Genomic DNA, 105,112 nt, shown 5'->3' on the forward strand with positions numbered 1-105,112 from the left:
GGGGATGGTAAAGGCTAAGGGAGGATAGTAAAGACTAAGGGGGGATGGTAAAGGCTAAGGGAGAATGATAAAGGCTAAGGGAGTATGGTAAATGCTAAGGGAGGATGGTAAAGACTAAGGGAGTATGGTAAAGGCTATGGGGGGGTGGTAAAGACTAAGGGAGGATGGTAAAGGCTAAGGGAGGATGGTAAAGGCTAAGGGAGTGGGGTAAAGCCTAAGGGAGGATGGTAAAGGCTAAGGTAGGATAGTAAAGACTAAGGGGGGATGGTAAAGGCTAAGGGAGGATGGTAAAGGCTAAGGGAGGATGATAAAGGCTAAGGGAGGATGGTAAAGGCTAAGGGAGGATGGTAAAGGCTAAGGGAGGATAGTAAAGGCTAAGGGAGGATGGTAAAGGCTAAGGGAGTATGGTAAAGGCTAAGGGGGGATGGTAAAGACTAAGGGAGGATGGTTAAGACTAATGGAGGATGGTAAAGGCTAAGGGAGGATGGTAAAGGCTAAGGGAGGATAGTAAAGGCTAAGGGAGGATGATAAAGGCTAAGGGGGGATAGTAAAGGCTAAGGGAGGATAGTAAAGGCTAAGGGAGGATGATAAAGGCTAAGGGAGGATAGTAAAGGCTAAGGGAGGATGATAAAGGCTAAGGGAGGATAGTAAAGGCTAAGGGAGGATGGTAAAGGCTAAGGGAGTGGGGTAAAGCCCAAGGGAGGATGGTAAAGGCTAAGGTAGGATAGTAAAGACTAAGGGGGATGGTAAAGGCTAAGGGAGGATGGTAAAGGCTAAGGGGGGATGATAAAGGCTAAGGGAGGATGGTAAAGGCTAAGGGAGGATGGTAAAGGCTAAGGGAGGATGGTAAAGGCTAAGGGAGGATGGTAAAGGCTAAGGGAGGATAGTAAAGGCTAAGGGAGGATGGTAAAGGCTAAGGGAGTATGGTAAAGGCTAAGGGGGGATGGTAAAGACTAAGGGAGGATGGTTAAGACTAATGGAGGATGGTAAAGGCTAAGGGAGGATGGTAAAGGCTAAGGGAGGATAGTAAAGGCTAAGGGAGGATGATAAAGGCTAAGGGGGGATAGTAAAGGCTAAGGGAGGATAGTAAAGGCTAAGGGAGGATGATAAAGGCTAAGGGAGGATAGTAAAGGCTAAGGGAGGATGGTAAAGGCTAAGGGAGGATAGTAAAGACTAAGGGGGGATGGTAAAGGCTAAGGGAGGATGGTAAAGGCTAAGGGAGTATGGTAAAGGCTAAGGGAGTGGGGTAAAGCCTAAGGGAGTGGGGTAAAGCCTAAGGGAGGATGGTAAAGGCTAAGGGAGGATGGTAAAGGCTAAGGGAGTGGGGTAAAGCCTAAGGGAGGATGGTAAAGGCTAAGGTAGGATAGTAAAGACTAAGGGGGATAGTAAAGGCTAAGGGAGGATGGTAAAGGCTAAGGGAGGATGATAAAGGCTAAGGGGGGATGGTAAAGGCTAAGGGAGGATAGTAAAGACTAAGGGGGGATCGTAAAGGCTAAGGGAGAATGATAAAGGCTAAGGGAGTATGGTAAAGGCTAAGGGAGGATGGTAAAGGCTAAGGGAGTATGGTAAAGGCTAAGGGGGATGGTAAAGACTAAGGGAGGATGGTTAAGACTAATGGAGGATGGTAAAGGCTAAGGGAGGATGGTAAAGGCTAAGGGAGGATAGTAAAGGCTAAGGGAGGATGATAAAGGCTAAGGGGGATGGTAAAGACTAAGGGAGGATGGTAAAGACTAAGGGAGGATGGTAAAGGCTAAGGGAGGATAGTAAAGGCTAAGGGAGGATGATAAAGGCTAAGGGGGAATGGTAAAGGCTAAGGGAGGATGATAAAGGCTAAGGGAGGATGGTAAAGGCTAAGGGAGGATGGGAAAGACTAAGGGAGGATGGTAAAGGCTAAGGGAGGATGGTAAAGACTAAGGAAGGATGATAAATGTGATCTGCATAACATACCAATACCTACTGACATACCTTTGTATGTCTCCTCGTCTTTATTGTCATGTGTGCTCCCTCTCCTGGCCTCTAGGTCACCAGGCTACTCGTTATGGCGCACACCTGTCACCACACCTGAGATATGCAAAATAGGAAAAGTCCAAGTTGCTTTTATTATGCCGCAGTCAACCCCTAGTGATGTAACTGCCTATGTCATTACCTTCTACTCATGAGACCAAGCCCATGCATACACAGCTATACAAACAAGAGATTCAGTGTTATCTAAAGGCTCAGCAGTAAATGTCCACTCCCCTAGTTGATTTATAGTGGTATGTCTGACTAGTCTCTTATCTCTTTCACTTCCTTGCAGAGTTCTGTGTCTCTGCATCTCTTTTATCTTTGAGGCTCTTCTCACAGACACCTTGAACTCACACATCTTCTCAGACCGTTTAAAACAATAAGAAGCAGAGACTAGAAAAATACTGTGGAACAATATTAAGCCTTATAATACATATTCTTTTGTTGTTAATCTGTAGTCTAGGACCCTATAAATGTAGTGGGGGAGGGGTCTTATAACCCCTCCCCTTCTATTAATACAACATAAGAATAATTTATTATAATAACACATAAAACATTTGGTGAAGCTCCTATCATGAACCCAATTTGACCCCATCAATATACGTTGAATTGTGTCCATTTTCTGTTTCAGAAAGATTGCACAAATATGAAAAGATGTGATGGTATCATCATAAAACAATATGAATTTAGATCATACAAGGGACAAACCTTAAACTGAGGAGATCTTTAAATGTTTCAGTTAAGCGCCTGCACCTGCTGTCCTTTCACATTCAAATACAAATGTTTCAGTTGGGCAATTAGTTTCCTGCATGAACCCCCAACAACTAAGGAGGTTCCTCGATGAACCCCTACCTCCTATGGGGGTTCTTGGAAGAACCTTTTGGGGGCCATTTTCAGTGCCAAGAACTCTAAGTTCTTCAAAGAACTTTTAGGATCTTTTCAAAGAACCCTTGTTAAAAAAAACCTTCATTTGTTAGAGTGTATCTTATTGGCACCAGCGGAGAGTTGGCAGAGAACATGGGCCACATCTCCAGTTGAGTGTCATATTCACTGTCTTTATCAGTCGGGTCACTGCCACTTGCGTATGTTTTTGGACAATCCTTTCCTTTCCAGGTTAGATGGACGTCATATTGTATTTCAGGCTCTCCTTTTCGTAGGCCGATTAAATGGATCAGACCACGTCGGAATTATTGCTCTGTTTGTCAGCAGAGTAAGCTACCCTGAAATTGTTGTAGTATAATTTAAAAAAAATATGTGCACGTACTTGGGCGTCCCGTACCGGTAAAACGTTACATCTTGTTTCACCTCTGATGCTATCTGATGTGAGGGCAATGTGCTGGCATTCTACAACTACATGGTTTCAATCAGCCAGGTTACCTACATGGTTTCAATCAGCCAGGTTACTGACATGTTTCATCAGCCAGGTTACCTACATGGTTTCAATCAGCCAGGTTACTGACACGTTTCATCAGCCAGGTTACCTACATGGTTTCAATCAGCCAGGTTACTGACATGGTTTCAATCAGCCAGGTTACTGACATGGTTTCAATCAGCCAGGTTACTGACATGTTTCATCAGCCAGGTTACTGACATGGTTTCAATCAGCCAGGTTACTGACATGGTTTCATCAGCCAGGTTACTGACATGTTTCAATCAGCCAGGTTACTGACATATTTCAATCAGCCAGGTTACTGACATGGTTTCATCAGCCAGGTTACTGACATGTTTCATCAGCCAGGTTACTGACATGTTTCAATCAGCCAGGTTACTGACATGTTTCAATCAGCCAGGTTACTGACATGTTTCAATCAGCCAGGTTACTGACATGTTTCAATCAGCCAGGTTAATGACATGTTTCAATCAGCCAGGTTAATGACATGTTTCAATCAGCCAGGTTACTGACATGTTTCATCAGCCAGGTTAATGACATGGTTTCAATCAGTCAGGTTACTGTTGAATTTATTATGGATTTATTATGGAATAATGAATAAACAATATCCCCATTTTAAATAGAATTGTATCTAGGTAAACTTATACTTATACTGTTTTATAAGTGATTGACAATATGAGTTCATAAGAAGGGATTGTGTGACAGGACAAGGAGTAATAAAAAGTTAATGAACACCATCCCAACTTGGCAGGAACAAATGGGTTGTGGACTGTGTAAACACATAAGGTCGTTAGCCTATGGTTGACCCAACTGAAACTTAGCTCTGGGGTTTTTAGATAAGGCAGTGAGTGCATTCCTAGGTTTGCTGTTAATTATAACTGTCAGTTCAGTGGTGATCGATAATGTTGAGTGGTCAAAAGTTATCTGGGAGTGTGTTAGTAAGTTAGAATGAACTTTTCACCTTACTTTGTCCCGGTCGAGAGGAGGTGATTCTGTTAAAGCAGTGAAATGACGTCATGATCTGTATATAAACTGCTGTACGTGTTTAAGTGGGAGCGCGCTCCGAGAATAAATTCTATTACCTATTATTTAAAGACTGGTCTGCGTCTATTTTATGCAAACAAGAAATCTTACAAATTCTCATTAAATAGATTAAGGGCTTTCAATTGATGAAAACACATTGGCATAATTAAATTATATTAACAGTTACTGACATGTTTCAATCAGCCAGGTTACTGACATATAAATCTTAGTGAAAAGCTGAAAACAGTAGATTAGTGTGATCGTGATGTGTAGGCAAGAGAAGAGAACACACACACACAGAGAGAGAGAGAGAAATACACACACACACACAGACACACATAGAGAGAGAGATCAGAACAGACAGACAGACAGACAGACAGACAGACAGACAGGGAGGGAGGGAGGGAGGGAGGGAGGGAGGGAGGGAGGGAGGGAGGGAGGGGAGGGAGGGAGGGAGGGAGGGGGGGAGGGGAGGGAGGGAGGGAGGGAGGGAGGGAGGGAGGGAGGGAGGGAGGGGACAGGGGAGGAGTGTGATGATAGTGATTATTAATGAGTTGGCCTGTGATCCCTGGATGATGAATATCAAGGATTACTGTTAATCCAGCCACAGGAGAGGACATCTGACACACACACACACGCACGCACGCACGCACGCACACACACACACACACATGAATACATCCAGCAAAGAGAAAGCAGAGAATGTGTGACTCGCTGCAGAATGCTCTGGTAGCCATGCTGGTTAAGTGTGACTTGAATTCTAAATGAATCACTGACAGTGTCACCAGCAAAGCACCCCCACACCATCACACCTCCTCCTCCCCCATGCTTTACGGTGGGAACCATTTCATTTAACAGGTGTCCCATAATTTGTGGAATATCTTTCCTTCTTAATGCGTTTGAGCCAATCAGTTGTGTTGTGACAAGGTAGGAGTGGTATACAGAAGATAGCCCTATTTGGTAAAATACCATCACTCTCCTTCTTGGTCAAATAGCCCTTACAGCCTGGAGTTATGTTGGGTCATTGTCCTGTTGAAAAACACATTTTTGTCCCACTAAGCGCAAACCAGATCGGATGACGTTCCGCTGCAGAATGCTGTGGTGGCCATGCTGGTTAAGTGTGCCTTGAATTCTAAATAGACCACCGACAATGTCACCAGCAAAGCACCCCCACATCAACACACCTCCTCCTCCATGCTTCACGGTGGGAAGTACACATGCGGAGATCATCCGTTCACCTACTCTGAGTCTCACAAAGACAAGGCGGTTGGAACCCAAAAAGCTCAAATGTGGACTCGTCAGACCAAAGGACAGATTTCCACCAGTCAAATGTTCATTGCTCGTGTTTCTTGGCCCAAGCAAGTCTCTGAGGCTGGTAACTCTAATGAACTTATCCTTTGCAGCAGAGTAACTCTGGGTCTTCCTTTCCTGTGGCGGTCCTCATGAGAGCCAGTTAACTCTAATGAACGTATCCTTTGCAGCAGAGGTAACTCTGGGTCTTTCTTTCCTGTGGCAGTCCTCATGAGAGACAGTTTCATCATAGAGCTTGATGGTTTTTGTGAATGTGTTTGAAGATACTTTCAAAGTTCTTGAAATTTTCCTTATTGATGGACCTTCATGTCTTAATGTAATGATGGACTGTCGTTTCTCTTTGCTTATTTGAGCTGTTGTGACATAATATGGGCAGTAGGCGCGTCAAACTTTGCTTTGTACTGTATTTCATGGGTTATTGTTAGACAACTGCAAGCTATAATGAACATGGCAGTTGGCGTCACCGTAGAGTTTGTCACATTAACAATGTGCCTTTGCTGTAGCAAGGCATTTAAAAAATATATATGTTTTGTTACCCTGGGTTTACTAAGAGGATAACCTTAACTAGCCTATGGAATGTTGTTACCCTGGGTTTAAGATGATAACCTTAACTAGCCTATGGAATGTTGTTACCCTGGGTTTAAGATGATAACCTTAACAAACCTATGGAATGTTGTTACCCTGGGTTTAAGATGATAACCTTAACTAGCCTATGGAATGTTGTTACCCTGGGTTTAAGATGATAACCTTAACAAACCTATGGAATGTTGTTACCCTGGGTTTAAGATGATAACCTTAACAAGCCTATGGAATGTTGTTACCCTGGGTTTAAGATGATAACCTTAACTAGCCTATGGAATGTTGTTACCCTGGGTTTAAGAGGATAACCTTAACAAGCCTATGGAATGTTGTTACCCTGGGTTTAAGATGATAACCTTAACAAGCCTATGGAATGTTGTTACCCTGGGTTTAAGATGATAACCTTAACTAGCCTATGGAATGTTGTTACCCTGGGTTTAAGAGGATAACCTTAACAAGCCTATGGAATGTTGTTACCCTGGGTTTAAGATGATAACCTTAACTAGCCTATGGAATGTTGTTACCCTGGGTTTAAGAGGATAACCTTAACAAGCCTATGGAATGTTGTTACCCTGGGTTTAAGAGGATAACCTTAACAAGCCTATGGAATGTTGTTACCCTGGGTTTAAGAGGATAACCTTAACTAGCCTATGGAATGTTGTTACCCTGGGTTTAAGAGGATAACCTTAACAAGCCTATGGAATGTTGTTACCCTGGGTTTAAGAGGATAACCTTAACTAGCCTATGGAATGTTGTTACCCTGGGTTTAAGAGGATAACCTTAACAAGCCTATGGAATGTTGTTACCCTGGGTTTAAGAGGATAACCTTAACAAGCCTATGGAATGTTGTTACCCTGGGTTTAAGAGGATAACCTTAACTAGCCTATGGAATGTTGTTACCCTGGGTTTAAGAGGATAACCTTAACAAGCCTATGGAATGTTGTTACCCTGGGTTTAAGAGGATAACCTTAACTAGCCTATGGAATGTTGTTACCCTGGGTTTAAGAGGATAACCTTAACTAGCCTATGGAATGTTGTTACCCTGGGTTTAAGAGGATAACCTTAACTAGCCTATGGAATGTTGTTACCCTGGGTTTAAGAGGATAACATTAACAAGCCTATGGAATGTTGTTACCCTGGGTTAATTAAGAGGATAACCTTAACAAGCCTATGGAGTGTTGTTACCCTGGGTTAATTAAGAGGATAACCTTAACAAGCCTATGGAATGTTGTTACCCTGGGTTAATTAAGAGGATAACCTTAACAAGCCTATGGAATGTTGTTACCCTGGGTTTAAGAGGATAACCTTAACAAGCCTATGGCATGTTGTTACCCTGGGTTTAAGAGGATAACCTTAACTAGCCTATGGAATGTTGTTACCCTGGGTTTAAGATGATAACCTTAACTAGCCTATGGAATGTTGTTACCCTGGGTTTAAGATGATAACCTTAACAAACCTATGGAATGTTGTTACCCTGGGTTTAAGATGATAACCTTAACAAGCCTATGGAATGTTGTTACCCTGGGTTTAAGATGATAACCTTAACTAGCCTATGGAATGTTGTTACCCTGGGTTTAAGAGGATAACCTTAACAAGCCTATGGAATGTTGTTACCCTGGGTTTAAGATGATAACCTTAACAAGCCTATGGAATGTTGTTACCCTGGGTTTAAGATGGTAACCTTAACTAGCCATTGGAATGTTGTTACCCTGGGTTTAAGAGGATAACCTTAACAAGCCTATGGAATGTTGTTACCCTGGGTTTAAGATGATAACCTTAACTAGCCTATGGAATGTTGTTACCCTGGGTTTAAGAGGATAACCTTAACAAGCCTATGGAATGTTGTTACCCTGGGTTTAAGAGGATAACCTTAACAAGCCTATGCAATGTTGTTACCCTGGGTTTAAGAGGATAACCTTAACTAGCCTATGGAATGTTGTTACCCTGGGTTTAAGAGGATAACCTTAACAAGCCTATGGAATGTTGTTACCCTGGGTTTAAGAGGATAACCTTAACTAGCCTATGGAATGTTGTTACCCTGGGTTTAAGAGGATAACCTTAACTAGCCTATGGAATGTTGTTACCCTGGGTTTAAGAGGATAACCTTAACTAGCCTATGGAATGTTGTTACCCTGGGTTTAAGAGGATAACCTTAACAAGCCTATGGAATGTTGTTACCCTGGGTTAATTAAGAGGATAACCTTAACAAGCCTATGGAATGTTGTTACCCTGGGTTTAAGAGGATAACCTTAACTAGCCTATGGAATGTTGTTACCCTGGGTTTAAGAGGATAACCTTAACAAGCCTATGGAATGTTGTTACCCTGGGTTAATTAAGAGGATAACCTTAACAAGCCTATGGAGTGTTGTTACCCTGGGTTAATTAAGAGGATAACCTTAACAAGCCTATGGAATGTTGTTACCCTGGGTTTAAGAGGATAACCTTAACTAGCCTATGGAATGTTGTTACCCTGGGTTTAAGAGGATAACCTTAACAAGCCTATGGAATGTTGTTACCCTGGGTTAATTAAGAGGATAACCTTAACAAGCCTATGGAATGTTGTTACCCTGGGGTTTAAGAGGATAACCTTAACTAGCCTATGGAATGTTGTTACCCTGGGTTTAAGAGGATAACCTTAACAAGCCTATGGAATGTTGTTACCCTGGGTTAATTAAGAGGATAACCTTAACAAGCCTATGGAGTGTTGTTACCCTGGGTTAATTAAGAGGATAACCTTAACAAGCCTATGGAATGTTGTTACCCTGGGTTTAAGAGGATAACCTTAACTAGCCTATGGAATGTTGTTACCCTGGGTTAATTAAGAGGATAACCTTAACACGCCTATGGAATGTTGTTACCCTGGGTTTAAGATGATAACCTTAACAAGCTTATGGAATGTTGTTACCCTGGGTTTAAGAGGATAACCTGAACAAGCCTCTGGAATGTTGTTACCCTGGGTTTAAGATGATAACCTTAACTAGCCTATGGAATGTTGTTACCCTGGGTTTAAGAGGATAACCTTAACAAGCCTATGGAATGTTGTTACCCTGGGTTTAAGATGATAACCTTAACTAGCCTATGGAATGTTGTTACCCTGGGTTTAAGAGGATAACCTTTACTAGCCTATGGAATGTTGTTACCCTGGGTTTAAGAGGATAACCTTAACTAGCCTATGGAATGTTGTTACCCTGGGTTTAAGAGGATAACCTTAACTAGCCTATGGAATGTTGTTACCCTGGGCTTAAGAGGATAACCTTAACAAGCCTATGGAATGTTGTTACCCTGTGGTTAATTAAGAGGATAACCTTAACAAGCCTATGGAATGTTGTTACCCTGGGTTTAAGAGGATAACCTTAACTAGCCTATGGAATGTTGTTACCCTGGGTTTAAGAGGATAACCTTAACAAGCCTATGGAATGTTGTTACCCTGGGTTAATTAAGAGGATAACCTTAACAAGCCTATGGAGTGTTGTTACCCTGGGTTAATTAAGAGGATAACCTTAACAAGCCTATGGAATGTTGTTACCCTGGGTTTAAGAGGATAACCTTAACTAGCCTATGGAATGTTGTTACCCTGGGTTTAAGAGGATAACCTTAACAAGCCTATGGAATGTTGTTACCCTGGGTTAATTAAGAGGATAACCTTAACAAGCCTATGGAATGTTGTTACCCTGGGTTTAAGAGGATAACCTTAACTAGCCTATGGAATGTTGTTACCCTGGGTTTAAGAGGATAACCTTAACAAGCCTATGGAATGTTGTTACCCTGGGTTAATTAAGAGGATAACCTTAACAAGCCTATGGAGTGTTGTTACCCTGGGTTAATTAAGAGGATAACCTTAACAAGCCTATGGAATGTTGTTACCCTGGGTTTAAGAGGATAACCTTAACTAGCCTATGGAATGTTGTTACCCTGGGTTAATTAAGAGGATAACCTTAACACGCCTATGGAATGTTGTTACCCTGGGTTTAAGATGATAACCTTAACAAGCCTATGGAATGTTGTTACCCTGGGTTTAAGAGGATAACCTGAACAAGCCTATGGAATGTTGTTACCCTGGGTTTAAGATGATAACCTTAACAAGCCTATGGAATGTTGTTACCCTGGGTTAATTAAGAGGATAACCTTAACTAGCCTATTGAATGTTGTTACCCTGGGTTTAAGAGGATAACCTTAACTAGCCTATGGAGTGTTGTTACCCTGGGTTAATTAAGAGGATAACCTTAACAAGCCTATGGAGTGTTGTTACCCTGGGTTAATTAAGAGGATAACCTTAACAAGCCAATGGAGTGTTGTTACCCTGGGTTTAAGATGATAACCTTAACAAGCCTATGGAATGTTGTTACCCTGGGTTTAAGAGGATAACCTTTACTAGCCTATGGAATGTTGTTACCCTGGGTTTAAGAGGATAACCTTAACTAGCCTATGGAATGTTGTTACCCTGGGTTTAAGAGGATAACCTTAACTAGCCTATGGAATGTTGTTACCCTGGGCTTAAGAGGATAACCTTAACAAGCCTATGGAATGTTGTTACCCTGGGTTAATTAAGAGGATAACCTTAACAAGCCTATGGAATGTTGTTACCCTGGGTTTAAGAGGATAACCTTAACTAGCCTATGGAATGTTGTTACCCTGGGTTTAAGAGGATAACCTTAACAGGCCTATGGAATGTTGTTACCCTGGGTTAATTAAGAGGATAACCTTAACAAGCCTATGGAGTGTTGTTACCCTGGGTTAATTAAGAGGATAACCTTAACAAGCCTATGGAATGTTGTTACCCTGGGTTTAAGAGGATAACCTTAACTAGCCTATGGAATGTTGTTACCCTGGGTTTAAGAGGATAACCTTAACAAGCCTATGGAATGTTGTTACCCTGGGTTAATTAAGAGGATAACCTTAACAAGCCTATGGAATGTTGTTACCCTGGGTTTAAGAGGATAACCTTAACTAGCCTATGGAATGTTGTTACCCTGGGTTTAAGAGGATAACCTTAACAAGCCTATGGAATGTTGTTACCCTGGGTTAATTAAGAGGATAACCTTAACAAGCCTATGGAGTGTTGTTACCCTGGGTTAATTAAGAGGATAACCTTAACAAGCCTATGGAATGTTGTTACCCTGGGTTTAAGAGGATAACCTTAACTAGCCTATGGAATGTTGTTACCCTGGGTTAATTAAGAGGATAACCTTAACACGCCTATGGAATGTTGTTACCCTGGGTTTAAGATGATAACCTTAACAAGCCTATGGAATGTTGTTACCCTGGGTTTAAGAGGATAACCTGAACAAGCCTATGGAATGTTGTTACCCTGGGTTTAAGATGATAACCTTAACAAGCCTATGGAATGTTGTTACCCTGGGTTAATTAAGAGGATAACCTTAACTAGCCTATTGAATGTTGTTACCCTGGGTTTAAGAGGATAACCTTAACTAGCCTATGGAGTGTTGTTACCCTGGGTTAATTAAGAGGATAACCTTAACAAGCCTATGGAGTGTTGTTACCCTGGGTTAATTAAGAGGATAACCTTAACAAGCCAATGGAGTGTTGTTACCCTGGGTTTAAGATGATAACCTTAACTAGCCTATGGAATGTTGTTACCCTGGGTTAATTAAGAGGATAACCTTAACAAGCCTATGGAATGTTGTCTCTGGCCGGGGTAGCCTTCTCCTTTGAAGGATCAAATGTACTGAACAAACATAAAAACACAACATGCAAAAATGTCTGAGATTTTACTGAGTTATAGTTCATATAAGGAAATCAGTCAATTGAAATAAATAATTTAGGCCCTAATCTATGGATTTCACATAACTGGGAATACAGATGTGCATCTGTTGGTCACAGATACCTTAAAGAAAACGTAGGGGTGTGGGATCAGAAAACCAGTCAGTGTCTGGTGTGACCACCATTTGCCTCATGCAGTGCGACACATCTCCTTCACATAGAGTTTATCAGGCTGTTGACTGTGAAATGTTGTCCCACTCCTCTTCAATGGCTGTGCGAAGTTGCTGGATATTGGCGGGAACTGGAACGCGCTGTTGGTACTCGTCGATCCAGAGCATTCCAAACATGCTCAATGGGTGATATATCTGGTGAGTGTGCAGGCAATGGAAGAACTGGGACATTTTTGTTCAGTGTTTATTCAATCAGTCAACATGTGAGGGAGTACCTGAACTGTAACACTGGGATCCCAACAAGACAGGTTGAACCAAACTACATAATGATTTTCCATTCCTGACACAATGGCCCTCAATGTTTCCTTCTGACTTCCTGAAACACAATGGGGTGAGTTGGTCCAGTGAGGAGGTCCTATGAGGAGGTCCTATGAGGAGGTCCTGTGAGGAGGTCCTGTGAGGAGGTCCTGTGAGGAGGTCCTGTGAGGAGGTCCTATGAGGAGGTCCTGTAATGAGGTCCTGTGAGGAGGTCCTGTAATGAGGTCCTGTGAGGAGGTCCTGTGAGGAGGTCCTGTGAGGAGGTCCTGTGAGGAGGTCCTATGAGGAGGTCCTGTAATGAGGTCCTGTGAGGAGGTCCTGTAATGAGGTCCTGTGAGGAGGTCCTATGAGGAGGTCCTGTAATGAGGTCCTGTGAGGAGGTCCTGTAATGAGGTCCTGTGAGGAGGTCCAGTGAGGAGGTCCTGTGAGGAGGTCCTATGAGGAGGTCCTGTAATGAGGTCCTGTGAGGAGGTCCTGTAATGAGGTCCTGTGAGGAGGTCCAGTGAGGAGGTCCTGTGAGGAGGTCCTATGAGGAGGTCCTGTAATGAGGTCCTGTGAGGAGGTCCTGTGAGGAGGTCCTATGAGGAGGTCCTGTAATGAGGTCCTGTGAGGAGGTCCTGTAATGAGGTCCTGTGAGGAGGTCCAGTGAGGAGGTCCTGTGAGGAGGTCCTATGAGGAGGTCCTGTAATGAGGTCCTGTGAGGAGGTCCTGTGAGGAGGTCCTGTGAGTTGGTCCTGTGAGGAGGTCCTGTGAGGAGGTCCTGTGAGGAGGTCCTGTGAGGAGGTCCTGTGAGGAGGTCCTGTGAGGAGGTCCTGTGAGGAGGTCCTGTAATGAGGTCCTGTGAGGAGGTCCTGTGAGGAGGTCCTATGAGGAGGTCCTGTGAGGAGGTCCTGTAATGAGGTCCTGTGAGGAGGTCCTGTAATGAGGTCCTGTGAGGAGGTCATGTGAGTTGGTCCTGTGAGGAGGTCCTGTGAGTTGGTCCTGTGAGGAGGTCCTGTGAGGAGGTCCTGTGAGGAGGTCCTATGAGGAGGTCCTGTGAGGAGGTCCTGTGAGGAGGTCCTGTGAGTGGGTCCTATGAGGAGGTCCTGTGAGGAGGTCCTGTGAGGAGGTCCTGTGAGTGGGTCCTGTGAGGAGGTCCTGTGAGGAGGTCCTGTGAGGAGGTCCTGTGAGGAGGTCCTGTGAGTGGGTCCTGTGAGGAGGTCCTGTGAGGAGGTCCTGTGAGGAGGTCCTGTGAGGAGGTCCTGTGAGTGGGTCCTGTGAGGAGATCATATGAGGAGGTCCTGTGAGGAGGTCCTGTGAGGAGGTCCTGTGAGTGGGTCCTGTGAGGAGGTCCTGTGAGGAGGTCCTGTGAGGAGGTCCTGTGAGTGGGTCCTGTAATGAGGTCCTGTGAGTTGGTCCTGTAATGAGGTCCTGTGAGGAGGTCCTGTAATGAGGTCCTGTGAGGAGGTCCTGTGAGGAGGTCCTGTGAGTTGGTCCTGTGAGGAGGTCCTATGAGGAGGTCCTGTGAGGAGGTCCTATGAGGAGGTCCTGTAATGAGGTCCTGTAATGAGGTCCTGTGAGGAGGTCCTGTAATGAGGTCCTGTGAGGAGGTCCTGTGAGGAGGTCCTATGAGGAGGTCCTGTGAGGAGGTCCTATGAGGAGGTCCTGTGAGGAGGTCCTATGAGGAGGTCCTGTGAGGAGGTCCTATGAGGAGGTCCTGTGAGGAGGTCCTATGAGGAGGTCCTGTGAGGAGGTCCTATGAGGAGGTCCTATGAGGAGGTCCTGTGAGGAGGTCCTGTGAGGAGGTCCTGTGAGGAGGTCCTGTAATGAGGTCCTGTGAGGAGGTCCTGTAATGAGGTCCTGTGAGGAGGTCCTGTGAGGAGGTCCTGTGAGGAGGTCCTGTGAGGAGGTCCTATGAGGAGGTCCTATGAGGAGGTCCTATGAGGAGGTCCTGTGAGGAGGTCCTGTGAGGAGGTCCTGTAATGAGGTCCTGTGAGGAGGTCCTGTGAGGAGGTCCTGTGAGGAGGTCCTATGAGGAGGTCCTGTGAGGAGGTCCTATGAGGAGGTCCTATGAGGAGGTCCTATGAGGAGGTCCTGTGAGGAGGTCCTATGAGGAGGTCCTATGAGGAGGTCCTATGAGGAGGTCCTATGAGGAGGTCCTGTGAGGAGGTCCTATGAGGAGGTCCTGTGAGGAGGTCCTGTGAGGAGGTCCTATGAGGAGGTCCTGTGAGGAGGTCCTGTGAGGAGGTCCTGTGAGGAGGTCATATGAGGGGGTCCTGTGAGGAGGTCCTATGAGGAGGTCCTGTGAGGAGGTCATATGAGGGGGTCCTGTGAGGAGGTCCTGTGAGGAGGTCCTGTGAGGAGGTCCTATGAGGGGGTCCTGTGAGGAGGTCATATGAGGGGGTCCTGTGAGGAGGTCCTATGAGGAGGTCCTGTGAGGAGGTCATATGAGGGGGTCCTGTGAGGAGGTCCTATGAGGAGGTCCTATGAGGAGGTCCTATGAGGAGGTCCTATGAGGAGGTCCTATGAGGAGGTCCTGTGAGGAGGTCCTATGAGGAGGTCCTGTGAGGAGGTCCTGTGAGGAGGTCCTATGAGGAGGTCCTGTGAGGAGGTCCTATGAGGGGGTCCTGTGAGGAGGTCATATGAGGGGGTCCTGTGAGGAGGTCCTATGAGGAGGTCCTGTGAGGAGGTCCTATGAGGAGGTCTTGTGAGGAGGTCCTGTGAGGAGGTCCTGTGAGGAGGTCCTGTGAGTTGGTCCTGTGAGGAGGTCCTATGAGGGGGTCCTGTGAGGAGGTCCTATGAGGGGGTCCTATGAGGGGGTCCTGTGAGGAGGTCCTATGAGGAGGTCCTATGAGTGGGTCCTGTGAGGAGGTCCTATGAGGAGGTCCTGTGAGGAGGTCCTGTGAGGAGTTCCTGTGAGGGGGTCCTGTGAGGAGGTCCTGTGAGGAGGTTCTGTGAGGAGGTCCTGTGAGGGGGTCCTATGAGGGGGTCCTATGAGTGGGTCCTGTGAGGAGGTCCTATGAGGAGGTCCTGTGAGGAGGTCCTGTGAGGGGGTCCTGTGAGGAGGTCCTGTGAGGAGGTCCTGTGTTGTAGCAATTCACCTTGTTCCTGCTTCCTGTACAATGATTTATTGACCAATAGAAAACAACCCGGTATACATCCCAAGAGGACAGCCTTGGCAGCAGCTAACGGAGATCCACAATACAATACAAATACCCTATTCCATATGTAGTGCACTACTTTTTAACCTATTCTCTATGGGCCCTGGTCAAAAGCAGTGGACTATAAAGAGAATAGGGTGATATTTGGGATGCAGATTGGTCCCTGTATCCGAGCTGAGGCCAGGGGCCATAGTGGAGGAGGTGGAGGGAGGAGGGAAGATGGTGGCTGTCAGACTTGCATTGTTGCACTGGTCTGTCTTTCTGCTGACAGGATCAGCTGGCAGTCCGTCTCCCCTCTCTCTGCCTTAGCACGCAAACACACGGTAGAGAGAGAGAGAGACAGAGAGGCACGCCCTGACACACGCACAGAGGAGTGCCACACACACTGATCAGGGAGCTACAGGAAGACACATATTGGAGAGAATGCAGAGGAAGACAGACGGACGGACGGGTGGGCGGGTAGATGGAGAGACAGACAGAGAGCCAGAGAGAGAGAGTCAGAGAGAGAGAGCCAAAGAGTGAGAGAGACAGAGAGATATATATCGAAGGAGCGAGAGAGAGACAGAGAGCCAGAGAGAGAGAGAGACAGTCTGAGAGAGAGAGAGCCAAAGAGTGAGAGAGACAGAGTGATATATAGAGAAGGAGCGAGAGAGAGACAGAGAGCCAGAGAGAGAGAGAGACAGTCAGAGAGACAGTCAATTGGCTATACTAAAACTCTTTAACATCATCCTTAGCTCTGGCATCTTCCCCAATATTTGGAACCAAGGACTGATCACCCCAATCCACAAAAATGGAGACAAATTTGACCCCAATAACTACCATGGAATATGCGTCAACAGTAACCTTGGGAAAATCCTCTGCATTATCATTAACAGCAGACTCGTGCACTTCCTCAATGAAAACAATGTACTGAGCAAATGTCAAATTGGCTTTTTACCAAATTACCGTACAACAGACCATGTATTCACCCTGCACACTCTAATTGACAACCAAACAAACCAAAACAAAGGCAAAGTCTTCTCATGCTTTGTTGATTTCAAAAAAGCCTTCGACTCAATTTGGCATGAGGGTCTGCTATACAAACTGATGGAAAGTGGTGTTGGGGGTAAAACATACGACATCATAAAATCCATGTACACAAACAACAAGTGTGCGGTTAAAATTGGCAAAAAACACACAAATTTCTTCACACAGGGTCGTGGGGTTAGACAGGGATGCAGCTTAAGCCCCACCCTCTTCAACATATATATCAACGAACTGGCACGGGCACTAGAAAAGTCTGCAGCACCCGGCCTCACCCTACTAGAATCTGAAGTCAAATGTCTGCTGTTTGCTGATGATCTGGTGCTTCTGTCACCAACCAAGGAGGGCCTACAGCAGCACCTAGATCTTATGCACAGATTCTGTCAGACCTGGGCCCTGACAGTAAATCTCAGTAAGACCAAAATAATGGTGTTCCAAAAAAGGTCCAGTCACCAGGACCACAAATACAAATTCCATCTCGACACTGTTGCCCTAGAGCACACAAAAAACTATACATACCTTGGCCTAAACATCAGCGCCACAGGTAACTTCCACAAAGCTGTGAACGATCTGAGAGACAAGGCAAGAAGGGCATTCTATGCCATCAAAAGGAACATAAATTTCAACATACCAATTAGGATTTGGCTAAAAATACTTGAATCAGTCATAGAGCCCATTGCCCTTTATGGTTGTGAGGTCTGGGGTCCGCTCACCAACCAAGACTTTACAAAATGGGACAAACACCAAATTGAGACTCTGCACGCAGAATTCTGCAAAAATATCCTCCGTGTACAACGTAGAACACCAAATAGTGCATGCAGAGCAGAATTAGGCCGATACCCACTAATTATCAAAATCCAGAAAAGAGCTGTTAAATTCTATAACCACCTAAAAGGAAGCGATTCCCAAACCTTCCACAACAAAGCCATCACCTACAGAGAGATGAACCTGGAGAAGAGTCCCCTAAGCAAGCTGGTCCTGGGGCTCTGTTCACAAACACAAACACACCCTACAGAGCCCCATGACAGCAGCACAATTAGACCCAACCAAATCATGAGAAAACAAAAAGATAATTACTTGACACATTGGAAAGAATTAACAAAAAAACAGAGCAAACTAGAATGCTATTTGGCCCTACACAGAGAGTACACAGTGGCAGAATACCTGACCACTGTGACTGACCCAAAATTAAGGAAAGCTTTGACTATGTACAGACTCAGCGAGCATAGCCTTGCTATTGAGAAAGGCCGCCGTAGGCAGACATGGCTCTCAAGAGAAGACAGGCTATGTGCTCACTGCCCACAAAATGAGGTGGAAACTGAGCTGCACTTCCTAACCTCCTGCCCAATGTATAACCATATTAGAGAGACATATTTCCCTCAGATTACACAGATCCACAAAGAATTTGAAAACAAATCCAATTTTGAAAAACTCCCATATCTACTGGGTGAAATTCCACAGTGTGCCATCAGAGCAGCAAGATTTGTGACCTGTTGCCACGAGAAAAGGGCAACCAGTGAGGAACAAACACCATTGTAAATACAACCCATATCTATGCTTATTTATTTTATCTTGTGTCCTTTCAAATTTGTACCTTGTAAAAACACTGTATATATATATATATAATATGACATTTTCAATGTCTTCATTGTTTTGAAACTTCTGTATGTGTGATGTCTACTGTTAATTTTTATTGTTTACCTTACTTGCTTTGGCAATGTTAACACATGTTTCCCATGCCAATAAAGCCCCTTGAATTGAATTGAATTGAATTGAGAGAGAGCCAAAGAGTGAGAGAGACAGAGAGATATATAGAGAAGGAGCGAGAGAGAGACAGAGAGCCAGAGAGAGAGAGACAGTCAGAGAGCCAGAGAGAGCCAAAGAGTGAGAGAGACAGAGAGAGATATAGAGAGGGAGCGAGAGAGAGACAGAGACAGAGAAAAAGGCAGAGAGAGACGAAGGCAGAGAGACAAAGAGAGAGGGAGAGAGACAAAGAGAGAGAGAGAGAGAAAGAGAGAGAGAGAGAGAGAGCGAGAGAGAGAGAGAGAGAGAGAGAGAGACAGGGACAGAATGGAAATGTCATTACATCACAGGCTCCCTCCTCTTCTCCTGTGGGAATGAAACACAACTCCCTGATCCCTTCTGCCTGTCTGATTATAATCCCCAGTAACCCCGGAGAACACCGATGTTGTTGTGTCCATGTTTACAGGCTTAGTTACAAGTGATGAGAGCTGCGACGTGTTTAAAACACAATGCTACACAACCGGCTGTGTTTAGTCTGTAGCCGCTAAACTACCACACACTAAGAAAAGAGGGTTCCTCAAGGGTTCTTTGGGAAGGGTGAGGGTTCTATGTGGAACCATAATGACTAAAATAACCTTTTGAGCTCTTCGATGGTTCTTTTCAGTTCACAAAGGTGTTCTTTCCTCTTATAGTGAACATTTAAATAATCGGGGCGGCGGCCTATTACTATATGTTAGGGGCGTGGTTTCCTCACAACTCTTTTAGTGAACATTTAAATAATCGGGCGGCGGCCTATTACTATATGTTAGGGGCGTGGTTTCCTCACCACTCTTTTAGTGAACATTTAAATAATCGGGGCAGCGGCCTATTACTATATGTTAGGGGCGTGGTTTCCTCACAACTCTTTTAGTGAACATTTAAATAATCGGGCGGCGGCCTATTACTATATGTTAGGGGCGTGGTTTCCTCACAACTCTTTTAGTGAACATTTAAATAATCGGGCGGCGGCCTATTACTATATGTTAGGGGCGTGGTTTCCTCACCACTCAACAGTGAGTGAGAGTGTCGTTCCAGTTGATCTATTGTGTTGTGTTAAGCCATTACACATGTTAAACATGACTACGGTCAGCGAGGGAGTCTTGTGTAAGACTGACGTTTGGCCTTGCATCAACTGAGACCTGTCGAAATCATCTCCTTATGGGACCCCCAGTCGTTCCAGACCTAACACTCCTGATTCAACTTGTTAATTAACACAATCAAACCAGTGGTTGTCATTCATCTCCTTATGGGACCCCCAGCTGTTCCAGAGCTGGCACTCCTGATTCAACTTGTTAATTAACACAATCAAACCAGTGGTTTTCATTCATCTCCTTATGGGACCCCCAGTCGTTCCAGAGCTGGCACTCCTGATTCAACTTGTTAATTAACACAATCAAACCCACGGAATTTCAATTTGTTAATTAACACAATCAAACCCACGGAATTTCAACTTGTTAATTAACACAATCAAACCCACGGTATTTCAACTTGTTAATTAACACAATCAAACCCACGGTATTTCTGTTATGAACTTGAGTGAAGACCCAAAAGCGGTTTTAACAGAAAACAGAGTTCTTTAATGAAAAAACAGGAATGGCATAAATCCTCTTCCAACGTTGTCAGCGGAACAAAAAGAACGTTAGTATAGTGCAGGTTGCACCTGCCAGGCAGACTCCGACAGGACAGGACAAGGTGGAAGCAAACGAGACGACAGCTTGCTTCTGGCATCAAAAAACACAAACAAGAATCAGACACTGAAAGTAGCAGGAACAGAGAAAGAAATAGAGACCTAATCAGAGGGGGAAGAGAGAACAGGTGTGAAAGAGTGAATGAGCTAGTTAGAGGAGATGTAGAACAGCTGAAGAATGAGAGACAGAGAAGGTAACCTAAAAAGACCAGCAGAGAGAGAGAGTGAAGAGAAAGGACAGGAACAGACATAACAAGACATGACAATTTCAACTTGTTAATTAACACAATCAAACCCCATGGAATTTCAACAAGTGCCCTGTATTGTTCTTCAAAGGGTTCTTTATAGAACCAATAAAAGGGTTCTGCCATGGTTACAAGCCAAAGAACCCTCATTGGGCACTATGTAGAAACATTTGTTTTTAGTGAGTAAATTAGACATCACACAACTTGGATTGTGTACCAAATGGCACCCTATTCCCTATATAGTGCTACTACTATAGACCAGAGCCCTATTCCCTATATAGTGCTACTACTATAGACCAGAGCCCTATTCCCTATATAGTGGTACTACTATAGACCAGAGCCCTATTCCCTATATAGTACACTACTATAGACCAGAGCCCTATTCCCTATATAGTGATACTACTATAGACCAGAGCCCTATTCCCTATATAGTACACTACTATAGACCAGAGCCCTATTCCCTATATAGTGGTACTACTATAGACCAGAGCCCTATTCCCTATATAGTGATACTACTATAGACCAGAGCCCTATTCCCTATATAGTGGTACTACTATAGACCAGAGCCCTATTCCCTATATAGTGATACTACTATAGACCAGAGCCCTATTCCCTATATAGTGATACTACTGTAGACCAGAGCCCTATTCCCTATATAGTGATACTACTGTAGACCAGAACCCTATTCCCTATATAGTACACTACTATAGACCAGAGCCCTATATAGTAGTACCACTATTCCCTATATAGTGGTACTACTATAGACCAGAGCCCTATAGGGAATAGACCAGAACCCTATTCCCTATATAGTGGTACTACTATAGACCAGAACCCTATTCCCTATATAGTGGTACTACTATAGACCAGAACCCTATTCCCTATATAGTGGTACTACTATAGATCAGAGCCCTATTCCCTATATAGTGTTACTACTATAGATCAGAGCCCTATTCCCTATATAGTGGTACTACTATAGACCAGAGCCCTATTCCCTATATAGTGGTACTACTATAGACCAGAGCATTATTCCCTATATAGTGGTACTACTATAGACCAGAACCCTATTCCCTATATAGTGGTACTACTATAGACCAGAGCCCTATTCCCTATATAGTGGTACTACTATAGACCAGAGCCCTATTCCCTATATAGTGGTACTACTATAGACCAGAGCATTATTCCCTATACAGTGGTACTACTATAGACCAGAGCCCTATTCCCTATATAGTGGTACTACTACAGACCAGAGCCCTATTCCCTATATAGTGGTACTACTATAGACCAGAGCCCTATTCCCTATATAGTGGTACTACTATAGACCAGAGCCCTATTCCCTATATAGTGGTACTACTATAGACCAGAGCCCTATTCCCTATATAGTGGTACTACTATAGACCAGAGCCCTATTCCCTATATAGTGGTACTACTATAGACCAGAGCCCTATTCCCTATATAGTGATACTACTGTAGACCAGAGCCCTATTCCATATATAGTGGTACTACTATAGACCAGAGCCCTATTCCCTATATAGTGGTACTACCATTAGACCAGAGCCCTATTCCCTATATAGTGGTACTAATCACATTAACCCTCTACATGCTGACAGGAGTAACAGACCACTCCCCCTGTGTTGTCAGCCAGTCACATTAACCCTCTACATGCTGACAGGAGTAACAGACCACTCCCCCTGTGTTGTCAGCCAGTCACATTAACCCTCTACATGCTGACAGGCGTAACAGACCACTGGAGACTAGGATAAAGTGATATCCGACAGAAAGCCCTGAAACACACTGGCCGTGTTTGGAAACTCCCACTATAGTACTAAATAGTATGCAACATTTTGTACTTTTATCGTATGTGACATTTTGAAAATAGTACTCCAAATTCATCTACAGTATAATCTATAGCTTCTCCCCACTCTCTCTGTGTGACTCTCTCTGTGTGTGTGACTCTCTCCGTGTGTCTGTGTGTGTGACTCTCTCTATGTGTGTCTGTGTGTGAGACTCTCTCCGTGTGTATGAATCTCTCCGTGTGTGTCTGTGTGTGTGACTCTCTCTGTGTGTGTGACTCTCTCCGTGTGTGTGTCGTGTGTGTGTGACTCTCTCTGTGTGTGTGACTCTCTCCGTGTGTGTCTGTGTGTGTGACTCTGTGTGTGTGACTCTCTCCGTGTGTGTCTGTGTGTGTGACTCTCTCTGTGTGTGTATGTGTGTGACTCTCTCTCCGTATGTATGTGACTCTCTCTGTGTGTGTCTGTGTGTATGACTCTCTCCGTGTGTGTCTGTGTGTGTGACTCTGTGTGTGTGACTCTCTCTGTGTGTGTCTGTGTGTGTGACTCTCTCTGTGTGTGTCTGTGTGTGAGACTCTCTCCGTGTGTGTCTGTGTGTGTGACTCCGTGTGTGACTCCGTGTGTGTGACTCTGTGTGTGTGACTCTCTCTGTGTGTGTCTGTGTGTGTGTGACTCTGTGTGTGTGTGACTCTCTCTGTGTGTGTCTGTGTGTGACTCTCTCTGTGTGTGTGACTCTCTCTGTGTGTGTCTGTGTGTGTGTGACTCTCTCTGTGTGTGTGACTCTCTCCGTGTGTGTATGTGTGTGAGACTCTCTCTGTGTGTGTGTCTGTGTGTGTGACTCTGTGTGTGTGACTCTCTCTGTGTGTGTCTGTGTGTGTGTGACTCTCTCTGTGTGTGTGACTCTCTCTGTGTGTGTCTGTGTGTGTGTGACTCTCTGTGTGTGTGTGACTCTCTCCGTGTGTGTATGTGTGTGAGACTCTCTCTCCGTATGTGTGTGACTCTCTCCATGTGCGTGTGTGAATCTCTCCGTGTATGTATGTGAATCTCTCCGTGTGTGTGTGAATCTCTCCGTGTGTGTGTGTGAATCTCTCCGTGTGTGTGTGTGTGTGTGTGTGTGTGTGTGTGTGTGTGTGTGTGTGTGTGTGTGTGTGTGTGTGTGTGTGTGTGTGTGTGTGTGTGTGTGTGTGTGTGTGAATCTCGCCGTGTGTGTGTGTGAGATTCTCCAGCAGCAGGCCAGGACATTGAGGACATTGGAACAACGTCCCCCTGACAGGAACCTCCATAGGTAACAGTGTATTCAATACAACATCCAGATAGATGACCCCCAGTGTCGCCATCACAACGGGATATTTATTTCTGACACTGAGGCAGAGGACAATAATAAGGAAACAAGAAACATTATGATGTCACGTTTATTTTAATGAACAACACTTAAACACACACTGTGTTGTTTTCCTGGAAGTAAACAAGTTGTATGCATTAATGTGAAGACATGAAGCATTTAAGAAGAGCGACCCGAGGACTGGCCGACCAATAAATAACTGTATCAACATTTAAAAATAAAAAAACAGATTCACAAAATATAAATATAATATGACATTAATGAACAACTTCCTAAATACTGAACACTTCTCATACAACTCAAGTCAAAATAACTTGAATAGAAAAACTAAAAAACGACCCAAATAAATACATGAATAAATTAAATGAGAAACCTGGCAACTTCATAAATACTGGTCTTCTCATGAAGATCAATCAAAATCTGCTTGAAAAGAAATGTTGTTCACTCCTGTGACCTACAGTGAGTATATACAAAACATTAGGAACACCCCTCCTCCACTTTAGCCCTCAGAGCATCCTCAACTTGTCAGGTCGTGGACTCTACAAGGTGTTGAAAGCCTTCCACAGGGTCTCTACAAGGTGTTGAAAGCCTTCCACAGGGACTCTACAAGGTGTTGAAAGCCTTCCACAGGGACTCTACAAGGTGTTGAAAGCCTTCCACAGGGACTCTACAAGGTGTTGAAAGCCTTCCACAGGGTCTCTACAAGGTGTTGAAAGCCTTCCACAGGGACTCTACAAGGTGTTGAAAGCCTTCCACAGGGTCTCTACAAGGTGTTGAAAGCCTTCCACAGGGACTCTACAAGGTGTTGAAAGCCTTCCACAGGGACTCTACAAGGTGTTGAAAGCCTTCCACAGGGACTCTACAAGGTGTTGAAAGCCTTCCACAGGGACTCTACAAGGTGTTGAAAGCCTTCCACAGGGACTCTACAAGGTGTTGAAAGCCTTCCACAGGGTCTCTACAAGGTGTTGAAAGCCTTCCACAGGGACTCTACAAGGTGTTGAAAGCCTTCCACAGGGACTCTACAAGGTGTTGAAAGCCTTCCACAGGGACTCTACAAGGTGTTGAAAGCCTTCCACAGGGACTCTACAAGGTGTTGAAAGCCTTCCACAGGGACTCTACAAGGTGTTGAAAGCCTTCCACAGGGACTCTACAAGGTGTTGAAAGCCTTCCACAGGGTCTCTACAAGGTGTTGAAAGCCTTCCACAGGGTCTCTACAAGGTGTTGAAAGCCTTCCACAGGGTCTCTACAAGGTGTTGAAAGCCTTCCACAGGGTCTCTACAAGGTGTTGAAAGCCTTCCACAGTGTCTCTACAAGGTGTTGAAAGCCTTCCACAGGGACTGTACAAGGTGTTGAAAGCCTTCCACAGGGTCTCTACAAGGTGTTGAAAGCCTTCCACAGGGACTCTACAAGGTGTTGAAAGCCTTCCACAGGGTCTCTACAAGGTGTTGAGTTAGCTAGAGTTAGCTCGGGTTAGAGTTAGCTCGGGTTAGAGTTAGCTCGGGTTAGAGTTAGCTTGGGTTAGAGTTGCGTAAATTCAAATCTGGTATCAGGATAAATATAACAATGAGTCACCGATTTTATAGTATGCATTTTTTATTAGCTAAGTAATAAATGGCAAATGCAACTTTCGTATATACGGGCTCACTGTAATACCACGCAGGGCAGAACAGAGAACTGACTAGACGTATGTAAAACAGTATTCTTTATACTGTGATAGACAGTTCCAACCCGTCTGTTGGCCTATCACAGTAGAGACTGGGCGTGGTTTAAACTTGCCCAGCCTATTGCAGGCGCTCAGGCGGGTCCCCGCCTCTTGGCGCATCTGTTGATAGATGTAACTTGTTTGTGAAGAACATCCAGGTTCTCATGCTCCATACCGTTATCTCGCACCTGGCTCCTGTTATCTAACAAAAGGCCGCTTGTTCTCGCAACACCCCGCTCTGAATGTGCCCCCCTCCCAACTCATTTGAACAGTTCCTGTCTTCATGCTTCTCTGTATTTTTCCATCATGAGAAAGTCCCATGGCCCTGATACTTTTAACAATGTTTCAAGTCAGCTATGTTGCATAATACATACATACATCCACACAAGCCCACAGCAGATAATATTCAATCATATATATATGGTAATGGCGATAATATAAAATACAGGATCCAACACTCGTGATAGCTAGGGTTAGAGTTAGCTAGGGTTAGAGTTAGCTAGTGATAGCTTAGGTTAGAGTTAGCTAGTGATAGCTTAGGTTAGAGTTAGCTAGTGATAGCTTAGGTTAGAGTTAGCTAGTGATAGCTTAGGTTAGAGTTAGCTAGGGTTAGAGTTAGCTAGGGTTAGAGTTAGCTAGTGATAGCTTAGGTTAGAGTTAGCTAGGGTTAGAGTTAGCTAGTGATAGCTTAGGTTAGAGTTAGCTAGTGATAGCTTAGGTTAGAGTTAGCTAGTGATAGCTTAGGTTAGAGTTAGCTAGTGATAGCTTAGGTTAGAGTTAGCTAGGGTTAGAGTTAGCTAGGGTTAGAGTTAGCTAGTGTTAGAGTTAGCTAGGGTTAGAGTTAGCTAGGGTTAGAGTTAGCTAGTGATAGCTTAGGTTAGAGTTAGCTAGGGTTAGAGTTAGCTAGTGATAGCTTAGGTTAGAGTTAGCTAGGGTTAGAGTTAGCTAGTGATAGCTTAGGTTAGAGTTAGCTAGGGTTAGAGATAGCTAGGGTTAGAGATAGCTAGGGTTAGAGATAGCTAGGGTTAGAGTTAGCTAGGGTTAGAGTTAGCTAGGGTTAGAGATAGCTAGGGTTAGAGTTAGCTAGGGTTAGAGTTAGCTAGGGTTAGAGTTAGCTAGGGTTAGAGATAGCTAGGGTTAGAGATAGCTAGGGTTGGAGATAGCTAGGGTTAGAGTTAGCTAAGCCAGTTTGTCCCAGGGGTCTTGGCTGTAGAGACACACTTGATAGAGGATAGCCAGATCCACCAGTACCTGAGTCAACCCACACAACAGGAACTGGAGCGGGCTCTCCTTCAGGGCAAAGTAGGCCGTCTTGAAGCTGTCCCCGGCCATCCACAGTAGGACCATGTTCACACTGAAGACAGAAAACATGTCAATAAGAAAACAGGATCATTGACCATCACTTTGAATGACAGAGTCACTGAGAAGCGGAAACATGGTGCTGCACCTGTTTGCCTCCAGGTGTGTCTTTAGATCGGTTTGAGCACCGAACTGAAGAGGTCATTATTGATCATCAGTGTCAAATAGGTCCGACTGGTGCCCGAGGCAGTCCAACATGGGGCCAATGACACCCAGAAGGTCTGTAGGCCAGGCCGACTGGTGCCTGAGGCAGTCCAACATGGGCCCTATGACACCCAGAAGGTCTGTAGACCAGGCTGACTGCTGTTTGAGGCAGCCCAACCTGGCCCTATAGCCCTATAACACCCAGAAGGTCTGTAGGCCAGGCCGACTGGTGCCTGAGGCAGCCCAACCTGGCCCTATGACACCCAGAAGGTCTGTAGGCCAGACTGACTGCTGTTTGAGGCAGCCCAACCTGGCCCTATGACACCCAGAAGGTCTGTAGACCAGGCTGACTGGTGTCTGAGGCAGCCCAACCTGGCCCTATGACACACAGAAGGTCTGTAGGCCAGACTGACTGCTGTTTGAGGCAGCCCAACCTGGCCCTATGACACCCAGAAGGTCTGTAGACCAGGCTGACTGGTGTCTGAGGCAGCCCAACCTGGCCCAATAGCCCTATAACACCCAGAAGGTCTGTAGACCAGGCTGACTGCTGTTTGAGGCAGCCCAACCTGGCCCTATGACACCCAGAAGGTCTGTAGACCAGGCTGACTGGTGTCTGAGGCAGCCCAACCTGGCCCTACAGCCCTATGACACCCAGAAGGTGTAGCAGAGTCCTCTTTAGGACTAACTAGCACACGATGCCGGCTCCTGCCTGATGTGTACCGGAGTCCTCTTTAGGTCTGGCTAGCATACGGTTACCGCCACCTACTGTACTGGAGTGCACCTGCCTCCCGGAGTCATAGCATAACATTTTTACCCAACGAAGTATAAAGAGGGATTCCTGCAGATGAATGGCGGTCTGCAGTCGCACCGTTCTCCCTGTGCCAAGCCACAAACTGGTATAAGCTTAGCATCTGTATATGTAGCTTATCTTAATGATGATCTATCATATCCAATTTAAACAGAGGAGCATAGCATGGTTGACAGTCTCACATTATCGTGACCTCAACTCTGCAATGTGCCAAGCCACAAACTGGTATAAGCTTAGCATCTGTATATGTAGCTTATCTTAATGATGATCTATCATATCCAATTTAAACAGAGGAGCATAGCATGGTTGACAGTCTCACATTATCGTGACCTCAACTCTGCAATGTGCCAAGCCACAAACTGGTATTAGCTTAGCATCTGTATATGTAGCTTATCTTAATGATTATCTATCATATCCAATTTAAACAGAGGAGCATAGCATGGTTGACAGTCTCACATCATCGTGACCTCAACTCTACAATGGTTGTTGACTTAATGGTGGTTCTTCATTATCATAACCAACAGGTTTTGGCAGACAGCCGGGTGTCATCTGAGTATTATTAGATCACATCCCAAATGCCAACTTAATCCCCAGATAGTGCATTGCATTATAGGTAGGGAATACGGTGCCATTTTGAGACAAACTTAGTTCATTTAGTAGGTCAGTTAGTGTGTCTCAGGGTACGGCTGGAACGCGTTTCAGAGGATGGCTCTCGTCAGAGTAAACACTCATTAGCTTCACCTCACAATGAGAAAGAAAAACGTTCAGCAACTAAAAGCATACCAGGAGTTTTACTGCTGCAGCTCATGGCTGGACTAACCAAGTCTGGGGCCTGGGGAAGGACATTTTAAAGTCTGGGTTCTGGGGCCTGGGAAAGGACATTTTAAAGTCTGGGTTCTGGGGCCTGGGAAAGGACATTTTAAAGTCTGGGTTCTGGGGCCTGGGAAAGGACATTTTAAAGTCTGGGTTCTGGGGAAGGACATTTTAAAGTCTGGGTTCTGGGGCCTGGGAAAGGACATTTTAAAGTCTGGGTTCTGGGGCCTGGGAAAGGACATTTTAAAGTCTGGGTTCTGGGGCCTGGGAAAGGACATTTTAAAGTCTGGGTTCTGGGGCCTGGGAAAGGACATTTTAAAGTCTGGGTTCTGGGAAAGGACATTTTAAAGTCTGGGTTCTGGGGCCTGGGAAAGGACATTTTAAAGTCTGGGTTCTGGGAAAGGACATTTTAAAGTCTGGGTTCTGGGGCAGGACATTTTAAAGTCTGGGTTCTGGGAAAGGACATTTTAAAGTCTGGGTTCTGGGGCCTGGGAAAGGACATTTTAAAGTCTGGGTTCTGGGGCCTGGGAAAGGACATTTTAAAGTCTGGGTTCTGGGAAAGGACATTTTAAAGTCTGGGTTCTGGGGCCTGGGAAAGGACATTTTAAAGTCTGGGTTCTGGGAAAGGACATTTTAAAGTCTGGGTTCTGGGGCAGGACATTTTAAAGTCTGGGTTCTGGGAAAGGACATTTTAAAGTCTGGGTTCTGGGAAAGGACATTTTAAAGTCTGGGTTCTGGGGCCTGGGAAAAGACATTTTAAAGTCTGGGTTCTGGGAAAGGACATTTTAAAGTCTGGGTTCTGGGGAAGGACATTTTAAAGTCTGGGTTCTGGTAAATGACATTTTAAAGCACCCCCCCTCTTCAAATTGGAGAGAAAATGTTGTAGTTTTCATGTTAATTTCCGACACTTCTACACATTTTGCCATGGGACAGAGAGAACCGTTTTAAAGCTAATTTTTGCCGTTTTAAAGCTAATTTTCTGTAACAGTACAAATGTTTCCATGGCGCAAAGATAATTTCGCAGTTTAAAAAAAAACTAAATTACAGTGCTAAACACATTTTTGGGGGAATACAAGAAGTAATGCATTGAAAACTGGATAATTGATTGGGCCTACTGTGGATTCATGTGAGCCTCCCAGGCCCCGTTGTGCATCCAAGGGTAACCTATATTATATCATTGTATTATATTGCTAAATTGAAATTATTCGCTCCTATGGCCTATTTATTGCCTACCTCATCATGCCTTTTGCACACACTGTATATAGACTTTCTTTTTTATACTGTGTCATTGACTTGTTTTATTGTGTGTAACTCTGTGTTGTTGTCTGTTCACACTGCTTTGCTTTATCTTGGCCAGGTCACAGTTGTAAATGAGAACTTGTTCTCAACTAGCCTACCTGGTTAAATAAAGGTGATCTGGCCTACCTGGTTAAATAAAGGTGATCTGGTCTACCTGGTTAAATAAAGGTGATCTGGCCTACCTGGTTAAATCAAGGTGATCTGGCCTACCTGGTTAAATAAAGGTGACCTGGCCTACCTGGTTAAATAAAGGTGACCTGGCCTACCTGGTTAAATAAAGGTGACCTGGCCTACCTGGTTAAATAAAGGTGATCTGGCCTACCTGGTTAAATAAAGGTGATCTGGTCTACCTGGTTAAATAAAGGTGATCTGGCCTACCTGGTTAAATAAAGGTGATCTGGTCTACCTGGTTAAATAAAGGTGACCTGGCCTACCTGGTTAAATAAAGGTGATCTGGTCTACCTGGTTAAATAAAGGTGATCTGGTCTCCCTGGTTAAATAAAGGTGATCTGGTCTACCTGGTTAAATAAAGGTGATCTGGTCTACCTGGTTAAATAAAGGTGATCTGGTCTACCTGGTTAAATAAAGGTGATCTGGCCTACCTGGTTAAATAAAGGTGATCTGGTCTACCTGGTTAAATAAAGGTGAAAAAGTGTCAGTAAGGGTAAAGCATGAAACTGTTTTTCTCATCAGTTAAACACACACATCCTCCCCTCGTTCTCATAAATACACACACACACACCCCACCCCCCTAGTTTTCATAAATAAACACACACCACTCTCTCTGTGTCCAACAAACACACACTGCTCCCAACTTTAAAAAAATGTTAGGCACCAAACAGAATTTAAGTAGCCCAAGAAAAAGAGAATTATTTTATAGTTTAGTCTTCCATTAGGCCTATATGAATCCTATATAGATTAGTCTTCCATTAGGCCTAAATGAATCCTATATAGTCTCCCATTAGGTAGGCCTATATGAATCCTATATAGTATAGCCTCCCATTAGGCCTATATGAATCCTATATAGTATAGTCTCCCATTAGGCCTATATGAATCCTATATAGTTTAGTCTCCCATTAGGCCTATATGAATCCTATATAGTATAGCCTCCCATTAGGCCTATATGAATCCTATATAGTATAGTCTCCCATTAGGCCTATATGAATCCTATATAGTATAGTCTCCCATTAGGCCTATATGAATCCTATATAGTATAGTCTCCCATTAGGCCTATATGAATCCTATATAGTTTAGTCTCCCATTAGGCCTATATGAATCCCATATAGTATAGTCTCCCATTAGGCCTATATGAATCCTATATAGTATAGTCTCCCATTAGGCCTACATGAATCCTATATAGTTTAGTCTCCCATTAGGCCTACATGAATCCTATATAGTATAGTCTCCCATTAGGCCTACATGAATCCTATATAGTATAGTCTCCCATTAGGCCTACATGAATCCTATATAGTATAGTCTCCCATTAGGTCTATATGAATCCTATATAGTATAGTCTCCCATTAGGTCTATATGAATCCTATATAGTATAGTCTCCCATTAGGTAGGCCTATATGAATCCCATATAGTATAGTCTCCCATTAGGCCTATATGAATCCTATATAGTATAGTCTCCCATTAGGCCTATATGAATCCTATATAGTTTAGTCTCCCATTAGGCCTACATGAATCCTATATAGTATAGTCTCCCATTAGGCCTACATGAATCCTATATAGTATAGTCTCCAATTAGGCCTACATGAATCCTATATAGTATAGTCTCCCATTAGGTCTATATGAATCCTATATAGTATAGTCTCCCATTAGGTCTATATGAATCCTATATAGTATAGTCTCCCATTAGGTAGGCCTATATGAATCCCATATAGTATAGTCTCCCATTAGGCCTATATGAATCCTATATAGTTTAGTCTCCCATTAGGCCTATATGAATCCTATATAGTTTAGTCTCCCATTAGGCCTACATGAATCCTATATAGTATAGTCTCCCATTAGGCCTACATGAATCCTATATAGTTTAGTCTCCCATTAGGCCTACATGAATCCTATATAGTATAGTCTCCCATTAGAAAAAAGGTGTCTCTAGTAAAACGTCTCGTGTTTTTTAAGACGAGGCGTTTTCCTTTCTGTAATGCTGAAGACATGCCTGTCGTGAAGCTGTGCTCCATTTTCCCTCTGGCACTCAAGAGACTGTGTGACAGGCGAGCAAACGTGTAATTGCAAAGCCTACTCAGACTGGCCCGTGCTCTTGGTTATACCAGGAAATTAAATTATACAATGTATCAAGTTGGCTCGCTCTACGCCAATGTATAACATGTTCAAATGTAACAACAAAACACTCATCAGGGTCTTCATCCCCGCTCGCCATCACGGCTACATTATATTATAAAACAGAGAGGAATAGATGGGTATGAAGAGCGGACAGAGAGACGCAGGTGAGTGAGGGCTGGTAGGATATGCTGAGAGAAGCAGGTGAGTGAGGGCTGGTAGGGGATGCTGAGAGAAGCAGGTGAGTGAGGGCTGGTAGAGCATGCTGAGAGAAGCAGGTGAATGATGGCTGGTAGGGGATGCTGAGAGAAGAGAAGCAGGTGAATGATGGCTGGTAGGGGATGCTGAGAGAAGCAGGTGAGTGAGGGCTGGTAGGCGATGCTGAGAGAAGCAGGTGAGTGAGGGCTGGTAGGGCATGCTGAGAGAAGCAGGTGAGTGAGGGCTGGTAGGCGATGCTGAGAGAAGCAGGTGAGTGAGGGCTGGTAGGCGATGCTGAGAGAAGCAGGTGAGTGAGGGCTGGTAGGGGATGCTGAGATAAGCAGGTGAGTGAGGGCTGGTAATCTTTATCTGAGTAGAGCGGGTAGTAAATTTCCTGAAGAAAATGTGTTTGTTTCCTCAGCCTCACCTCATGCCGGTGGTGGAGTGGTTGCGTTGGTTCTGGAGCAGCTGTGGTAGCCCCAGCATGGCCTCCGTCAGCACGGCCAGGAAGCCCAGGGACTCAACAAACAGAGAGGAGTCCAGGAGGAGAAGGGTGGTGAAGGCACAGGGCAGCGTGAAGGCCAACAGGAAGATGAGGTAGTCCTCAAAGCCATCCCAGCTCCAAAAGAACCGGGGTTCCAGATCTGATAGAGAGAGAGATGGGGTGGATGGAGAGAGAGAGCGAGACAGAGACACAGAGAAACACAGACAGAGACACAGACACAGAGATACAGACAGAGAGAGAGAGACACAGAGAGACATAGATAGAGACAGAGAGAGAGAGACACAGACAGACATAGATATACAGACAGACAGAGAGAGATACAGAAGGTAAATATTGGAAGGTTTTTGTTTCCTCTTTCCTCCCCAATAGCTCCCTCTAGTGGTAAAACAATAGAACAGCTGGATGGTTATTACATGGTGGATAGATGCGTGATAGATGGCTGTCTTATGGTTTTTAAAAGGATGTTGTTAGCCTTTGCTATCATCTTTCAACGTAACCAAACGCCTGGAGACGAAGTCAGATGGCTGTTAGATAGTTATTCTACGGGTGCTATATGGTTGCTGTTACCTGTGATGTGGTGCTGTTTGGTGCTGATACGGTTGGTGTTCTGTACAGAGCAGCAGAGGTTGAGCATCACCAGCATGGTGAGAATCATCACCACACTCTGCAGGAGCAGAGTCACCTCAAACTGCTTCCCAAACCTGCAGGTGTGAAAACACACACACACACAAACAAACAGGCAGACGCACACACATACACACAGGCAGACGCACACACAAACAGGCAGACGCACACACAAACAGGCAGACGCATACACAAACATACACAAACATACACACACACACACACACACACACACACACACACACACACACACACACACACACAAACAGGCAGACACACACACATACACACAGGCAGACGCACACACACAGACGCACACCCATACATACACACACACACACACAAACAGGCAGACGCACACACAAACATACACACACACACGCACAAACAAACAGGCAGACGCACACACATACACACAGGCAGACGCACACACATACATACACACACACAAACAGGCAGACGCACACACATACATACATACACACACACACACATAGGCAGACGCGCACACACACACACACACACACACACACACACACACACACACACACACACACACACACACACACACACACACACACACACACACTCACAGACAGACACACACACACACACACACAAACAAACAAGCAAACAGACGCACACACACACAAACAAACAGACGCACACATCACATTAGCGGAAAACCTGACACTGCATTACCCCCAGGTAAACCTTACCCCCAAACACCCAAACCCACTCGCCAGAAGAGGATGCGGAGGATGTTAGCGACCAGCAGAACCAGGCAGACGCGTGTAGAGAAGCCGTCTGTGTTCTTGGTCCGAAGGATCTGCTGGTACTGTGAGGCGTAGGGCAGAGCCCCTCCAACCACCATCACACAGGACGTAAGCCAGTCCAAAGAGTGCCACAGCGTCCCCACATCTCCCTCCTCTTCATCACCCTGACCCAGTCTGTTGTCCATGTCGCTCACAACGAATAGGACATCACAGCACAGCTTTCCACCAGTAGGCTCTGATCCAATGCACCGAACATAACGTCAGACTTTAGTTCCGTTAGTTCAATAGTGCATATAGGTATAGGCCCTAAACAGAATCTGTAAGATTTTGTTGTAGTTTTGTTCATTTACTTTTTAACTGCAAATCAATCAGACAGTAAACTGTAACCTATTTCAAAGCTGAAAAGTCTGCTGACCTCGTATTCTGGCATGAATTACAAATCAACACGAGGTGAGAAATAAAAACGGACTGTAGCCAACCTACCTATATGACAGGGAGGCTTTTGTTAATCAAAGCCAGGATAAGAAAAAGTCAAGAGTTGAGTGAATTCAACCGGCAGAAAATGAATGCCGATTAAATAAATGTCCGTTTCATAAATCAAATCGAGGAGGATGCAATTTCCTTTGAAATATATATTTCCTACTAAATGCTTGTTCGCCATGCATCATGTTCCAGGTTCTGCTCTATTTCTTCCAAATACTCACTAATGTTGTTGCATTATATTATAAACGCTTCTAATCCAATACCTTTTGCTCGTTTCCCGTTTTGGTAAACTCGCGAGATTTATCATGCGCATGCTTCACTGTTTACTCGTTGGGGGTCTGTAGCTCGTCAGTGAGGGATTCGTTTCATCTCGCTCTGGCGCCCGTGTTAGTGTGTTTTACACCGGCTCAAAGTTGAATGCATTTGGAACCGGGCTGTTTTTGGGCATGAGCCAGGTGCCATGCCCTGACCGTCAGGTTGCGAAATCGACTCAAAACAAAAGTTTGGTAATCAAGCACATGTAGTAATTAGTTAGAGTATGTATTTTTCCATGTGATTGCTTTTGATTAAAAAAAAACGCTTTATCTGCCATCCCAATTAAAACTAATTAGAAAATGTATTTTATTGGAAAATATATGTTGTATGTTTCTGGACGATGCACCATGCTGCCTTGTTGACAACATGACCAAGCGGTGTAGATTACTGTTCCATTTGAGAAGGGCGCTCCTCCCTCTCCGTTTTTGCCCGATGAGGTAAACGGCCATTGCCCGGTTCAACCCAGGCCAGTGTAAAATAATTCCCTCAATCATTCAAGGTTGTTTCGCTTCGACTGCAGAGAAGGAAGAAGACGTCTCGGACGAACCAGTGGTTTATAAGTACAGCAGCGCCACGAATTTAGTGCAATGTCAGAGATCCAGGATCCGAAATCTGTACAGGACCTGACTGGGGTGGTGAGTCTTATTAGACCCAAATCCTTTCCATATCCTGTCCCATTTGAAAACCTGAGAACTAGCTAGCGTTAGCTAGCAGGCTGGCTAACTGGCTAAAGTTACTGTTTTTTTTTCTCCCCCAATCGTTTTTGTAACAACATTAACTTTTTGTTGTTGTTTTATCTCAATGAAATAGTTGCAGTCAAATTCTGTTTAGCTACATTACCTTTTGTTTTAGTCCTTTTTAGCTAGCTAGCTAGCTACTGCTATTATTATTGACATGTAACTGATAGATGGGTGATAGATGGCTAAATGTAATTGTGTTCCCGGATTGTAAAGCATGACTTTTGTTTTTTCTTGACGACAAAACTGCAAATCCCCATGGTTTCCATGGTATCAGCGGTGTAGGCATCAGAGGCAGCTTCAACGCCCACAAAGTTCAATAGTATGCATGCATGCAATACGATTCTGCTAAGCTACAGGATATAAACGTGTCCACCCACACATAGCAACAAACAGTGATTACATGTTCTGTCCTCTCTTACAGGTCCAGACATTGCTGCAGCAGATGCAGGATAAATTCCAGACCATGTCAGACCAGATCATTGGAAGAAATATCCTGCCTTTTTACCATTTCAATGCTATCAAAGACAGACTTTTAGAATGACACCGTTTTATGTTACAATTGAATTGGATTGCTCATAGCGTAGTCTAATGATATCAATGACTTGATCAATTCAGATAAGCCCAGGTTTGAAGCAATTGCGTAAATCAATCAGTTGTATTTGTCACATGCTTCTTAAACAACAGTTGTAGATGAACAGTGAAATGTTCAACTTTTGCTAACATTTCCAAATACAGAGCATTAATATCGGCGTTGTATTACTGATGGACCGCTGTAACAAGCAGACAGATTGGGCCAAGGGATTGGTGCTACATAGTTCTATGGATAGGAGTTTGGGATGTTTTGTATAGTAGGCATGGTACCTGAATGTTGTTCCCGCTTCCTTGACAAGAGTACTCGATGAGATGAGTGGCCGCATCGATGACCTGGAGAAGAACATTGGTGACCTGATGACCCAGGCTGGCGTGGAGGAGATGGAGGCAGAGAACAAGGTCAAGGAGGAACAGGGCTCTGCTTAAAAGGTAATCAACATGGAGTCCACTGAGCGTTCTTGCTTGTTTTTGTCATCTCCTATAGATCTCTGTGTGTGTGTGTGTGTGTGTGTGTGTGTGTGTGTGTGTGTGTGTGTGTGTGTGTGTGTGGGTGTTCGAAGGGTTTTTCCAATTAAACTGTCCAATATTTGTCAACAACACTGTATGTTTTCAGGTTGTAACTACTAGAACCAGATCCATATGTTGTTGTTTTTTTTGGGGGGGGGGGGGGGTCTGATTACTATTTTTGGGGTGTCAAAAGTTCCCGATGCCAATATATTGTCTTTTTTAGAGTGGGAAATGAAAACGTGTCATCTTTCTACTCTGAATTCTCAGACATTTCCCTCCGAAAGAGCAATTGTCCAATAACTATGCTTCAAATGTCGATTTCATATTTTGTGACGATAATAATGTCATGCAAAATGGCTGCAGGTGTTCAGATCAGCGTGAGATTCCCTCGTTTCATTCTATTTATTCAATATCGGTTATCAGTGAATATCCGCCCGTACCTATTTAGTGGTTAAAAAGGACAATGTCGGTGATAGTACTGGTACCCCTTGACTTAATTACACATTTTGCGTTCCAGTCTGAATTTAAAATGGATTTAATGTATTTTTTTTGTCTAGTCCATTTATCTACACACAATGCCCTATAATAACAAAGTGAAAACGTGTTTTTTTTTGTTGAAAATATATTGAAAGATGAAATACAGAAATATCTCATTTACATCAGTATATACACCTCTTTGCTATGACGCTACAAATTGCATCCAATGTCCTTTGATCATCCTTGGGTTTGTCACTACAACTTGATTTGAAATCTACATGTGGACATGATTTAGAAAGAAACACAGCAGTGTGTGTAAATAAAGTCCCACTGTTGACAGAGCAGAAACTATAGCATGAAGTCCAAGGAACTGTCCCGTAGTGCTCTGAGATATACTGTATGCTTAATCACAATTATATCTGGGGGAAGGGTATAAAAACTGTTTAGATTGTTGAAGAAGTTTCCATGAGCCCAGTGGTCTCCATCATAGGAAATTGAAAAAAATATGGAACTACCCAGACTGCTTAGAGCTGGCTGTCTGACTTAACTGAGCAAGAACCCAATGACCACTGTAACAGATCTACAGAGTTTCTTGGCTGAGATGGGAGAACCTGTCAGAAGGACAACAGTCTTTACAGCACTTCACCAATCTGGGCTTTATGGGAGAGTGGCCAGACAGAAGCCGCCCCTGAGAAAAGGGTACATGACCTGGTGTTTGCAAAAAGGCATGTAAAAGACAGAGCATCAGGCAAAATATCCTGTGGTCTGATGAGACAAAATATATAACTCTTTGGCTTGAATGTAAATCAGTGTCTGGAATAAAACAGGCACAGCTCATCACCTGTCTTAACACATTCCCTACTGTGAAGCATGGCGGTGGAAGTGTCATGCTATGGGGATGCTTTTCAGCAGCAGTGACTGATAAGAATAGAGGGAACAATGAATGGAGCCAAATACAGGAAAATCTGTGATAAGAACCTGATTCAGAGCGCAAACAACCTTAGACTGGGAGCAAAGAGTTACGTTTCAACGGGACAAGGACCCAAGCACACAGCCAAAGCAATGCTTGAATGGCTTCAGAACAAGAATGTGAAAGTCCTTAAGTGGCGTACACTTGAGTCCCATTTAAAATCTGTGGAAAAACTTGAAGATTGCTGTTCACCGCCACTCCCCATCTAACTTAAGAAAGCTTGAAAATCTGCAAGGAAAAATTTGAGAAAATGCCCAAAATCCAGATGTGCAAAGCTGATACAGACATACCCAACACGACTCTAAGCTGATACGGACATACCCAACACTAAGCTGATACGGACATACCCAACACGACTCTAAGCCGATACGGACATACCCGACACGACTCTAAGCCGATACGGACATACCCGACACGACTCTAAGCCGATACGGACATACCCGACACGACTCTAAGCCGATACGGACATACCCGACACGACTCTAAGCCGATACGGACATACCCGACACGACTCTAAGCCGATACGGATACTCTAAGGACATACCCGACACGACTCTAACGATACGGACGTACCCAACACGACTCCGATACGGACACCCAACACGACTCTTAAGCCGATACGGACGACACGACTCTAAGCCGATACGGACATACCCGGACACGACTCTAAGCCGATACGGACATACCCGACACGACTCTAAGCCGATACGGACATACCCGACACGACTCTAAGCCGATACGGACGTACCCGACACGACTCTAAGCTGATACGGACGTACCCAACACGACTCTAAGCCGATACGGACGTACCCAACACGACTCTTAAGCCGATACGGACATACCCAACACTAAGCTGATACGGACATACCCAACACGACTCTAAGCCGATACGGACATACCCGACACGACTCTAAGCCGATACGGACATACCCGACACGACTCTAAGCCGATACGGACATACCCGACACGACTCTAAGCCGATACGGACATACCCGACACGACTCTAAGCCGATACGGACATACCCGAAACGACTCTAAGCCGAAGGACATACCCGACACGACTCAAGGCTGTATTTGCCTCCAAACGTGCTTCCACAAAGTATTGACTCAGCTGTTAAAATTGTATGTAAATTAGATTTCTGTATTTCACGTTAAATAAATGAGCAAAAACTTCTAGACATGTTTTCACTTTGTCACCGTGGGGTATTGTGTGTCGATAGGGGGAGGTGTAAGATAATGCATTTTGAATTCAGGCTGTAACACAACCAGATGTTGAACATTTTCTGAGGGCACTGTATCGGTCAGGCTCCAGTAACTAGTGTTTTTGTGATTTGAAAGATCTTTGGTTTATTTAACATGGCCTCTTCTCTTTCCACCCTCAGGTTTCCAAGTAACAGGATGGTGGAGACTAAATGGGAAACAGACAACTTTTCAGGAGTATTGTATATTTAAGTTTTTTGTTTTGTTTTAATTTAGTTTTGTTTTAATTTACTGTGTCTGTAACATGTTTTATAGTAACTCTTGTAATAATGTTCACTCTTGACATTTTTTTTTTTTGAATTGATTGATTTTTTTTTTTTTTGAATTGATATTTAACTTAACTTGAGACACTATCCTGAATAATGACTCACTCAGGTGACTCGGGCTCACTCAGGTGACTCGGGCTCACTCAGGTGACTCGGGCTCACTCAGGTGACTCGCTGGGCCAGTAACTGATTATGTCAACTAGCCAATTGAACATTTTAACAATATTTCAACACAAAACATTTTACTGCTATTCAAATGTTCTAAAAAAAATTGTGTGTTAAGATTTCTTTACTTTCAGTCTTTTTCACAATAAACCAGGGCTTGCATACACTTTTGGTCCTCTTCTCTCATACAGGTTGAAAACGGCAGTGCCTCGAGGACATGAGTTGTGCACAAAATGCTTCAAAGAAGCTGTCAATATCTCTGAATAAATGCCCCCTCGGGAAGAATATAATGCCCAATTTAAAAAGCAGTGAACACCCACATCCACCATACTCAAGGCGTTGGGTTTTAAAAATGTAACAGAGGGAAGGATATAAATCCCAGTTTAAAAAGCAGTGAACACCCACATCCACCATACTCAAGGAGTTGGGTTTTAAAAATGTAACAGAGGGAAGGATATAAATCCCAGTTTAAAAAGCAGTGAACACCCACATCCACCATACTCAAGGCTGCAACAGAGGAAGGTAAATCCCAGTTTAAAAAGCAGTGAACACCCACATCCACCATACTAAAAATGTAACAGAGGGAAGGATATAAATCCCAGTTTAAAAAGCAGTGAACACCCACATCCACCATACTCAAGGAGTTGGGTTTTAAAAATGTAACAGAGGGAAGGATATAAATCCCAGTTTAAAAAGCAGTGAACACCCACATCCACCATACTCAAGGAGTTGGGTTTTAAAAATGTAACAGAGGGAAGGATATAATCCCAGTTTAAAAAGCAGTGAACACCCACATCCACCATACTCAAGGCGTTGGGTTTTAAAAATGTAACAGAGGGAAGGATATAAATCCCAGTTTAAAAAGCAGTGAACACCCACATCCACCATACGTTGGGTTTTAAAAATGTAACAGAGGAAGGTTGGGTGAACACCCACATTTTAAAAATGTAACAGAGGGAAGGATATAAATCCCAGTTTAAAAAGCAGTGAACACCCACATCCACCATACTCAAGGCGTTGGGTTTTAAAAATGTAACAGAGGGAAGGATATAAATCCCAGTTTAAAAAGCAGTGAACACCCACATCCACCATACTCAAGGCGTTGGGTTTTAAAAATGTAACAGAGGGAAGGATATAAATCCCAGTTTAAAAAGCAGTGAACACCCACATCCACCATACTCAAGGCGTTGGGTTTTAAAAATGTAACAGAGGGAAGGATATAAATCCCAGTTTAAAAAGCAGTGAACACCCACATCCACCATACTCAAGGCCTTGGGTTTTAAAAATGTAACAGAGGGAAGGATATAAATCCCAGTTTTGAACACCCACATCCACCATAAAGCAGTGTAACAGAGGGAAGGATATAAATCCCAGTTTAAAAACATCATCCACCATACTCAAGGCGTTGGGTTTTAAAAATGTAACAGAGGGAAGGATATAAATCCCAGTTTAAAAAGCAGTGAACACCCACATCCACCATACTCAAGGAGTTGGGTTTTAAAAATGCAACAGGCGAAGCATGAAATGGAAATGCACAATTTGTATGCTACTGCAATTTATTCTAATATTTTCAATTGGAAAGTCAGTGTATGACACATTGCAAACTGGTACATGTTACAAGTGTGACATTACTCCGACTACCATGGAATTACATAGGTTTGGGCACTGATCTACACTGTCAAAATAGAAAGGACAACAATCCTGAAATATCTTGCTTCGTTTGAAAAGTTGGTGCAGAATGTCTTGCAAGTCCATCAGGACAGGGCAATTCACCCATTGGAGCCAAATCGGCCCAGCTGTGTGTGAGAGAAAGTCTTGCAGGTGGCAGCGTTAGCTTCTTTATTTTTTGTATGATTAAGAATATTATGCTTTGAACATGACATCAACAGAGGTGTCTTTACAGCTGAGATTAGACAAATAATGTTGTTTATATTTCAGATTTTTGTATTACCCCTCTGTGCCCAGATTTATAGATATATCGTTTGCTGTCATATGGATTTAACTACAACTACCTTAGAACCATAGCTACCGCACATCAACGTGTGCCATAGATGGGTCGACCGGGAAACCGGTTTCTGAACAACTGGTTAAATTGTACTTGGGGGACAAAAAAGAGTAGTGGTGAGAGTCAATGTAGTATTGCCGTATAGAATAGTCCTTTGTGCTCACATGCCATCTTTATGCAGATAGACTTATTGCACGATATTTGCTGCTCTTCACTTGCTTTCTATCGGAGTGTGACTGCAGAAGAGCGTAGATCCTATCAGCTGTCGTTGGATTCTTAGGAAGCGCTTTAGAGGTTGTTTATGCAGCACTACTTTTGTGTACATCCGATTTTTTTTTTTTAACAAAGTCAGGAATTAATAGTGTTTTATTTTTCGAAATCATCAGTTAACTTAATTTAATTGTCAAAACGACTTTAATATATGTTTAATCTTAAACTATTGGACATGATTGATGCCGAATGGCTGGAGTATTCCTCGGGTCTATTTCTTCTGGATGGCAGTGCTTCGCCTTTCTCCTCGCTCCCTGTGCTATAGCCGCCATCTTGAATTTTAATCTTAATTTCTGAAATGTTTTGTTTCCGACGATATTTTTTCCCCGATTACAGTGTTTTACCTATCCTGGATTATTTTTTTTGTTGTTGTTGAAGGATTATCTAATGTTCCTGCTCATCTTGGAATAAATATTGAGTGAGTATTTTTACGTTATTTGTTCAATCGGTGAATGGTCGTTGCAAGACGTCCCTGACACTTTTCTATGGGTGGAAAAATGTTTTCAGAACGTAAGTTACCTCGCTAACAACTGTGCCGTTTTGTAGCCAGCTAGTTACGGTAACATTTGTCAGGTAATGTAGATAACTAGAGGGCTATTAAACATCCAAACTCAGCCATGATAGTAAGTTACCTAGTAAAAAAAGAAAACAAACGAGATATGGACAAGCAAGTCAGTTTTCCTGAACTAGCGATGCTAGCTAACCTCGGTTATTGGGCCTGGGCGAGTATTTTGTCTATCTTGCTTTTCAAAAACAGTTAACGTTTAGCTACGTGTTGTTTATCGTACAGTGTTTGTATATTAGAGGTGTATTTACGATCGACTTCTGTGTTGAAAATCACTAGCTAGATTGTTTCGGTATCTATCTGGTAATTAATTAGCTAGCTATACAGATGATTTGCTTTAGCTAGTTAACACGGGTGTTTTACTCTACTGTTATTGATTGTTAGCTAACTAACATTACTAAACCCTGTTAACACCAAGGCATTGAAACGAATATCAGTGCCGGTGAGTGAGATGTGTATGTCAACTTTCTGTAAATGGTCAGTCGCTTTCAAGTTTTCAAGACATCCATAATTTGTTAAGCTAATGCCGGGCCAACCTACATAGCTATGTAACATCGCTAAATATTGTGTAATGTCCACCCTCTGACATGCAAATAGACTACATTAACGACGAGTTGGCTATCATCAGGCCTCTGTTTGAAATGGAAAGTTGGCAAACATGTATCAGTGGTGTCCTTCCGGGTCCTCGTTGAACACTTTTCTCAAAACAGTCAACTAACTAGCGAACGTTAACTCGCACATGATATGGTAACGTTTCTGACATTGATATACCCCTCAGAATGAGGTGTTGCACTAATTTGCCAGCTGGTTTTTGACAAGAGGCCCTGTCAGTACAACCTCTTGTGTTGTTGTTAGCTTGTACTGACGTTACGCCGGGGCGTATTTCAATTGCTAGTGTTCAAGGCTGTAGCTAGCTAAAGAAGTGTTACCAAATCCATTGTTCCATAAAATAAATGCATGGCTTCTATTGCCCTTTAGTTTAACTTCCGATCAATATTTTATTGTTATGTGTGTATCTGGCTGGCAAATAAGACATCATCACGCACGTCTCAAACGTACCAAATTTGAGTCGGCCAAAGCGGCTTCCCTCATTCGACCACTAAGTGGCGCTGCAGATATAATCTAAATCAGAATCTGAAGATTCTACACCATTTATATTTTAGATTATTATATAGATTTTTTGGGGGGGAGGGGGACTCAGTCTGGGTCTCAATTTACTGTTGAGAGATAAACTATAAATAACTTTTTTATTTATCACATGCTTTGTCAATTCAACAGGTGTAGACTAACAGTGGAATGCTTACTTACAGACCTTCCCAACAATGCAGAGAGAGAAATAGAAGAATTATAGAAAGATATAACGTTTTTAGCCAGTAGGAAATATGATTTTTTTTTATTTTTATTTTTTAACTTGTCCGAAAGCTTAAGCCCCCCCCCACACACACACACATAAAAAAGGTCTAACACAAATCAAATGCATTACTATCTATCTTCCCATAGAGCATCAGACAATGTAGGCCTGTCTCAAAATACAACACGGCCCCTTTAAGGCTTGCCTGGAGGTTGGTGCACCACCCTCGGTAGCCTGTGAAATATTGCAACGTTACAATTACACCTAAATATTTTTGGTCTTTTTCTAAAATAATACCCTCCAGGGCTTGAAATTGAGGCCATCCTGTCTTCCCTGGGACAATAAAGATATACAGTACCAGTCAAAAGTTTGGACACCTACTCATTCAAGGTTTTTTTTTTTTTTTTACTATTTTCTACATTGTAGAATAATAGTGAAGACATCAACTATGAAATAACAAATTGAATAATGTAGTTACCAAAAAAGTGTTGAACGAATCAAGATATATTTTCGATTCTTCAAAGTAGCCAACCTTTGCCTTGATGACAACTTTGCACGTTCTTGGAATTGTGCCAACCAGCTTAACCTGGAATGCTTTTCCAACAGTCTTGAAGGAGTTCCCACATATACTGAGCACTTGTTGGCTGCTTTTCCTTCACTCTGTGGTCCATCTCATCCCAAACCATCTCAATTCGGTTGAGGTCGGGTGATTGTGGAGGCCAGGTCATCTGATGCAGCACACCATCACTCTCCTTCTTGGTAAAATAGCCCTTGCACAGCCTGGAGGTGTGTTGGGTCATTGTCCTGTTGAAAAACAAATGATAGTCCCACTAAGCGCAAACCAGATGGGATGGCATGTTTCTTCAGAATGCGGTGGTAGCCATGCTGAAGTGTACCTTGAATTCTAAATAAATCACCAATAGTGTCACAGCAAAGCACCCCCATACCATCACACCACCACCTCCACACTTCAGTGGGAACCACACACACGCAGAGATCATGCATTCACCTACTTAGCTTGTTGATGTGGACACCAAGGAACTTGAAGCTCTCAACCTGCTCCACTGACCATGCGGTCAGGTCTCTGACCTCCTCACTATAGGGTGTCTCGTTGTTGTTGGTGATCAGGCCTACCACTGTTGTGTCATCGGCAAACTTGATGATGGTGTTGGAGTCGTGCCTGGCTGTGCAATCATGACTGAACAGGGAGTACATGAGGGGCCTGAGCATGCACCCCTGAGGGGTCCCCATGTTGAGGATCAGCGTGGCGGATGTGTTGTTACCTACCCTTACCACCTGGGGGCGGTCCATCAGGAAGTCCAGGATCCAGTTGCAGAGGGAGGTGTTTAGTCCCAGGGTCCTTAGCTTATTGATGAGCATTGAGGGCACTATAGTGTTGAACACCGAGCTGTAGTCAATGAATAGCATTCTCGTACAGGTATTCCTTTTGTCCAGGTGGGAAAGGGCAGTGTGGAGTGCAATAGAGATTATATCATCTGTAGATCTGTTAGGGCGGTATGCAAATTGGAGTGGGTCTAGGGTTTCTGTGATAATGGTCATGAAGTGAGTTATGACCAGCCTTTCAAAGCACTCCATGGCTACAGATTTAGACAGGTTACTTGAGTGTTCTTGGGCACAGGGACTATGGTGGTCTGCTTAAAACATGTTGGTATTACAGACTCTGACAGGGAGAGGTTGAAAAGGTCAGTGAAGACACTTGCCAGTTGGTCAGCGCATGTTTGCCGTACACGTCCTGGTAATTCGTCTGGCCTTGCGAATGTTGACCTGTTTTAAAGTTCTTACTCGCATCGACTGAGGAGAGCAAGATCACAGTCTTCCGGAACAGCTGGTGCTCTCATGAATGTTTCAGTGTTATTTGCCTCCAAGTGAGCATAGAAGTAGTTTAGCTCGTCTGGTAAGCTCGTTTCACTGGGTAGCTCTCGGATGTGCTTCCCTTTGTAGTCTGTAATGGTATACAAGCCCTGCCACATTTGACGAGTATCAGAGCCGTTGTAGTACGATTTGATCTTAGTCCTGTATTGAGGCTTTGCCTGTTTGATGGTTCATCGGTGGGCATGTACTGGGCCGTACCCACTACCCCCTGTAGCACCTTGTGGTCGACACCATGGATGTACTGGGCTGTACCCACTACCCCCTGTAGCACCTTGTGGTCAACACTAGTGATGTACTGGGCCTTACCCACTACCCCCTGTAGCACCTTGTGGTCGACACCATGGATGTACTGGGCTGTACCCACTACCCCCTGAAGCACCTTGTGGTCAACACTAGTGATGTACTGGGCCGTACACACTACCCCCTGTAGCACCTTGTGGTCGACACCATGGATGTACTGGGCTGTACCCACTACCCCCTGAAGCACCTTGTGGTCAACACTAGTGATGTACTGGGCCTTACCCACTACCCCCTGTAGCACCTTGTGGTCAACACTAGTGATGTACTGGGCTGTACCCACTACCCCCTGTAGCACCTTGTGGTCAACACTAGTGATGTACTGGGCTGTACCCACTACCCCCTGTAGCACCTTGTGGTCAACACTAGTGATGTACTGGGCTGTACCCACTACCCCCTGTAGCACCTTGTGGTCGACACCATGGATGTTCTGGGCTGTACCCACTACCCCCTGTAGCACCTTGTGGTCAACACTCGTGATGTGCTGGGCCGTACCCACTACCCCCTGTAGCACCTTGTGGTCAACACCATGGATGTACTGGGCTAGTGATGTACCCACTACCCCCTGAAGCACCTTGTGGTCAACACTAGTGATGTACTGGGCCTTACCCACTACCCCCTGTAGCACCATGTGGTCGACACCATGGATGTACTGGGCTGTACCCACTACCCCCTGAAGCACCTTGTGGTCAACACTAGTGATGTACTGGGCTGTACCCACTACCCCCTGTAGCACCTTGTGGTCAACACTAGTGATGTACTGGGCTGTACCCACTACCCCCTGTAGCACCTTGTGGTCAACACTAGTGATGTACTGGGCTGTACCCACTACCCCCCCCTGTAGCACCTTGTGGTCAACATTAGTGATGTACTGGGCTGTACCCACTACCCCCTGTAGCACCTTGTGGTCAACACTAGTGATGTACTGGGCTGTACCCACTACCCCCTGTAGCACCTTGTGGTCAACACTAGTGATGTACTGGGCCGTACCCACTACCCCCTGTAGCACCTTGTGGTCAACACCATGGATGTACTGGGCTGTACCCACTACCCCCTGTAGCACCTTGTGGTCAACACTGGTGATGTGCTGGGCCTTGTGGTACCCACTACCCCCTGTAGCACCTTGTGGTCAACACCATGGATGTACTGGGCCGTACCCACTACCCCCTGTAGCACCTTGTGGTCAACACTAGTGATGTACTGGGCTGTACCCACTACCTTGTGGTCCCCTGTAGCATCTTGTGGTCAACACTAGTGATGTACTGGGCCGTACCCACTACCCTCTGTAGCACCTTGTGGTCAACACTAGTGATGTACTGGGCTGTACCCACTACCCCCTGTAGCACCTTGTGGTCAACACTAGTGATGTACTACCCACTACCCCCCTGGCCGTACCCACACTACCCCCTGTAGCACCTTGTGGTCAACACTAGTGATATGCTGGGCCGTACCCACTACCCCTGTAGCACCTTGTGGTCAACACTAGTGATGTACTGGGCTGTACCCCACTAGCACCCCCTGTAGCACCTTGTGGTCAACACTGGTGATGTGCTGGGCTGTACCCACTACCCCCTGTAGCACCTTGTGGTCAACACCATGGATGTACTGGGCTGTACCCACTACCCCCTGTAGCACCTTGTGGTCAACACTAGTGATGTACTGGGCTGTACCCACTACCCCCTGTAGCATCTTGTGGTCAACACTAGTGATGTACTGGGCCGTACCCACTACCCCCTGTAGCACCTTGTGGTCAACACTAGTGATGTACTGGGCGTACCCACTACCCTCTGTAGCACCTTGTGGTCAACACTAGTGATGTACTGGGGCCACTACCCCCTGTAGCACTACCCCCCTGTAGCACCTTGTGGTCAACACTAGTGATGTACTGGGCCGTACCCACTACCCCCTGTAGCACCTTGTGGTCAACACTAGTGATGTACTGGGCTGTACCCACTACCCCCTGTAGCACCTTGTGGTCAACACTAGTGATGTACTGGGCTGTACCCACTACCCCCTGTAGCACCTTGTGGTCGACACCATGGATGTACTGGGCCGTACCCACTACCCTCTGTAGCATCTTGTGGTCAACACTGGTGATGTACTGGGCTGTACCCACTACCCCCTGTAGCACCTTGTGGTCAACACTAGTGATGTACTGGGCTGTACCCACTACCCCCTGTAGCACCTTGTGGTCAACACTAGTGATGTACTGGGCCGTACCCACTACCCCCTGTAGCACCTTGTGGTCAACACTAGTGATGTACTGGGCTGTACCCACTAGCACCCCCTAGTGATGTACTGTAGCACCTTGTGGTCGACACCATGGATGTACTGGGCTGTACCCACTACCCCTGTAGCACCTTGTGGTCGACACCATGGATGTACTGGGCCGTACCCAATACCCCCTGTAGCACCTTGTGGTCAACACCGTGGTTTGCTGGGCCGTACCCACTACCCCCTTTAGCACCTTGTGGTCAACACTAGTGATGTACTGGGCTGTACCCACTACCCCCTGTAGCATCACCTAGTGTGGTCACCCACTACCCCTGTGATGTAGTGATGTACTGGGCCGTACCCACTACCCTCTGTAGCACCTTGTGGTCAACACTAGTGATGTTCTGGGCTGTACACACTACCCCCTGTAGCACCTTGTGGTCAACACTAGTGATGTACTGGTACTGGGCTGCTGGCACCGTACCCACTACCCCTCTGTAGCACCTTGTGGTCAACACTAGTGATGTACTGGGCTGTACCCACTACCCCCTTTAGCACCTTGTGGTCAACACTAGTGATGTACTGGGCTGTACCCACTACCCCCTGTAGCACCTTGTGGTCAACACCATGGATGTACTGGGCTGTACCCACTACCCCCTGTAGCACCTTGTGGTCAACACCATGGATGTACTGGGCCGTAGCACCTTGTGGTCCCACTACCCCCTGTAGCACCTTGTGGTCAACACTAGTGATGGATGTAGCACTGTGGTCAACACTAGTGATGTATCCACTACCCCCTGTAGCACCTTGTGGTCAACACCATGGATGTACTGGGCGTACCCACTACCCCTGTAGCACCTTGTGGTCAACACTAGTGATGTACTGGGCTGTACCCACTACCCCCTGTAGCACCTTGTAGTCAACACCATGGATGTACTGGGCTGTACCACCTACCCTCTGTAGCACCTTGTGGTCAACACTAGTGATGTACTGGGCCGTACCCACTACCCCCTGTAGCACCTAGTGATGTACTGCTGCTGTACCCAAGTGGTCACTAGTTGTGGTCAACACTAGTGATGTACTGGGCCGTACGCACTACCCCCTGTAGCATCTTGTGGTCAACACTAGTGATGTACTGGGCTGTACCCACTACCCCCTGTAGCACCTTGTGGTCAACACTAGTGATGTACTGGGCCGTACCCACTACCCCCTGTAGCACCTTGTGGTCGACACTAGTGATGTACTGGGCCGTCAACACCCACTACCCCCTGTAGCACCTAGTGGTCAACACTAGTGATGTACTGGGCCGTACCCACTACCCCCTGTAGCACCTTGTGGTCAACACTAGTGATGTACTGGGCTGTACCCACTACCCCCTTTAGCACCTTGTGGTCAACACTAGTGATGTACTGTGCTGTACCCACTACCCCCTGTAGCACCTTGTGGTCAACACCATGGATGTACTGGGCTGTACCCACTACCCCCTGTAGCACCTTGTGGTCGACACCATGGATGTTCTGGGCTGTACCCACTACCCCCTGTAGCACCTTGTGGTCAACACCATGGATGTACTGGGCCGTACCCACTACCCCCTGTAGCACCTTGTGGTCAACACTAGTGATGTACTGGGCCGTACCCACTACCCCTGTAGCACCTTGTGGTCAACACTAGTGATGTACTGGGCCGTACCCACTACCCCATGTAGCACCTAGTGGTCAACACTAGCACCTATATACTGGGCCGTACCCACTACCCCCTGTAGCATCTTGTGGTCAACACTAGTGATGTACTGGATGTACTGTACCCACTACCCCTGTAGCACCTTGTGGTCAACACTAGTGATGTACTGGGCCTGTACCCACCCCCTAGCACCCCCCTGTAGCACCTTGTGGTCAACACTAGTGATGTACTGGGCTGTACCCACTATCCTCTGTAGCACCTTGTGGTCAACACTAGTGATGTACTGGGCCGTACGCACTACCCCCTGTAGCACCTTGTGGTCAACACTAGTGATGTACTGGGCCGTACGCACTACCCCCTGTAGCATCTTGTGGTCAACACTAGTGATGTACTGGGCTGTACCCACTACCCCCTGTAGCACCTTGTGGTCAACACTAGTGATGTACTGGGCCGTAGCACCTTGTGGTCAACACCACTACCCCCTCTGTAGCATCTTGTGGTCAACACTAGTGATGTACTGGGCTGTACCCACTACCCCCTGTAGCACCTTGTGGTCAACACTAGTGATGTACTGGGCCGTACCCACTACCCCCTGTAGCACCTTGTGGTCAACACTAGTGATGTACTGGGCTGTACCCACTACCCTCTGTAGCACCTTGTGGTCAACACTAGTGATGTACTGGGCTGTACCCACTACCCCCTGTAGCATCTTGTGGTCAACACTAGTGATGTACTGGGCTGTACCCACTACCCCCTGTAGCACCTTGTGGTCAACACTAGTGATGTACTGGGCCAGTGATGTACCCACTACCCTCTGTAGCACCTTGCACCTAGTTGTGGTCAACACCTTGTGGTCAACACCATGGATGTACTGGGCCGTACCCAATACCCCCTGTAGCACCTTGTGGTCAACACCGTGGTTTGCTGGGCCGTACCCACTACCCCCTTTAGCACCTTGTGGTCAACACTAGTGATGTACTGGGCTGTACCCACTACCCCCTGTAGCACCTTGTGGTCAACACTAGTGATGTACTGGGCTGTACCCACTACCCCCTGTAGCACCTTGTGGTCAACACCATGGATGTACTGGGCCGTACCCACTACCCCCTGTAGCATCTTGTGGTCAACACTAGTGATGTACTGGGCTGTACCCACTACCCCCTGTAGCACCTTGTGGTCAACACTAGTGATGTACTGGGCTGTACCCACTACCCCCTGTAGCACCTTGTGGTCAACACTAGTGATGTACTGGGCCGTACCCACTACCCCCTGTAGCACCTTGTGGTCAACACTGGTGATGTACTGGGCCGTACCCACTACCCACTGTAGCACCTTGTGGTCGACACCATGGATGTACTGGGCCGTACCCACTACCCCCTGTAGCATCTTGTGGTCAACACCATGGATGTACTGGGCCGTACCCACTACCCCCTGTAGCACCTTGTGGTCAACACCATGGATGTACTGGGCCGTACCCACTACCCCCTGTAGCACCTTGTGGTCAACACTAGTGATGTACTGGGCTGTACCCACTACCCCCTGTAGCACCTTGTGGTCAACACTAGTGATGTACTGGGCCGTACCCACTACCCCCTGTAGCACCTTGTGGTCAACACTAGTGATGTACTGGGCTGTACCCACTACCCCCTGTAGCACCTTGTGGTCAACACTAGTGATGTACTGGGCCGTACCCACTACCCTCTGTATCACCTTGTGGTCAACACTAGTGATGTACTGGGCTGTACCCACTACCCTCTGTAGCACCTTGTGGTCAACACTAGTGATGTACTGGGCTGTACCCACTACCCCCTGTAGCACCTTGTGGTCAACACCATGGATGTACTGGGCCGTACCCAATACCCCCTGTAGCACCTTGTGGTCAACACCGTGGTTTGCTGGGCCGTACCCACTACCCCCTTTAGCACCTTGTGGTCAATACCATGGATCTACTGGGCCGTATCCACTACCCCCTTGTGGTAGCACCTTGTACTGGTCAACACCATGGTCAACACTAGTGTTGTACTGGGCTGTACCCACTACCCCCTGTAGCACCTAGTGGTCAACACTAGTGATGTACTGGGCTGTACCCACTACCCCCTGTAGCACCTTGTGGTCAACACCATGGATGTACTGGGCTGTACCACCTACCCTCTGTAGCACCTTGTGGTCAACACTAGTGATGTACTGGGCCGACCCACCCACTACCCCCTGTAGCACCTTGTGGTCAACACTAGTGATGTACTGGGCTGTACCCACTACCCCCTGTAGCACCTTGTGGTCAACACTAGTGATGTACTGGGCTGTACCCACTACCCCCTGTAGCACCTTGTGGTCAACACCATGGATGTACTGGGCTGTACCACCTACCCTCTGTAGCACCTTGTGGTCAACACTAGTGATGTACTGGGCCGTACCCACTACCCCCTGTAGCACCTAGTGGTCAACACTAGTGATGTACTGGGCTGTACCCACTACCCTCTGTAGCACCTTGTGGTCAACACTAGTGATGTACTGGGCTGTACCCACTACCCCCTGTAGCACCTTGTGGTCAACACTAGTGATGTACTGGGCCGTACCCACTACCCACTGTAGCACCTTGTGGTCGACACCATGGATGTACTGGGCTGTACCCACTACCCCCTGTAGCACCTTGTGGTCGACACCATGGATGTTCTGGGCTGTACCCACTACCCCCTGTAGCACCTTGTGGTCAACACCATGGATGTACTGGGCCGTACCCACTACCCCCTGTAGCACCTTGTGGTCAACACTAGTGATGTACTGGGCTGTACCCACTACCCCCTGTAGCACCTTGTGGTCAACACTAGTGACTACCCACTACCCCCTGTAGCACCTTGTGGTCAACACTAGTGATGTACTGGGCTGTACCCACTACCCCCTGTAGCACCTAGTGGTCAACACTAGTGATGTACTGGGCCGTACCCACTACCCCCTGTAGCATCTTGTGGTCAACACTAGTGATGTACTGGGTACCCACTACCCCTGTAGCACCCACTACCCCCTGTAGCACCTTGTGGTCAACACTAGTGATGTACTGGGCTGTACCCACTACCCTCTGTAGCACCTTGTGGTCAACACTAGTGATGTACTGGGCACCTTGTGGTCAACACCCACTACCCCCTGTAGCACCTTGTGGTCAACACTAGTGATGTACTGGGCTGTACCCACTACCCCCTGTAGCATCTTGTGGTCAACACTAGTGATGTACTGGGCTGTACCCACTACCCCCTGTAGCACCTTGTGGTCAACACTAGTGATGTACTGGGCTGTACCCACTACCCCCTGTAGCATCTTGTGGTCAACACTAGTGATGTACTGGGCTGTACCCACTACCCCCTGTAGCACCTTGTGGTCAACACTAGTGATGTACTGGGCCGTACCCACTACCCCCTGTAGCACCTTGTGGTCAACACTAGTGATGTACTGGGCTGTACCCACTACCCCCTGTAGCACCTTGTGGTCAACACTAGTGATGTACTGGGCCGTACCCACTACCCCCTGTAGCACCTTGTGGTCAACACTAGTGATGTACTGGGCTGTACCCACTACCCCCTGTAGCATCTTGTGGTCAACACTAGTGATGTACTGGGCTGTACCCACTACCCCCTGTAGCACCTTGTGGTCAACACTAGTGATGTACTGGGCTGTACCCACTACCCCCTGTAGCACCTTGTGGTCAACACTGTGATGATGTACTGGGCTGTACCCACTACCCCCTGTAGCACCTTGTGGTCAACACTAGTGATGTACTGGGCCGTACCCACTACTCCCTGTAGCACCTTGTGGTCAACACTAGTGATGTACTGGGCCGTACCCACTACCCCCTGTAGCACCTTGTGGTCAACACTAGTGATGTACTGGGCTGTACCCACTACCCCCTGTAGCACCTTGTGGTCAACACTAGTGATGTACTGGGCTGTACCCACTACCCCCTTTAGCACCTTGTGGTCAACACTAGTGATGTACTGGGCCGTACCCACTACCCCCTGTAGCATCTTGTGGTCAACACTAGTGATGTACTGGGCTGTACCCACTGGGCTGTACACCACTACCCCCTGTAGCACCTTGTGGTCAACACTAGTGATGTACTGGGCTGTACCCACTACCCCCTGTAGCACCTTGTGGTCAACACTAGTGATGTACTGGGCCGTACCCCACTACCCCTGTAGCACCTTGTGGTCAACACCAGTGATGTACTGGGCTGTACCCACTACCCCCTGTAGCACCTTGTGGTCAACACCATGTGATGTACTGGGCTGTACCCACTACCCCCTGTAGCACCTTGTGGTCAACACTATGTGATGTACTGGGCTGTACCCACTACCCCCTGTAGCACCTTGTGGTCAACACTAGTGATGTGCTGGACTGTACCCACTACCCTCTGTAGCACCTTGTGGTCAACACTAGTGATGTACTGGGCCGTATCCACTACCCCTTTAGCACCTTGTGGTCAACACTAGTGATGTACTGGGCTGTACCCACTACCCCCTGTAGCACCTTGTGGTCAACACCATGGATGTACTGGGCTGTACCCACTACCCCCTGTAGCACCTTGTGGTCAACACTAGTGATGTGCTGGGCCGTACCCACTACCCCTGTAGCACCTTGTGGTCAACACTAGTGATGTACTGGGCTGTACCCACTACTACCCCCTGTAGCACCTTGTGGTCAACACTAGTGATGTACTGTGCTGTACCCACTACCCCTTGTAGCACCTTGTGGTCAACACCATGGATGTACTGGGCTGTACACACTACCCCCTGTAGCACCTTGTGGTCAACACTAGTGATGTACTGGGCTGTACCCACTACCCCCTGTAGCACCTTGTGGTCAACACTAGTGATGTACTGGGCTGTACCCACTACCCCCTGTAGCACCCTGTGGTCAACACTAGTGATGTACTGGGCTGTACCCACTACCCCCTGTAGCATCTTGCGGTCGGATGCCAAGCAGTTGCCATATCAAGCGGTGACGCAGTCAGTCAAGATGCTCTCAATGGTGCAGCTGTAGAACTTTCTGAGGATCTGATGACCCATGACACATCTTTTTGCAGCCTCCTGAGAGGGAAGAGGTGTTGTCGTGCCTTCTTAACGACCGTGTTGGTGTGTGTGGACCATGATGCTTAGTGACGTGGACACGGAGCTTTCAACCCGCTCCACCACAGCCCCGTCGATGTAGATTGGGGGCGTGGCTCCGGTCCTCCGTTTCCTGTCGTCCACCATCAGCTCCTTTTTGTCTTGCTGACATGTTGAAGGGAAGGTTGTTGTCCTGGCAACACACTGCTAGGTCACTGACCACCTGCCCTACAGGCGGTCTTATTGTCGTTGGTGGTCAGGCCGAACACCGTCGTGTCGTCAGAGAACTTGATGCTGGTGTTTTTGGAGTCGTGCCTGGCGACGCAGTCCTGGGTGAACAGGAAATACAGGAGGGGACTAACGCATCAATGCTGCGTAATTCTGCAGTCCATCTTTTCATTATGTAATCCCAAAATGTTTACTGCGTATGTGTGCAATAAAAGTTCAACATTTCACCTTTTTTGCTACTATTTCTGTCAAGTCTACGTGTACAATTTGATGCATACGTTGGATATATCCAACTGCTGATGCAGTTTGGAGTGCAATAGAGATTGGATCATCTGTTGGGTTTGTCCAGGGTGTCTGGGATGATGATGTTGTGAGCCATGACCAGCCTTTTTCAAAGCATTTCATGGCTACAGATGTGAGTGTTGCTGCAGGGTTTCTGTAAATGTTACGGGTCCCATATGCACTGGGTGTGTAACCTGATTCGGGCATCCACCCACCGTGCTCAGAATGACACGAAATCCCATTTTTAAATGATGCTATTTAATTTTAACAGAACATGCAAGTTGAGGATGCAGTGACGTGTCCTTATCGCGCACTTTGCAGCCAAGTAACGAACAGAAAAATCATTAACCTGTGCGTGTCTTTCAAGTTTGGGGAAGGAAACTTTCACCTATTTGAACAAATGCACCTTTTTACAATGACGCATTCCATGCGTTTGCAGACCTATGTAATTATAGCCTACTAATCCTGATGTGATGAGTACATTGGCGGTAAAGGGTAGCCTAGTGGTTAGAGTGTTGGACTAGTAACCGGAAGGTTGCAAGTTCAAACCCCCGAGCTGACAAGGTACAAATCTGTCGTTCTGCCCCTGAACAGGCAGTTAACCCACTGTTCCCAGGCCGTCATTGAAAATAAGAATTTGTTCTTAACTGACTTGCCTGGTTAAATAAAGGTAAAATAAATTGGATAGTTGTAATTTGGACTAATAATATAACTCCATCACTGTTCACAATGCGTGGCTGAGCAGTATAGTGTAGAGGCCTGAGCTATAGGCTATATCATGTTCTTTAGACGGTGGGGGGGGGATACATTTCATGCAATTCTACTACACTTTAATGACTGGATATATTTGCAGAATTATTATTATTATTATTTTCAATACGCCAAATGACAGGGTAGCCTACATCACAGACACTGACAAACGGATCAATTAACATGACGTTGTCCATATAATGGCCCTATGAGGAAGGGGAGACACGAGTAGAATACGACGTCTAAACTGGAGGAGGGAATGAATGTATATCTAATGAAACAGCGTTTTTAAACGGCACCGACCCAACAGTGATGAGTAGTGAATAATGCTCGGTGAGCACTCACCCGGGGATGTGGTCGATGCTCACCACTGGTGCTTATTTTATTTTAACTAGGCAAGTCAGTTAAGAACAAATTCTTATTTTCAATGACGGCCTTGGAACAGTGGGTTAACTGCCTGTTCAGGGGCAGAACGACAGATTTGTACCTTGTCAGCTCGGGGGTTTGAACTTGCAACCTTCCAGTTACTAGTCCAACGATCTAACCGCTAGGCTACACTGCCGCTTAGGAGATGGGCTGTGGGCCTACTGTTGTTCCCATCTATAAAGTTTAGAACTAAACGATAGGTTCGTCTTTTCATTTTCTTCTCTTTTAAAAACAGTAGCCATTTTGCTTTCCAAACTATGTTTTCCCACCATTGTATTGATAAATGTTGCGATATGCCTGGCTGGGCCGTCTTTTACTTTACACTGTCACAACTCAATCATCTATTAGGGTATTTACCAAGCGGGCTGCCTTTCCTTCCAACTGTAGGCAATGTGATTTAAAAAAAATATATTAATTACGGTTAGGGGAAGCTAATGACCCTCTGTGGCCAAATCATGCTTTAGTAGCTTATATAAATGATTTGATTTAGTTCTGTACAGACAGGAGTAGGCTAATTAGGCTATGTAATTTTGGCAATTTAATTCAATTTACTTAGGCAGTGTGTCTATAAGAAAGACTCAGGGAAAGCTATGTCAATCTACCATCCCCCCATTGTAGAAAAGTTGCTCTATTCTATTGGTCAGCTTGTCCAGAAAGAAATGGCCCCAACCAGACTCCGGGATGATAGATCACAAATTCATACAACCAGTAGGCCTAGGCTACGTAAAAATAAAACGATCAGAACGTTTTAGCTTCAAATGTTGATCAACTATTATTTGTTAACATTATTAGTGCAGTAGGGTATGGGTGAATGGGCATCTGGCTACCAGACAATGAGAGAATGTTGAAAACCAACAGAATATGAGAGAAAGAGTCTACTGGTTTCAATGATATGTCTTAATAAAACAATAGACTGCTGGTTTCAATGGTAGATGTCTTTATAAAACAATAGACTACTGGTTTCAATGATATGTCTTAATAAAACAATAGTCTACTGGTTTCAATTTAGTCTTTATTAAACAATAGTCTACTGGTTTCAATGGTAGATGGAAGTCTCTTTTAAACAATAGACTACTGGTTTCAATGGTATGTCTTTATAAAACAATAGTCTACCGGTTTCAATGGTAGATGTCTTTATAAAACAATAGTCTACTGGTTTCAATGGCATATGGAAGTCCTTATATAACAATAGACTACTGGTTTCAATGGTATATGTCTTTATATAACAATAGTCTACTGGTTTCAATGGTAGATGTCTTTATATAACAATAGTCTACTGGTTTCAATGGCATATGGAAGTCTTTCTAAAAAATAATTGCCTCCTTTGATATGGTGGGATTTTGCCAAGGCTACTTTGTGGCATGGTAAAACATGTTAAACGTCCAGTCCCTGAGTCCCGTCCAGGACAGCCCTCACCCCTTGGTTCTTCTCGGGGGCTCCTCCATCTGGCTTCTCCGTATACACTTACAAGCTGGTCCGGTGTCTCGGTTATCGAAACGGATCATTCTGGAAAAATCAGGAAGTTTTCCAGAGACATTGTTGCACGGAAAAGTTCTCTGTCAGTTTCTGCATCCCACAGGGATTCTGTGGATTCTCCATTTGGATCTGAAAACACCAACAAGGAGAAGAACCCCAGAGTCCATCTCCTTCCATCTCGCTCCAAAAACACACCTTCCCTCCCAAATTAGTGCAGTCCTGAATGATTTTCTGTATGGTGTCTGGGATAAACAGTTGAAGAGAAGACTTTATGTCCTACTCTACTTGTATGAAATGAGTAACCGTCATCCGCGTCGTCCCTGGTTGCCTCCTCCCCGTTAGCAGTCGTGGGGGGGGGGGGCTCATTCCTTGGGCAAGAACACCGTTCAATTTCACCATTTTTTTTAACGTCCATATTTCTCCTCCTGCAGGCTGATGAGCTAGTTGCTGACGGGCTGGTCCTGACCCTGGGGCTGGTCCTGACCCTTGGGCTGGTCCTGAGCCTGGGGCTGGTCCTGAGCCTGGGGCTGGTCCTGAGCCTGGGGCTGGTCCTGACCCTGGGGCCGGTCCTGAGCCTGGGGCTGGGACTGACCCTGGGGCTGGTCCTGGGGCTGGTCCTGAGCCTGGGGCTGGTCCTGACCCTGGGGCCGGTCCTGAGCCTGGGGCTGGGACTGACCCTGGGGCTGGTCCTGAGCCTGGGGCTGGTCCTGACCCTGGGGCCGGTCCTGAGCCTGGGGCTGGGACTGACCCTGGGGCTGGTCCTGGGACTGACCCTGGGGCTGGTCCTGGGGCTGGTCCTGGGACTGACCCTGGGACTGGGGCCGGTCCTGACCCTGGGGCCGGTCCTGGGACTGGGGCCGGTCCTGGGACTGACCCTGGGGCTGGTCCTGGGACTGACCCTGGGGCTGGTCCTGGGACTGACCCTGGGGCTGGTCCTGGGACTGACCCTGGGGCTGGTCCTGGGACTGACCCTGGGGCTGGTCCTGGGACTGACCCTGGGGCTGGTCCTGGGACTGACCCTGGGGCTGGTCCTGGGACTGACCCTGGGGCTGGTCCTGGGACTGACCCTGGGGCTGGTCCTGGGACTGACCCTGACCCTGGGGCGGTCCTGGGACTGACCCTGGGGCTGGTCCTGGGACTGACCCTGGGGCCGGCCCTGACCCTGGGGCTGGTCCTGGGACTGACCCTGGGGCTGGTCCTGGGACTGACCCTGGGGCTGGTCCTGGGACTGACCCTGGGACTGACCCTGGGGCTGGTCCTGGGACTGACCCTGGGGCCGGCCCTGACCCTGGGGCCGGTCCTGACCCTGGGGCCGGTCCTGGGACTGACCCTGGGGCCGGTCCTGGGACTGACCCTGGGGCTGGTCCTGGGACTGACCCTGGGGCTGGTCCTGGGACTGGCCCTGGGGCCGGTCCTGGGACTGGCCCTGGGGCTGGTCCTGGGACTGGCCCTGGGGCTGGCTGAGGGTCAATCTCATCCTCTTCTTACAACTCACTGTTAGATTCTGAATTGACAGAGACATGATCCTCATTCCAAAGTGGAAGATGCTCCTCTCTCTGCGAAAATTGTTTCTAAGGACCTCTGAGCAGAGATTATTTTTGCCATACTGATTGATTGTGGTAAGGAGTCACACATGCAAAGCTATTTATTTGTTGTGTCCCTCCCCCAATTTGCACCTGGCTGGGGTAAAGTGCGGGGAAATACAAAATTTTTTACAATCGAAATAATGTACTGTAATAACATTTGTGCAGGTTCCTGCAAGACATTGTGTAGTTTCACACACTACAAAGGGTAAAGAGTGTGAGAAAAGCTGGAGACAGACAGGTTCTGTGTGAAAACAGCAGGCCCAGGGAGGAGGAAGCCAGACGGGCAGGGAGACAGGTTCTTGGTGCTGTGTGTAAAAAGCAGGCCCAGGGAGGAGGAAGCCAGATGGGCAGGAAGACAGGTTCTTGGTGCTGTGTGTAAACAGCAGGCCCAGGGAGGAGGAAGACAGGTTCTTAGTGCTGTGTGTAAACAGCAGGCCCAGGGAGGAGGAAGACAGGTTCTTAGTGCTGTGTGTAAACAGCAGGCCCAGGGAGGAGGAAGACAGGTTCTTGGTGCTGTGTGTAAACAGCAGGCCCAGAGAGGAGGAAGACAGGTTCTTGGTGCTGTGTGTAAACAGCAGGCCCAGGGAGGAGGGAGACAGGTTCTTGGTGCTGTGTGTAAACAGCAGGCCCAGGGAGGAGGAAGACAGGTTCTTGGTGCTGTGTGTAAACAGCAGGCCCAGAGAGGAGGAAGACAGGTTCTTGGTGCTGTGTGTAAACAGCAGGCCCAGGGAGGAGGAAGACAGGTTCTTGGTGCTGTGTGTAAACAGCAGGCCCAGAGAGGAGGAAGACAGGTTCTTGGTGCTGTGTGTAAACAGCAGGCCCAGGGAGGAGGAAGACAGGTTCTTGGTGCTGTGTGTAAACAGCAGGCCCAGAGAGGAGGAAGACAGGTTCTTGGTGCTGTGTGTAAACAGCAGGCCCAGAGAGGAGGAAGACAGGTTCTTGGTGCTGTGTGTAAACAGCAGGCCCAGGGAGGAGGAAGACAGACGGGCAGGGAGACAGGTTCTTGGTGCTGTGTGTAAACAGCAGGCCCAGGGAGGAGGAAGACAGGTTCTTAGTGCTGTGTGTAAACAGCAGGCCCAGGGAGCAGGAAGACAGGTTCTTGGTGCTGTGTGTAAACAGCAGGCCCAGGGAGGAGGGAGACAGGTTCTTGGTGCTGTGTGTAAACAGCAGGCCCAGGGAGGCAGAAGCCAGACGGGCAGGGAGACAAGTTCTTGGTGCTGTGTGTAAACAGCAGGCCCAGGGAGGAGGAAGACAGACAGGCAGGGAGACAGGTTCTTGGTGCTGTGTGTAAACAGCAGGCCCAGGGAGGAGGGAGACAGGTTCTTGGTGCTGTGTGTAAACAGCAGGCCCAGGGAGGAGGGAGACAGGTTCTTGGTGCTGTGTGTAAACAGCAGGCCCAGGGAGGAGGAAGACAGACAGGCAGGGAGACAGGTTCTTGGTGCTGTGTGTAAACAGCAGGCCCAGGGAGGAGGGAGACAGGTTCTTGGTGCTGTGTGTAAACAGCAGGCCCAGGGAGGAGGAAGACAGGTTCTTGGTGCTGTGTGTAAACAGCAGGCCCAGGGAGGAGGAAGACAGACGGGCAAGGAGACAGGTTCTTGGTGCTGTGTGTAAACAGCAGGCCCAGGGAGGAGGAAGACAGGTTCTTGGTGCTGTGTGTAAACAGCAGGCCCAGGGAGGAGGAAGACAGACGGGCAAGGAGACAGGTTCTTGGTGCTGTGTGTAAACAGCAGGCCCAGGGAGGAGGAAGACAGGTTCTTGGTGCTGTGTGTAAACAGCAGGCCCAGGGAGGAGGAAGACAGGTTCTTGGTGCTGTGTGTAAACAGCAGGCCCAGGGAGGAGGAAGACAGACGGGCAAGGAGACAGGTTCTTGGTGCTGTGTGTAAACAGCAGGCCCAGGGAGGAGGAAGACAGGTTCTTGGTGCTGTGTGTAAACAGCAGGCCCAGAGAGGAGGAAGACAGGTTCTTGGTGCTGTGTGTAAACAGCAGGCCCAGGGAGGAGGAAGACAGGTTCTTGGTGCTGTGTGTAAACAGCAGGCCCAGGGAGGAGGAAGACAGGTTCTTGGTGCTGTGTGTAAACAGCAGGCCCAGGGAGGAGGAAGACAGGTTCTTGGTGCTGTGTGTAAACAGCAGGCCCAGGGAGGAGGAAGACAGGTTCTTGGTGCTGTGTGTAAACAGCAGGCCCAGAGAGGAGGAAGACAGGTTCTTGGTGCTGTGTGTAAACAGCAGGCCCAGGGAGGAGGAAGACAGGTTCTTGGTGCTGTGTGTAAACAGCAGGCCCAGGGAGGAGGAAGACAGGTTCTTGGTGCTGTGTGTAAACAGCAGGCCCAGGGAGGAGGGAGACAGGTTCTTGGTGCTGTGTGTAAACAGCAGGCCCAGGGAGGAGGAAGACAGGTTCTTGGTGCTGTGTGTAAACAGCAGGCCCAGGGAGGAGGAAGACAGGTTCTTGGTGCTGTGTGTAAACAGCAGGCCCAGAGAGGAGGAAGACAGGTTCTTGGTGCTGTGTGTAAACAGCAGGCCCAGGGAGGAGGAAGACAGGTTCTTGGTGCTGTGTGTAAACAGCAGGCCCAGGAGGAGGAAGACAGGTTCTTGGTGCTGTGTGTAAACAGCAGGCCCAGGGAGGAGGAAGACAGGTTCTTGGTGCTGTGTGTAAACAGCAGGCCCAGGGAGGAGGGAGACAGGTTCTTGGTGCTGTGTGTAAACAGCAGGCCCAGGGAGGAAGGAGACAGGTTCTTGGTGCTGTGTGTAAACAGCAGGCCCAGGGAGGAGGAAGACAGGTTCTTGGTGCTGTGTGTAAACAGCAGGCCCAGAGAGGAGGAAGACAGGTTCTTGGTGCTGTGTGTAAACAGCAGGCCCAGGGAGGAGGAAGACAGGTTCTTGGTGCTGTGTGTAAACAGCAGGCCCAGAGAGGAGGAAGACAGGTTCTTGGTGCTGTGTGTAAACAGCAGGCCCAGAGAGGAGGAAGACAGGTTCTTGGTGCTGTGTGTAAACAGCAGGCCCAGGGAGGAGGGAGACAGGTTCTTGGTGCTGTGTGTAAACAGCAGGCCCAGGGAGGAGGAAGACGGGTTCTTGGTGCTGTGTGTAAACAGCAGGCCCAGGGAGGAGGAAGACAGACAGGCAGGGAGACAGGTTCTTGGTGCTGTGTGTAAACAGCAGGCCCAGGGAGGAGGAAGACAGGTTCTTGGTGCTGTGTGTAAACAGCAGGCCCAGGGAGGAGGAAGACAGACAGGCAGGGAGACAGGTTCTTGGTGCTGTGTGTAAACAGCAGGCCCAGGGAGGAGGGAGACAGGTTCTTGGTGCTGTGTGTAAACAGCAGGCCCAGGGAGGAGGAAGACAGGTTCTTGGTGCTGTGTGTAAACAGCAGGCCCAGGGAGGAGGAAGACAGGTTCTTGGTGCTGTGTGTAAACAGCAGGCCCAGGGAGGAGGAAGACAGACGGGCAAGGAGACAGGTTCTTGGTGCTGTGTGTAAACAGCAGGCCCAGGGAGGAGGAAGACAGGTTCTTGGTGCTGTGTGTAAACAGCAGGCCCAGGGAGGAGGAAGACAGACGGGCAAGGAGACAGGTTCTTGGTGCTGTGTGTAAACAGCAGGCCCAGGGAGGAGGAAGACAGGTTCTTGGTGCTGTGTGTAAACAGCAGGCCCAGGGAGGAGGAAGACAGGTTCTTGGTGCTGTGTGTAAACAGCAGGCCCAGGGAGGAGGAAGACAGGTTCTTGGTGCTGTGTGTAAACAGCAGGCCCAGGGAGGAGGAAGACAGACGGGCAGGGAGACAGGTTCTTGGTGCTGTGTGTAAACAGCAGGCCCAGGGAGGAGGAAGACAGGTTCTTAGTGCTGTGTGTAAACAGCAGGCCCAGGGAGCAGGAAGACAGGTTCTTGGTGCTGTGTGTAAACAGCAGGCCCAGGGAGGCAGAAGCCAGACGGGCAGGGAGACAAGTTCTTGGTGCTGTGTGTAAACAGCAGGCCCAGGGAGGAGGAAGACAGACAGGCAGGGAGACAGGTTCTTGGTGCTGTGTGTAAACAGCAGGCCCAGGGAGGAGGGAGACAGGTTCTTGGTGCTGTGTGTAAACAGCAGGCCCAGGGAGGAGGAGACAGGTTCTTGGTGCTGTGTGTAAACAGCAGGCCCAGGGAGGAGGAAGACAGACAGGCAGGGAGACAGGTTCTTGGTGCTGTGTGTAAACAGCAGGCCCAGGGAGGAGGGAGACAGGTTCTTGGTGCTGTGTGTAAACAGCAGGCCCAGGGAGGAGGAAGACAGGTTCTTGGTGCTGTGTGTAAACAGCAGGCCCAGGGAGGAGGAAGACAGACAGGCAGGGAGACAGGTTCTTGGTGCTGTGTGTAAACAGCAGGCCCAGGGAGGAGGAAGACAGGTTCTTGGTGCTGTGTGTAAACAGCAGGCCCAGGGAGGAGGAAGACAGGTTCTTGGTGCTGTGTGTAAACAGCAGGCCCAGGGAGGAGGAAGACAGACAGGCAGGGAGACAGGTTCTTGGTGCTGTGTGTAAACAGCAGGCCCAGGGAGGAGGAAGACAGGTTCTTGGTGCTGTGTGTAAACAGCAGGCCCATGGAGGAGGAAGACCGGTTCTTGGTGCTGTGTGTAAACAGCAGGCCCAGGGAGGAGGAAGACAGGTTCTTGGTGCTGTGTGTAAACAGCAGGCCCAGGGAGGAGGGAGACAGGTTCTTGGTGCTGTGTGTAAACAGCAGGCCCAGGGAGGAGGAAGACAGGTTCTTGGTGCTGTGTGTAAACAGCAGGCCCAGAGAGGAGGAAGACAGGTTCTTAGTGCTGTGTGTAAACAGCAGGCCCAGGGAGGAGGAAGACAGGCCGATGACTGATGACTGATGTGGTCAACTCTTCAATGCCATCGTTTGAATCTCGGAACATATTCCAGTCTGTGCTAGCAAAACAGTCCTGTAGCTTAGCAACCGCTTCATCGGACCTCTTCCGTCACTGGTACTTCCTGTTTTGAATTGTCCTGTAGCTTAGCAACCGCTTCATCGGACCACTTCCGTTACTGGTACTTCCTGTTTTGAATTGTCCTGTAGCTTAGCAACCTCTTCATTGGACCACTTCCGTCACTGGTACTTCCTGTTTTGAATTGTCCTTTAGCTTAGCAACCTCTTCATCGGACCTCTTCCGTCACTGGTACTTCCTGTTTTGAATTGTCCTGTAGCTTAGCAACCTCTTCATTGGACCACTTCCGTCACTGGTACTTCCTGTTTTGAATTGTCCTGTAGCTTAGCAACCTCTTCATCGGACCACTTCCGTCACTGGTACTTCCTGTTTTGAATTGTCCTGTAGCTTAGCAACCTCTTCATCGGACCACTTCCGTCACTGGTACTTCCTGTTTTGAATTGTCCTGTAGCTTAGCAACCGCTTCATCGGACCACTTCCGTCACTGGTACTTCCTGTTTTGAATTGTCCTGTAGCTTAGCAACCTCTTCATCGGACCACTTCCGTCACTGGTACTTCCTGTTTTGAATTGTCCTGTAGCTTAGCAACCTCTTCATCGGACCACTTCCGTCACTGGTACTTCCTGTTTTGAATTGTCCTGTGGCTTAGCAACCGCTTCATCGGACCACTTCCGTCACTGGTACTTCCTGTTTTGAATTGTCCTTTAGCTTAGCAACCTCTTCATCGGACCACTTCCGTCACTGGTACTTCCTGTTTTGAATTGTCCTGTAGCTTAGCAACCTCTTCATTGGACCACTTCCGTCACTGGTACTTCCTGTTTTGAATTGTCCTGTAGCTTAGCAACTGCTTCATCGGACCACTTCCGTTACTGGTACTTCCTGTTTTGAATTGTCCTGTAGCTTAGCAACCGCTTCATCGGACCACTTCCGTCACTGGTACTTCCTGTTTTGAATTGTCCTGTAGCTTAGCAACCTCTTCATCGGACCACTTCCGTCACTGGTACTTCCTGTTTTGAATTGTCCTGTAGCTTAGCAACCTCTTCATTGGACCACTTCCGTCACTGGTACTTCCTGTTTTGAATTGTCCTGTAGCTTAGCAACCTCTTCATCGGACCACTTCCGTCATTGGTACTTCCTGTTTTGAATTGTCCTGTAGCTTAGCAACCGCTTCATCGGACCACTTCCGTCACTGGTACCTCCTGTTTTGAATTTTTCCTTGTAAGCAGGAATCAGAAGGATATCGTTATGGTCATATTTGGCCAAATGGTGGGTGAGGGAGAGCTTTGTATGTGTTTCTGTGTGGAGTGAAGGAGATCAAGACGCCTCTAGTTGCACAGGGGACATGTTGCAATTTATAAATGTGGTTGTGCATCAGCAGTTTCTCTCATATCATTCACTGACAGTCACTCAATTAGCCCTTGTCAGCAAAAAACAAATTATATTCGTAAGTTAGTCTAGCGGCTAGCTATCTAAACTTGTAGTAATCATGGTTGAATTACCGACCACTTTTGATTTTTAGTTTCTCTCTCACTCAAATATCATATTAAAAACTGCAAACATTTCTCTCCACCATGTGGAAAAGTATATAGATTTGAAGGAAATAAGCTGTAAAACTACATGTTTTTGACTCTGCCCTATTGGCAAAATCAGTATAATTGCATGAAGTTATAAAATTGCTAAATCTTCTCTTCGCCCCATGTCAAAAAGTGTAGAATGGCAGGAAATTCATTTTTAATAAAAAAAAATTCTCTGCTGTCCGGTGGGGGGCTAAAGTGATTTGCTCGTAAGGTGGGGGGGAAACAATTTCTCATAGGGGCCCCAAAATGCTAGGGCTGGCTTGGACTGAAAATATGGGTACGCAGGCACTTTGATCGGGCCCAGGGTGGAGACCATGTCTTCAGTATGACTGGATGATGGTGTGTGTGTGGTCTCTAACCGGGCCCACACCCATCTCTTCAGGGTGGAGACCATGTCTTCAGTATGACTGGATGATGTAATGAGATGGTGTGTGTGTGGTCTCTAACCGGGCCCACACCCATCTCTTCAGGGTGGAGACCATGTCTTCAGTATGACTGGATGATGGTGTGTGTGTGGTCTCTAACCGGGCCCACACCCATCTCTTCAGGGTGGAGACCATGTCTTCAGTATGACTGGATGATGGTGTGTGTGTGGTCTCTAACCGGGCCTTCATCCATTCCTCTTCCCACCCCAGGTGACAGCCCCTAGCTTCCAGTCTTCCCCACTCTGAGTGCTCCCTCAACTCAGAGACTCAATGCAACTGGACCAGGGGGCTTGTGGGTATGAAGTGGCTGGGCCAATCCAAGAGCATGGTGTTGAATGGCAGCAGGTACTCCACCAGTGAGCAGCAGCCCGTGAGCCAGAGCCAGACCCGCTCCCAGCAGCAGCTACACCCACAGAGGAGCTCTCTCCGACCAGGGACTGGCAGCAGGAGATGTAGCCGCCGTGAGTACTGGGACTGGGAATATATTCTATCATATGTGGGTCATATTCATAAGTGTACACCGTATCAAAACATTTTACAATGGGAAAACATTTTGCAGCAAAAAAACAAGAGTTTCTTATTGGACGCGTTCAGGTAATCCTGTCCCATTTTCAGTCCGTTGGCTTCAGTTTGTTTCCTCGTGAATGACCCTGGGCCTAGTTCAGTTAGGACACAACATTTTGAAACAGAGCCGTATGTAGGCCTACTGTGTACTTGATACTGTCCAATAACAGCACAGGTTTTTAGCTTTCTGTTGCAAAATGTTTCGCTATGGAATGACCCACTTATCCGAACCTTAACCAATAGTGGGGAAAATGCAACAAGATTCGCGTCTTGGGAGCAGTTCCCAACCTTTTTCCGTTCCCGGGGAACACCAAATCACTGTCAAAGGCTCCACCATTCACGGAACCATTTTAACCTCTCTTGGGTAGGGGGCAGTATTTTCACGTCCGGATGAAAAGCGTGCCCAAAGTAAACTGCCTGTTACCCAGGCCCAGCAGCTAGGATACGCATATAATTGGTAGATTTGGATAAAAAAACTCTAAAGTTTCTAAAACTGTTAAAATGATGTCTGTGAGTAGAACAGAACTGATATGGCAGGTCGAAACCCTGAGGACAAAACATCCCCCCCCCACCCCAAAAAAAAAAATATGTTCAACCAACCACTGATTTCAATTGCTGTCACTTTTATTATAAGGTGAAATCCTCGCAGATTGTTGACATCTAGTGGAAGCCCTAGGAACTGCCGCCTTTAGAAAGAGTTTCATGCTGGTTTTTGGAAAAAATGAGCCAGAAATGTTAGTTTTTCTAGGTGGCTCCCATTTTTGGCTTTAGTGTTTCCAAGCGTGTGGAAGAGAGCGCGTTCTTTGGTATTTTTCTCCGGTAAAGACAATAACGATTCTCCGTCTTAATTTGTATTGTTAATAGACGTATTAGGGTACCTAAGGTTTGATTTATAAACGTTGTTTGACTTGTTTGGAAAAGTTTATTAGTAACGTTTGGGATTCATTTTGTATGCATTTTGATGGAGTGAAACTGGGTGGATTATTGACTGAAGCGCGCCAGCGAAACTGAGTTTTTATGCATATAAAGAAGGACATTATCGAACAAAAGGACCATTTGTGATGTATCTGGGACCTTTTGGAGTGCCAACAGAAGAAGATCTTCAAAGGTCACGCATTTATTATATCGCTATTTCTGATTTTCGTGGCGCACCTGCCTGGTTGAAATATGTTTTTCATGCTTTTGTACACTGGGAGCTGTCCTCAGATGGTGAGCTTTCGCCGTAAAGCCTTTTTGAAATCTGACACAGCGGCCGGATTAACAATAAGTTAAGCTTTATTTTGATGTATTACACCTGTGATTTTATGAAAGTTAAATATTTATAATTCTGTAGTTTGAATTTCGCCCCTCTGCAATTTCACCGGATGTTGGGATGCTACCGTCTCACCTGCCCATACAGAAGTTAACAACATATATCGGCGGGCAAATGTTGTCCATTTTTGCAGTGAAACAAATGAAAGGCTTATTATTATTATTATTATCATTATCATCATCATCATCATCATCATCATCATCATTATTATTATTTTCATTCATTATCATTATTATCATTCATTATTATTATCATTTATTATTATTCATTATTATCATTATTATTATCATTATTATTATTATTATTATTATTATCAGTTCGTATTGTGAAAAGTAACATTTCTTTATTATTTTATACTCCCAATTGTTATTCATTTTGTGAAAGAAAACATTTATAAATCATAATAATAATTTGACGAACGTCCACGGTGGTCCACAATTTAAATTATTTATTTTTACAAAATGTTTTTTTTATTGTTCTTTTTTAAATGAATTACAGTTGGGAGTATTAATCGTATTATAATCGATATTACATTACGCTTCACAATGCAAATAGTTAATCATAATATGACCGCCAAGACATGTTAAAATGGTTCTGAGTATGGTGTCCTCGAGCTTTTAAATATTGATTTGTGTGTTCCCTCGGAATGGGAAAGGTGGGGAACCGCTGGTCTTAGGGGTAACTTCACCGTACTCATTTACTCTCATGTTTTTCCCAGGGTTCAGTGCGGCCAGCCTGGAGGCGGAGCGACGCTGTATCCCGTCCTCTGGGATGACCGCCAAGGAACTGTGTGAGCACGATGACCTCACCACCAGCCTCATCCTCGACCCGTATCTGGGCTTCCAGACACACAAGATGAACACCAGGTCAGTCTGGGGCCTTAACCTTAACCTTAAACCTGACTCTGACCCTCATCCTCATCCAATACCTGGGCTTCCAGACACACAAGATGAACACCAGGTCAGTCTGGGGCCTTAACCTTAACCTTAAACCTGACTCTGACCCTCATCCTCATCCATACCTGGGCTTCCAGACACACAAGATGAACACCAGGTCAGTCTGGGGCCTTAAACCTGACTCTGACCCTCATCCACATCCAATACCTGGGCTTCCTCTGCTAAACTCTAGACTGATTTTAAAGAGTGTGAGATTTTGGCAATTAAACTCATGGATATCATTTTTATGTCTGTGTGCAGTTTGAAGGTTGCTAGCTAGCGTTAGCTCAATGACTGGATGTCTATGGAGTTCTAGTCATTGTGCTATAACACTAGTTAGCTACAGCTCCTGAAACAGCCTTCCACTTCCTTCCAGCTGCATGCAGAGACATAAACATGGTTGTCCATGAGTTCATCTGGGTAAGTTTCCCAAAATCTCACACTGTCCCTTTAAGATCAGAGTGACAGGTAAGTATCCAGCCACCGCATGTTCCTCCTCGTCTCTCCGCGGCGCGGCGGGCCTCGTCTCTCCGCAGCGCGGGGACATCATTATGTTAATGTGTTTTTTTAAGTAGAATGTGCGTTTTAAAAATTCCCCAGAATATCTCTGCATCATTTGTGTGGTGTTGCCAGGCAACCTGTCTATATCCCGAACTGTATTTACAAAGCATCTCAAAGTAGGAGTGCTGGTCTAGGATCAGGTTCCAGGTTTCTTATTCAATAGGATTTAAAAGGCCAAACTGATCCTAGATCAGCAGTCGGGGACACTTTGCGAATATGGACCCAGGTATAGAACTCTTTCCTCATCACTGAGCCAGGTCTAGACCTCCTCTCTCATCTCTGTCAGAGTGCTACTGTCTGGAAAAGCAGTACAGATATTGAATCAATTGCAGTTACTCACAATGAGCACTATAGAATGATCAGGAAATGTTTTTGTATGTGAAATGTTGTCTCATTCACTTTATAGTCTTCCTTCTAGAACCTTTGCTAGATAATATGAATGGTATTTGGAAACCGGAATGTTTTGTTGTTATCGACGACACCTGTGATGTCGTGACAGGTTTCGACCAATCAAGGGAAGACAGGAAGAGCTGAAGGAGATTATCGAGCGGTTCAAGAAGCACGACAACCTGGAGAAGGCTTTCAGAGCACTGACCTCTGGAGACTGGTCCAGACACCACTTCCTACACAAGTCTAAAGCCCAGGAGAAGCTCTTCAAACAGCACGTGAGATTACAACACCACAGAGTCACACATGACACCCGATGCCAGGTCACATACAGGACTCTGGTGAAAAGTAGTGCACTATATCATTTGGGATGCACTCCCACAAGTAGCACGGTTCATAGTGAACCACACATCTCTTATTGATGTGGTGCTGGGCTGATGAATAGTCATTATGTAAGGCAACACATCTCTCTTATTGATGGGGGGCTGATGAATAGTCATTATGTAAGGCAACACATCTCTTATTGATGTAGTGCTGGGCTGATGAATAGTCATTATGTAAGGCAACACATCTCTCTTATTGATGGGGGGCTGATGAATAGTCATTATGTAAGGCAACACATCTCTCTTATTGATGGGGGGCTGATGAATAGTCATTATGTAAGGCAACACATCTCTTATTGATGTGGTGCTGGGCTGATGAATACATTTACATTACATTTACATTACATTTACATTTAACATTTAAGTCATTTAGCAGACGCTCTTATCCAGAGCGACTTACAAATTGGTGAATTCACCTTCTGACATCCAGTAGTCATTATGTAAGGCAACATATCTCTTATTGATGTGGTGCTGGGCTGATGAATAGTCATTATGTAAGGCAACACATCTCTCTTATTGATGGGGGGCTGATGAATAGTCATTATGTAAGGCAACACATCTCTTATTGATGGGGGGCTGATGAATAGTCATTATGTAAGGCAACATATCTCTCTTATTGACGTGGTGCTGGGCTGATGAATAGTCATTATGTAAGGTAACACATCTCTCTTATTGATGGGGGGCTGATGAATAGTCATTATGTAAGGCAACACATCTCTTATTGATGGGGGGCTGATGAATAGTCATTATGTAAGGCAACACATCTCTTATTGATGGGGGGCTGATGAATAGTCATTATGTAAGGCAACATATCTCTCTTATTGACGTGGTGCTGGGCTGATGAATAGTCATTATGTAAGGTAACACATCTCTCTTATTGATGGGGGGCTGATGAATAGTCATTATGTAAGGCAACACATCTCTTATTGATGGGGGCCTGATGAATAGTCATTATGTAAGGCAACATATCTCTCTTATTGACGTGGTGCTGGGCTGATGAATAGTCATTATTTAAGGCAACATCTCTTATTGATGGGGGGCTGATGAATAGTCATTATGTAAGGCAACACATCTCTCTTATTGATGTAGTGCTGGGCTGATGAATAGTCATTATGTAAGGCAACACATATCTCTTATTGATGTGGTGCTGGGCTGATGAATAGTCATTATGTAAGGCAACATCTCTTATTGATGTGGGGCTGATGAATAGTCATTATGTAAGGCAACATCTCTCTTATTGATGGGGGGCTGATGAATAGTCATTATGTAGGGCAACACACATCTCTTATTGATATGGTGCTGGGCTGATGAATAGTCATTATGTAAGGCAACATCTCTTATTGATGTGGTGCTGGGCTGATGAATAGTCATTATGTAAGGCAACATCTCTCTTATTGATGGGGGGCTGATGAATAGTCATTATGTAAGGTAACACATCTCTTATTGATGTGGTGCTGGGCTGATGAATAGTCATTATGTAAGGCAACATATCTCTCTTATTGATGTGGTGCTGGGCTGATGAATAGTCATTATGTAAGGCAACATATCTCTTATTGATGGGGGGCTGATGAATAGTCATTATGTAAGGCAACATATCTCTTATTGATGGGGGCCTGATGAATAGTCATTATGTAAGGCAACATATCTCTCTTATTGATGTGGTGCTGGGCTGATGAATAGTCATTATGTAAGGCAACATATCTCTCTTATTGATGGGGGGCTGATGAATAGTCATTATGTAAGGCAACACATATCTCTCTTATTGATGTGGTGCTGGGCTGATGAACAGTCATTATGTAAGGCTCCCGAGTAGCGCAGCAGGTTTAAGGCACTGAATCTCAGTGCTAGAGGCCTCACTACAGACCCTGGTTCGATTCCAGGCTGCATCACAACCGGCCGCGATTGGGAGTCCTAATGGGGCGGCTAACAATTGGCCCGGTGTCGTTCAGGTTAGGGGAGGGTTTGGCCCGGGCGTCGTTCAGGTTAGGGGAGGGTTTGGCCCGGGCGTCGTTCAGGTTAGGGGAGGGTTTGGCCCGGGCGTCGTTCAGGTTAGGGGAGGGTTTGGCCCGGGCGTCGTTCAGGTTAGGGGAGGGTTTGGCCCGGTGTCGTTCGGGTTAGGGGAGGGTTTGGCCCGGGCGTCGTTCGGGTTAGGGGAGGGTTTGGCCCGGTGTCATTCAGGTTAGGGGAGGGTTTGGCCCGGTGTCGTTCAGGTTAGGGGAGGGTTTGGCCCGGCGTCGTTCAGGTTAGGGGAGGGTTTGGCCCGGGCATCGTTCAGGTTAGGGGAGGGTTTGGCCCGGGCGTCGTTCAGGTTAGGGGGGGGTTTGGCCCCGGCGTCGTTCAGGTTAGGGGAGGGTTTGGCCCGGGCGTCGTTCAGGTTAGGGGAGGGTTTGGCCCGGGCGTCGTTCAGGTTCGGGGAGGGTTTGGCCCGGGCGTCGTTCAGGTTCGGGGAGGGTTTGGCCCGGGCGTCGTTCAGGTTCGGGGAGGATTTGGCCCGGTCGTAGGCCGTCATTGTAAAATAGGAATTTGTTCTTAACTGACTTGACTAGTTAAACCAAGGTTCAATAAATAATACTAAATGAAGTAGAGTCTGCACCAATCAACTGATCCAACAACATATATTTTATTAGGTTGGTCATGCACAAGATCCAGTCCCTTCTTTTCCTTGTAACTTGTTAGTTTGTTTTCCATTTTGTTCCAGGTGTTTGTGTATCTGCGGATGTTTGCGGCTGACAGTGGGTTTGAGATTCTCCCGTGTAACCGCTACTCCTCGGAGCAGAACGGAGCCAAGATCGTGGCCACAAAGGAATGGTGAGGAACGCTGGTTTTTCTTCTTCTTCTTCACACTTCCTGTTGTTCTGACATCATCGTCGTCATTGAAATGGACCGACCGTCACACTTCCTGTTGTTCTGACATCATCGTCGTCATTGAAATGGACCGACCGTCACACTTCCTGTTGTTCTGACATCATCGTCGTCATTGAAATGGACCGACCGTCACACTTCCTGTTGTTCTGACATCATCGTCGTCATTGAAATGGACCGACCGTCACACTTCCTGTTGTTCTGACGTCGTCGTCGTTGAAATGGACCGATCTTCTTTCAAACCACTAAAATCACTTTGCTCTTTAGTCCTTGATTTTCTGTGTCGTATTGATCACGTCCCTTATTTGGATCGACATTTCTTTCTATCTTTTTCTCTTTCTCCCTTTCTTTATTTCTTTCTTTCTCTCTCTGTTTCTTTCTCTCTTTCTTTCTTTCTCTGTTTCTTTCTTTCTCTTCCTTTCTTTCTCTTCCTTTATTTCTCTTTCTTTCTCTTCCTTTCTTTCTCTCTTTCTTTCTCTCTTTCTTTCTCTCTCTTTCTTTCTTTCTCTCTCTTTCTTTCTTTCTCTCTTTCTTTCTTCCTCTTCCTTTATTTCTCTCTTTCTTTCTCTTGTACTTCAGGAAAAGGAACGATAAGATTGAGTACTTGGTGGGCTGCATCGCCGAGCTGTCGGAGAGCGAGGAGAACATGTTGCTGCGTCACGGGGAGAATGACTTCAGTGTCATGTACTCGACACGCAAGAACTGTGCTCAGCTGTGGCTGGGGCCTGCAGCCTTCATCAACCACGGTACGACAGTCTCCACTGCCAACACAGTACAGGTTGTCATTGGAAATACCAATGGGATCTTCATTCACTTACCTGTATAAATTACTACACCACATTTTAAATGAATCAAAATATAACAAGTAAACCAATTTACATGAAAAAAATACAGCCAGCACTCCCAAATAGAGTTTACCGATAGATGCATTCTGGGTAGTTACAATGGACAGATTTATTCTGGACAGTTACAATGAATGTTTGGGTCCGTCTCCAACACGGAAACAGATAATAGGTGTTTAATATCAGACCCTGGTCCAAAGTAGTGCACTAAATAAGTACCAGGGTGCCGTTTGGGGCGTGACCCTTTGTCAAGTGTTCCAGAAGAACAATTGAAGTTATGCTGCAGTCTCTCTCTGTGAGGAAACTGGGATCCTAATCTTCTGTGTTGCTTTGTTTTTTTCAGATTGCCGGCCAAATTGCAAGGTGAGTGTGACGAAGCCCAGGGCTCAATACAATAGGGTGCTACCCTTGGTGAGTGTGACGAAGCCCAGGGCACAATACAATAGGCTGCTACCCTTGGTGAGAGTGACGAGGCCCAGGGCTCAATACAGTAGGCTGCTACCCTTGGTGAGAGTGACGAAGCCCCCAGGGCTCAATACAATAGGCTGCTACCCCTGGTGAGAGTGACGAGGCCCCCAGGGCTCAATACAATAGGCTGCTACCCTTGGTGAGAGTGACTAAGCCCAGGGCTCAATACAATAGGCTGCTACCCTTGGTGTGAGTGACGAAGCCCAGGGCTCAATACAATAGGCTGCTACCCTTGGTGAGAGTGACGAAGCCCAGGGCACAATACAATAGGCTGCTACCCTTGGTGAAAGTGACGAAGCCCAGGGCTCAATACAATAGGCTGCTACCCTTGGTGAGAGTGACTAAGCCCAGGGCTCAATACAATAGGCTGCTACCCTTGGTGAGAGTGACGAAGCCCAGGGCTCAATACAATAGGCTGCTACCCTTGGTGAGAGTGGCGAAGCCCAGGGCACAATACAATAGGCTGCTACCCTTGGTGAAAGTGACGAAGCCCAGGGCTCAATACAATAGGCTGCTACCCTTGGTGAGAGTGACGAGGCCCAGGGCTCAATACAGTAGGCTGCTACCCTTGGTGAGAGTGACGAAGCCCCCAGGGCTCAATACAATAGGCTGCTACCCTTGGTGAGAGTGACGAAGCCCCCAGGGCTCAATACAATAGGCTGCTACCCTTGGTGAGAGTGACTAAGCCCAGGGCTCAATACAATAGGCTGCTACCCTTGGTGAGAGTGACGAAGCCCAGGGCTCAATACAATAGGCTGCTACCCTTGGTGAGTGTGACGAAGCCCAGGGCTCAATACAATAGGCTGCTACCCTTAGTGAGAGTGACGAAGCCCAGGGCACAATACAATAGGCTGCTACCCTTGGTGAGAGTGATGAAGCCCCCAGGGCTCAATACAGTAGGTTGCTACCCTTGGTGAGAGAGACGAAGCCCCCAGGGCTCAATACAGTAGGCTGCTACCCTTGGTGAGAGTGATGAAGCCACCCGGGCTCATACAATAGGCTGCTACCCTTGGTGTGAGTGACGAAGCCCATGGCTCAATACAATAGGCTGCTACCCTTTGTGAGAGTGATGAAGCCCCTAGGGCTCAATTCAATAGGCTGCTACCCTTGGTGAGAGTGATTAAGCCCCCAGGGCTCAATACAATCGGCTGCTACCCTTGGTGAGAGTGACTAAGCCCAGGGCTCAATACAATAGGCTGCTACCCTTGGTGATTGTGACGAAGCCCAGGGCTCAATACAATAGGCTGCTACCCTTTGTGAGAGTGATGAAGCCCCTAGGGCTCAATTCAATAGGCTGCTACCCTTGGTGAGAGTGATTAAGCCCCCAGGGCTCAATACAATCGGCTGCTACCCTTGGTGAGAGTGACTAAGCCCAGGGCTCAATACAATAGGCTGCTACCCTTGGTGATTGTGACGAAGCCCAGGGCTCAATACAATAGGCTGCTACCCTTGGTGTGGAATGAGGTTAACACAATACACTTGGTGTATTGATTAAGATGGCAGAAACAGGGTGGTTCACACCCATACAATAAAATATATTATTATTTTTAATTTGTAATTTTTTCTTTCTTGGTGACAACAAAAGATTGGTAAAACATTAAAGATGTGACTGAAAATGTTCACTTCATTAAAAGTTTTTAATTATTTTCCTTTGCTTTGAATTGTTCCCTTCAGTTTTTGTATTCTGCTACCCACCTGTGATTAAAGGTGACCTCAGGGTCCATATTTATAAAGTGTGGATTTTAGGATCATGTCCTTCTCCTCCATATTATCGTATTCATCAAATTGTATTTTGTCATATGCGCCGAATACAACCGTTACCCAGCGCCGTTAAATGCACCGTTACCCAGCGCCGTTAAATGCACCGTTACCCAGCGCCGTTAAATGTACCGTTACCCAGCGCCGTTAAGTGCACCGTTACCCAGCGCCGTTAAGTGCACCGTTACCCAGCGCCGTTAAATGCACCGTTACCCAGCGCCGTTAAATGCACCGTTACCCAAGCGCCCGTTAAGTGCACCGTTACCCAGCGCCGTTAAATGCACCGTTACCCAGCGCCGTTAAATACACCGTTACCCAGCGCCGTTAAATGTACACCGTTACCCAGCGCCGTTAAGTGCACCGTTACCCAGCGCCGTTAAGTGCACCGTTACCCAGCGCCGTTAAATGCACCGTTACCCAGCGCCGTTAAATGCACCGGTACCCAGCGCCGTTGTTACGAATCCCTTTTGGCCCGACAGTCTAGGGGGGATGGTAATGAGACCCGTAACATAACTCATGCAAATTATTATTGTGACAAAATAAAAGTGTGAACGAAATAACCACGACAACAGAAATCTACCGTCAAACTCCAGGTTTATTTATAAACACACGGTAATGGGGGGAGCAGGAAAAGGGGCTGAGCTGGACCCAAGGAAAGAAACAATAAGTATTAAAAAACACCCCTAAGCTAGACTAGCCTACTTTAACAACAGCTAACTAACTAACCAAAAATACAGTGGGTGGTCCGCCCAGTTCTAACTAGTGTATTTAACAAAGTTCACCTACGGGTAGTGTATGCCCATGGGCGACTTGTCTTGGTTTCCCCCTTTTCCCACCAGCAACAAACAAACACCATAACCAAAAACAATACTCACAGGTGATGACAAAGTGCTATGAGGTGTTTAAACAAAAAAGAGGTTAAGACACAAAGCGAGAGTGAAACACAGAGACCTACAGACATGGCATTTACAGAGAGATTGAGCTCTAGAACAAACAAATGATGGGGTTTTTAAACCATGGAGAAGGAACTGTGATAGGTTAGGAAATAGGAGGAGGTGTGTCTTCTGATTGATGATTGATTGTTGACTGATTGGGGAGTGATGATTTTCACCTGTGAGGGGAGAAGGAGAGAAAAGAAACACACACACAGGATACACACACACACACACACACAGGATAACTGTATCCGTAACAGCCGTTAAATGCACCGTTACCCAGCGCCGTTAAATGCACCGTTACCCAGCGCCGTTAAATGCACCGTTACCCAGCGCCGTTAAATGCACCATTACCCAGCGCCGTTAAATGCACCGTTACCCAGCGCCGTTAAATGCACCGTTACCCAGCGCCGTTAAATGCACCGGTACCCAGCACCAACCTTAGCGTTAAATGCTTAATTATAAGCCCTGAACCAATGCAGTTTTAACAAAATAAACTAAAGAAAAAATAACAATAACAAGGCTATACACATGGGTACCAATTCAGTGTGCGGAGGGTACAGGTTAGTCAAGGTCATTTGTACATGTAGGTAGGGGTAAAGTGACTATATATAGATAATAAACAGTAACATCAGTGTAGGTAGGGGTAAAGTGACTATATATAGATAATAAACAGTAACATCAGTGTAGGTAGGGGTAAAGTGACTATATATAGATAATAAACAGTAACATCAGTGTAGGTAGGGGTAAAGTGACTATATATAGATAATAAACAGACAGTAACATCAGTGTAGGTAGGGGTAAAGTGACTATATTTAGATAATAAACAGTAACATCAGTGTAGGTAGGGGTAAAGTGACTATATATAGATAATAAACAGACAGTAACATCAGTGTAGGTAGGGGTAAAGTGACTATATATAGATAATAAACAGTAACATCAGTGTAGGTAGGGGTAAAGTGACTATATATAGATAATAAACAGACAGTAACATCAGTGTAGGTAGGGGTAAAGTGACTATATTTAGATAATAAACAGTAACATCAGTGTAGGTAGGGGTAAAGTGACTATATATAGATAATAAACAGACAGTAACATCAGTGTAGGTAGGGGTAAAGTGACTATATATAGATAATAAACAGTAACAGCAGTCATCTAAAAGGCTAAACTGATCCTAGATCAGCACATATTCTCAGACTTGTTGTAAATTCCGATTCTGGTCTCTAACCGTTTTAGTTGTGTGTCTAGATGGCTGATGGTGTTAAATGAATCTCTAACCGTTTTAGTTGTGTTGTGTCTAGATGGCTGATGGTGTTAAATGAGTCTCTAACCGTTTTAGTTGTGTGTCTAGATGGCTGATGGTGTTAAATGAATCTCTAACCGTTTTAGTTGTGTTGTGTCTAGATGGCTGATGGTGTTAAATGAGTCTCTAACCGTTTTAGTTGTGTGTCTAGATGGCTGATGGTGTTAAATGAATCTCTAACCGTTTTAGTTGTGTTGTGTCTAGATGGCTGATGGTGTTAAATGAGTCTCTAACCGTTTTAGTTGTGTGTCTAGATGGCTGATGGTGTTAAATGAGTCTCTAACCATTTTAGTTGTGTGTCTAGATGGCTGAAGGTGTTAAATGAATCTCTAACCGTTGTGTGTCTAGATGGCTGATGGTGTTAAATGAGTGTCTTGGTGTGTTCCAGTTTGTGTCGACGGGCCGTGACACGGCCTGTGTCAAGGTGCTAAGGGACATCGAACCGGGAGAGGAGATCTCCTGTTACTACGACGGATTCTTGGGGAGAACAACGAATATTGTGAATGCTACACGTGTGAACGGTACGTATGGTCTTGACGTCTATTTTCTATTGATTTTGAATAACAACAAAAATCTGTTGGTTTTCCTTCTCTCCTTTTTTTTTGTACATCATTTGAGGTGATGCGACTTAATGGCACAATTAAATCCCCCCCAAAAAAACATAAACACTTTTTTTTAATAAGCAGTGTTTATTCATATGGCTGGAGGAATATGAAAACAAGGTGTTACCCAAGGCACATGTTGTGAACTTTACTGGTCCGTTGTTTGTTGTTGTTGTACAGACGTCTCACTGGCGCGTTCAAATCCAAAGCTGGGCTCCCGGCGGAGGCTCCGGTGATCAACAGCACGTACGGGTTACGGGAGACGGACAAGCGCCTGAACCGGCTGAAGAAGATGGAGGCAGGAGAGGGCAGCAGGAGCTCCGACAGCCACTCTGTGGGCTCCCACACCGACGTAGACTCTCAGGACATACCAAACACACACACGTGTAAGAACAGCTTGAAACCAGGGTTGAAATTAGGGCTGAGGTTTGGGGTTCATTCAGTTTGTGGTTTTCGGTGGATCTCCTCCCCTGCTTGTATTGTTAGAATTCTCTATGCTTAATATGGGGATTTTTTTTTTTTTTTTTTAAATGTCTAAAACGAATTTTAACAGTTAATTCAAGAATGACGTTTAAATTGAATTTAGAAATGATCTGATGTTTAGTTTCCCACTCTTCTTCCCTCCCCCCCTCAGCTGGAAGGAAAAAGACTTCCTCCAATATGAAGTTCAGCAGAACCAGAACTCAAAGCAGACCGTCTCTTTCCAGAGCACTAACCTCTACCTCACCTTCTAAACCAAGTCACAGAAACACTGGCAGGATACCAAAGAGACTCCGATCCAAACCCGCCAGGCCTTCGCTCTCCAAGGTCCGGTTGCGCAGTAGATGCAGCAGGGGCAGAGGTTCGGAGCCCAAGCGGCTGCGGCGTTGGTGGCCCGAGGGGAGGTGCTGGGTACCACCGGGACCCCGGTCGCCTGGGTCTCCGGGAGCCGGGACGTTGTCGCTGTGTAAGGCGGGCGTGTCTGTGAAGAAGGAGAAGGATGCACAGGGACCAGTCCAGACAGCACTGGGCCAGCGGGGGTGTCTGACCCGCCATGCGGCCAAGGAGAACAACACCCCGGCAGTCTGCGAGGGCAGCCAGAGCCAGCCTTGCACTTACAGGACTCGCAGGTCCACCAGGACCCTGGTAAAGGTCCAGGACGCCGGGTCAGCTGGGGTTAAACTGGAGCCTGGGGGCCTGGAGGGCCACGGCACCGTCCCTGGAGGGTTGGAGATTAAAACGGAGCCTGCTGACCTGGAGCAGTACCTGGGTCACGGGTTGGGCTCGGAGCTGGGCGGAGGTCTGGGTGCTGGCTACTCGAGCAGAGGGGTCTGTACCAGACGCAGCCAGCTCACCCAGCTCCGGCCCGAACGGACGATAAGCGCGAGGACTCGTCGTACGGCGGAGCTGTTCCCGCCGGTAGCGGTGGCCCCGGTGGCTTCCTCCCAACATCCCCATCACCACCACAGTACTGCTGACACGGCAGACTCGACAAGATGCTGCTGGGCCTCTCTGTCCCAGAGCGCCACTGGGACTACAATGGGAGCGAGGCCCTCCGGAGGGAGCGGGGAGGACAGGGGAGCGAGCCCCTCCGGAGGGAGGACAGGGACAGGGACAAGGGAGGGAGCGGGGGAGGACAGGGGGAGCGAGCCCCTCCGGAGGAGGACAGGGACAAGGGGAGGGAGCGGGGGGAGGACAGGGACAAGGGAGGGAGGAGCGGGGAGGACAGGGACGGGGGGGGAGGCCCGAGCCCCTCCGGAGGGAGCGGGGGAGGACAGGGGAGTGAGCCCCTCCGGAGGGAGCGGGGGGAGGACAGGAACAGGAACAATGGGAGGGAGCCCCTCCGGAGGGAGCGGGGGAGGACAGGAACAGGAACAAGGGGAGGGAGAAAGGGGCGTCGGCATAAAGGGAAGGGAGGTTACCGGAGCCACAGGGGGACAGGGGGCAGAGCAAAGAGAAGAAGAAACAGAGGATCACGCGCTACGACGCCCAGCTGATCCTGGAGAACAGCGGAGGGATCCCCAAACTGACGCTCCGCCGGCGCAGAGACAGCAGCAGCAGCAAGACCAACGAGCCCAGCGAGCCAATCAGCACGCAGCAGCAGGCTAGCAGCACCACCACCACGCCGCAGCCTTCCGCCCAACCCCCGGTCAACTCCTCTTCGTCATCTTCCTCCTCGTCAACGTCCAAGATCAGCATTATGTTCAGGAAGGACCCGTCTCAGGACAGGGAGAAGGGCAGTTCCTGCAGCTCCTACCACGTGTCCAAGCTGAACGGGTTTGGGCCTCCCGGGCTCCACAGCACCAGCAGCTCCACCAAGCTGAAGATCCAGCTGAAGAGGGAGGATGACGGACGGGCCCAGACGCACACCGACAACAGGGGGGACACGGAGGGCTGCGGTCTGGGTGGTGGGGCCTTCGGCCTGGAAGCCAGGAATGGTGGGAGCCACGGGGGGCACAGGATACGAAACATTGTGGTAGATGAGTCTTCATCTGATGATGAGGAGGAGGAGGAGGAGGAGGACGACGATGACTACTTTGATGATGAGTTTGAGGACGATTTCATTCCACTCCCGCCGGCGAAACGGTTGCGTCTCATTGTGGGGAAAGACTCAATAGACATCGATATCTCATCCCGGAGGAGAGAGGACCAGTCTCTGAGGCTCAACGCCTGATAAGCTCTCTGAATGGAGTTCATATCTGCGTCCCAAATGGCAAACCGTTCCCTATGCAGTGCACTACTTTGTATGTGGTAAATAGCAGGACACTAGGTAGGGAATAGGGTGCCATTTTGGGACACAGTCCATCACTCCACCTTTACATGTACAGAAGACACTTGACTCACTAATCAACTGTTGTGTTGATGATGTTTAAAGAAGTACAGTCATTTAAAAAAAAAAAAAAACTTCAAAAGTTGCAACAAAAAAAAACAAAGCGAATCAGAAGGAAGATGTTTGTATAAATGAAAAGTGAATGCACTTCTGTCATGATTAATATTCATAATGAACATGAATATTGTCGAAGGTGTACAGATATTATGGTGACTATCCTCTGTCCCGTAGACAGACTTATTGAACTTTTTATTTTAGATTTTGTCTCACAGTACGCAATTCTAAATTCTGTTGGCAAACCAGACTTTTTGTTTTGTTTTATTTTTAATTTAGTTTTTTGTAAAAACCCATATTATATGGGGATATGGGTCCAGTAACGTTCTGATCGGGATCAATCCGTTCAGTTGTCGTAATGATGACAGGTTTCTATCAACTCATGAATGAACTCAGTCCCACCAACACACTAGAATCATAGTGGGTTCTATCAGCTGCTCATCAGGGTTGAGCTCGATTCCAATTCCGGAAACAAACAGGAATTCCGAATTGGAATTGGAATCTGTTTGCTTCCTTGTCTGAATTGAAATGGAATTGAGTCCAACCCTGCTCCTCCTGTTCTCCTGGCTGTGTTTTTGTTATTCTCTAAGAGAACGTTGACCCTGGCTGTGTTTAAAGCTCACACAGTACTGTTTACAGAATGATGGGTAATGGGTCATTGACAAGCCAACAAATGGACCAATATTTTGGTAATTTTTAAGCTTCATTTCTGATTTCAGGAGCCTCTGATTGGTTTTTGACTAGATCGTATACAGCTACGGACAGAATGAACTTCCTAGCAGGTTAGGAGAATTAGGTTAAGGTTAGGAAAAGGGTTGGAGTTAGCTGAAATGCTAATATTCTACCCGACTCCAACGTGCAACGTTTAATTTTTTACCGTTGTTGAATACCAGGGGTGTCAAACTCATTCCATGGAGGGCCAAAGTGTCTGCTGTTTTTGTTGGTTGTTCCTTTTAAGACCTCGACAACCAGGTGAGGGGAGTTCCTTACTAATTGGTGACCTTGAGTCATCAATCGAGAACAAGTGGAGGAGCGAAAACCTGCATACACTTTAGCCCTCCGTAGAACACATGCTGTATACCGTCTAGCCACGAGGGGTGGTTTAACGTTTTAAACACTAATCAGTTAAATAAATACATGGCGTGTACGCTGTGTGCTGTTTTTAAACGCGTCGTGTTACAGAAAGACTGAATCATGTTCTGGAAAATGAGTTCAAACTCACTAGAGTATTTAGTTGTTGTTTTTCTTAGATCCAAATCATACATAATGAACACATGAGAACTTCATAGAATATTATCCCCAACGAAATAGTCATTTTCACAAACAGTATTAGGTGCCTTACAAACAACTCTTGGGGTATCTGTTGAAGGCCTAGTTAAAATAAATGATTATCAGAAGGTGAAGAACTGCAGGTTGTCCCTCAGTAACTGTAACTACGGGAACACTTTCTCTCTCCCCCCTCCCCCCCACCCCCAAGTCTTTCTGTATAGTCTTTCTATTTGAGTTATTTTAGGGCTGGTTTCCCAGACATATTCAGACGAGCCTCGAACTACCAAGCTATTTCAATAGAGATTCTCCATCGACCGTGTTTTTTTTTTAGTCTTTAATCGTTGTCTGGGAAACCAGTCTTTTTAAGTGTGGAAGTACTGAACTGCCAAATTTAATCAAGGGATCAACTGAGATGAATGTTAACTCCACTTTCTGTTGTCCTGTACTGTTCATATCACCAGCAAGCAGCGAATCACAGTGATAAACAAGGGTTGTGTTCATCTCGGCACAAAAAGGGGAGGGGGTGCTTCCTTGACTTGTCCAGTAAGAAATTGTCACTTTTTTTTTTTTTTTCTGTTGCAAAACATTTTCTGTTGTGTGCCCTAATGAACACAACCCTGGCTATACGTGTACCTCCCTCTGTATGGGTGTCAGTCACTCTCCATTCTGTACTGTTCCAGGTGTACTGTGTGATCTTATGTTCAATAGCCAGCTGTCGACATTTCTGATTTGATGAAATTCAATAACAACAACAAACAAACAAAACAAAAGAAAGAAAGAAATGTGAATCGTTTGCAGACATTTTTAGTGTTGCGTGGGTTAGTGGGGAAAAACACTTAAAAACAGACCTTTAAACCGGAGCAGTGCTTTTATGTCCAGTATGTAAAAAAATATCACGTGAACACACCCTGTACTTATTTAACAGTTTTGGAATACTTGAAAACATAAAGTTTCTTTGTGAGAATAAACAATTTTTCTGTGGTTAATGTCTTGCTTCCAAACATGTTAGAATAAGGAATTATTCAACTCATTTTTATATATTTTTTTATCTGAAATGTTTCCAATACTTTAAGCCTACTGAGCGTGGAGCCTGGGTCTCGTATTCACTAGGAACCAAACGGCAGGGCTCTACCAAAATTTGTCCAATAAGAAATGTTTTCCCCTATGATGTACACTAATGAATACTACCCCAAGTGAATGCACTTCCCAGCCAATCAATATATATGATCAAACTACCAGGGAGAATGAACACAATAAAGTAGGATTGTAGAAGTGGACCGTCTAAGTTGTACGGAGTACCCTTGGCATTCATGATAGAGGTCTTTTTGAAAGTGCTTTTTTTTGTGTGTGTGTCTTGGGACTAATGTATTTTTCACTAGGCTCTGTTGCCTGGATACAGCGGTTAAGCAGGAAGTTGTTTTCTATGTAGTGAGTGGGGATGTTTGTCTGGTTTGACCTATTCCATAACAACAGCCCCTGGCAGGTTTTGTATCAACTAAAAACAGGCCGAGCACCACCTCCTGGAACTGACCATGTCTTAGCTGCAACTCAGCCGAGCTTAGTTTAATACAATGACTGTGATAGCCTAGCCTAGCTTAGTTTAATACAATGACTGTGATAGCCTAGCCTAGCTTAGTTTAATACAATGACTGTGGTAGCCTAGCCTAGCTTAGTTTAATACAATGACTGTGGTAGCCTAGCCTAGCTTAGTTTAATACAATGACTGTGGTAGCCTAGCCTAGCTTAGTTTAATACATTGACTGTGGTAGCCTAGCCTAGCTTCGTTTAATACAATGACTGTGGTAGCCTAGCTTCGTTTAATACAATGACTGTGGTAGCCTAGCCTAGCTTCGTTTAATACAATGACTGTGGTAGCCTAGCCGAGCTTAGTTTAATACAATGACTGTGGTAGCCTAGCCGAGCTTAGTTTAATACAATGACTGTGGTAGCCTAGCCTAGCTTAGTTTAATACAATGACTGTGGTAGCCTAGCTTCGTTTAATACAATGACTGTGGTAGCCTAGCCTAGCTTAGTTTAATACAATGACTGTGGTAGGCTAGCCGAGCTTAGTTTAATACAATGACTGTGGTAGCCTAGCCTAGCTTAGTTTAATACAATGACTGTGGTAGCCTAGCCGAGCTTAATTTAATACAATGACTGTGGTAGCCTAATGAGCTTAATTTAATACAATGACTGTGGTAGCCTAGCCTAGCTTAGTTTAATACAATGACTGTGGTAGCCTAGCTTAGTTTAATACAATGACAGTGGTAGCCTAGCTTAGTTTAATACAATGACTGGTAGCCTAGCATAGCTTAGTTTAATACAATGACTGTGGTAGCCTAGCTTAGTTTAATACAATGACTGTGATAGCCTAGCCTAGCTTAGTTTAATACAATGACTGTGATAGCCTAGCCTAGCTTAGTTTAATACAATGGCTGTGGTAGCCTAGCCTAGCTTAGTTTAATACAATGGCTGTGATAGCCTAGCCTAGCTTAGTTTAATACACTGACTGTGGTAGCCTAGCTTAGTTGAATACACTGACTGTGGTAGCCTAGCTTAGTTTAATACAATGACTGTGGTAGCCTAGCTTAGTTGAATACACTGACTGTGATAGCCTAGCTTAGTTCAATACACTGACTGTGATATGTGGTAGCCTAGCCTAGTTTAATACACTGACTGTGAGTCACTCTGGATAAGAACTACTAAATGACTAAAATGTTCCTGGAACAGAGAACATCTTAATCTGAAACTGCCAAACAACTGGACCTGTCAATCAGTCTGCCATGTTGATCCTGTATTTTTAATGATCAGGCTGTGACAGACAGCTGAGAGACAATGGACGTGTCAGTCCAAAGAAAGAAAGAGGGAGGTTTCATTCCAGAACGGTGAGGATTCAGGAGGAAAGGACAACCCCACCCAGCAGAGGGAGCCGTCTCTGTCTTTACCACACAGGTTGCATCCTCCTATAATGAACCTGTGTAACAGAAGGGAGGGGGGGGGGGGGTTTCAGCTTCAAGACTTTTCAATAATCTGATGCATGTTTTCACTTATGATGGAACTTAGTTGACCTACTGATTGACCTTAGTTAACCTACTGATTGACCTTAGTTGAGCTACTGATTGACCTTAGTTGAGCTACTGATTGACCTTAGTTGACCTACTGATTGACCTTAGTTGACCTACTGATTGCCCTTAGTTGGCCTACTGATTGACCTTAGTTGACCTACTGATTGACCTTAGTTGACCTACTGATTGACCTTAGTTGACCTTAGTTGACCTACTGATTGAACTTAGTTGACCTACTGATTGACCTTAGTAGACCTACTGATTGACCTTAGTTGATCTACTGATTGACCTTAGTTGATCTACTGATTGACCTTAGTTGGCCTACTGATTGACCTTAGTTGAGCTACTGATTGCCCTTAGTTGACCTACTGATTGACCTTAGTTGACCTACTACTGATTGACCTTAGTTGAGCTACTGATTGCCCTTAGTTGACCTACTGATTGCCCTTAGTTGACCTACTGATTGCCTTTAGTTGACCTACTACTGATTGCCCTTAGTTGACCTACTACTGATTGTCCTTAGTTGACCTACTGATTGCCCTTAGTTGACCTACTACTGATTGACCTTAGTTGAGCTACTGATTGACCTTAGTTGACCTACTGATTGCCCTTAGTTGACCTACTACTGATTGACCTTAGTTGACCTACTGATTGACCTTAGTTGACCTACTGATTGACCTTAGTTGACCTACTGATTGCCCTTAGTTGACCTACTGATTGACCTTAGTTGACCTACTGATTGACCTTAGTTGACCTACTGATTGACCTTAGTTGACCTACTGATTGACCTTAGTTGACCTACTGATTGACCTTAGTTGACCTACTGATTGACATTAGTTGACCTACTGATTGTCCTTAATTGATTGTGTGTGTGTGTTGTGACCATTGAGATTTGCTGTTCTTAATTGTGTGAACATTCTTACCCACCCTCCTCACACGAGCATCTCCTGGCAGTTCACACCCTCTTTATAAATCTGGGGATCACTGCTAGGCCTCCATCCCCTCTTTTAGGCCTCCATCTCCTCTTTTATGCCTCCATCCCCTCTTTTAGGCCTCCATCCCCTCTGGTAGGCCTCTATACCCTCTGTTAGGCCTCCATCCCCTCTGTTAGGCCTCCATCCCCTCTGTTAGGCCTCCATCCCCTCTGTTAGGCCTCCATCCCCTCTGTAAGGCCTCCATCCCCTCTGTTAGGCCTCTAGACCCTCTGTTAGGCGTCTAGACCCTCTGTTAGGCCTCTAGACCCTCTGTTAGGCCTCCATACCCTCTGTTAGGCCTCCATCCCCTCTGTTAGGCCTCCATCCCCTCTGTAAGGCCTCCATCCCCTCTGTTAGGCCTCTAGACCCTCTGTTAGGCGTCTAGACCCTCTGTTAGGCCTCTAGACCCTCTGTTAGGCCTCTAGACCCTCTGTTAGGCCTCTAGACCCTCTGTTAGGCCTCTAGATCCTCTGTTAGGCCTCTAGACCCTCTGTTAGGCCTCCATCCCCTCTGTTAGGCCTCCATCCCCTCTGTTAGGCCTCCATCCCCTCTGTTAGGCCTCCATCCCCTCTGTTAGGCCTCCATCCCCTCTGTTAGGCCTCCATCCCCTCTGTTAGGCCTCTATACCCTCTGTTAGGCCTCTATACCCTCTGTTAGGCCTCTATACCCTCTGTTAGGCCTCTATACTCTCTGTTAGGCCTCTATACCCTCTGTTAGGCCTCTATACCCTCTGTTAGGCCTCCATCCCCTCTGTTAGTCCTCCATCCCCTCTGTTAGGCCTCCATCCCCTCTGTTAGGCCTCTAGACCCTCTGTTAGGCCTCCATCCCCTCTGTTAGGCCTCTAGACCCTCTGTTAGGCCTCTAGACCCTCTGTTAGGCCTCTATACCCTCTGTTAGGCCTCTATACCCTCTGTTAGGCCTCTATACCCTCTGTTAGGCCTCTAGACCCTGTGTTAGGCCTCTAGACCCTGTGTTAGGCCTCTAGACCCTGTGTTAGGCCTCTAGACCCTGTGTTAGGCCTCTAGACCCTGTGTTAGGCCTCTAGACCCTGTGTTAGGCCTCTAGACCCTGTGTCAGGCCACTACACCCTGTGTTAGGCCTCTAGACCCTGTGTTAGGCCTCTAGACCCTGTGTTAGGCCTCTAGACCCTGTGTTAGGCCTCTAGACCCTGTGTTAGGCCTCTAGACCCTGTGTTAGGCCTCTATACCCTCTGTTAGGCCTCTATACCCTCTGTTAGGCCTCTATACCCTCTGTTAGGCCTCTATACCCTCTGTTAGGGCTCTAGACCCTCTGTTAGGCCTCCATCCACTCTGTTAGGCCTCTACACCCTCTGTTAGGCCTCTAGACCCTCTGTTAGGCCTCTAGACCCTCTGTTAGGCCTCTAGACCCTCTGTTAGACCTCTATACCCTCTGTTAGGCCTCTATACCCTCTGTTAGGCCTCCATACCCTCTGTTAGGCCTCCAGACCCTCTGTTAGGGCTCTAGACCCTCTGTTAGGCCTCTACACCCTCTGTTAGGCCTCTACACCCTCTGTTAGGCCTCTACACCCTCTGTTAGGCCTCTAGACCCTCTGTTAGGCCTCTATACCCTCTGTTAGGCCTCTATACCCTCTGTTAGGCCTCCATCCCCTCTGTTAGGCCTCCATCCCCTCTGTTAGGCCTCTAGACCCTCTGTTAGGCCTCTAGACCCTCTGTTAGGCCTCTAGACCCTCTGTTAGGCCTCTAGACCCTCTGTTAGGCCTCCATCCCCTCTGTTAGGCCTCTATACCCTCTGTTAGGCCTCCATACCCTCTGTTAGGCCTCTAGACCCTCTGTTAGGCCTCTAGACCCTCTGTTAGGCCTCTAGACCCTCTGTTAGGCCTCTAGACCCTCTGTTAGGCCTCTATACCCTCTGTTAGGCCTCTATACCCTCTGTTAGGCCTCCATCCCCTCTGTTAGGCCTCTAGACCCTCTGTTAGGCCTCCATACCCTCTGTTAGGCCTCCATACCCTCTGTTAGGCCTCTAGACCCTCTGTTAGGCCTCTAGACCCTCTGTTAGGCCTCTAGACCCTCTGTTAGGCCTCTAGACCCTCTGTTAGGCCTCTAGACCCTCTGTTAGGCCTCTATACCCTCTGTTAGGCCTCCATCCCCTCTGTTAGGCCTCCATCCCCTCTGTTAGGCCTCCATCCCCTCTGTTAGGCCTCTAGACCCTGTGTTAGGCCTCTAGACCCTGTGTTAGGCCTCTAGACCCTGTGTTAGGCCTCTAGACCCTGTGTTAGGCCTCTAGACCCTGTGTTAGGCCTCTAGACCCTGTGTTAGGCCTCTAGACCCTGTGTTAGGCCTCTAGACCCTGTGTTAGGCCTCTAGACCCTGTGTTAGGCCTCTAGACCCTGTGTTAGGCCTCTATACCATCTGTTAGGCCTCTATACCCTCTGTTAGGCCTCTATACCCTCTGTTAGGCCTCTATACCCTCTGTTAGGCCTCTATACCCTCTGTTAGACCTCTATACCCTCTGTTAGGCCTCTAGACCCTCTGTTAGGCCTCTAGACCCTCTGTTAGGCCTCCATCCCCTCTGTTAGGCCTCTATACCCTCTGTTAGGCCTCCATACCCTCTGTTAGGCCTCCATACCCTCTGTTAGGCCTCTAGACCCTCTGTTAGGCCTCTAGACCCTCTGTTAGGCCTCTAGACCCTCTGTTAGGCCTCTAGACCCTCTGTTAGGCCTCTAGACCCTCTGTTAGGCCTCTAGACCCTCTGTTAGGCCTCCATCCCCTCTGTTAGGCCTCCATCCCCTCTGTTAGGCCTCTAGACCCTCTGTTAGGCCTCCATCCCCTCTGTTAGGCCTCTAGACCCTCTGTTAGGCCTCCATACCCTCTGTTAGGCCTCTAGACCCTCTGTTAGGCCTCTAGACCCTCTGTTAGGCCTCTAGACCCTCTGTTAGGCCTCTAGACCCTCTGTTAGGCCTCTATACCCTCTGTTAGGCCTCCATCCCCTCTGTTAGGCCTCCATCCCCTCTGTTAGGCCTCCATCCCCTCTGTTAGGCCTCTAGACCCTGTGTTAGGCCTCTAGACCCTGTGTTAGGCCTCTAGACCCTGTGTTAGGCCTCTAGACCCTGTGTTAGGCCTCTAGACCCTGTGTTAGGCCTCTAGACCCTGTGTTAGGCCTCTAGACCCTGTGTTAGGCCTCTATACCATCTGTTAGGCCTCTATACCCTCTGTTAGGCCTCTATACCCTCTGTTAGGCCTCTATACCCTCTGTTAGGCCTCTATACCCTCTGTTAGGCCTCTATACCCTCTGTTAGACCTCTATAACCTCTGTTAGGCCTCTAGACCCTCTGTTAGGGCTCTAGACCCTCTGTTAGGCCTCCATCCACTCTGTTAGGCCTCCATACCCTCTGTTAGGCCTCTAGACCCTCTGTTAGGCCTCCAGACCCTCTGTTAGGCCTCTAGACCCTCTGTTAGGGCTCTAGACCCTCTGTTAGGCCTCCATCCACTCTGTTAGGCCTCCATACCCTCTGTTAGGCCTCTAGACCCTCTGTTAGGCCTCTAGACCCTCTGTTAGGCCTCTAGACCCTCTGTTAGACCTCTATACCCTCTGTTAGGTCTCTATACCCTCTGTTAGGCCTCCATACCCTCTGTTAGGCCTCCAGACCCTCTGTTAGGGCTCTAGACCCTCTGTTAGGCCTCCATCCACTCTGTTAGGCCTCTACACCCTCTGTTAGGCCTCTAGACCCTCTGTTAGGCCTCTAGACCCTCTGTTAGGCCTCTAGACCCTCTGTTAGACCTCTATACCCTCTGTTAGGCCTCCATACCCTCTGTTAGGCCTCTAGACCCTCTGTTAGGGCTCTAGACCCTCTGTTAGGCCTCTACACCCTCTGTTAGGCCTCTACACCCTCTGTTAGGCCTCTAGACCCTCTGTTAGGCCTCTATACCCTCTGTTAGGCCTCTATACCCTCTGTTAGGCCTCTATACCCTCTGTTAGGCCTCCATCCCCTCTGTTAGGCCTCCATCCCCTCTGTTAGGCCTCCATCCCCTCTGTTAGGCCTCTAGACCCTCTGTTAGGCCTCTAGACCCTCTGTTAGGCCTCTAGACCCTCTGTTAGGCCTCTAGACCCTCTGTTAGGCCTCCATCCCCTCTGTTAGGCCTCTATACCCTCTGTTAGGCCTCCATACCCTCTGTTAGGCCTCTAGACCCTCTGTTAGGCCTCTAGACCCTCTGTTAGGCCTCTAGACCCTCTGTTAGGCCTCTATACCCTCTGTTAGGCCTCTATACCCTCTGTTAGGCCTCCATCCCCTCTGTTAGGCCTCCATCCCCTCTGTTAGGCCTCTAGACCCTCTGTTAGGCCTCCATACCCTCTGTTAGGCCTCTAGACCCTCTGTTAGGCCTCTAGACCCTCTGTTAGGCCTCTAGACCCTCTGTTAGGCCTCTAGACCCTCTGTTAGGCCTCTAGACCCTCTGTTAGGCCTCTATACCCTCTGTTAGGCCTCCATCCCCTCTGTTAGGCCTCCATCCCCTCTGTTAGGCCTCTAGACCCTCTGTTAGGCCTCTAGACCCTCTGTTAGGCCTCTAGACCCTGTGTTAGGCCTCTAGACCCTGTGTTAGGCCTCTAGACCCTGTGTTAGGCCTCTAGACCCTGTGTTAGGCCTCTAGACCCTGTGTTAGGCCTCTAGACCCTGTGTTAGGCCTCTAGACCCTGTGTTAGGCCTCTAGACCCTGTGTTAGGCCTCTAGACCCTCTGTTAGGCCTCTATACCATCTGTTAGGCCTCTATACCCTCTGTTAGGCCTCTATACCCTCTGTTAGGCCTCTATACCCTCTGTTAGGCCTCTATACCCTCTGTTAGGCCTCTATACCCTCTGTTAGGCCTCTATACCCTCTGTTAGGCCTCTAGACCCTCTGTTAGGCCTCTAGACCCTCTGTTAGGCCTCCATCCCCTCTGTTAGGCCTCTAGACCCTCTGTTAGGCCTCCATACCCTCTGTTAGGCCTCTAGACCCTCTGTTAGGCCTCTAGACCCTCTGTGAGGCCTCTAGACCCTCTGTTAGGCCTCTATACCCTCTGTTAGGCCTCCATCCCCTCTGTTAGGCCTCCATCCCCTCTGTTAGGCCTCCATCCCCTCTGTTAGGCCTCTAGACCCTGTGTTAGGCCTCTAGACCCTGTGTTAGGCCTCTAGACCCTGTGTTAGGCCTCTAGACCCTGTGTTAGGCCTCTAGACCCTGTGTTAGGCCTCTAGACCCTGTGTTAGGCCTCTAGACCCTGTGTTAGGCCTCTATACCATCTGTTAGGCCTCTATACCCTCTGTTAGGCCTCTATACCCTCTGTTAGGCCTCTATACCCTCTGTTAGGCCTCTATACCCTCTGTTAGGCCTCTATACCCTCTGTTAGACCTCTATATCCTCTGTTAGGCCTCTAGACCCTCTGTTAGGGCTCTAGACCCTCTGTTAGGCCTCCATCCACTCTGTTAGGCCTCCATACCCTCTGTTAGGCCTCTAGACCCTCTGTTAGGCCTCCAGACCCTCTGTTAGGCCTCTAGACCCTCTGTTAGGGCTCTAGACCCTCTGTTAGGCCTCCATCCACTCTGTTAGGCCTCCATACCCTCTGTTAGGCCTCTAGACCCTCTGTTAGGCCTCTAGACCCTCTGTTAGACCTCTATACCCTCTGTTAGGTCTCTATACCCTCTGTTAGGCCTCCATACCCTCTGTTAGGCCTCCAGACCCTCTGTTAGGGCTCTAGACCCTCTGTTAGGCCTCTACACCCTCTGTTAGGCCTCTACACCCTCTGTTAGGGCTCTAGACACTCTGTTAGGCCTCTACACCCTCTGTTAGGCCTCTACACCCTCTGTTAGGCCTCTACACCCTCTGTTAGGCCTCTATACCCTCTGTTAGGCCTCTATACCCTCTGTTAGGCCTCCATCCCCTCTGTTAGGCCTCCATCCCCTCTGTTAGGCCTCCATCCTTCTGTTAGGCCTCTAGACCCTCTGTTAGGCCTCTAGACCCTCTGTTAGGCCTCTAGACCCTCTGTTAGGCCTCTAGACCCTCTGTTAGGCCTCTAGACCCTCTGTTAGGCCTCCATCCCCTCTGTTAGGCCTCTATACCCTCTGTTAGGCCTCTAGACCCTCTGTTAGGCCTCTAGACCCTCTGTTAGGCCTCTAGACCCTCTGTTAGGCCTCTAGACCCTCTGTTAGGCCTCTAGACCCTCTGTTAGGCCTCTAGACCCTCTGTTAGGCCTCTAGACCCTCTGTTAGGCCTCTAGACCCTCTGTTAGGCCTCCATCCCCTCTGTTAGGCCTCCATCCCCTCTGTTAGGCCTCCATCCCCTCTGTTAGGCCTCTAGACCCTCTGTTAGGCCTCCATAGCCTCTGTTAGGCCTCTAGACCCTCTGTTAGGCCTCTAGACCCTCTGTTAGGCCTCTAGACCCTCTGTTAGGCCTCTAGACCCTCTGTTAGGCCTCTATACCCTCTGTTAGGCCTCTATACCCTCTGTTAGGCCTCCATCCCCTCTGTTAGGCCTCCATCCCCTCTGTTAGGCCTCTAGACCCTGTGTTAGGCCTCTAGACCCTGTGTTAGGCCTCTAGACCCTGTGTTAGGCCTCTAGACCCTGTGTTAGGCCTCTAGACCCTGTGTTAGGCCTCTAGACCCTGTGTTAGGCCTCTAGACCCTGTGTTAGGCCTCTAGACCCTGTGTTAGGCCTCTAGACCCTGTGTTAGGCCTCTAGACCCTGTGTTAGGCCTCTAGACCCTGTGTTAGGCCTCTAGACCCTGTGTTAGGCCTCTATACCCTCTGTTAGGCCTCTATACCCTCTGTTAGACCTCTATACCCTCTGTTAGGCCTCTAGACCCTCTGTTAGGGCTCTAGACCCTCTGTTAGGCCTCCATCCACTCTGTTAGGCCTCTACACCCTCTGTTAGGCCTCTAGACCCTCTGTTAGGCCTCTAGACCCTCTGTTAGACCTCTATGCCCTCTGCTAGGCCTCTATACCCTCTGTTAGGCCTCCATACCCTCTGTTAGGCCTCTAGACCCTCTGTTAGGGCTCTAGACCCTCTGTTAGGCCTCTACACCCTCTGTTAGGCCTCTACACCCTCTGTTAGGCCTCTATACCCTCTGTTAGGCCTCTATACCCTCTGTTAGGCCTCTAGACCCTCTGTAAGACCTCCATCCCCTCTGTTAGGCCTCTAGTTAGGCCTCTAGAACCTCTGTTAGGCCTCTAGACCCTCTGTTTGGGCTGCACGGGGAGATGGAGATGATGGTGGAAAGTCCCTGTCTCTCAGCCCTCCCACCCAGTCTCTCAGCCCTCCCACCCAGTCTCTCAGCCCTCCCTCCCAATCTCTCAGCCCTCCCTCCCAGTCTCTCAGCCCTCCCTCCCAGTCTCTCAGCCCTCCCTCCCAGTCTCTCAGCCCTCCCTCCCAGTCTCTCAGCCCTCCCTCCCAGTCTCTCAGCCCTCCCTTCCAGTCTCTCAGCCCTCCCTCCCTGTCTCTCAGCCCTCCCTCCCTGTCTCTCAGCCCTCCCTCCCATTCTCTCAGCCCTCCCTCCCAGTCTCTCAGCCCTCCCTCCCAGTCTCTCAGCCCTCCCTCCCAGTCTCTCAGCCCTCCCTCCCAGTCTCTCAGCCCTCCCTCCCAGTCTCTCAGCCCTCCCTCCCAGTCTCTCAGCCCTCCCTCCCAGTCTCTCAGCCCTCCCTCCCAGTCTCTCAGCCCTCCCTCCCAGTCTCTCAGCCCTCCCACCCAGTCTCTCAGCCCTCCCTCCCAGTCTCTCAGCCCTCCCTCCCAGTCTCTCAGCCCTCCCTCCCAGTCTCTCAGCCCTCCCACCCAGTCTCTCAGCCCTCCCTCCCAGTCTCTCAGCCCTCCCTCCCAGTCTCTCAGCCCTCCCTCCCTGTCTCTCAACCCTCCCTCCCTGTCTCCATCTCTTAACCCTCCCTCCCTGTCTCTTAACACTCCCTCCCTGTCTCTTAACCCTCCCTCCCAGTCTCTTAACCCTCCCTCCCAGTCTCTTAACCCTCCCTCCCAGTCTCTTAACCCTCCCTCCCAGTCTCTTAACCCACCCTCCCAGTCTCTTAACCCTCCCTCCCAGTCTCTTAACCCTCCCTCCCAGTCTCTTAACCCTCCCTCCCAGTCTCTTAACCCTCCCTCCCAGTCTCTTAACCCACCCTCCCAGTCTCTTAACCCACCCTCCCAGTCTCTTATCCACCCTCCCTCCATCTCTTAACCCACCCTCCCTCCATCTCTTAACCCACCCTCCCTCCCAGTCTCTTAACCCACCCTCCCTCCGTCTCTTAACCCACCCTCCCAGTCTCTTAACCCACCCTCCCAGTCTCTTAACCCACCCTCCCAGTCTCTTAACCCACCCTCCCAGTCTCTTAACCCACCCTCCCAGTTTCTTAACCCACCCTCCCTCCATCTCTTAACCCTCCCTCCCAGTCTCTTAACCCTCCCTCCCAGTCTCTTAACCCTCCCTCCCTGTCTCTTAACCCTCCCTCCCTGTCTCTTAACCCTCCCTCCCTGTCTCTTAACCCTCCCTCCCTGTCTCTTAACCCTCCCTCCCTGTCTCTTAACCCTCCTTCCCTCCCTCCATCTCTTAACCCTCCCTCCCTCCATCTCTTAACCCTGCCTCCCAGTAGAGTAACCTGTAAAAATAATGTTTGGGGGAAACTGTTGGCAGATGTTCCTTTGTAAGATGTAATAAAACAGATTAACACAGAGGAACACTGAATCAAATAAATGGCCTTTGCCCAGCAGTAGATACAGAATCATCAGACCACAAAGTTAAAAAATAAAATAAAAAAAAGCTTCTATTTGTCGCCATCTCAGAGGAAAACGGATGAAAAGAGATGGTAAACTGCATTTTCAAAGTGGAAAAGTCACAGGAAGCATTCATATAAGATCCACTGGCTTGTATGTGTTATCTTAAACAGAAGCAGAGAGAGAGAGAGAGAGGTGTATGTTACCGTCAGCCAGACATCTCTGAGGAGAATGGCTTTGGTCATAAAGCTCAGCATTCTACTGGCTGTTCAGATCAGAACCATCCGTCCAGACCAGGATATCAGAACCATCGGTCCAGACCAGGATATCAGAACCATCCGTCCAGACCAGGATATCAGAACCATCTGTCCAGACCAGGATATCAGAACCATCCGTCCAGACCAGGATATCAGAACCATCCGTCCAGACCAGGATATCAGAACCATCTGTCCAGACCAGGATATCAGAACCATCGGGCCAGACCAGGATATCAGAACCATCTGTCCAGACCAGGATATCAGAACCATCCGTCCAGACCAGGATATCAGAACCATCTGTCCAGACCAGGATATCAGAACCATCCGTCCAGACCAGGATATCAGAACCATCCGTCCAGACCAGGATATCAGAACCATCTGTCCAGACCAGGATATCAGAACCATCTGTCCAGACCAGGATATCAGAACCATCGGTCCAGACCAGGATATCAGAACCAGGATATCAGAACCATCCATCCAGACCAGGATATCAGAACCATCTGTCCAGACCAGGATATCAGAACCATCTGTCCAGACCAGGATATCAGAACCATCTGTCCAGACCAGGATATCAGAACCAGGATATCAGAACCATCTGTCCAGACCAGGATATCAGAACCATCTGTCCAGACCAGGATATCAGAACCATCGGTCCAGACCAGGATATCAGAACCATCCATCCAGACCAGGATATCAGAACCATCTGTCCAGACCAGGATATCAGAACCATCTGTCCAGACCAGGATATCAGAACCATCCATCCAGACCAGGATACCAGAACCAGGATATCAGAACCATCCATCCAGACCAGGATATCAGAACCATCCGTCCAGACCAGGATATCAGAACCATCTGTCCAGACCAGGATATCAGAACCATCTGTCCAGACCAGGATATCAGAACCATCCGTCCAGACCAGGATATCAGAACCATCCGTCCAGACCAGGATATCAGAACCATCTGTCCAGACCAGGATATCAGAACCATTGGTCCATACCAGGATATCAGAACCATCCATCCAGACCAGGATATCAGAACCATCTGTCCAGACCAGGATATCAGAACCATCTGTCCAGACCAGGATATCGAAAACCATCTGTCCAGACCAGGATATCAGAACCATTGGTCCATACCAGGATATCAGAACCATTGGTCCATACCAGGATATCAGAACCAGGATATCAGAACCATCCGTCCAGACCAGGATATCAGAACCATCTGTCCAGACCAGGATATCAGAACCATCGGTCCAGACCAGGATATCAGCACCATCTGTCCAGACCAGGATATCAGAACCATCGGTCCAGACCAGGATATCAGAACCATCGGTCCAGACCAGGATATCAGAACCATCTGTCCAGACCAGGATATCAGAACCATCTGTCCAGACCAGGATATCAGAACCATCTGTCCAGACCAGGATATCAGAACCATCTGTCCAGACCAGGATATCAGAACCATCCGTCCAGACCAGGATATCAGAACCATCTGTCCAGACCAGGATATCAGAACCATCCTTCCAGACCAGGATATCAGAACCATCCATCCAGACCAGGATATCAGAACCATCGGTCCAGACCAGGATATCAGAACCATCCGTCCAGACCAGGATATCAGAACCATCCTTCCAGACCAGGATATCAGAACCATCTGTCCAGACCAGGATATCAGAACCATTGGTCCAGACCAGGATATCAGAACCATCCATCCAGACCAGGATATCAGAACCATCCATCCAGACCAGGATATCAGAACCATCCATCCAGACCAGGATATCAGAACCATCTGTTCAGACCAGGATATCAGAACCATCCAGACCAGGATATCAGACCAGGATATCAGAACCATCCGTCCAGACCAGGATATCAGAACCATCTGTCCAGACCAGGATATCAGAACCATCCTTCCAGACCAGGATATCAGAACCATCTGTCCAGACCAGGATATCAGAACCATTGGTCCAGACCAGGATATCAGAACCATCCATCCAGACCAGGATATCAGAACCATCCATCCAGACCAGGATATCAGAACCATCCATCCAGACCAGGATATCAGAACCATCGGTCCAGACCAGGATATCAGAACCATCCGTCCAGACCAGGATATCAGAACCATCCATCCAGACCAGGATATCAGACCCATCCTTCCAGACCAGGATATCAGAACCATCCGTCCAGACCAGGATATCAGAACCATCTGTCCAGACCAGGATATCAGAACCATCCTTCCAGACCAGGATATCAGAACCATCTGTCCAGACCAGGATATCAGAACCATTGGTCCAGACCAGGATATCAGAACCATCCATCCAGACCAGGATATCAGAACCATCCATCCAGACCAGGATATCAGAACCATCCATCCAGACCAGGATATCAGAACCATCGGTCCAGACCAGGATATCAGAACCATCCGTCCAGACCAGGATATCAGAACCATCTGTCCAGACCAGGATATCAGAACCATCCTTCCAGACCAGGATATCAGAACCATCCATCCAGACCAGGATATCAGAACCATCCATCCAGACCAGGATATCAGAACCATCCGTCCAGACCAGGATATCAGAACCATCCATCCAGACCAGGATATCAGAACCATCCTTCCAGACCAGGATATCAGAACCATCCATCCAGACCAGGATATCAGAACCATCCGTCCAGACCAGGATATCAGAACCATCTGTCCAGACCAGGATATCAGACCCATCCTTCCAGACCAGGATATCAGAACCATCCGTCCAGACCAGGATATCAGAACCATCTGTCCAGACCAGGATATCAGAACCATCTGTCCAGACCAGGATATCAGAACCATCCGTCCAGAATATCAGACCAGGGTGTGAGAACCATCCATTCAGACAAGGATATACTCGGAGACCTACTCCCTGGTGAGAGACCTACTCCCTGGTGAGAGACCTACTCCCTGGTGAGAGACCTACTCCCTGGTCAGAGACCTACCCCCTGGTCAGAGACCTACCCCCTGGTCAGAGACCTACTCCCTGGTCAGAGACCTACTGCCTGGTCAGAGACCTACTGCCTGGTCAGAGACCTACTGCCTGGTCAGAGACCTACTCCCTGGTCAGAGACCTACCCCCTGGTCAGAGACCTACCCCCTGGTCAGAGACCTACTGCCTGGTCAGAGACCTACTGCCTGGTCAGAGACCTACTCCCTGGTGAGAGACCTACTCCCTGGTGAGAGACCTACTCCCTGGTCAGAGACCTACTGCCTGGTCAGAGACCTACCCCCTGGTCAGAGACCTACCCCCTGGTCAGAGACCTACTGCCTGGTCAGAGACCTACTGCCTGGTCAGAGACCTACTGCCTGGTCAGAGACCTACCCCCTGGTCAGAGACCTACCCCCTGGTCAGAGACCTACCCCCTGGTCAGAGACCTACCCCTGGTCAGAGACCTACCCCTGGTCAGAGACCTACCCCCTGGTCAGAGACCTACCCCCTGGTCAGAGACCTACTCCCTGGTCAGAGACCTACCCCCTGGTCAGAGACCTACTGCCTGGTTAGAGACCTACCCCCTGGTCAGAGACCTACCCCCTGGTCAGAGACCTACTCCCTGGTCAGAGACCTACCCCCTGGTCAGAGACCTACTGCCTGGTTAGAGACCTACTCCCTGGTGAGAGACCTACTCCCTGGTCAGAGACCTACCCCCTGGTCAGAGACCTACCGCCTGGTTAGAGACCTACTCCCTGGTCAGAGACCTACTGCCTGGTCAGAGACCTACCCCCTGGTCAGAGACCTACCCCCTGGTCAGAGACCTACTCCCTGGTCAGAGACCTACTGCCTGGTTAGAGACCTACTCCCTGGTGAGAGACCTACTCCCTGGTCAGAGACCTACCCCCTGGTCAGAGACCTACTGCCTGGTTAGAGACCTACTCCCTGGTCAGAGACCTACTCCCTGGTCAGAGACCTACTCCCTGGTGAGAGACCTACTGCCTGGTCAGAGACCTACTGCCTGGTCAGAGACCTACTGCCTGGTCAGAGACCTACTGCCTGGTCAGAGACCTACTGCCTGGTCAGAGACCTACCCCCTGGTCAGAGACCTACTGCCTGGTGAGGGACCTACTGCCTGGTCAGAGACCTACTGCCTGGTCAGAGACCTACCCCCTGGTCAGAGACCTACTGCCTGGTCAGAGACCTACCCCCTGGTGAGAGACCTACCCCCTGGTGAGAGACCTACCCCCTGGTTAGAGACCTACTCCCTGGTCAGGGACCTACCCGTGCCGGTGGAAGTACAGTAAAATATTGTCCCGGGACTTATAATCACATCTTGTCAGCCTACAGCCCATATATGGCATGGAACATAGCCAGGTAACAAACAGAAGGACAACTCATATTCTGTTCTTCTCAAATACATCCTATTCTGTACTCAAATACATCCTATTCTGTACTTCTCAAATACATCCTATTCTGTTCTTCTCAAATACATCCTATTCTGTTCTTCTCAAATACATCCTATTCTGTTCTCAAATACATCCTATTCTGTACTTCTCAAATACATCCTATTCTGTACTTCTCAAATACATCCTATTCTGTACTTCTCAAATACATCCTATTCTGTACTTCTCAAATACATCCTATTCTGTACTTCTCAAATACATCCTATTCTGTTCTTCTCAAATACATCCTATTCTGTTCTCAAATACATCCTATTCTGTTCTCAAATACATCCTATTCTGTACTTCTCAAATACATCCTATTCTGTACTTCTCAAATACATCCTATTCTGTACTTCTCAAATACATCCTATTCTGTACTTCTCAAATACATCCTATTCTGTTCTTCTCAAATACATCCTATTCTGTTCTCAAATACATCCTATTCTGTAGTACTTCTCAAATACATCCTATTCTGTTCTCAAATACATCCTATTCTGTACTTCTCAAATACATCCTATTCTGTACTTCTCAAATACATCCTATTCTGTTCTTCTCAAATACATCCTATTCTGTTCTCAAATACATCCTATTCTGTTCTCAAATACATCCTATTCTGTTCTTCTCAAATACATCCTATTCTGTTCTTCTCAAATACATCCTATTCTGTAGTACTTCTCAAATACATCCTATTCTGTACTTCTCAAATACATCCTATTCTGTTCTTCTCAAATACATCCTATTCTGTTCTCAAATACATCCTATTCTGTTCTCAAATACATCCTATTCTGTACTTCTCAAATACATCCTATTCTGTACTTCTCAAATACATCCTATTCTGTTCTTCTCAAATACATCCTATTCTGTAGTACTTCTCAAATACATCCTATTCTGTTCTCAAATACATCCTATTCTGTACTTCTCAAATACATCCTATTCTGTACTTCTCAAATACATCCTATTCTGTACTTCTCAAATACATCCTATTCTGTTCTTCTCAAATACATCCTATTCTGTTCTCAAATACATCCTATTCTGTTCTCAAATACATCCTATTCTGTACTTCTCAAATACATCCTATTCTGTACTTCTCAAATACATCCTATTCTGTTCTTCTCAAATACATCCTATTCTGTAGTACTTCTCAAATACATCCTATTCTGTTCTCAAATACATCCTATTCTGTACTTCTCAAATACATCCTATTCTGTACTTCTCAAATACATCCTATTCTGTTCTCAAATACATCCTATTCTGTTCTTCTCAAATACATCCTATTCTGTTCTTCTCAAATACATCCTATTCTGTACTTCTCAAATACATCCTATTCTGTACTTCTCAAATACATCCTATTCTGTTCTTCTCAAATACATCCTATTCTGTAGTACTTCTCAAATACATCCTATTCTGTACTTCTCAAATACATCCTATTCTGTTCTTCTCAAATACATCCTATTCTGTTCTTCTCAAATACATCCTATTCTGTACTTCTCAAATACATCCTATTCTGTACTTCTCAAATACATCCTATTCTGTACTTCTCAAATACATCCTATTCTGTTCTTCTCAAATACATCCTACTCTGTACTTCTCAAATACATCCTATTCTGTACTTCTCAAATACATCCTATTCTGTACTTCTCAAATACATCCTATTCTGTACTTCTCAAATACATCCTATTCTGTACTTCTCAAATACATCCTATTCTGTAGTACTTCTCAAATACATCCTATTCTGTACTTCTCAAATACATCCTATTCTGTTCTTCTCAAATACATCCTATTCTGTTCTTCTCAAATACATCCTATTCTGTTCTTCTCAAATACATCCTATTCTGTAGTACTTCTCAAATAGATCCTATTCTGTAGTACTTCTCAAATACATCCTATTCTGTAGTACTTCTCAAATACATCCTATTCTGTTCTTCTCAAATACATCCTATTCTGTACTTCTCAAATACATCCTATTCTGTTCTTCTCAAATACATCATATTCTGTTCTTCTCAAATACATCCTACTCTGTTCTTCTCAAATACATCCTATTCTGTACTTCTCAAATACATCCTATTCTGTACTTCTCAAATACATCATATTCTGTTCTTCTCAAATACATCCTATTCTGTACTTCTCAAATACATCCTATTCTGTTCTTCTCAAATACATCCTATTCTGTACTTCTCAAATACATCCTATTCTGTACTTCTCAAATACATCCTATTCTGTTCTTCTCAAATACATCCTATTCTGTTCTTCTCAAATACATCCTATTCTGTTCTTCTCAAATACATCCTATTCTGTAGTACTTCTCAAATACATCCTATTCTGTAGTACTTCTCAAATACATCCTATTCTGTAGTACTTCTCAAATACATCATATTCTGTTCTTCTCAAATACATCCTATTCTGTACTTCTCAAATAATCCTATTCTGTTCTTCTCAAATACATCCTATTCTGTTCTTCTCAAATACATCCTATTCTGTACTTCTCAAATACATCCTATTCTGTACTTCTCAAATACATCCTATTCTGTACTTCTCAAATACATCCTATTCTGTACTTCTCAAATACATCCTATTCTGTTCTTCTCAAATACATCCTATTCTGTTCTTCTCAAATACATCCTATTCTGTACTTCTCAAATACATCCTATTCTGTTCTTCTCAAATACATCAAACACCATGGGACCGAACACCTCCCTCTAAGGACCCTGGGACTGTCTGTTAAATAACCCCTGTCTGTCCCTCCCTCCCTCCTCTAGGGACAATACAGTCCTGTTAGGCCCTCCCTCGTCTCCCACTGGGCAAATTAGATCATGACCATGTCTCCTGCTTCCTATCTACAAGCAGAAGCTCAAACATGAAGCTATGGACTGGCCCGCCCGTTCCCCAGACATGAATCCAATTAAGCACATCTGAGACATCATGTCTCGCTCCATCCACCAAAGCCACGTTGCACCACAGACTGTCCAGGAGTTGGCGGATACTTTAGTCCAGGTCTGGGAGAAGATCCCTCAGGAGACCATCCGCCACCTCATCAGGAGCATGCCCAGGCTTTGTAGGGAGGCCATACAGGCACGTGGAGGCCAGACACACTACTGAGCCTCATTTTGACTTGTTTTAAGGACATTACATCAAAGTTGGATCAGCCTGTGGTGTGGTTTTCCACTTTAATTTTGAGTGTGACTCCAAGTTGATAAATTTGATTTCCATTGATCATTTTTGTGTGATTTTGTTGTCAGCACATTCAACTATGCAAAGAAAAAAGTATTTAATAAGAATATTTAATTCATTCAGATCTAGGATGTGTTATTTTAGTGTTCCCTTTATTTTTTGGAGCAGTGTATATTTTACCTATTGTCTATATCTATATTGTATCTATTATGTATATACATTTCTACCTTCCCTTCGTTGCCCTTTCTCACTCAACATCAATTTTCCCCCACAAGCTATTTTATTTATTTAACCTTTTATTTAACTAGGTAAGTCAGTTGAGAACAAATTATTATTTACAATGACGGCCTACCAGAAGGCAATAGGCCTCCTGTGGGACCGGGGCTGGGATAATATATATATATATGTAATATTGTCCTGATGTGTGTTTTGTCCTATATTATATATATAATATATATGTTATAATATATATATTATATATATATATATATATATATTATAATATATAATATATATATAATATAATATATATATATTATAATATATAATATATATATATTATAATATATATATTTATATATTATAATATAATATAGGACAAAACACACATCAGGACAAGAGAGACACAACACTACATAAAGAGAGACCCAAGACAACAACATGGCAAGGCAGCAACACATGAC

The 105,112-nt window shown here is 46.7% G+C and overlaps 3 protein-coding genes across 3 annotated transcripts; 2 read left to right on the forward strand and 1 right to left on the reverse strand.

Annotated features, from left to right (window-relative positions):
• Positions 1-26,189: 26,189 nt before the first annotated feature.
• LOC135536831 (solute carrier family 66 member 2-like) lies at positions 26,190-34,550 on the reverse strand. Its single transcript, XM_064963079.1, has 4 exons — positions 34,004-34,550; positions 33,204-33,337; positions 32,559-32,775; positions 26,190-26,578 (listed from the first exon to the last, which is right to left on the reverse strand). The coding sequence occupies exons 1-4, from the start codon at positions 34,219-34,221 to the stop codon at positions 26,404-26,406; spliced, it is 744 nt and encodes a 247-aa protein (XP_064819151.1). The 5' UTR covers positions 34,222-34,550; the 3' UTR covers positions 26,190-26,403.
• Positions 34,551-35,319: 769 nt separating this feature from the next.
• On the forward strand, positions 35,320-39,976 carry LOC135536837 (heat shock factor-binding protein 1-like). Its single transcript, XM_064963083.1, has 4 exons — positions 35,320-35,469; positions 35,996-36,062; positions 36,470-36,594; positions 39,502-39,976. Exons 1-3 carry the CDS (start codon positions 35,422-35,424, stop codon positions 36,589-36,591), a joined length of 237 nt encoding a protein of 78 aa, XP_064819155.1. The 5' UTR covers positions 35,320-35,421; the 3' UTR covers positions 36,592-36,594; positions 39,502-39,976.
• A 1,606-nt stretch (positions 39,977-41,582) lies between these two features.
• On the forward strand, positions 41,583-82,649 carry LOC135536833 (histone-lysine N-methyltransferase KMT5B-B-like). The gene is given in 13 exon segments (XM_064963081.1): positions 41,583-42,503; positions 67,037-67,287; positions 69,421-69,568; positions 70,698-70,863; positions 73,667-73,776; positions 74,410-74,576; positions 75,016-75,035; positions 79,525-79,612; positions 79,615-79,657; positions 79,919-80,124; positions 80,373-81,203; positions 81,206-81,401; positions 81,584-82,649. Coding segments are annotated over 12 exon segments (2,946 nt in total). The 5' UTR covers positions 41,583-42,503; positions 67,037-67,124; the 3' UTR covers positions 82,392-82,649.
• The last annotated feature ends 22,463 nt before the right edge of the window (positions 82,650-105,112 follow it).

Source organism: Oncorhynchus masou, unplaced genomic scaffold, assembly GCF_036934945.1.
Source record: "Oncorhynchus masou masou isolate Uvic2021 unplaced genomic scaffold, UVic_Omas_1.1 unplaced_scaffold_670, whole genome shotgun sequence".
Classification (NCBI taxonomy): Eukaryota; Metazoa; Chordata; class Actinopteri; order Salmoniformes; family Salmonidae; genus Oncorhynchus; species Oncorhynchus masou.

Coding starts and splice junctions, on each gene's coding strand:
- LOC135536837 (XM_064963083.1), top strand. CDS start 35,422: ATGTCAGAGATCCAGGATCCGAAATCTGTACAGGACCTGACTGGGGTG. Junction 35,470..35,995: donor TACAGGACCTGACTGGGGTG/GTGAGTCTTATT, acceptor CCTCTCTTACAG/GTCCAGACATTGCTGCAGCA. Junction 36,063..36,469: donor AGACCAGATCATTGGAAGAA/ATATCCTGCCTT, acceptor TGACAAGAGTAC/TCGATGAGATGAGTGGCCGC.
- LOC135536831 (XM_064963079.1), bottom strand. CDS start 34,221: ATGGACAACAGACTGGGTCAGGGTGATGAAGAGGAGGGAGATGTGGGG. Junction 33,338..34,003: donor ATCCTCCGCATCCTCTTCTG/GCGAGTGGGTTT, acceptor TCACACCTGCAG/GTTTGGGAAGCAGTTTGAGG. Junction 32,776..33,203: donor CAAACAGCACCACATCACAG/GTAACAGCAACC, acceptor TCTCTCTATCAG/ATCTGGAACCCCGGTTCTTT.